At 40.7% G+C, this 113,152-nt stretch overlaps 5 protein-coding genes across 9 annotated transcripts in view; 3 read left to right on the top strand and 2 right to left on the bottom strand.

The window, feature by feature from the left end:
- Positions 1–8,900, bottom strand: part of pou1f1 (POU class 1 homeobox 1) — an 11,933-nt gene extending 3,033 nt beyond the window's left edge. For both annotated transcript variants that reach the window (XR_004213120.1, XM_031858419.1), the window contains exons 1-3: positions 7,321–8,900; positions 5,340–5,501; positions 4,942–5,040 (exon numbers count right to left, since the gene is read on the bottom strand). Coding sequence is in view for 1 of the 2 variants with exons in the window: in XM_031858419.1 (XP_031714279.1) it covers positions 4,942–5,040; positions 5,340–5,501; positions 7,321–7,456 (397 nt within the window). In the remaining variant the exon portion in view is untranslated. The remainder of the gene's footprint in view (positions 1–4,941; positions 5,041–5,339; positions 5,502–7,320) is intronic.
- Positions 8,901–38,256: 29,356 nt separating this feature from the next.
- On the top strand, positions 38,257–58,219 carry htr1fa (5-hydroxytryptamine (serotonin) receptor 1Fa). 2 transcript variants are annotated; one of them, XM_031858556.1, is made up of 3 exons: positions 38,257–38,369; positions 54,079–54,193; positions 54,588–58,219. In XM_031858556.1, the coding sequence occupies exon 3, from the start codon at positions 54,589–54,591 to the stop codon at positions 55,807–55,809; it is 1,221 nt and encodes a 406-aa protein (XP_031714416.1). In that variant the 5' UTR covers positions 38,257–38,369; positions 54,079–54,193; position 54,588; the 3' UTR covers positions 55,810–58,219. The 2 variants fall into 2 exon arrangements, with proteins under 2 accessions (XP_031714416.1, XP_031714417.1); XM_031858557.1 differs by having other exon boundaries at positions 54,079–54,208.
- A 322-nt stretch (positions 58,220–58,541) lies between these two features.
- On the top strand, positions 58,542–69,151 carry LOC116389623 (uncharacterized). The gene is made up of 12 exons (XM_031858469.1): positions 58,542–58,691; positions 59,738–59,883; positions 60,330–60,411; positions 60,710–60,845; positions 61,533–61,735; positions 61,995–62,131; positions 62,393–62,534; positions 62,743–63,027; positions 63,146–64,270; positions 64,486–65,237; positions 65,344–66,425; positions 66,525–69,151. Exons 1-12 carry the CDS (start codon positions 58,566–58,568, stop codon positions 66,527–66,529), a joined length of 4,221 nt encoding a protein of 1,406 aa, XP_031714329.1. The 5' UTR covers positions 58,542–58,565; the 3' UTR covers positions 66,530–69,151.
- LOC116389624 (uncharacterized) lies at positions 68,242–76,574 on the bottom strand. Of its 3 annotated transcripts, XM_031858471.1 has the most exons (12): positions 76,485–76,574; positions 76,326–76,403; positions 74,544–74,783; positions 74,292–74,409; positions 73,195–73,347; positions 72,909–73,094; positions 71,926–71,999; positions 71,612–71,809; positions 71,290–71,427; positions 71,083–71,172; positions 70,824–70,967; positions 68,242–70,655 (listed from the first exon to the last, which is right to left on the bottom strand). In XM_031858471.1, the coding sequence occupies exons 3-12, from the start codon at positions 74,781–74,783 to the stop codon at positions 70,527–70,529; spliced, it is 1,470 nt and encodes a 489-aa protein (XP_031714331.1). In that variant the 5' UTR covers positions 76,326–76,403; positions 76,485–76,574; the 3' UTR covers positions 68,242–70,526. The 3 variants fall into 3 exon arrangements, with proteins under 3 accessions (XP_031714331.1, XP_031714330.1, XP_031714332.1); XM_031858470.1 differs by having other exon boundaries at positions 76,326–76,530; XM_031858472.1 differs by lacking the exons at positions 72,909–73,094; positions 73,195–73,347 and having other exon boundaries at positions 76,326–76,528.
- A 467-nt stretch (positions 76,575–77,041) lies between these two features.
- Positions 77,042–80,691, top strand: cunh3orf38 (chromosome unknown C3orf38 homolog). Its single transcript, XM_031858611.1, has 4 exons — positions 77,042–77,218; positions 77,332–77,507; positions 77,694–77,926; positions 78,151–80,691. The coding sequence occupies exons 1-4, from the start codon at positions 77,092–77,094 to the stop codon at positions 78,512–78,514; spliced, it is 900 nt and encodes a 299-aa protein (XP_031714471.1). The 5' UTR covers positions 77,042–77,091; the 3' UTR covers positions 78,515–80,691.
- Positions 80,692–113,152: the final 32,461 nt, after the last annotated feature.

The raw sequence follows: 113,152 nt of genomic DNA, 5'->3' as shown, positions 1-113,152 counted from the left end.
GAGAGAGAGAGAGAGAGAGAGAGAGAGAGAGAGAGAGAGAGAGAGAGAGAGAGAGAGAGAGAACATTTGTTGGAAGGTGTCTCAAGGGAGACCCTCAAGCTGTCAGAAGGGTGTTGAAAGCCCCTATTCCCACATGTATCCTGATAGCCTTTATTTCTGCAGCACAAAAAAGTTTGACAAGCCCCTGCAAGACACCCTGAACTACTAAGAACAAAAACCGCTGGAACCTGCAGGCTAATATTTTTTATATTATTGTTATAATTTTGCTAATATAGACCATATATAGTATTCTTTAATTAATGCGACGACTCACATCTCATCCTGAAAACAAAAGGTATGCCTAGTGAGATCTTCCGCCACATATTTTTGTATTTTGTAAGTGAGAAAATACACTTATTGAACCCGATTATGTGGCACCAACCTGAGGCAGCTCCATTCCTGTGCAATGAATTTAATAATCAGTTGATTAATAGGTATTTCTTTCCCTGGCCCTTAACATAATATATTCCAGATATTCATCTTCGCAGTTTACCTGTAATTTAAGACGCCCATTCACATTTCTTGCTGAAATACTCTTATCCTTGGCTTCAGTGTTACAACACAAAGCTGACTTCACTTCTTTGATTTCAATGCTCTCTATTATCATGTGGTAAAAAACAAACAAACATTGAACACAACTTTTAAACAACTTTTGGTGACTATAACCTTAAAGGTGTAAAATAACGAGATTGGGAGCACTTGAGCCCCTCAACAGCTCTCAACATGGAGACGCCTGTGCCGGTTGCTTGGAGCCAATAATGGTAACAGTGCAAACAACTTCAAATGTGCTGACAGGGCTAACAGTGTTTACCTGTCGGGGAACCAGAGGATCAGTGCTACGCTTCCGCAATGATGCTGTCGGTCGAGACGGCGTTATTAGTTGTCACCGGCAAAGTGTAGCATTGCCCAAAAAAGAACCCATTACATTTGGAGGGGATCCAAATCATGGATTGAATCAACACATTATTTTTCACTTATGGAAACGGCCTTGGCAGAGCACACTCTCTAAGTGGCCTTCTAGTTTCTACAAGTGGCTGTTAATGTTAAGTGGTTAGCTGCAGTGGAGCTTGTAGCTGTTGCTGCCAATCACTTTTTCCTTTTGTTAGTATTAATGACAGATTACTGCCAGCGTACCAGATGGGTGGATGACTAACTGTTATTTGGAATATGATGCTTCTCATCGCATCAATACTCTGCACACAATAGCCAATACCTGATTTGTGATTTAAGTCTGACAGAAACCAAATGTTGTTTTCAATCCACTCTGACCTATCGCACGAATATCCTTTGCTTTTGATAGTATCAACATAGCTGGAACAGAATCTTAAATGAGCTATGCAACACTCCCCTCTTGTGTTATGGGGATTGTAGTGCAGGGAAAACTATATCACAATCGACTGAACAAACTTTCACTTAACTGAATTTACAGATCCAGTGATGAGGGAGATACAAGACAGGAGGTTGCAATGTTTTGGCTAAAACTAAAAGTATCTAACACGGCAACAAATCCTACCTAAAGGTTATAATGAGTTTTTACCAGCCGCGACACCGACGCTGGTATTGTTTTCACTTTGTGAATCTGTGTCATCATGACAAAATATGGTCCTGGAGACACCTGAGGCGGGAACTACCACAGAGACACGTTTGAGTACCTTGACAGGTGTTTATATGCCTGTGGACAGATATGCTAACCACGAAAGCGGCATAAACGTGGAGGACGCAGTCACAACACTTTATAGACATGTAGTTGAGATCAAAAATAAAGGTGGACTTCAATGATTTTGTGTGGTCTGAGCAAGGGGGGCGAAGAGACCACTGCCCCCCTCCCACACACACACACACACACGCAACACCCCTGGCTCGATTGCTGTTTTGGCTGATGTGATCCCATTGCAAGATGGCCTCTAGTTGACTTTGCTCAGCGTAATGATGTTTATATCTATCTACTCGGACAATGAGGATGCGCCTGCCCAATCCTACAACTCCTTCAAATTGAGCATATGTTGCACCAATGCTTCTTTCTACACTAAGAAAACATTGCCATAAAAGCTTCAACTCTGAAAGAGCTAACTAGAGATGGGATTATATCAGCCCGATGGCCCCTTCCCCACTTCCTACCATCGTACTACTGGCCCCCTTGCTCGGACCAAACCCCTCTCCGAACTTTGGCTTCATTTTTTTATCTCAAGTACACATCTGTAAAGTTTTGTGACCACATCTTGCATGGTTGCGACGCTAAAACGGTGACAAAAACACAAACATCTGGCAAAGTAGTTCCTGTTACAGTAGGCGTCTCATGATGACACACACACACAGACTTACAATGTAGAAAGAGAAAACAATACCAGCGGCAGAGGAATACTGGGGCATTCTGTTCGCCTCACCATGTTGGAGAAAGAGAGAAGACTTTGCCTCGTTTGTGCTGATGCCTGCACTGAAGTTCCCCGGAGGGTGTACAGCTATCCTTGAGTGCACACAGCAGTTTGTTTGCGCTCTGTGGAGACACACTGGACAACAAGCACCTTTGAAAACACATGTGGGCTCAGTGGATGTGTGAAAGCTCCCCACAAGCCTTCGTGTATATGGATGGCCATGGACCCTCCAGCTGTTATGTGCTACAACATGTGCACCATCCAAAAGAGTGTGTTAACATCAGGAGCTTTATGCTGCGCCAAAATAGAAACCAAACTCTTTACATTCGAACTTCAGAATGCCATTATTAATGAATGAGCTGAACCACAGCATTGACTTTTTTTATCACCCTTTAAAGTTGTCCAACTTCTTAGCAACCAGTTGGCTTTTTACACATCCAGCAGAAAGGGAGTGCCATTAGCTATTGTTAAGGAGTTGTGTTTCAAGCCTCCCGATTAATCTATTAGTCTATTGAGCTCTGTCTGTCTGGTCTCCAACAAAGACTAGCCTACTAGTACATCTGGCTCTTTAGCTGACAAATGCTAACCTGACCCACCAGATGGTTGTTACACAGAACCATCCGAGAAGCCATCAAGGGAACTGTTTTGAAAATGTTAAAAAAAGAAATACATGTGGCAGGAGATTGTATGTACCATCTGTCGATCAAACTCTTACCAAAGCAAGTCTTGAGAATTGAAAAAACATCCTTTGCATGGAGAAAAGCTGTCAGTGCCATTCTTTGATCTTCTTTCAATAAAGAAATACTCTCCAGTTGTGATACAGCTGATGCCATTGCAGCACGCTTGTTGTTTTCTGAACTAACAGTTGTCCTTTTCTGTGTCGCACACACCTGGTTGGTCCAACCAGCATTAATTGTAGCCTGACAAGATGGATTTTCATGTGATTTGTGATTGCGCAACTCTCACGCGATCATGACAACTGCTGTGCAAGGTAAGAGAAATGCTTACTCTGTGCAATTTTTTGGGCAGGTAGCATACGGTGGGTTGAACAGTTGCCTGCTGTGGCTGAAAACAATGTTGATGAGGCTAAACAGCTCCACATAGCTAAGGAGAGCTCCAGAGCTGATAACTCTCTGTGGGTTCATAAAGCGACACCTTTCATATTACACCTAGTCATTTGATCCATTGTTAATATAAAAAATAGATGAGCACAGTTTTAAAAATGAAAGCGCCAATTTCTTTTGTGACCTTGTCACATCCACTTTACATAAGTACGGAGTTTTGTTTAATGCTATTAACTCTGTTAATGCCCTCTCCTCTTAAATATCCCTCTACTGGTGTTGACCACTTTCAGCACGTTTCATTTAAAGTTGACCTCCTGATGGTAATACTAAATGTGGCCAGCTGTCTAATTGTAATCCTAATGTATTTTAGCACTGCCTGGGACACTGCAGACCGTACACTTTTATTAGACCACATACATGAGTGGGTAGATCTCGCCAAGTCTACACTCCAGTGGTTAAAATCCTATCAACCTTGTCTGTTAAAAGACAAGCAGCAATATTATGTCCTCTGCAAATGTTAATTGTTCTGTGCCAGCAGGGTTACTTTTAATGTCACATTCTTTTTTTGGTCAGCATTTGCTCTCATTTGGTTATATCAAATTAAATTGTGCTATGGACATCAAACATTTTATCATTTTTTTTAAGAATTAGACTTCAGATGGTTACGTCTTGTGTGTGCAGTAAGAATAACTTCTTAAAGTGATTTCAGACAAGAAAGGACAATAGTGTTAATTCTACATGCGTAGTACGCTAGAACAAATTTACCAGAAAATTCTGTGAAACGCTGGAACACATTGTTCATAGTTAGAAGTTAATCCAGGGTCTTTAAAATCCTTGACAACCTGGTTAAGTTGTCAAGCCTCATTTTTTTTAATCCCAGCAATTGCTCTGATATGTAAGCTTTTATATTAAATCATGCATACTTAATACGGCTAATCAATATAAGTAGAGGGAGACTTTTTTTGTTTGAATTAAGAAACTGTTTGAGCAACTACATACAAAAATTGGCATTGTTCGATCAATCTTTATAGAGCTACATGTTGACTGTGAAGAATATTTTCTGGTAGGTATAAACAGACTTTTGACTGACTTGAAATTGGCACCAAAATATCTTGGCATGAAAAAAATAGAATATCTCTTAACAGCAATACCATTCCCCCTGACAGTCTTCACACAACTTCTATATTCACGTTTCTGCTCTCTGCGCAGCATCGGGAGGAAGTGGCAAGTCGTCTTTGACGGTTATGTTTAACAAGTGCGCTAAAGAGCTCAAGCGTTCGGTGAAGTAATCAAGTCTGAAATTGATTTTAACTGGTAGCAAATTTTAAATTAAATTGGAATAAACAAATTGCCCAATTTAATGGATTGAACTGCAGGCCAGGGAATGATTACGTGTGTGTATGCGTGTGTGTGTGTGTGTGTCTGTGTGAAAAGACTGATAGTGAGAGTGTGTATCTGATCGTTACCTTGCAATGGATTTGCACTGCCTACCATGTTGGGGTGAGGTACACCACATGTCTGCAGGATACGAGTCTGAGAGATGCTGGCAGAGAGCATCTCCTGAGCTGGAGAGAGAGAGAGAGAGAGAGAGAGAGAGAGAGAGAGAGAGAGAGAGAGAGAGAGAGACCTTTATTATTGTCTGCACAATAATCATCCTTCTCATCCGAATCACAATCATAATCATCATCGCATGAGGCCACCTTCACCATTAGGCCATTACTTCATTTCCATTGCAGCATCATTCGTTTAACACATTAATTATAGGCTTGATTGACCAGATTCAATTTCTTGATGATTAATTGTTTGTCGATTGACTTACATATTAATTACAGCCTTGCAATAGAAGTCACAAATACCATCATACCTGCCATCATGCCATAGGTAGCCTGCTGGTTGCTGTAGTGACAGGGGGCGACTGGGTAATGTAGGCCCGGGGGGCCGTTGCCAAGAGCGTTCCCGAGGGTGGAGGTGGACAGGTGCATGTGGGAGCGCTTGGAGTGCTGACCCAGGGACAGCCCAGATGATACTGATGGAGACAAATGTGGTTACAATCTGACCGGAGTACAAAAGATCAGCTAATTAAGAACTGGAGAGCGTTGGCTAGGATCTGATCTGAGGACAGGTCAGCTTTGAATACAGTTCAGACTATAGAGTTTGACTGATATGAGGTTTTGAAAACTACTATATTTTATTTTCAAATTGGAACAGGTGCTATGTGTTGTCTTTAAATTTAAAGCGGGTTGTTAAAATGCGGAGTGCCCACGCAGTTGCTCACGCTCACTAAACTTTCCACTGAAAACCCATTAAATACTTTTTTAATAAATTTATCAAAAATATCATGTAAATAATTTTGACTAACTTAGTTTGCTCATGAAGTAAGTTTCACTGCTAATATTTGACTCTTTGCAAATGTCATCACGACAGTCTGGTGCTAGTGCTGACAGCGCAGAGAGAGATGCGAGTACAGTTTTAGTCGAGCACATTTATTCTTTAAACTAGAAACCGGAGAGTCAGCTACCATATCATTTGATGCTGGTACAGCTTTAAGCTGCTCAGTAAATACATTAAAATATGTAACCGAGATCACCTGACACATCCTTTGAACAAAAGTGATTTGGAATGAACGCATAAAGAGTAATGGCAAGCCAGAACATATGCTTCTAAAACCAGGGAAATTCACTTTTAGATGGCAACCAGTATCATTTATTGTGAATCCTCTTTAAAACCGTTCCTTTTGTTGATGCTCTCGTGTGATTAGTGTATTTTAATATAGCTGAGCACTGCTCTGGTCATGTCCTTTGCTAATTACATAAGTATTCATGTATTCATCTTTTTATCCAGCTTGATGTTCAATTCAGGCACCAATGCGTTGAGATGCACTCCAATGTAGAGACTGTGCACTGTGTGCCATGTATGATGACTTGACCAAAGCTTATGAGGCTGTCTTAAACATCAATATAAATACAGTGCCACTGAGGAAAATCCTGCCATAATTGAAAATTTGACTTCTTTCCTCATTGCATACTGTACTTATTTTTTAATTTAAATCAGATGACAGCTTTTCACCTTTAGTTGATACTCATTGAAAGACAGAAATCAAATATAGGCCAGCACAATTCCACAAGTACAGTACTGTCTGAGCAGAAAATCTATTTGCAAGATACGTTTGAATGGCTGCTACAGTATATACATTTTATGGCTAATGTTCTGCATGATGTGATCCGGTCTATTCTGAGCTACAACAATCAGCATAGACTAAAACCTGCAGGAAGTTTTATCCACAATGCTCCATAGGAGAAAAAAAGACCTTGAGGAGTTTGCTATACTGATAACATATCCTCAAAGCAATTATTCACTGAGTAGAGACAGCTGGGCCAAACCAGATGATTAGACACATTTACATAATTTCAGTTGGCTTTGAATAAATGCATTTTTTCAATCAAATTCATCTGCATTCTTGCTCAGCTTGGGTAAATTAGAGGCCTCTAGGAGCAACTTGTAGCCCCACATGACACATCACTCACCTGCAGCACCCATGCGTCTTTCTGTGTAATCGCTCACTGTCGACACGAGCAAATCTCACTTCATCACAGCACGGGATGGCACAGCGCCAAACTCCATTTTTTATAGCCTCACAAGGCTGAAGCGGAAGGCTGAAGTAGTACAGGGCTGCCTTTTTGCAGCTGGGATTTAATATCACAACAACGATACATGAACCATAGTCCATATCATTCAAGCACTATAAACTTCCACTCTCCCCTTATACTTCGCGACCGATGAAGCCTAATTTTTGCAGAACAATACGACATTTAAGAGAAAATACTCAACATTACAGGACAGTTTACCTGCAGAAACCATGCTGTGAGCGTGGGAGCTGGCTGCCAGGCAGTCACCGGTAGAGGTGTGGTGCATGAGGATTGGCAAGGGTGAATCTCCCGCAAGTGGGGTGAAAGAGTCGGCGCCGAATACCTGGCAGGCCATTCTTCTCTGGCCTCACTCAAATGGTGCGCTGACGTTTGAACTCTTAAGTGGTTTCTTTGCTTTGCTTTGCCTTCTCTTGCTTTAATTAGTCTTGTCTGCCATTGCTGCTTTCCTTGTCCTGTGTCTTTTATTGTCCTCTTGGAATCCCTTCCTTTCCTCTTCCTCTTCCTCCTGTGCGTCTTATCGGTGGCTTTTGTCTTCCTCTTGTCTTCTTTGGCCTTCTATTGCTCTGCCTTCTCGCTGCGTCTTGTCTTCTTTTCGTGTCCCGTTCTCCCTAATTCAGCCAAGCACAGCTCTCACTTCAGTCACTTGGGAATATGCAGTGAGAAAACTGCAAACGGGTACCTTTTTTTCCCTCAAAGGGAAATAGATGTCAGCCAGAACTCTGCACGGTTTGCGGCACATCTGTAGCCTCAGTCAAGACTCTCGAAAATGATTAGTTATGAGCTTCAGGTTGAAGTTACTATCACAGAAATATCTGCTCAAAACTGTTACTCAACGATTGTGTTATCTCTCATTAACGATGCATGTCCCTGTCTCTTTTTCTCTACTACAGATGCAGGTAGGCCGGTGTCTCTCATACCCTCAGCATTTCGCCGCCCTTGTCTACTGCAGGTATTTATATGCCACCCACCAACAACTAACCACCCCTCTCTCTACCTGTGAGGCCCCCTATTTCCTATCGAGCTGCTCACCCCCACCTACCAATCCCATGTCAGTGTTGTTATTACTTGTGTTTGTCCTTACCTGCATTCTCCTCATCTCGTTACCAAATCCAGGATTAGGGTGCAGAGCGGCTGAGAAACCCGATCCCCTCGTCTCCTCTCCCCTTCTCACTATCTGTCTCTCCCTCTCCCTGATTGCAGGGTTGTGTTGTTGTAGTTGCAATGGGAAAGTAAAGTGAACACTTAAAGTGCTCATTAAAATAACAAAGACTGGTTTCATGTGATAATGAAGTTGATGATATGGTGTGGCATGAAGCGTTGCCACAAATTGTCTCAAACCAATTGCAACCAATGCGGTGCACCACTTGGAAAAACACACTTATTTCACCACAGACATTTAATTGCCTTGCAAGAGCTTTTAGGTGTGATCGTGGAGCCTTGTCTCGGTGTGAGCGGAAATAAATTGTTTCCGTGTGGTGTCCATATTGTGGTGAATGCAGAGCTCTCGGGGCAAAGACAACAGGTCTCATCGGGGAGGATAAAGGTTAATCTGAAGAGCGTGGCCACCATGTGCACTCTGTTGTGTCTGTTTGTGTTTGTCCTGGGCTCTGCTTCACTATTGTTAATGTAGGTGGGCAGCAGGTGGAAAATAGCTTGTGGGTGGCAGGCACGATTCATCTTGTTAAAGCATGCAGTGTACATTTTGTCTGGATGCACTTAGTCCTTTGGAGAATGTCTGTCCTCAAAACATTTTATTTGTATTCATTCAAGTGTAGGGTTAAGAAATGCTCATGTTATATATATATATATATATATACATATATATTATATATGTATATATATATGTGTTAAAAAGCCCAAGTTGAAAAGGTCTGTCAGTTTGTCACATATCCATATTGAAGACATCTTCTTTCTAACTGTGTCTGGCATGTGCTGTCGTGGATATTTACCTAAAGTGTCACATTTGTAGGCATCAAAATCAAACGATGAATCCAAATGCTGATGCCATGGAGTCACTTCCTCCATCTCCCCTTCAATCTGCAACCTTAATACACGTGAGTCTTTAATCTGTTGTGTGATTAAACAAAACACAACGAGAATGAGCACTGATAAATAAAAGCCTTTGTGACAAATTGCAAAGCAAATCGAAACGGACTTTGACAAATCTCATTTCACCAGAGCAGGTTTGAAATAAACACACACCGAATCCTCAATATTGAGAAGACAACTGAATGTAATGGTGTGTGACAATAAAAGAAATCGCCAGCGCCATATCCTCCTTAAAATATTTCTCTCTCTTCTTTCATTTCAGCCAACACCTCCCACTCAGGGTAAAGACCATCTTCCCAGCTGGCGAATGCAGGTTTATTTTTGCACATAGAGACTGAACCACCTCTGTTTTATATCAATATGTGCACTGGTGCGAATCTCCTCCTAAAATCTAGCGGCAGATATTTAAAACGATTCTTCAGTCATTTCGATTCTAAATGAAAAGATCAGATTAATAATTCTTCATAATTCATAATAATCACAGATTAGCCTTACATGTAATCAGTTGATGGTGTAACAGCCTGCTGAGATGAAACAAGGTTGACACAACAGTACATGTAACCACAATGTATAAATACTAAACAGTTGACTAAGATTGAGAAAATCTACCTTTGAAATATCACATTTGGTTTAAATATTTGACTTATTACACATGATCAGGTCAGTGCTGTTTTCCTCTGATATGTTGAATATATATATATTTATATTGTGATACAAAGGTTGGGTAAAGGGTATCTTACTCTGAATTGCCTCCACTGTAATACTTTATTTTGCTGCATGAAGCACATAACATATTTTATTGTTATCATAACAAATATCTTTATTTTTACCAGATTGCTATTGTAATGACGTTCTAAACAGTTTCAGGGATGAGTACGCTTAAACACACAGAAAATGGCCAAATGTCACGATATGTTGAATTTTTTAATTTTTAAATACCAGCAAATGAAAGTTTCAAAGAGCTTGGATCAGACGTGTGTGGACTGAATATGCTTTTAGATGAGTAAAAAGTAGATAATCAAAGGATGAGAGAGTGGAAAAGGCAAAGCTTTCCCATGGATAGATAAGTAGACGCACACACACACATACATATGCACATAAAGAGCCTAAACTTAATTAGTGAAGAGACCATGAGTCAAAGGGTTCTCTTAAAGCACCTGTCCTAGATCCCCTTCCTCATCCTCCCTCCCCTTCACACACACACACACACACACACACACACACACACACACACACACACTTAAGTATAATAAAAACACTTGTAACAAGCACATATACACTTGTTGAAACAATCACATACAGGTATATTCCTATATTCTCTTCCCCACCTATATATATATATATATATATATATATATATATACACACACACACACACACACACACAGACACACTCCAAAGACCACTGATCCATCCACCAACGCAGTGGGAACAGAGTGCGGTGATACATTCTCACAGGTATCACATGCGTACATACAGTGTACCAGGTGTTTGTGTGCATGTGTGAAAAAGGAGATGGCCCATCTCAGGGGGTTTATCCCGATGTGTAAAGTAACTTGCTAATATCACCCAGTCAACAATGTTGAGTGAAAGGAACAACATGTTTACAGTCAGCTTATGCACATTGTCAAACACATTTTAAGCACATTTAAGCGAAATCACGCAAAAAAACAGACGTAAATTAGGAGCATTCCCATCAACTAGTTTGAAGCAAATAAACTCGGCTGCAGCGTAGTTTCATCAAAAGTTGGCACAGTAGGCTACACATGGCTGTAATCCGCCAGAGTACAAGAAGTAGAGTTTGCGAACCAGAAACAAAACACATCGGCGTGGCCATAACCCATCTACAAGAGAAAAGAGAGGTCTTCAGGAATTAGTTTCAGCTAGTAGTGGTCATGTTTCATCGTGTCTGGTGACAAAGACAATCATTCGCACTTTATGGGAATATCCGGGAAGACATCGAAACAGCAGAAACAGCTGATCAGTCATGTGAGTAAAATGTTCGCTATATCAGCAATGGCGTTTCTATAATCCGTTAAACACGTCAACTCTTTTTTGAAAAAAGGGAAAAGCAGCTTTTACTATACAGCTTTTCTAATGCAATACTTAAAGATGTGCAGACAAATATGTCAATGAACATTGTACATGGTTACCATGTATGTGAAAGTAAAAAAATGATCCAACCCTGTGCATAGAGTACATCTCTAATAATGCAGGTATCGTTCATATCATTTCTGTGAAGATTGCATTTGCTGTGGACAAAGCTGAAAAAACTATTAGTTGCGTAAAACTAATATAATTGGTTATTTGATAATTAATTTAGTCTCCAAACTGTTACCACATCATTTTTTATAAATCTCACAACCTTACAATGCTCATTAATGATTATAACGACTAAGTAAATAGTATGGACACTGCATTATTGAGTGGATTGCGCCAGAACTATTCGCTTTTAGCAGATAATGCAGTGTGAAGCAAAAAGTGTGTTCCTGCTGTCAAAGATCTCCCCCAGCCAGCAAAACCAAACTTACTGCAGCTTTTTTTTTTTTTTTTTTTCTTTTCAGAGTTTTACTTGGGAAAGAATTGCATGGCTGAGTGTGGGTGTGTGCATTTTCTTTTAGTAATACACACTGAACTTTGTTGAATGACCCTGCGGCACATCAGCAAATTCTTCATATAACCAACCTTGAATAAAGCAATCAGCTCCAGAGTTTGTTGATTCTAAATAAACATTCAAACTGAATTTTGTCAGAATATTCCTGTTTTTACCCGACCAAACCGCGAGAGAGGGGAAGTGGGTGTGAAACCGAGAGCTGAAAATGGCTTTTGTCTTGTTTTTGAATTTCTGCACCCATTCATTATGCAGGGATGAACTCTGAGTGAGGTTTGTTGGATGCTTGAATACATCATGGCAGAGGTCAGCACTCCTAATGAATATCAAGCCTCATGCACCACTCTGACCACCATCTGCCCAGAGCTGCGCCTGACTCACCAGCCACAACACAAACACCGCCCGGAACGCATCCGAGAAGGCTAATTTCATCAACATATTCAACAAACCCTGTTCGAACAGCAAAGGTTAACCGTCCAGAGAAGGAAACAAGAACAGGTTCTGAATCTGCTCTGCTCTTCTCTCGCAGATTACTATCTCTCTTCATTACCTAAATGTCACGTCAAATATTTGTTGGTTTAAACGACACTATCCACACATTCATTTACAGCTCTCGCTTTAGTATAAATGAAACACTTCACCTTGCATGTGGTATTCTTTTGAGATCCCGTTTCTGAGGAAATGTTTTTGATTTATTTTTCAGTTTTTTTGTTGTATAAGAACAGATGTACTGATACAAAAATCAAGTGGTATTCATCTGTTGTGTAGAAAAGATGATGCGGAGCAAATTCATTTTGTTATGCTCTCTATAGCTCCTTTCAACAAGTTTCAATAAATAAAATGTGATGGGCTTTCACTCACACAAAGTCATGATTAACTTACAATAGCTCTATTTGAACAAGGCTAATGGCAGGCATTTTAAATTGGCAACTAATCTTTGATTCACAATAAGTACGCCGAGTCGTACTCCTCGCCACTCATCTCACACTGCGGAAAAGTTTCCATATAAGGTAATGCAAGTAAATAAACCATCCAATTTACCATCAAAGGTTTTCAAATATCCTTGGCAAACACCCCCATACAAGTGCAACTACAAAAACATCCATCTCCAATAATTATGATATTATCGTAAAGAGTGAGTAATGACTGCAGTAAAAGAAAATAAATAAATAAAAGAATTGCATAAACCTACTGCGAAATTCCAGCTGGGATCTCAGTTTCCTCCATTTCTCTTGAATCCAACCGCCACATTTCAGCCACTGAGCCTCAGCCTTGAGCACACACTGTCCCTTTCTTCCTTCGGAAAAAAACACACCAACATTATTGGACTCGCTCAATATATTTATTGCACAGCATGCTGAATGTTTAAAGACTTTTATTTTTACAATCCATATACAATTGTGGCACCAGACGAGTTTGGCCCTCTGTCTTTACATAGTCAAACACTGCTGCTGGCATACTGCTCTTTGTGACTGTTCTCCTCTGCTGTTTGCAGTGCTGACAGTCTGACGGACAAATACACTGAATAACAAGATGTTGCAGAAGGATGAGTAAATCTAACAGATAGATGCCTTAGTTGAAACGCACTGCCAGGAAAAATGGAAAGTGACATAAGGGTCTACAATGGACCAGATATGATACAATAATGATAAATAAATATAAAAATGGCACTGGACGTGCTGGGTGTATGGGGGGTGACACTGCTTTAGATTCAAGACATATTTCAAAGCACTTGTTTATCTGTTAGACTCTGAAGTGGCAGTTGAATCCTTAAGAAACCGGTCTTCCCAGACTGCTGCGTACTTGTGTAATTGTTTTCCACCGTGAGAAACAACTGTCTCAATACATTGAGTTCAAAATCATTTGCCTCATGTGCATTGCACCATGCAGTAGTCCATTCAAAAAAAACTAGCTCATTCCTGATGCATAATGCCATCTTGATCCAAGGGTGGTGATGCACAACGTTCAAATGAAGTGAAGAGAGGGGAACAAAGAATTGTAAAAGTAGGGAAAGAATAAAAGAGCGGGACACAACGATGTGTACGGTACATGACGTACACACGCTTATACAGTATGCATGTTATGTAACTAGCTTCATTCAAGTCTTCTCTCTGCACTGGCAAAAAATAAGAAAAAAAGATTTAAATAGAATAACAATCATACAGGATGGATGTAGGCGGTAGCTAGGCAACAGGCATCAAGGCAGGGCAGTTTACTCATGTGCCTTCTAAGTCTACAAGCTTTATTTCCATCTATCTCCTCATTTGCTAAACGAGGGCCGTGCCCTATGGGCGTCCACAAATGAAAGCTTATGGGGGTTGGATAACCCTGTTTATCTGCATTGCAGGCTCGGTTACTGTGTGTGTGTGTGTGTGTGGGGGGGGGGGGGGGTCTGCATGGAAGGAAACAATGCGTTTCCATTAAAATGTTTCAAGCATTTTTGGTGACGGGGATAACTACTGACACACTCACAAAAATGCCCCATCAAATGTAATTCCTAACATTCTAGCTATGAGCTTTCTTTTGCTTGGAACAAGCAAATGTGCCCGACAGTGCCAGAAGGGATTTTTACTTGATAAGATTTCTGAAGATAAGACAGAGTGTCCAGCTACCAGTCTTAAAAAGTATTACTCTTGGAATCAATGAAATGTGACAGGTGGAACAGAAGGTCATGCAAACACCGTCCAAACCTTGAAATTTGATATTTTAATATAAAGTTGAAAATAAAAAGTTGAAATATAAACCATACAAGACAAAAGACTAAAACTTGAAATGAAATTGAAACTTCAGAGCTTAAAATAATTGTCAAAGTATATTGCATGTGCTGTAATATGTCCCTTGTGTCTTGTTAATCACAACCCCATATATGATCAAATTGCTAATTAAGACAAGTGATAATACAATTATAATCTATGCAATTTGAAGACTGAAGCCTGAAATCCATAAAAATCCAGACTAAAGGAATTTAAGTTTCTGTTGCCATTAGTTTTGCCACTTGAACTTCTAAACATGCTCCACCTGTACTTTTCCTAATATTCATGGACTGCTCTCTGTGGGCCAAATTGTTCTCAGGGACATTTACTTGACCTTACACTACTCCACTCTACTCTACTCATTAGAGTAGATAGCTTAACTGTTAACTTGCTCTTGAAAATATACATTTTTTTGGACATGGCTTACAATATAATGACTTAATGACTTAACTTTACAACAGCACGCAGCCTGTGCATTCAGCTATAAAATGTCATTTCAAAGTCTGCCTCCTTCTTGTGTCGCCTACATTGTGCTTTTGCCTCACCAGACCACAAGGAGGCTACAGATCAACAAGCACCGAGAGAACCACAAAAACCCCTTGAGTCCTCTAACCCGCAGCTTCATGTTTTGCCTTGTTCTTTTCCACCGCCACAAGTTCAGCGGGGACACCATTCTGACTGCTGTCGCTTCTGTCGACAGGCTCTCTGTGTACAGAGCAATTAATGAACTTGGTTGGTGTTTGAGGGAAAAGTCATTGCACAGGATCAGGGCGTAGTTGTTGACTGACTCAAGGTAAATGTATTTCAGATGATGACTGGCTCCTCACCGTCTGCCTCACACGATGGTTAACTTCACTTTGGGTTATTTATTCATCTAGATCCACTCAAGCTTGTAACTTACTGACAGCTGTACACATACAATAAAAGACAATGTAACATGTGCAGGTACAACCTCATCAAGCTCTCAGGCGTGCTTTTCCCTCCCTGGCAGACACTATTTCATACTAGATTGTCTTTATAAAATAGATTACTGATGTAAAAAACATTAACTGTTCCATTCTTTGCGCTACAAAGCAATGTGTGAATGTGTGAAAGACAGCATTGTAGTGCTGGGTGTGTTGCTACGCTTTCATTGCATTTTTTTAAAATGTAAGATGTCAACCTTTAAGGATTACTTTGAACATTTTAACTTTTTGAGTCGTCAACACTGCAGGCAGAGAGTGGGCAACACAAACTGATCGATTCATCCCTTTTCACAGTCTCTAATATTATATGTGATACCATTGTTTGTGATGTAATACCTGCAATCAATACCTGCAATGTGCCCTGCGATGTACTGGCGACCTGTCCAGGGTGGACCCTGCCTTCGCCCAATGTCAGCTGGGATCAGCTCCAGCGCCCCGCGACCCTGAACAGGATAAGCGGTTTGGATAATGAATGAATGAATGAATACCTGCAATCATTTTTTTTTGTGCAACGGACCAATTGCATACGCATCATTGACGTATCATCACCTTTTAAGTTAATATAGTGAACTTGTTAGCAACTTCCAGCAGATATGGAGCAACATTTCTCTTTTTCTGGCCACCTGGTGAAAGTCCAATATTCACTCTTCTTTTGGCTCTGTTTTGGTCTCCTCCAAGTCCCGAGCGAAATATCTTGCTCTTGAGCTGCTAAACACACCATTATATGTTTACCAGCTACGCACTAACTGTATCTGTTTAGTTTGGTGCTGAGCAGGTGGGTTTCTTGAGGTTTTAACTGAAAACAGCTGCCAGCTAGAAACAATGCTGTGAGAGTGGTGAGAATGAACCAAACCAGTAGAATTGTGGGCGGCGCAGTTAAAAAATGAGCTAAAACTCGCTATAAAGCCGAATGGAGCTAAAGGTTCGGATGATAATTTATTTAGCTTCATTACACAGAGCAACCCTTAAGCAATCTGCTTAAATGGGGTAACATAACGTAAAAAAAGCTTTTTTAATTTCTGGGAACTTTTTACAAATACAAAACCGTGATTGATTAAAAAATCATAATTCAAAGAGTTGTTTGCAGTTCCTGTTTTCATGTCAACAGTTTTACAGATGTCTTTTTAATAATGGTGGACGATGTAGGTGTAATGTGCATAATCTGTTTCTCTAATTCAAAAGTTAATCCTCACCAAGCAATAGACCAAGCCAAATTCTTTGTTCCCTGAAAAGTTGAGGTTTTGGGACTCAAGCTTTTTAACTGACCGTGTCAATATAAGAACCAGCCAAGGATTCAAAGGAAACGGTCACTCAGCCAAGGCTGACTCTGGCCACATGGCATTAACTAAACCACTGGGCCTACGGGGCATCTACCAACCCATTCTCACTCCCAACATGTCAAATAAAGCAGCTCGGTCAGTGCTCCTTGCCGCCTGACACCAACGAACATTTAGTGTGTGTATGACAGGCAGAGCAAGTCACAAAGCATAAATAAAACGGTCCACTCAGGGCGGCTCAACAAACAAAGGACTGTCATCCAGGAGACCGCTGTTCGTGCAAAACTAAATATAAACATTGACATTTTGTCATGTCAGTCATGATTACATTACAGTCATTTAGCAGACGCTTTTATCCAAAGCGACTTACAATTCAGATTCTATCACATTCATACACCGTAGGCACAGCTACGGGAGCAATTTAGTCACGTCAGTCGTTAGTATGTTAGTGGATGACACTGACAGGGACTGGTTCTGCCACTGGTATACTGATAAGCACCGGGCAAGGCAGAGTGGTAGGACAGCTCTGCAGACGTGACAGGAAGACAGGAAGTATGATAAAGCATTACATTTCAGTGCGCCTGTGGCCTTTCTCTCCATAATTCAAAGAGCTTGTATGATAAAAGCAACATGACAAAGAAATTAAGAGGAGTGACAATTACACAAATATCAGAAGAAAACGGGCAGTACAATACAATTTGAAAACAATATGTCTTCTCTCCCTTTTTGTCAGTGTCCTTCTGTGTTGTAAAGACCAGAGCTCAGAGGTTCAGATCAAACGGCCGTGGTGATGAAAAGAGCAGGTCTCAGATGGGTGATAGAGAATGGAAGTGACGAGACACACAGATCACAGGCGAGGGCCAAATGAAGGCTAATTTGTCCTGACGATACAGACTGTAACTAAAAAGCTTCAAAGAGTAGCAGCACAAACTCAAGATCATTGGCCAGATTATGCGATTGTACACATCATCTCAACGCACCAGAGAAGGGCCTGGTCAGTGGAATGTATCTTATTCCTAATCATGTTACCTTTGAAGATGTTTTCATAAAAGTCACAAGCTTACAGATTCGACTTCTGCTACTTCATCTATTGCTGTTGCCGCCTTGAAGGCCACCTCCGCAAAACTGTATTTGAAAGCTGATGGTCTGTATGCACTCAAGCTGCTTCAACAGAGATTTGTTTGTGAACACATTTTACATGCTACAAAATAATTGCTGAAAACATTTGAAAGGACTGAACTATATTGTACTGAATTGTGGATTTAGACACTTTTACATCATTTTTGTGTTCAGGATTTTTGGGCAGGCCTGAAATCATAGCTTGATGACGCACTGGGGCCATCCTTAGCATACCCCTCCCTTAACACACAGAGATAGAGTCAAGGTGGGACATTCTAAGATATGTTTTTATTCACTTGATCCCAATATGTGCATGTTTTAATTGATTACTACGTTTGGGTTTTATCTGTAGTTATATATTTTACATTTTGGGTTTATTGGATTTGATGTGTGTCTTGCATGGTTTTAGTAGTTTTATGTTTGGATTTATGATTGCATGTATTTGTTTTTTTGACATTTCATACTCCTTTGGATTGTTGATCAAGGTGATGCAAAACAGCTGATTAATTAGACCACACCCCACAGGATGGGCACGATTGATAGTGTTTTTTTTGTAAGTGTTGATTAGGGACAGGTGTGGGAGAGAAGAAAAAAAAGACAAGGAGCAGACAGGGAGGGGAGACACAAGGGAGGCCGGAGAGACTGGAGAGACCCGCACACCACAGAGTTTGGACCGCAGAGTTAAAGCTGTTCCGCTGGGAAAATTTGCTGACGGTAGATGGGGCGACAGAGCGGAAATAAGGCCCGAGACTAGGTATCCGGACGGACAGCCGTGGACGAGTCGGACGTGACACGGAGGAAGCAAGACTTGGTTCAACGCCTGCTATAAACTAAAGGCAGCAGGACCGTGGTGAGGACGAGACGCAGCGGATCCGAAACCAGAGAAGCCAAACAGCAAAACGGTCACACGGAACCCCCCGCTGTTGCTAACTCTGGAACATGTGACTTGTCTCTTGTCATTATCTACCTGGGTACATTTTAGTCGTTTCTGACATTTTATTACACTTTTTTTGTTAATTACAATTCTTTTTTTTTTTACTTTTGTTTTATCTATTGAGTTGTTGTTGTTTTTTGTTTTTTTACAAGTGGCTGTCTTTTTATTTATTTTCGCTTTAGACCGTTTTTTTTTATTCCTTGATATTTTATTTCCTTTAAATATTAAAGTCCTCCCGTGGTGCCAACAGTGGAATTACTTTTTTATTGCCGGTATAAAACAAGAACCTCACACTGTGTGACACTATAGTAGTGGTTCTGCTGCTCAAAGGTGAGTTACAACACTATACTAACCACAGCCTACAGTTAAATAGCTATAGGCCTTCTTTGACTTCCCGCAAATGCAATTTGCCTGAAAGCCAGCATGTACACAAAAACATCTTGTAATATCCTACTAAATTAAACTCATATTACCACTGAATAAGTACACGTACCTCAAAATTGTACTGAACTACATACTTGAATGAATGTACTTATGTTCTACCACAGGGTTTATGTTGTTAAAAATATGTGAATAATAACTATTGAAAACTGAGAGGCAACACAATTACTGGATATATTCCGGCAACTAAGTCTGGGAAACATACCGAAACCAACAAAACAAAGACGCATGGTTTTTCAGTGTGCTTCACTTGGTTTATGTGTATTGTATAGACGTCTGAGAAAATGATCCTAATACAGCATGATGTCCGTTTTCTAAAATGTTGGTCCCATTTGTAGTGCGACGCACAATAAAACAAGGCATGCTTTATAGCGTGGCTACGTTGTGATTTACAGGAGTGGTACCACGGTGTTGTTTGGAAGTTGTCCGTGTTTTAATCTTCGAACTTAAAGCTAATGTTGGCCGGTATAGTTTTATGCTATATCACACTCCCAACACCCATACATCTACCTTGACCTCCTCCTTAAGAGGTTTGGCAGTTCTAGGTCACTGTTCAGGAAGATATTATCATAGGACAGCTCAAGCCTTTGAAGAAAGACCACTGTTGTAGATTTTCTTGCATGGACAGTGTAGTTGTTTAGGCCTGTCTATGTGTTGCAGTCACATACGTGTATTGCATGGCGGTGTCTCACTGTCATGTTTTGTATAGCATGAATGCAAAAAAAATGCTTTGTCAAAGCTTTGAATTGCAGCCCCTGTTGTGCTATCACTCCTCTGTGCAGGCACGTCCCTGATGTCTTATAGCATTTGCCAAATTGACCAATAAAATGCTTCACTGGGGTGAAATAAGACTACGGCAAAATAAAAAAAAGTGTGAGTCACCATGGCAACAACAGATAGCACAGCAGCAGATCACTTGTCAATCAAAACATCTCATGGAGGGAGGCTTGTGGATCTACAGGAGAGCTCTACGAGCCTCTATATGCTCAAATAAGAGGATTTAATTATTTAAAATACTTTAATTTCTCTGCAGGAGTCAGTGCCAAGACCTCAGCGTGCGTGCAAGATCATAATTTCCTTCATAATATAGAGAAAACATGCTTCTATGCTAGATTGCTCCTCGATTATCATCTGTGGCTTTAGCTACTTAACGTCGAGGTTCCAGACCAGTGGGAAACCTGTTTGTATTCCTTCTGGCAACGCTAAACCAAACAAGATTTTTTTCTTTTACTGATATTCCAAGTTGAATTCACTTCATTATTTGGTCTGACATCATGTTTATGTTAGCTGTTTAGGGCTAACGCACTACAATATTCAGTCAACAAAGACGCTGCACCTGCGGTTGCTGTCCACAGCTAATCCTACATTCTACAAACTGAGTAATATTTGTGGTGTTGTACCTCTTGCTGCTGCTCTGCAGCTCACTTTTATTGGTTTGGATGATGTGTTTGGCTAACACAACTAGTAGCTACACTGCTGTATCTTAGCAGTACATACATACTGTACATGTTGCTCATCAAGCAAGTGCAACAAGCCTGAAAGCACGGTTTGCTTGTTGAGATAAGAAGTAGATGTTGCTCCTGTATCTTAAAGTATTGACATTTGAGGGAAAGCTGTGCAAGTGATGGGATGTAATGATGGCATTTTAAGCGTTCCACTGGATTTACCAAGGTTCATATCATTTGAGGTTATGATGGGGCTGCAATGAATCAACACAATATCTGACTCTCTAACGGCACACAAAGGCAGGAGTTGCAGTTTTCTTCTCACCAAATGCTTTATGTACAATGGAATGTTGTATTCCTATAAGCTAGCACCTCCTCTTGATAAAACACAAAACATACCAAGCATTTAGTTGGTTGGTTAGTCAATTTGAAAAAGGTTGAAGGTTCCAATCCTGTTTGGTTTACATTTAGATCACAGAATGTGCATTTTAACGCTGTGTACCTTTTATTCCTGCAACAAATCGTAAGACTTCAAAATTACATTAGATCACATAAGATGCGAATACACTAAGAGTGTGGTCCTGCTGCAAATTGAATGGAAATAATTCAACATTTTAAGCATGTAAATATGGTTAAGTAGCTGATAGACTCAAGCAAACTGACTGTGACCAGGCATCATTGTGTGTAGCTTATCTGTGGCTCCGACAAGGGTCAGAAACCCTCGAGAGCACTTCATTTACGAAAGGAGAACAAGCTCATGGCGGATAGAGCAGGAGACTTTGAAGTGTAAATGACGAGTGGGAGAGGAAGGGGAAAGATAATTTGAAGTTGGACAAAATTTTAAGAGACAAAGAATGAGGAGAGGTGAGCTGATGTAACGTTGAGAGGAAGCAAGTCAGTCAAAGGAAGGAATCTAAGAGCAGATAATTGGAGCAATGGACTGATGAAAAGTGAAGAAGGAATGTCACAAGCAGTTCGTAAAAATACCCTATAATATCTTGTAACATTTTCATGTGAATGCAACCAGAACTTTTCTTAAGTTTCCACAGAAACCACAGATGAAAAATATTTATTAGGACAAGTGTGCTTTGACATGTCGGTTCATCATCTAGCTTCTACTCTGGTGCCAACTTTGGTTGTCGTATCCAAGTTTCCAGCCAGCCTAAAACCCCGAGTGCAGTTTGGTCGTTTCTACCTCAAGTGAACTTATAGCCAGTGGTGTACACTGTGGATCGCTGCAGAGTATGCTTGACTGTTGCAATGTCATTCCGTCCTCTACTGTAACTGTCAAAGCAACATCCTTCAACGCTCATGAAACTGGAAAAAGCGACGGTCGTTTGTTCTGCCTGCTGTTTTGCTGTAGTGTTCAATGTTGGAAGCCTAGTAAGCAGCTGGTGCGACCCCAACTAGTCGATACGGCCCTCAGCGTCTGATGGCAACGCACCGGGACACCTGTTCAGCGTCTGAAAGGGTCGATCATTATTAAACGGTCGGAGCAATCAATATAGTGTGAAAAGCAAGAAAAGCTGAGTAGGTCAGGTGGGAGGGCAGTAGTAGAATTAATGTTTTAGTAGAGAGTAAAAGTTTAAAATACTTCTGTAATTGTACCTATCACCTGCGCTGTAGCAGCCACTACAGTACGTGGTTGTCAACTGCTGCATTTCCTGAGGTGTTGCTGGTAAAATGCTGAAATGTGTCAGCAATGAAAGGAAATGACAAAACCAGCTGTCCGTCGCGGTAACACTTGGACATTCTCCATCAGATCTGATCTTGAGATGTGGTTTCGCCGGCTGCCGTGCTGTGACAGAATGTCACTCATTCACTTGGTTATCATCTTTTGAGTAAAATGAGGATGCTCGGGGGAGGACAGGGCTCAAGATTGATTAAGACTTTCTTTATTTGGTGCTGCTGTGAAATACCTCGAGTTATCTTGCACAAAATACCACAAATTGCATTCTGACAGTTTTAATACACATAATTTAGTTCAACTGGGTTTTGCATGTGTTACTCTTATGAAAAATATAAAAAGGCATCAGCTGCGCGTGATGGGGCACCAGCAGGAAGTATCCTAGATGGAACTGGTTTTCTTCACTGGACGGGCATCCTAAAGGGATGTTCATCATATTTTATCCACCATAGTTATTAATAGCTGCAATAATCAATTTTTCATTTTCTCTCACGATCAACAACGCTTTGTTTTCATTCAATGTTTCTCATCAAAACAAACGTGTATGTTTTGAGGCCTAGCAAATGTGTTAAATGTATTAAATTTCTCATAAAACATCTTTATTGAGATGATTCCTTTTTAAATGGCCTATTTTGAAACCTGTATTGTGTAAATCAATATTCCCTAGCTTGCAGTCTTCATCTCCACTGCTTGCTGCAGCACATTGCAGCCCATTGCTATACCACCGGCAACAGTCAATCAGCAGAACAGTGTGACATGGCAGCAGGAATGTCCATGTGTGTCCTCGTGCATGCACACGATACAAACCGGGTACCTTAAACCTCACAATTTTACAAGTAAAGCTGGTAAAAAAACAAAACAAAAAAAAAAACCTCTGCCTGGTGGTTTGACCTCTTGGTGGTGTCACACAACATAAAATGATCACAGTTGGTGTTAGAAATAGAGTCAGTTGCTGTTGCGCTCCAGCAGTGCAGATACAGTACACAGTGACACACCTCTATTCCTGGCCCAGCTTGATGATGAACACACACTTACAAACACACACTGACTGTGGTGTTTGTTGCTTCTGCAGCAACAGAACGTGAGAATGAGGAAAAGAAACACTCCAGTAAGTCGGTCCTCTTCTTCTCTATGGCGGACACTTTTCAAATGCATCAGTGTCTCCTCCTTTTGGCCTCTCTCTACAGTATGCATCATTTTCTCACTGTATCGCGTGACTAAACGCTTCCATCTTTAGTGCATCTTTAAGAAGCCTGAATCACTAGAACATGCATCTCATTCACATCTGGTCGTAACAATCCACACACAATGCCGATTATCCCACAGAGATACTTCCAAACTGTATGGTGATAGACATTAACTGTATCTGCTTGTTGTAGCACTTAATTTAAGCTGTATATTTTCACTTAGCCACATTGTTTCTGTTCTGTTTCTACATCACTACAGTCTTATAGATATTTCATATCTTTTCATCGACATTACCACTACAATTATTCAAATACTTTTGGAATCTGTGAAATCTTGGGGATGTTTACCACTGTGCTTTGGATTGAAAGTTAAATTTATCTTGTGTTACCATCTGTCTGGGGATTACTTTACCAGGTGGGTGCTTCCCTTCACTGCTGTTACAGCAAAACAGGCCAAGAGTATAAGTTGTGGTGTCCCACAAAGCACAACTCTTTGCATCTGCTACATTACATAATATTAGATCGATCTGCACAGTTCATTGTGACTTTATAGATTATTGATTGATTTTTGTCCAAGTTGTCATATTGTAGAGTGTGAAATAGAGTTATTTTTGTCATCTTGGTGTCATTATGCAGATATTACACAAGCAGTGTTTATTTAGGATTTGAATTATTTAAATAAAAAATGGCAGCTGGTGCATTTATTACACATGGTCTTGTAACATATGGTGTAGAGACCACATATTGCAGGAGGTTTAAAGTCGAGATGAAATGAAAAATGTCTTTTTAACCATTTTAGATCACATTCCCGGTTAATTGTGGACCTATTTAACAATATATATATAAAAACGACACATACTGAAAATCTATTTCTTTGACTTTAAATCAAAATCCAATAATCTTTTCTTCCTTTAAAACAAAAAAAAATATGTGTGCCTATAAGCTAGTACCAACCAATTTCAACCAATAATATTATGACATGCATCCATCAATCAATCTCCAACGTTAGCGACAAGAACAGTCGTCTGTAGCTCCGTGTTGCGCTACATTCTGAACCTTTTTAGGCTGCAATCAAATGCGGAGGACTTGATTTAAATCCCCGTCATAACTCCACTGCTCAAATAGTCCGTTTCACTGGGGAATACGTCATAGTACAGAAGCTAAAGATGCTCTAATTTCTGTTTAAGTGGGACTTAGTGAGATTGTCTCTCTCTCGTGTGCCACCCATATATTCACGCTTCTCAAAACCCTACATTGGGTCTATTTCTACTTGGTTAAAAAACAATTCTACAGCTGATATTTTTTATGCTTGACTGATTTATGTTCATTGCAAAATTAGTTGACCCGGTTTGAAATGTATCTTTGCGATCCGCCATACTTTGAATTCACGCGACAACTCTCTGATTGCTGGGGAAATGAGTATTTTGAGGGCAAAAAATTAGGTCATGAACCAGAAAAGACTGGGAAACTTTTCAAGTGTTAATATGGAGCCTTGAAACCAGTGTCTTCTGGGAACTTTCGATGCTTCTGTGACACTTAAGTGCACTGTAAACATCACAGTTCTCTACACAGTAAATAGGACATAGTGTGTACTGTACCCCTCTGTGTTTCATAATGGATAACTTCAGTTTTTGGTCATGAACTAAATTTGCATGTTTTGGATTCCACATGTCCTTTCCTTAAAGCCGGAGCCACCGACTGTTTTTCTTGGCTGCTTCAGAAGTTGTAATCCCGACCATGAATCCTAAAACTCCCTGAGTAAACTGGTGGTGCATGAGGCTACAAATCCATGGCAACAAGCTTCCACAAGCAGCACAGCCTCAGCCCCAACTGTTCGCTTTGTGCATCTTTTCGTCCACATGTCTCATCTGCATCTTCCAGAGTCACAGTTAGTAATCAGTCTGTAGAGTATCGGATCAAAATACCACATCAGGTCAGAGCTTGCTGTCAGAGACTTGCTCTGACAGCAAGCTGCTATTCTCTGCCTGATATATTTTCTTTCAAGCAGCAGATTCACCAACTCTTCCAATGTGAGAAAACAAGATAAAGGGTTTTCTGAGGTCTGTGGTGTTGAAAAGCAGTGCAACAATGACTAGACTGTATAGACCAACTAAGACCTGCACCAAATACACTGTCATATTATTGAAACTGATGTCTTAGATGGTACTCCGTACAGGCAGTTTGGTAATATAAAATCCTTTACAGCTTGACCTCATGCCCAACAGAGCCGTCACAAAAGCAACATGAGTAAGAAAAGTCAATCCATGTTCTATAACAACTATATGAATGTGGTTTCCAAGGTTGCTTTTGGGGGAGCGGAGAGACATAACACAGCAAAATAATAGAGTGGTTTTAAAGTTGCAAAGTAAAGATATGGCCATGGTGATCACAGTGCTGACCTTATGTGAGACGTATACGTATTGATACCGACTAAAATGAGTATCCTAACCAACTAGCACCAGGCGGTCCGGTCTCATAAAAGCACTTTACCGTTTACCTCATGAGGCGATGTGAGTCACTGTTGCCTGGTTCCTTTGTTTTGCGCCACAGTTGATCTATATGAAATCCTCAAACTCTGGTTGTAACAAACCCTGTTACACACACACAAACACACACACACACACACACATGTATATATATGTGTGTGTGTGTGTAACAGGGTTTATTACAACCGGAGTCTTAGGATTTTAAACTATATTTTATTAACTAACTTGATTGTCATTTTGGGGCTGTGGAAACAAAATTGTGAACACAACAGTAACATACAATAACCTTTTAAGTCGACTATCAGAAATTATCATTCATTCAGAGTCATGTTTGTGTCCACCTGATAAATGTAAACCCAATTTTTTGTTTGTTGAGACAAATATTTGAAACTATTTGCTAAGTTCTGCACTATTTTCACCATCTGGTCGCAAACTGTGCCTGTCTGCTGTTTGCTGCTGGGCAGGTATAGTGCACAGTGGAGTTTTCAGAGCTTTTTTCTTGAAATTTGCTCTCTAGTAGTGCCACTTTACGAGAAAGGTGGTGATACTGAAACAGAATAGTAAAGTTGGGGGCTGTGGGGCCAAACAATGAGCAGGCACTCACTGTGAAGCTCCACAAAGCCAAGCGGAGCTGCAGATTGAGTTCAGGAAATTATTGATTGTTTAATCTATCAAAATATTTTGATCAAAGACAACATTTTAGGAGACTGAGCCCGACACTTGAAAATGTTCAGCTGTGAGGCAACTGTTGGTATTTGATTTGGTTTGCCTGTAATATTCTGCACTAGCTTTCTAATGAGCTCAGCAGAGTGTTGGAGCTAACAACGTGTCACCACGGCTATTGCTCATGCTCGCTGTTGCAAACACTCAGCGTGTTTGGCCAATTAGAGTGTTTTCTGTGTAGAAATGAAATGCATTCTGGGTTTTTTTTGTCTTCTACTGCCTCACTGAGAAAAACAGACAAATAATACACACACACGTACACTTTTATCTTCCCTATTATGGTGTAATGAGGATTTCAAAAAGTAATGCTAATATCAAAATGCATCTGTTTAGTATGTTCTATGCGTGTGATGCCAGGTGTGAACAGCTGAATTAATGTTCCAATGATGAAAGTTTGTTGCTGCACCTTCTTTCCTGTCAGTATAACCCTGACATCATGAAATACCACCCGACATCTGCACCTCTCACTTGACATTTAGACCTACCGCAGACTGGAGAATGCATACGTGTGTTTCTGCTTTTGTTGTTGAAGGACTGATCTGATAAAAAAAATAAGAGCTCACTCTACAGCAGGGCATTGGAAACTCCCAGAGTGCAGCTCTTTACAAGAAATACTGTCAGTCTTTTAACACTAGTGGCAAAACAACTTGGCTGCCTTTACTGGTGCAGGGGTCCAACAATACTTGGAGGGGAGTGCCCAACCTGACTATGAATGCACTGGGACGGTATGCAGCCATTTTCTGATGAAAAGGAGTGCTGGAAATGGTGCTCTGTTGAATTTCCCTGGATAAATTAAAAGTAAAATAAATAATTAATTTGTCAGAGAAAGTAACTCCTGTGGGCTTTGAAGCTTTTTTTCTGTAATTGCTAGTTGTTTCATTCCCTTTCTGGGTAATAGGCAGTGTGGAAATGAATACCGGTCCTATTGAGGTGAGACTGGAGCAGGAAGTCACTCAGGCAGAGATAATCCTGTAGTGGTGTAAATGAAGAAATACACTCTCACTCTCAGTTTGGGAACACGCAGATAATCAGAGCTGAGTATATCCCCAGACCATCTTACAGTGGAGGAGTGATCACCGTTTTCATCTCCTGTCCCTTTGTGGATTCTTAAACCTCCAACAATGAAGAGGTTTTCATGGCAATACCCAATGGAGCAAGTTAATCAAACAGAGGAAGAGGAAGAGTCGTGTCTGTTTCTTTTGAGGTTAATCTGAAAACATGTAGTTCTCACACAAAGGAAACAGTGTGACAGTTATTGAGTCACAGTCAAAGAATCATCTCTCACTGCGACGAGATCCTACCTGACCATAAACTGTGACAGACTCAACCACCCCTGCATTCAGTGTAGTTTGAAAGCTGGGCACTTCTGGTATAGCTTAAGCAGTGACAATCACCATACATGAGGAAACAGAGAAAAGAGTGTGTCAAAGACAAGGGAAAAGATGTCATGATACATGACAGATCTCAAGTGTGTAAACACCCCAACAAAAGTGTCCTTGGTTAAGAAAAAATAGAGACATTAAAATAATAATATTAATAATAATTGACAAGAGGGCAGACAGATGCTTAAGCCAACCATTTTAACTGGACCTCAATCTGAAACATTATGTGTTTTTTCTTCTTAAGATCCTGCCCACAACCTGAAAGGACAACTTTATCCACAATGGACTAATTTCATTTGTTAATGCAGTCACATGGTGGCATTTTCAGTGGGCCAACGTGGGACATTTTAGTCACATCTTCAGGTAATCTTTCACACTCTCGGCTGTCTTAACAGGAGGTTCTGACTCACTTGGCAAGACACTTCCTTCTTCTCCAGCTGCTCACTCAAAACTCCAGTGGATGCCTTCCCTTAGAAGAACAACCTATCAGCAGGATCCTTTGAATTGGCAAACAAGATTAACAGCAGATATCTGCAATAATATCTGAATCATGCAATCACAATGTTAAAATAAACCAAGGAAATTCACAATATAGGTGGTTTTCTAACATCATTGACATATAATCGACTTCAAGAACTTCATAAGCCACAAACCAACAACCAGCTTGTCCCAGCCATGTGCATCATTATGTTGTGTCCCCAGGAAACTACACACAGAAAGACTGTGAGGTGACAGTGCTAACCAGAGTGCCACCTTGTATATATATATTAGATGAAGATGACACCCAGACCTTACACCCTCAATGAGGACGAAATAAAACTGGCCAAAAGCCACCATTTGAAGGCAAGCGTGAAGAAACCTTGGTGGGGTATACTCCAAGTGAGATTCCCCTCCAGGACCATCAGTTGACGGGTGTCAAGAGTGGCCTGGATTTAATTGGCTGCCTACAGAGTAAAAAGTGACACGGTCTACAGGGAAAGTGTGATTTGTCAGAGTTGCTGTCGACATCTCATGGGTGCATCACCTCATGGATGTGATTCCCCGATGAGATGAATTCAGCATCACTTGTTATACCAGTTCTGATTGGTCATTTATAGCATTCTACGGTCTGTTATGTCTTTAAAGCAGATCGTTTCTATAGGAGCAGTTCTGATCTCTGTACATGAGATGAAATCGGAAGACGCGATTCTCTCAGCGACGCAAAAGCAGCAAGGAAACACTTCTATTTCATTGAACACAATTAATAAAAAGCCAACTCAGGCTTCTAAAAGTGTTCTGTCTGATCGGCATCAAAATTAAACTACAATAAATCGAATAAATAAATCTTATATGGGGTCAATGACACATAAATGTGTCATTATCATGCGCTAGGGCATTATAAACAAATCTGCTGAAGTGCACAGCACTGTTTTAGTTCAGAGTGTGCATCAGAGGGGAAGCTTTAAATGAACAAAGCAAACAAATTACCTGCCAGCCCCTGGGTCTGCGTCCCACCAGGCATTATCTGTGCCTTCATTATTTGATAGCATATGATCTAAATGAAGGTGGACAGCGAAAAATTATTTTTTTGGTGCAATTTTGCCATTACCCAGCCTCTGTTTACAGATCATTGCAGACAGGCCAGGGTACATGATTAGCAGAGACGTCTTTAGAGAATGAAAACCATGCTGCGATGATTCCATTTGATCCCATCTGTAAACAGAGCACTGTAACGAGTGACACAAGACTGTCAGATATGTGGAGAACAAACCTAATTTAGATTTTCGTCAAGCATTAATTTGATCAATCATGATTGAACTTTAAAGGAATAGTTTGTGAAATGCACGTCTTTGCTGTCCACAGCAAAAGTTAGATGGAGTTGCCTGGTAACCTCACAGCGACAAAGGAAGACACCTGGAAGACGCCTGGCCAAGAGATGATCCGCCCCATAACCCCACGTAAAACTACAAGTTGTTGTTTTTAACTTGACATTTTGTACTGACGAAACACATAATTGTTCATTTGTGAGCTTTTTAGAGGTGCTGGTAAGAAGATTTATACTTTTGGACAGAACTCAGGTCAGGAGGCTGTCGGTTAACAAAGCATCTCTTTCTCTCTTTCTCTCTCTCACTCACTCTCTCTCTTTCTCTATTTCTCTCTCTCTCTCCCTCACTCTCTTTCTTTATTTTTCTATTTCTCTCTCTCTCTCCCTCACTCCCTCTTTATCTCTCTCTCTCCCTCTCTTTCTCTCTACCTCTCTCCCTCACTCTCTCTCTCTCTCTCTATTTATTTTTCTATTTCTCTCTCTCTCCCTCACTCCCTCTTTATCTCTCTCTCTCCCTCTTTCTCTCTCTCTCTCTCTCTCTCTCTCTCTCTTTCTCTCTCTCTCCCCTCTCCTCCATGGCAGATGTATCAAAACACCTGACCATGAAATAGACATTTCCTCTTTAATTGAATACTTTGTATCGTGTTATTTTTGTGTAAAAATAGTTTCTTGAGGAAGATAAAATAAACTGGACTTGCTGGTAAGTTTGGAAATCAGTGTGTTTGAGATTTCACACAAAGCGGACGCCTGCTGTCACAGCAAACGGCTGTCAGGTAAATCTATTGACTGCTTTTGGCCAGAAGACACAGACTGTGAAAACACACTCCAGCAGGTGCTTCATTCATTTTTCAGCCTCGGGATGCTATCATGTGTCTTTGAATTACAAAATAGTGCAGCCTAACTACTTCAAATATTACACCCCTTTCTTGTGTCAATTCAAATTTGACCTGAGGTAACATTTCACTGAAAAGAGTGAGTGGAGGAGCTGAAAGGAACGTTAAGATAAGATACATTTGAAAAGCCAGTCAGTCACTGCCTCCAAATTGTCAGTGCATTGAGTTAGAATAAAAAAAGAAGATTAGCTCTTCCTAATTCAATGACACGCTCCAATGAACAACTTGATCTATCTGCTACAGAGAGAGACTGCCCAACAGCCAATTGAAGTTTGGCTAAGACCTCAAGAACATGGAGCTGGTGGGAATACAAACCACTCGAGCCAATGGCCAGATTTAGAAACAAAGAATGCAGGTGGTGCTAAATGCCTTTAAGGCTTGACAAATAATTATTTCTCCTGCAGAAAAAAAACCCCTCCCACCTCTCTAAAGAACTATCGTCTCTAATCAATGCAATGCCTTGTGTTATGTGCCCATTATAAAACATCAATGATGGAAGATGGCCTCGTTTCTCGACTCGTGAGTGTATCATTGCCGTTCATCAGATCAGACTGGTATCTGTATTTGCCTGTATGTGAGAGTGACTGCTATTCAAAGAGTGACTCATCTCCTCTCAACTGAACTAGACGCGTATTTTTGGTTGTGTACAGGCGGCCTGTTGTGCGTATATGTTTTGCATGTGTTGTGTGTGGTCTTTTCGTGTGTGTGGCAGCAGCCTCTATTATCCTATTTGTGAACCCACCAGTCAGATGTGGCACTTTCCGTCGCTGCCTTCGCTTCTTTTCTGACTGGACTGAGGGAGCACTGAGCGGAAGCCAGAGCCACTGCAATCTGTGCTAATGTGTCGACTGGCGTGTACATTTAGGGTCTGACTGATAAGTGCTTTTAGAGGCCTAATACCCATGTCAATTTTTAGGCTGATGCTGCCAGTTTTTTTTTGTGCTGACACACATGTACTGACTAATTATATTCAAAAACTCCTTGAAACACAAGGAGGCATGAAACAGCTTTTGGACCGTCAAAGGACACTTAAACATGGCATTGAAAGCCAGACTAATGAAGGCGGACACTTGCATGGGTTCTGCAGCTCCATAAGGCAGAGTGACACAGGTTTCATTAAAACCTCCCACACAGTTAGTAGTTAGTGATAACAAAATAAACACTGTTATTTAGAATATATTTGAAGTAGTTAGGCTGCACTTAAAGGAACTGCCTGCACAGTATCTGTTAAGACAAAGACTGGACAGTCCGCCAACACGTGTGATAAATGTAAAGCGATTCTTGGCATTGTCACTGAACAAAATGCTCAAAACAGCTTTTTTTTTTTACCTTCCCCTGATGGTGTGATGTTGGAGCATTTCCCAGAACAGTATTATATAAAAAGAGTCTCAAGCCATGCTAGCAACATCTATTAGATAGATTGCCATGAAATTTGGACCAGACAGTCATGGTCCTTTCAAGGTTAATTGTGATAACTCACTAGTTTTCATTTAATGGCACCATCAGGTCAGAATTAGAATTTGCCCAATTCGGATTATAAAGAAATAAACTCCTTAACTAATTGCATTACTTAGAGCCTCAGCTGTACTTTGTGTTTAGTGCATTTGCATGACTAAACTAAGATGGTGAACATGGCAAAAATTATACCAGCTTAACATTATTATGAGGGGTGTCGCCATATATCGGTATTGATCATTTGATATACACAGTTATGGTTTTACTTTCACCTCCTTACTCCTGTAAGACAAAATGCCTGTACAAAAAGTTAAAGATGAATTTGACTGATTTAAATATTGCAATTATATTGTTATTGTGAATTATTTTTGTCCCGATACGCGCGCAGTGAAAATGTAATATTGTGACAGCCCTTGTTGGCATGCTCAAAGCACCACTGTGCCAAAGTACAGACTCACAGTGGCTGTAGACTCTTGGTCTTGTTACAATGTTTGAATAAAGGCACAAGGCAATTAACTGTGGGCATTTAAGGATTACTTTACTGTTCATTTTATATGTCTCAGCAATAAGAACATCCATGCTTTCCACGTCTATGACTGACAACTAAGCAAACTATAATTACAAGTCTGAACAAAAGAGGCTGTTTCATCAAAATAAAAAGAAAATATTATCTCTTCATCCAAATACAATACTGTACAAAATGTGCCATGTGTGAATGCCTGCACAGTAGGCTACACTATGATTGAACTGCAATTACCCATTCTATAAAGCGTTTCATGTTTTTGTTGAGAATGAGTCTGAGTGGTGGTGATTCAGCTTGATGGTAATTTGTTGAAGCCGTAGTTGGTGGTGTTGGTGTTGTGTAAGGTGTTCCTGAAAATGCTGAAAAAGGCTGTTGATGCAAAAAAAATTCTTGTTTCAAAAATTTCACATTACAATACAAGATGACGTGAGAAATTTGATTTTAGAATGTTCATGTTTGTGAGCTTTTTTTTGTCAAAATATGGATTCATTAGTGTGTGTATCTGCTGCTACTTTTTCCCTGCCAGTTCTATCAAAACCTGAGGCAGAAATATGGTTGCTTCATTAAAAATGTAAAAAATCCTTTTAGAAATTGTCTGTGCTTCTTTGTGTACAGTCATGTGTGTATATGCAAGCGTATTTTAACATTCCCACAGTTTCTCTGATCAAAAAGGCAAGTTTTGAGACCAATACCTAAAACATCAATGATTCCCAAGGAAACAACAATCCAGGTTGCTCTGCTTTGAAAGCTTCAACAAAAGACAGGTAGTGCAGAGCATTGCATCTCTTGTTGCTCAGTCTTCAGACTGTGTTGCGTGTTGTTGTTGCCTTGGACAGCTCTAACAAGGCCTGCGTTAGCACAACAGAGGGCTGGAAATTATTACGTATAATGATCATGTCATGATGTCATGATGGCCATGCCACCCATCTGTCTCTCTTGCACATTCTCACTCCCAACTTGTCAAATATTGACGCGTGTTCAGTGGTCCTAAGCTTCAAACTATGAAGCTTTAGGTACCCCTCTTGCATCAGTATGTCAGGGACAGCGTGTCAATAACTCCCTGCGTCAGTATCAGGCGTTGAGCGACACTGACCGGCCATCGGTATTTGACGAGTGGTGAGTGAGAACGGGTTGGTCTGTTTTTATGATTAATAGCTGACGATGGAGAACGCAGTACTCTCATGTATATACAAGTGTGACCCGAGGATGTCCTTCACTGCTGTTCCCACTCTCTGGATAGAACATTTGGTTGAAATGATTTGTGTTGCTCTTGATTTGCAATTGTGTAGGTGGTGAAATAGCTGATTTTCTTGTGGAAATAATGGACAGCAGTTAACAGAAAAATGATATCTAAATGCTTTCTTACCAAGTGATCTTTCATCCTCAAACCTCCAATTTATTGCTCTTGTGGAGGAATGGCAGTGGAAGTCATTGAAGCCACGCAGTGGGAGTTTAAGAGTGCGTCTACAAACAGAAAGGAGGAATTGAAACAAAGTTCAGAGAATGGGTGTCCATCAGGCTTTTTTTTCTTCTTTTTAAATCAGCAAGTGGATCAGATTTGACACGAGGCACACTCTCGCAGACACACTGCGATGATTCAAATAAGGCCTAATCACCACCACAGCTGTGTTGTGACACACCAGAGGCCGGTATCTCTGCAGGGGTGTCATCACAACTAAGGCATCTTCTACTGATCTGATACTATGCATCCGCCCGACTCCAACTCTGCATCAAATACCTAGAAACCCAGAGGAATGAAAGATAAATCAACACTTTGATGAAAGTGATATCAAACAAGTACAGAGCATCTTCACTTAGTGCGCTCCGCCTTTCAGAGAGGTCGTGTGAAATCTACATCTACGAGAACACTGACATTGTGAATTAGTGGTTACAACTCACTGGAACAAGTTCCTGAGTCCAACATGTTAATGCTCTCTTTGCAAGCTTGTTCTTCTGTTGTCCATGTGCTATGTGAGACCATTACATGCTTATATTTCAAGTTTGATAGGCATCCTCAGTACATTCATCACACTATCCGTTTAAACGGTGAACAGATAAGAATGTGTTTTACTTACGTACAGGAAGGCTTGCCATTGGCGATTTTGTGATTCCAGCTTAATTACCAAAAATGTAATCAATAATCTCTATTACGCTAAATAGCGTTGCATTTTGAGACAGTTCCTCCAGTTTTTTGTGTCTCCGTCTGTTTCAAATCTGTGCAACAAGACAAACACATTGTGTGGCCACAAAAACAGCACTGAATAAAACATCAGATTCTCAGTGAGAAGGCCACACAGATGTAACCCCCTGTTATTCTGAGCCATCTAAGTTCTATCTTAGCAAAATGAACAGCAGACACCACACCATAGTCTTTCAGAATACCTGCAGAGTTTGTGTGGCAATTCTGCTGACCTTGTTACATAACTTGCGTGATGGCATAGAGGAGTAAGTAAAATAGGATTTACAGTAGTAGGAGTAGACAAGCAATCAACCCTGTATTTTGATTTTGTTGTTGAAAGCTTGAAATAATTGGAAAAATAATAATAATAGAAAAGAATAATTGGAGGAAAACACATGAATACTGAAATGGTCTTATGATTTACATTGAATGTGTAATTGTTAATAAGTAAGACAGCATTAAACTGGCTCATTGTGGAGTTTATGCAGTGACAGGAACACATGCGTGACTAAACTGATCATAGTTCATTAATTAATTTGGCTGTTTCATCTTCAAAAGTGACAAGATGAAAAATAAACAGTCATTGCTAATTAGCAACAAAGAGGGTGACAGTCATTCTCTATTAACGCATCCTAATTATGTTTCTTTGTATTACAGAATGAAACCTTGGTGTTAGTATGACGCTTCAGCATGTCATAGCAATGAGTCGCAGTAAAGATGGGAAGATGATTTGAGGCAGTGACCGATGGAACTGCAGGAAAATCAGTAAGACTTGTCATGAATACGATGAGGGATGAAGATCCCTCTCCAAAGGAACATAGTACCACGAGAAGACTGAGTTACTATTTCATTTGAATGTGTTTACAGATGATGTGTTCATTGTATACTAACGTTATATTTAACACACAATGGAAAATGTAAGTCATTATTACAGTTTATATCCATGAACTACTGTGTATATTTTAAGGGACAGAAGAATGTATTTGCAGACAGATAGTGCTGTACATAAAAGACAAAAAAAACATCTCACACATGGCTTTTCCCACAGGATCATTTGGGTTCCATTGTCTGTGATCTTATTAAGCAATGGTTGAATTAATTTACTTTATGTGGGGGTGTCATTATTTTACAGCGAAAAAAGAAAATTTCACTCATGATTGTGTTGTGACTTCCCAGAGTTACTCAAGCACAATCCTCCAAGGGAACATAAGTGCTCTTACCGCCCACTGTAGCTGCTAGATGAGGAGCCCGAGAACAACTGTAGATTTATTTTGGGAAGGAAGACTCCACGATTTTTTTGTTTGTTAGAAGCTGGTGTACTGCTGTAATGATTTGGTGTGGCTGCAGGCATTTGTTTTGAGAGACAGACCTTGTCATTCTATAAAGTTGAATTCAGGACTTTGTCTTGAACGTTGTACAACCGCAGTCCTCAAAGAGCCATTCACACTTTACAGTTTCATATTAGGACGTATCTCTAGGAGTTTAACATTTGTCCAAGAGTCACGCCATATTATGGTACTTGATTCAATTTAGTTTTTTTTTTTTTATCATTTGGCAGCAGTTATTTTGTTCTTAGTGACTAATATGCACTTCACTGAAGTGTTATTGTAAGCAGCAGCCTCATCACTGTAGCCAAGATAAGTGACTGCAGTGCAGAAAGTGTGGGGCTTAATAACCAATTTATTTTATTTTTCCGCCTTAAGATGTTACTTTTTTAACACAAAAAGGGCAAATTCTCGCAAGATGAAAAAATCCAACATTTCCCATCAAGGGTCACATTTTATGTTTCAAAGAATGTCAAGAAAAATACGCGTTCCACCAAGAATAAAAAAAGGTTTGCCATCCCTTTATTAACACACCATGGCTCAGTTATTGTCTGCTGGATTAGTTTTGGCCTCTCTCTTGTCAATTCTCAATGCACATCAGCCCACACATCACACCCAACTGTCCACATATTTATCTCCACAGCACGCTAAAAACAATCTACATCCTAGCAGTCAGTTAAGGGAATTTAGACATCAGTCCGTGATTTCTTACATGAAACAAAGTGAATGTACATTTACATAATACCCAGCTAAATAAACAGCAGAGAGGTGAGTTGAGAGATTGATGGAAAATGCAACACAACACCTCCAACTCTAAAACTAGAGCCAGCACATTTTATAACCAGTCCCTAATTAAAACCATCATCCAAACCCCTAATAAAGCCTGAATCAAATCAACCGGCTCCTTTTACATTAAAGCATTTTTTAGTGCCTTCAGACTTGTTTCAACTCTTTTATGGACCTGTTATTTGCCTCTGCATGGAACCTGCACAGATTTCACACTCTCCCTGTGAAATAAGGGAATGTGTTACTGTGATACTGTGAACTAACTTGTTAATGTGAGCAAGGTGCACATTTAAGACATTGTGTACTTTTGCTATAAATTCACACAGCCTCTTCTATAGGGCATTTCATACCCCTCTTATGTTCAACACAAATATGAAACAAACCTGCATTCCACCTGACCTACAACACATTTGCATCAAACGAGGAGATTCGGGGGGGTTGTCAATAGATCTTGTCGGACTGAGTGGAACACTTGGTGAAGGTTTGGAGTATGTAATTCCTCTCTCCATGGTAACACATTAAGGAAAAAGTGGCTTCAATTATACTCAGAAATGTTTCAGGATGATCCTGAGGTAGTCATAACCCTCATGAAAAGACACTGTATTGCTTACAACCTAACCTACTATAACAAATTGTACTCTCATGACTTACAATTGTCATATGTGAATACTTAATAATTTTATAACAAAGAGGCATTATCTTACAGGAATGAAATTATCCACTTTTGGTAAAGGATTAAGTGGTTTTAAAACGATTAGTGATCAAAAATGATACTAGCATTTGTGTGTGACTACATATATTATGTGCACTATTATCCACCATATGAGATCCCACATTTGGCTTCATGAACAATAGTGAGATTAGAAAAGGGTCACAGTTAGCCACTGACACTATGCAACTTTGGTGTATTTTATGAGGTATGACTCAAAATGTCATATTGACTTGCTTGATAACGTTTGTCTCCTTATTAGCCTTTAATGCTGGAGGGCTGTTATTACTCTTATCTTGTCTTCCCACCTCCTCCTCCTCACTGACGCACCTCCCTGAGCTCTGTCTATGGCCAAGCAGCGCGCTCCCGTCTGCGCGCGCTCCTCTCAGTCGATACGGTAAACGGGTGTCGGCGTGAACGTCGCTGAGCTGTGAATGGACATTAACAGGGAATGTAATGTCGCTCGCCCACTGCCTGGTTTCTTCAGCCATTTAATCTCTGCAACGGAAGCCGGGTAAGTTAATATGTTTGCAGGTTGCACATATATTGACTGACAGGCTGTCATGCAGTTTCTGAATTCATGGACCGAAATTGGGAAGTAGTTTCTAGACATGCGCTTCATGTGATATTTGCTATATGTGATCAGGTTTAATTGACATGACATGACATATGCAGTTGTCATCTTTGTCTTTTTAATATTGCATTCATCAGCGTTATCTCTGTACATTTAGGAACCTAAACAGAGCACCCACTTTGCCTCCACCTTTGTGCAGAGCATAACTATTTTAATGCATGTAATGAGATAAAGTCAGGGCTACATGATCTCATAGACTTTCGTAAAATGCATCGATGCATCTGTATCTTTATAGACAATTTGTCATTGTGTCCAATCCGATCACTGTTTTTCTTATTAATTATGCGACTGATAATCAGAGGGGAGAAAATCAGAAACAATAGAATCAGAAACAACAGAATCAGATTTAGCAGACTGATTTGTATAGACTGGCTATTGCCAGGATTTTTACCAGACCTGGCTCCCCAAGAGGGAGTAACGATTAGAAGATTCCTCTTCTGGGGGGTTGAACTGAAAGCAAAGGCTCTCCAGTGCAGTGGCTAAATGTGTGTTTGTGTATGTCCAGTATACTGTATATGATCAAAATCAACTTCAACTTTGACTTCATAAGAAAAAAAAAGCAAACATAGGACACGCTGGAATCCACCTGGGAATTCTTTGACCAGCAGCAGGTCCACTTGGGGAGCTCTCGTGGACCGAACATCAAAGATCAAACCCACAACATTATATGGAGTTTGATTAAGAAGGACGGCGTGTTCCATAGAGATACAATGAGAAAGGAAGAGCAGGGGGGCCTTGCAAGGGTGTGTGTGTGTGTGTTGCAGCGTTTGTGCAAGATACAGTCGGACTGGGTTGGTGGGATGAAGAGACAGTGAGGGAATCACAGGAGTGAGTGACTTGCAGTCTTTTTCACGTACATTGCCAGAACAGAAGGAATTGCAGGTCTGTGACGGGATGAGAACAGTTTTTTAATATGATAGTTGAACACGCCACACACCCCTGCACCACCGTAAGCCTTACCTCACTACAGAAACACCATCCTGCATTGCACAGTGATATTGGATGTAATGATTGACACAATACTTGGCTGGCCCTTGCATGTCCAAAATACAAATGTATCTCCAATAAAGACAGTAAGTTCATTGCAGTCGAGGACATAATATGAGGAAGCTTTCATTTAATGACTTGAAATATTGAAAATGGTCTCCACACTGTGCTCTTTTTGGCCGAGGAGACACATTTACTTATGGTACTTAATTATAGTGGGGGAGTTATCTTGGAATTAAAATAATGGACACCAGTGGTGGGTAGCAGAGGCAAACCAAGGACATATTGTGGCTCCTGATGATATAAGGCCACGGAGGAGCAAGGATTCAGCTCACCCTGTAGCACGCTATCAAGTGGACTTTTATACAGGGTTGCACCAGACCCACTTTTCCTCTGTGATACTGATGATCATATTAATTACTGATACCGAGTACCGATCTGAAAGCAGTGATCATTTTATTGGAACTTGATCATTCTTTTATGTTTTATTGGAGACGGTAGCTTTACACCACTACTTAACTATTGAGATGACAGTATTGGTGCGGATACCAATCCATCCATTATACCATTATATTCAAGACCCGTGTGGAGACAAGAGTATATATGTACCCCTAACTATTATGATAAATGCACCTTGTTTGCCTTATTCTTATTTGTATTCAAGTTTTCTTGTATTCTTTCCTCGTTTGTGCTCTTATATGCTTCTGCAAGCACCGGATTTTCCCTCAGAAGATTACAAAACCTTGATATCTTTTAAACTTAGACACTTGATGTCAACCAATTGTAGTGAAACAATATCAGTGGTCATTTTATAGAGCGAAATTTGCAAGCTTACATCTTACGTTACTTGACTGCACTACTTTTACAGCTCTAAAGGTGGGAAGTTTGCAATTGAGAGCATATCTTTGTTTGAGGAAGTGCATCCACACAGCTCTCAACATGGCAATGGCTGAGCCAGCGGCAAGCAGCTAACAGTGCAAACAGCATAAACAGTGCAAAAAAACAACAACAGCACAGACAGTGTTTACCTGGTGGGGAACCGGAGGGTTGGTGTTATGCTTCCGTGGCGATGCCGTGGGTCACACACAGAACGTCACATGAACTTGAACACGCACCCACTTTCAAACTTGCTACATAATCAAAGCACAGAGAAGCTCAGATTACATCACACAGAGTGAGAGTGGCTTTGCTTTGCTCAGGACGGCATGATTCCACTATGTCTTTATGTAGCAAATGAATGCTCTGAATTCTGAATTTAGCACCGGGAATAATAATTCAAATAATAATAATCTCTATTTACATATTCATTAAAAAAAAAAAGCAAGCAAGAAAAATAGAGGCAAAATTAAAGAGAAATGAAACACAAGGAGAATGATACACAGTTTAGCAACAGCAAATGAAAAAGTAATGGTGCAACAGTAAAAACAGAAACAGATGTCAGGCTCTCCAATCCTCTAAGTCTATCAGAGTGCATTACAGTCGTCCAGGTGAGAAAAGACACAAGTTTCTCAGAACTTCATTTAAATCTGCATACGACATAAATATTTGCACATCATTGAACCCAAAAGTGGGAGATGAAAAATGTGGATTTGAGAAATTCTGAGAGGTGATTTTTTGTGAACTTTGTACAGCACACTTTTTAATAAATGCTCAAGGGACAAGAGAGAGATGGCAAAACAATGCCTATACTGAATCTCCTGTTAACTGGGTGTTGTGGCATTGTACTAGAAATATTTCACAAACTTTGACCAGTGAATTATAACCTCTTACAGCCAACTGGCAAACAAAATACTGTAGCGAGCAAATTTGAAAGTGTAGAAGAGAAGGATGCTTTAATGATATTCAACAAGTGGTTCCCCTCTATTTATTTTGTGCAGGAGTGGTGCGCTTAGGTACATTTGTTTATAGCCTGGTGGGTCTAAGTGGCGAGCTGAAAGTTAATTGATCTGAAATAACAGTAAACGGTTTATAATATCTGTAGTTTACGTGCATGGTTGGTAGGCTACTTGGACAACCTATCCAGCTCAATATTTTGAATTAGGCCCACAGTTTCTTTTTGCACTACCAAAAACTACCGATAATATCAAAAGAATGCAACCAACCTCAAACTATAGGGTCTTATGTTCTTTGACTGGATGAGTGTTTGTTGGCTGGCGTTCATGCTTAAATTTCAGTTTGTCCTTTCCTGTCACAGAGTTGTCTTTACCTCATAATATAATTTAATTAGGACAAAAGCAGTTTGTGTGGCTGTATGCACTGATGGTCCTGTCACGTAAATTAGATTGATGAGACAAGTACATTTTCTTCTTGCCTTGTGGAGCATTTAGGTAAGCTGTTGGTGTCTGTCTGTGTTTCCCTGGCTAACAAAGCCCCGACAGATATCTGATGTACAGCTTTTCACTGTCATGTCACAGAGGAGAGAGCCTCAATCAAACTCCGTCTGGACACATCTTACCTATTCGTGTCAGACAATGAAAATAGAGCTCTCTTTTTTTCCCTAATGTGTCTGCTAGCTCTGCCGATTGTGAAAGTAACTGCATAAATGCTTCTCAGCTACCTTTTAAAAGGCCCAAGCATTCAGGAATCAATGTTTAATTATTTGTCACCAATCCATGACAAATGAGAATTCAAATTAAAGGTTCTCATGCAAACGTTAGTTGGCAACAGTATGCAACTGCTAAACGGCTCTCTTTGTGAGTGTTTGAAGACATTTGAAATCTGTCTTGGTCTTCAAAACCAAGACAGCATAAAGCGAACGTACCGACACCATAATGGGGATTCTTGTTTGTGTAACTGTGTTCGTGAGGCAGCACGCACAGCAACAGAATGAGAGACAGATAGAGACAGCACCTATTTGCCTGCTGTTGCCCTGTTTGCAGAAATTAATCCTGGGATTATACAGTAAATTACTTTGTAAAGGTGAACAACCACCTAACTTTGACAAACCTGTAGGGGCTACATCTACTAGAGTGGCTCTTGTCTGAGAGATGGTCTCTCCGTGGTCTGTAAAAGGAAATTGACTCCTAATGGAACAAGAGCAAAAGCCTTAAAGCCCCTCTAGTGGCGCCTACAGGCTGCAATGTCCATTCAATTTCACAAAACAATAGTGTTGGATGGAATGGCCAACATACTGTACTTGCACTTTTGTTCGTCTTACAGCCTTACCAGTGGTGGGGCTAGAGTTACACAATTTTTCTTGAGCATGAAAAATATGGAAGACCATTTGGTAATTTATATCCACCCATCCATCCGTTCGTTAAATGATTACTTTTGTAATGTTAGGGGACCTCATGTCATTTTGCAAAAAAAACAACATTGACTGTCCTTTGGAAACGCCAATCATACTGCCGTGTCCCATGTTGAAGTACGATATTTTGTCCACTCATCCATTCATCCTGACATCCTCCACTCGTAAACTTTGTCACCTTCTTTGCTCCCGTCATAATTAATAAGGACACTAGGAGAATTTGTGACTTAAGTTAAAATAATTTGGGGTACTTGCTGAAATGACTGATGCTGTCTTTCTCGTTGGGAGCTCATTCCAATGTATCATTGGGATTTTTCTTTTTAAAGATAAGGCTAACCCTCCTTGTAATATTATTGACAAATCCTGTCACATTAAAGGGAGAATGAGTAGGATTTGTCTGTTGCAGTTTGTAAACCAAACATTCAAAGTTGGTTCCTCTCCGGCTCAACGAGGGTTACGGTGTTTGTTGAAAGTCACCCCAGATTCACTTTTGTTGTGAAGTTTATGTCCGCTTTTCGGTTAGCCTTGGTACATTTTCTTTTTTTTGCTTAGTATCTGGTTGGGCCTCTGCATGTACAGACACATATGTATCACTGATGATTGAGAGGGATTCTTTTTGTATGAGTCTATACATAGGATTTTAGGAAAATCATTCTCATTCTGCCTTTAATTAAACCCACTAATCAGGATTGTCTTTGTATCGTATCCACAGACTAGGCTCATGTCTTAATCCATTGGTTTCCAATGTAACACCCCGTGATTACCAACATGTCCAAGATGCTACCAAGGACAAACAGTGAAGATTATGTCTTCCATATTTTCATCCTGCAATTGCTTTCCCATCTGTCAAGTTCTGGTATATTTATTAAAAATAGATCACCACCGCATGCAAACACAAAGCAGAAAGTGGCTTGTGGATGCACTTTTCTGTGGCATTTGAAGGACAGACAGAGTGACCGACCAACATCACCATCCTTAAAGCTGCTAGGATGGCAAAAACTGAATTTGTCAGACCTAGCTGCAGGGCAGTGTGCATCATTTATTCTGCCTAGATGTGCTTTTACGTAAAATTGTTAAAAAATAGGATCCACACAAAGGACTCATCTTAGAGTGTTTGCCATCATCACAAACTTGACATCTGTGGAAGATGGTGGTTAAAATCCCACCCCTTTGCATTAATTCTTAAACACAAAACTGTACGTGCTCATTTCCCCCTCTCAGATAATATCCTGATGTGTGATGTTTGATGAAAAGGTAGATTTTTCCTTCTTTGTGTGACTTTGATTACTTTTATGTTTGTGCTGATTTTCGAGCAAGCAGAGCCATTTCCAAGACCACAACACATTGAATGCTTATAGTCTGAATGTGTGGGATAAGTCAAAGATAAGCTAATATGGTTGGATATTGCTTGGTGAATTTGGGATCCAGACAGCACATATGGGCCGACAGGCTTGAATGCAAATTTCCCATTGGCTCTCTTTGGGTTAGGATTGACATCCAATTATTGACTTGCTCTGCTGGTGGTCCCATTTCAGCTTAGTTTCAGCTGGGGACTGGCACACAAGTTATGGATTCACCAGTTCGTCATCGATCACAGAGGGTAAAAGCATAGAATTTACTCTGAATACTTGATAAATGAGCAGTGCTTGATCTCATGTGGCAAAATCGATGCGCCCAGTTTTAGTGCCTAAACTGATTTGAACGTGTACGAGTATTTAAAAAAAACTGGATTTGATTGTGCAGCACTTGTCCATTACTCATCCCATGAGGACTTGCAGTGACCTCAGCGACTGATTCCAGTTACTTTCAAAACTTTGTGTGTGGGAAGGTTGTAAATGCAGGCAGGATAATGCCTGTATGAGTATTTCTGTGTGTCTTGTGTTTATGTGATTGTGTTAACTGGGAATTTTCTTACAATATTCACCACATCACTCTCTTTTTCTATTTAAACGTAAATTATTTTCTGCATAAGTATGAACAAAAAGCACAATAAGCTTGTATGGTGTGCGTTTTGGGGCATTTGGGGGTTTGTTTGTTTGATTGAAATTGAGTCTAGTGATGCTGTTAAGTTTTCTGCCAAAGTGTATTCCATTTAAATTGTTTCCCTGAACTTTATAGGCCCAATTTTATTGCTCTCTTAATCTACATTTGAAATGACTCACACTCGTGCAGTACATCCTCAGAAGTGATCTGGAAACCCATTGGCTCAAAAGCAAATCCATTGGGGTTGTTCTGGAAGGTATGAATGTATAAATCTACTCAAACCCAAACGTCACCAATAGAAATTCCAAAGTACTACTGCCACTTCTTCACTTCACTTCAAGAATTTGGTAAACTATTAATAGTTTGGTTTTGGTTAGTGGATAAACTAGACTAGATAGCATTAGATTCGGAAGCATTTCCATATCTATAAAGTTTAAAGTTAGTGTATAAAGTTTTGCGAGCTTGCTGCCTGGCATCATTTAACGATTAGGAAATTTAATTTCTAACCACAAAGGGTTCGGTCGGTCAAGGTTTGGTTTACACGAATCTTCAATTAACTGACTTCCTGTTTGTCTTTTAATAAAACAAATCTAATATCATTGCCACAATCATTTTAGATTAATCTGTAATTGGTTTAAATTATGACTGCTGAGTGTAGTATAAAACTTCCCAAGTTCTCACATTTCAGCAAGGTTTCAAGTAAGGAAGCCCACAAGCAACTGCCACTAACATTTATACATTTATATGTATAAATTGTATACATATAAACAACAGAGTGAGGTAAATCAATGACAGGCAAATACAATATAACAAGCTTTGCATGATTCCTACATCTCCTTCCTATCTTTACTACAACATTGGCTGATACAATCCAGTAAAACATCTTGCATGCTTCTGCTATCATGTTGTTTACTTATGTATTGTTAAAAGCATACGAAATCCATTACTTATGCAGTCATCTGACAAAATATTTTAACTTTTAGCAATAAAAAAAATCAAGGTTTAAGTGCACTTTTAAACATTCTGTTGCTTGCCTTTGTTTTTGTGAAAACTGCAGTCAGTTGTCAATATTCACTGCTAGTTTTTAACAATTATGGAACAAGGGAAAAAAACAGCAGCATATGTACACCATGAATCTGTATGCGTGTAATGTAGCGTAATGAATGTGCCATGTCAGACCATAGCTTTTCATCTATGTTCGCAGCAATTTTAATGTATATTATCAGCTGCAAGTGGCGAGCTGAGTAAAGGCTAATAGACCTGCTGAAAAAAATTAGTTTTGAAAGCCCTTAATCTCAACACTTGATAACATAATTCAATTGGTAATTTCTAATGTATTCAACCCCTGCAACTATGTTACTCTCAAGCAAATTGAAATCATAAAGCTGCATGCTGCTGCTGCTGCACTCACAGCCTTTTCTCTCACCTTGCAGGTTTTAATCACACATCGGTTTCCAACAGCGGACAGCACACAGCTCAAGTCAGCAGCATATCAGAAGAAAATTCAGTAATGTTGTATGATTTATTTCGATGAACATGTTACTAATGCATGCTATATAGCGAAAATACCTGCACACCAAGTTCTACTTATGACTTCTCTCATAGATCCACCTTGAACAATCGCATACAGCGTGTGTGCCAAGCAACTGCTTATTTTATCTTTTATCTCCCAGTTTCTATCCTGCATTAGTACATTTCCCAACATCACTCTAATTGAAACATTTATTACCAGAACGAGAGTGTGCCAGAACTGTATAACCTTGATCTGCTCCAAAGAACTGTAAGGAGACTTACTAAATAGACGGGTCTGTCATCAAGCAAACTCTGATGTAGTATAGTAAACACCAGCCATATTAATACAACTAAGGTATGTTATTGATGGCAATGCTGTTTATGCATTCGAGGACAACCTTGTTTCTAAGACATCAGCAACTTTTCAATTATTGAAACAAAGTCCCACTATCCTCCTTGTATCCTTGTCTTGATGTTTGTTTGATGTTGCTATAAAGCAGAAGAAGGTGGCGGAAGTGAGACAAAAAGAGGACATGCCATTAAAAGATATTTAAATTGCATTTCCGCATGAATTATGTTTCTTTTTTACGTGGACCTCCCAGCAGTTTAGCCATTTGCTTCATTGCCTCCACCCAGTCCATTTACACTAAGGTGCCCTCATTGCAAGGAAACTCTTGTGGAAATAAGTGAACATTGGCAGAGGATATTAGCCCCTGCTGGTTTGAGCAACTATGCATGAGATGCACTGATTATTTCTGTTTTTAGGTTCATTATTTTCACATAATGTATATGTATGTATACCATAATGTATTCATTTTTAAATGAAGCAAAATGCTTAGCATGTGCATATTAATATGTGACAAATCTTCTAGAATCCTAACACATGATTATGTTAACATACATATTCATGACAGAACCATTGCTGTACAGACTCACTGTCATTTAAATGCTTGTAGTAATATATTGTTGAGCAGAATACACATTTCCCTTCTCTATAGGCCATGACCTGTATAACACAGATGTGAATACAGGTAGTTTTGTGACATAAATCAATAGCGCTACAGACAGTAGCCTTTTTGAGGAAACACAATTGCTTCCTTTTTTACATTCCAGAAATGTGACACAAAAGTAATGGGGAAGAAGTTGGGGAGGCTGAATGGTAAAGCACAGCACTTTCAAATGGGAGATGATATGTTTCCTGCTTCCTACCTGTTTTTAGGTTTCAGTCTGTCATGTTTGGGAAAGACATTGGTTTTGTTGGAATACCAAAAAAGTTTCGAGCGTCCAGTTGGCATTTACTATCCAATATTTAACCAAGACCACAAGTACTTGGAGTACTCTAAACCATACAATTCCAAACCATGCCTTCGTTGCCAAAAGCAAACACTGTAGGAAAACAAAGCTCTTGCTTGCAGCTGTTTTGAGCAGCAAGATCAGACAAACCGTCCTCCACGCTGCCAGCCCAGTGCTGAACAGCAGACAGATAAAGTTAGCAGCTAGCTGGTGGACGTGTTTGATCAGATATTTTTATTGAGAGCTGGTGGCATATTTTGCCAACATATTAGCCCAAACAACTTCATTAGCTGTTATGTGGCTGCTGTTTATCTGGCAGCTGGCGTTGATGGTTCTCAGTGTGAAGGGGCCATGCAATTAAGAGAGGCAAACAATTCGCTCATTTCATATTTTTGGCTGCAGATATTTTCTTCAGGAGTTTTCTAATCTTGCTTCTTCTCCAGGGGGGTTTGAATTCATGAAGACATGAACATGATTAGTGACCCTAACAGCTGTAATGTTTTGGGATCAAGTCATTCATTACATAACTGTAACTATAATAAATACTCAAAATATCATGTAGCTCTTTAACCCTTACTTGGTGAGAGATAACAACCGCTGCTTTTTCTTGGCAGCTATACTGTAGACAAACAGATGTCTTTGAAGTGAATAGATGTGTAACTCCAGTTTCAGCATTCTGAAAACGTTTGTCTTTTGACAACCCACACTTTATCTCCAAATACTATACTATCTAAAGGCTGTGGATAATGACATGACACATTTTATTATTATTTCCAGAAAAAAAGATATCATGGACACCTGATTTAAAATATTTAATTCAGATTTGTGTCCTTTAGTGAAAAAGCTGTGCTGTAAACTGTGTAAAGACTCACATCGTAGGCTAGGAAAGGATGTACGTTTTAGGAGAAATCATCTTAATTTACACTGTGTGATAAATGCAAACCGATCCATATCACACTGACCTCTTCTAGGTTCGCACCAAGCTGCACACTTTATATTTCTGCTTCAACACACAATGCTCACAGTAATTGCTGACAAAAAAAATCCTTGTTGACTGCAATTAAATAAATAGCACATCATACTGTTCCATGCTGTATGCATAAGCAGAGTAAAGTAATTATAAATAAGCCAATATATCAAAGATTTCATAATTAAGTGATATTACAACTATTAATTATGATATATTAATTGTTGGAATTATAGTAAATATGTGTTTATTTATATATGTCATAGTTGCATTGGAGTTTATTTTCATTTCATTATAGAAACCTTTATTTTGAAGTATCTTTTCCTTTCATCGCAACAGCTTTTCCCATTGACAGTCACAATCACAACAACTACCAGCTAGAGCAGGTGCTAAGTCCTTATGAGATTGAAATGAAAAATACTGCTTTGAAATAGGCCCTATAGTTCTCCATTATACGTGGATGGCAGCAGAAGTCTATCTACGAGGAGGCACTGATGACACACAGCTGATTCACACAGTAACCTCGCGACTTGGATGAGGTCCCAGAGAGTGGATTGGTGGTGGGACGGACCAGTTGTGTTTACAAGTGATGTAGAGAGGAAAGTAACTTCCATGCAACTGTGTGTGTCCAGTGCACATGCTGACTTCAAAGAGACTCAATCGGCTGAAAGGGAGTGCCTTTATGGAGTCTAAAAGACACAGTTAATGACAGACACCAGTAACAATTAGCCGTTGATTTTAAACTCAGTAGTACAGACAGATTTTTGCACATTTTGCTAGTCGAACTATTACAACAACTAGTTTTGTTATTGTGGATCAAAATATGTGTAGTGGTTTTAGAATGTTTCTAATTCACTGCTCACTAGATAAAGGCTTTAGCGGATTATTTTTCTTATAATTAGAGAGAATATCTAATCAGAGTGATTTTTTTCACATTATCTAATTGCTGTAGGCCTACTACATGCTAAAGTCTATGTGCCTGGCAGTGAATTCACTAACATGTTAAGCTGTGTTGGGGAAGTTACTTTGTAAAGGTATTACTATACATATTTAAAGTTAATCCTGTCCTCATTACTGAATGAAAGAAAAAATCAATCTCAGTTGTCTTTGCAGTGCGATACAGGCCTTTTCAGTGCTCATTGTGTTACTGGTACTAAAGTATATATTATTGATTATAGTGATACAAGAAAGGGGTCAATTCTGCCATCATATTTTGCATCTACATGGAAGTGCTTTGACAGAGTGTCGGCTTTAAAGGAGAAATTTGACTTTAAAGGAGAAATTCATGTGACATAAGCTCAAAATAATAATTAATAATACATCTCTTGACTTTCCAGCATTCAAGCTCCTCCATAAATGTGCTTTTTTATCTTCTTTCCCTCCATATATAAACACACATGATCTGACAGCAGCAAAGCACTGAGACATGATTATAGTTTCTGTACATAAGCTGTATTTTACGGCCGATCAGTCATTCATGGTATAGATATTTGTAATGGCTGCCTTGTACAGTATGTGGCTTTAAATGAGACAGTTCAAGCTAATGTATCACTGTATATCAGCCTCAGCCCAAAAGTGCACAATAGTGAAGTTCAAGTCTATACTGCAGTAAATTCCAAGGAGCTTCCATCTTAAAAGCTCTTTCATGTCTAATATTGAGTGTTGGTGCAGACCAGATGTGCAGACCAACAGATGTTAGACAAGAAGAACCAATGGATCCTTTCCAGCACTATATACTGATAGATAATTCAAAGTTTCAGCTAAGTCCCTCTCTACTCAAAAATATGTTTTCCTAATTGTTTCCTCACTTGGATGTTTCACTGTGCAGAATGATGTATGTGCAGACTTTGACATTAGAAGAAATGATTCTCACTTTAATATGAGTGTAAGACGTGTATGCACAAGCATGGTCACGGTCCAATATCTAACTAAAGGCCTCCAGTGCACATGCACTGATGATGCTTATGATTTAAGGATTCTTTACAGTTAAATACCACACACAGCACAGCACACAATGCAAAGGATTAGTTAAAACTAGCCTTTGATTTGATGCACTGATGAGTCTTAAAACGATATCATTCACTGAAAGCGATGGTAAATAGGTAAATATGAAAACCTGTGTGCAGCGTACATATCAATCATCTATAGCAATTAAAGCTGGTTAGCACAACTCAGACGCTGACACCGGCAAAATAATTTACTTTATGTGAGCTATTATCACCTCCATCCGTATATACTGTACACAACATTAAAATGCATGTAGTTGAGCATCATGAAAACGAAAATAAAAGATCCAGCGTCTCTGTCCCATTTGGTTATGGTGAGCGCTTGAACCAGTTCCATTCAATTCAGCTACTTCTATCAGCATGGAGCTATCTGCTTGTGCAGTGAAACACCAGCTGTGACATGCATGAGGTGATCCACTCAGGCTTGAAACGAGAACACAGTTCAATGAGTGAGAACAGTGGCTGCTGCAGAGTGGACATGGCAGCAGTTTAGCCCATTCAGGGTAATTGGAATGAATGATATCGGCCCTTTTGTGAAACACAGGAACGAGTATACAATTAGCATATTTATTGTCTTTTAGTCACTTGTCATAATCCCAAACAGTGGTCACTATTTTTTGTGTTTTTTAATAATTCATCTTTACTTTCACTGATGTATGACATTTCTTTCCACTTTCAGTTTAAGAGAAAATAAAAACTATTTAATCTCATTAGAGGGATCTCTTAACAGTAACACTTCTTGCCAACTTTGCCATTAACCTCCACCACCAAATTAAATAGATAAAGCAGATGAAACGAGATGAAGAGACGGACCAGCAAATTAATCAGAGTTGCAGTCAGTCATCTACTGTATTTGCATCTTTCCAGAGCTGTCAGTCAGCTTTTCACAACTCTCCTCCTTCACAACAACACTTGGCAGCTTCATGTCCTGCCTGGGCCAAACTGTTTGTGTTTCAGAGATTGTACGCCACGTGACGGATGCAGCTTCCCTGTTCAATGTCAGAGGATTGACATTCGTTTTGGTGACTGCAAAACCTTTTGAAATTAGAGTGAAGATGGTGTTTGTACAGTGTATCTGTGTTTGTTTACAGTATTACTTAAGGGTGCTTGCATACTGTATGTGTTTGAGCTGGGAGTGAGAGAAACTGGATGAGAGTGGATTAAACTAATCTCTATATCTTCGTCACTGAATGTGGAGGGAATATTTTCAACATGCTTCTGCTTTGTCAGCATCCTTGTTATCTGCACAACCTGATTATGTTACTTGCAGACTGCAGAAGCATTCTCATATTATATGTGTGTAGCTACATAATAAACAACTCTTTTTTTTTTGTAAAAATGCAGACAGTTATTTGATAAATCTGCTGATATCGCAGATCACGGAGCCTAAAAGTTACTGAACAGTATCAGGGTGTGCTGTTTCTTATCTTTTATCAACCTCTCCATAATGGGTAGATAATTAATGGAGAAAATAATATACTGTACTACCTCCAGGGAAAAACTAATTTGAAAGCTACTCTATAATTTCAATACAATGTGGCCATCAGTCAGTGAATTAAGCTGTGTTCCCTGTTTGCTGAATTCATGCAAGGGCACTGGGTTTTGTTCTGAATAAAGCAGAGAGCAGACTCACTCTGGCTCACTGGAGCTTATCTTCAGATGGCCTTGAACAGAAAGCCTGTGTTTTTGAACATTTTGAGACAAAAGCAGATGATTGTCTTTGTGCACATAATGACAGGCTGACACTGTTAACGCATGCTATCAATCATCGCACATGCGTGCATGCTCAGGCGCACTCTTAAATACACGTCCACTTTGCCCATACTGTATAAAATATATGCTTGTGCACAAATTAAAAGCTATTTTCAGATACACAGTGACAGAGTGCAACAAAAGTGCAGCAGTAATTATCATCATACCTATCTGAGCAAAGTACTCTGTCGGTTTTCTTCTAAATTCATTCAAGGGTGAACGGGAAGGAGAGTATAATTGCAACATAACACAGACCAAGACAATTTTATTGTCTTAAAAGACTCAAATCACAGGTGTAAAGAAACAAACATGCCACAGCAAAGAAATTCGCCTTAGAATATCTGTGAAAGCATTTGTATTTTTTATTTTGCAGCCAAAGTAGCATAATGAACTGTGCCTGACTCTTCTCAGCAAAGAGCTTTATGAAAGAGTTTGCTGAAACTGCACTTAAGAAAGTCATTTTCTTGCGCCGACCCTGAAAATCTATTAGAAAACATTTGCTAACAGGTCAGAGCTGCTGTTTTCAAAACTAGCTCCGACACTGTTAATGGTGAGCTGGAAAAGCAGACAAATTGTGTGTGCAGAGAAAAATACTAAGTAAACATAATTTGTAGTAAACGTATAAAGACGGTACCATAATGCTCTTTAACAATCTAAAGGTTCTTTGTGTCTTTATGCTTTATAATCTGTAGTTTATTATACAATAAAACCACCACACTAAGCAAAGAGCACCAAGGTGACTCAGGCTGGCTGAGGGATGGCAGTGCCCACACCTTGAATGAAGTAGTGAAACAATACTCATCATATGCCTCTGCACCACTTCACATTTACACTGTTTAATGTGCTCAATATTTTAATTATGCCACAATTTCACCTGCATCTGATGCTACTTGGTAGTAAGGGTAGTATATTGTACAAGTTTATCTATAATGGTCCAACAGTAAAAAAGATATCTTTGGCTCTATGGAACCCTTTTTGACAAGAAGTTTTCACGGTGAATTGTTTTACCTGGCACTTTGCCATGTGTTAAGGTTAAGTGAACTGAAATCTCTTATCTCATTCAGTTGTCATGTACCTTTGCCACACCACTCATCCACCCACCCCCCAGTGGACCCACTCTGAGAATCGAACAGTCTCCGCAGAGACCTGGGAGTCAAGAGTTTGGCTGCCTTTGCTCCATCGCCAAATGAAGTAAAAGTACTGTACTACTTGTTGTTTCTATAGCAACAGTTCCCACTCATGTCTTCGGGGTACCGTGCAATGCGGAGAGTGAAGGAGAGCTGCAATGACAATCATACCTGAGTATATTGATTTAATCATAGAGGCTGTTGGTAAATTAATGGTAGACAAATATACAAATATGCCCAATATACAGAGAGGGGTATTTGTGGATTGCAACAGGCAACACAGAATATTTCTGTCTGATGTTGTATGTCTTTAAGTGTCAGTATGTTCACATGCCAACAATTCCAAGAAAAGTTATCCACCAATTTTGAATCTTTTGGAGTTTGAAAGGCCTGTGAAACAACATTAATTGTTATTGTTAAACTCAGGATAATCATATCAATGAGCAAGCCAATGAGCTATGTTAGACTGACCCGAATTGGAAGAGCAGGTGTCACATCATGTGAATACTTACTTCAGCTCATAATAAGATCCAATGTTCCAGAAAGCTGTCCTCAAGAATCAAGTTCATTTGAATTGAAACAGACATGCAAACATTAGTTTCTAAGAAACCATTCACTGTATCTGCTGTGTAGGTGTACGCGTCCTTGGCTGTTTCTTTACTTTGCCGTTGTACCGTCTTCAATAGCTCTCTTTTGTTCCCTCTCTCTCTCCCAGGTGTTGATGAGTGACAGAGGTGATGTGATGGCAGAGCTAGCAGGCAGGACAGAACCGAGCCGACGGTCTGCTGCACACTGAACCAGCTGGATGCAACACGTTAGAGCCTAGACAGGTAGGAGTGGACAAGGTAAAATATAAAAATGTCAAAGCATTTACAACCATTTAAGGTTTCGAGACCTTGGACGCAGTCCTTAAAGTCCATTATCTTTCAAGCACCTTTTGAATGAAAACTTTCATTTTATCAGCCTTGGCATGTTTTGTATTTGAAGTGCAGAAAGCAAAATCATTGTCTGTGACTGTTTGAAAGAAGAAGATGTAGGAATAATAGCACAATTTTATCATTTTATTGTGCTAAAATGCTGACTGGCTGATTAAATTCCACGCCAGCAAGATGACCAACAAAATAATATACACAGCAATCAAAAAAAAGATTATTTTTTGAAAATGAAGTGTCCCTAATCTCCAGTTATGTCTAATGTACAACTCCCTGTCCATTCTGCTTGCAGAATGGATTTCCCCAATTGCACTGAAGGGGTGTTTGCCACAAGCTGCAGTGGTAATGACTCACTGGAGACCACTAAACTCCCTCCCAGTAAGATCCCGCTCACAATGACCCTGTCTGTACTGGCTATCCTGACTACATTCTTCAACTGCCTGGTGATCACAGCTATCGCAGTCACGCGCAAGTTGCACCACCCGGCCAACTACCTCATCTGCTCATTAGCAGTGACTGACCTGCTGGTGGCTGTGCTGGTCATGCCCTTCAGTATTATGTACATCCAGAAAGAAACCTGGCTCATGGGCCAGGTGGTGTGTACCATCTGGTTGAGTGTGGATATCACCTGTTGCACATGCTCCATCCTGCACCTTGCTGCAATCGCCATCGACCGTTACAGAGCCATTACTGATGCAGTGGAGTACTCTCGCAAACGCACAGGGGCCAGGGCTGGGGCGATGGTGGCAGTGGTGTGGCTCTTGTCCATCCTCATCTCACTTCCTCCTCTAATCTGGCGGCACTACAGTGGGGATTCAGAGCAGGAAGACCAGTGCATCATGATGCACCATCACATAACCTTCACCTTGTACTCCACACTTGGAGCGTTCTACATCCCCCTGATGCTCATCCTCATCCTCTACTACAAAATCTACCGTGCTGCTCAGACCCTGTATATGCGCAGGGAAGCCAGCCGGGCAAGCCGTCACTCATGTATGACCAATGGGAGCATGATCCCGTCATCCTACCCTGCTGGAGAAGGCGCCGACGATGGTGGACCTCGAAGTCCGGAGCCAATAAGTCCACCAGAAAAGTCTTTCTCTGAACCCTCAACTGAGGAACCGCCACGTGAACGGGTGCGTGCATCGGTAAAGGTTTTCCAGTGCAAGTCGCGCCGGAACGAGTCACGTAGTGAGTCACGGAGTGAGTCACGGAGTGAATCACGTAGGAGTCAGTTTTACCAAGGACCACGGATCTCGGGCTCACGGGAGCGCAAAGCGGCATCAATGTTGGGGTTAATAATAGGGGCCTTTGTCATCTGTTGGTTGCCATTTTTTGTCAAGGAAGTGATTGTCAACACCTGCGGTTCTTGCAGTACTTCGATGGAGATGGCTGACTTTCTGACATGGTTGGGCTACCTAAACTCGCTGATCAACCCCCTCATCTACACCATCTTTAATGAAGACTTCAAAAAAGCTTTCCAAAGACTCGTTAGGTGCAGTAATTACCTCTGATGGATCAATTACGCACAATCATAACCCATACTTTACAACACGTGTAACCAGGAGGGGACAAACTAAAGACTGGGGGTAACTGACTGAATGCTGACTGAATGTGCCTGAGAGACAATAATGATTGACAACCATTTCCAGATGCTCCACCAGGAACTCCAACAGCCTAAATAGCAGGAGCAGAGCAACGAGCTTTGCAGCAAAGTTCCACTTTGAAATCCAAGTCCTGCTATTAATAGAACAGCCTGAGATTCCCTTGATGTTAATTGGTGCGTTTGAAAGGACACTGACATATTGGTTTTTAGAAAATGGGCCATTGCTGACCTTTTTGAGGCCTGGGTTCTGAACATTACTGATCAACCCCATTAAAGGGCCTTGAAATAGCTGACCATTAAGGATTTTCCATCTAATGACCTCCCTTTTATCTAGTCCAAGCTGCTGGCTAACATGTGTACAATTCCACAGCATACCAAGTTGTGATTTCCTGTGGCCATGGCGTTATAGAGGGTGACTTTTATCTGACTGACTGTCGCAGTGATTGTGAACAGAAATTGTTGTTGAATGTGATATGTATTGAGCGAAACCCTCCAACAAATATGAGTTATATATTTGTAGATTGTTAAAGCTTTCTGTCAGGTAATGGCAACGATACTGTCTTAATCCATTTGACAATCTGAAAGCGCAAAGTTATTGACTGCCTTTCAACATAATTTATCATGTTTTAAATGTTTAGGATTAACAGCTAAGAATGCCTTCAATGTGAATAAAATGCTTTATGATCTTGGACCAAATCATACCATTAATAACGCATTCTGAATTATAAAAGAAAGAATACTTGGGGCCAATATAACAATGGAACCTGTCTCAACTTTCAGTACAACAGATTCATTTTTGGAGAGGGCTTATTGGGGTTACATGTTCCATAAGACACTGCCACTGTAATTGATGTTTTACACAACCTTTATGTTAGTTTAAGTTATTTCTTGGGATATTTGTTCATATGTCCTGGAGCCATTAAACACCCCACCCCATCTGACTCCCACGCCATAGCCACCATTAGGTCAATGAATTAAAGAACCACCAGTGCAGAAATCCTCATTGCATGAATCCCACTCAAGTACTTGGAATAGAACTACTATTTCTTTACTGCCTCCAAGAGGGTGCACGATATGTTGATGGAAATATTGTGGATGAGTCATGTGTGAGGGTGTACTGTATGCCAGAGCGATAAAGTGTGTCATACATGCACATACTGTACATCTGACAATATTAACAGTATTTGTATACTGTTTCTGTCTTTGTCTCTCACTGTTTCAATAATCAATAATAAACAGCCCACATATGAATGATGTTCTTCTCTGAGTTACTGATCATTTCCCTGAGTGAAGGTTTGGTACGTGAGTGCTATGAGTAGTGTGTGTATGGAGAGATTGATAGCAGTTATAACATGCATGATAACTCACTGATAAGCTGTATGTGTAAATGAACATTAATAGGATATACTGCAACCCCACATTTCAGTCTGCCGACTGTTAAATATTTAAAGATATTTTCCATATTCTGATATGATGACGCCCCCTTGTGGCTGTCAGAAAGACTGCGGACTTCCCAGTTGGCTGTGATGAACTGCATCACTGTCTTTCACAGCTTCAACCTATGGCTTCAACACAGACATTCATGGATCTGGAAATATGGAATCGTTTATTTGGCCTCATTAATTAAATAAATAAAAGTAATGAAAAAAATCTGCATTCATGTGTCACAGAAAAAAATATTCTAAAAGAGGACATACAATCAGAAACTAAATGCCTGAATTCACTTTAGCCCATATGGGTTTACCCAGCAATTCCCATCAAAGCCTCTTCTTTTACCTCTATCTTATCAACCTTGTAACCATCATGTCCGAATGCTGTTGTCTATTTTGAAAATGAGGGAAGAAAATGATCCCTCCTTCATCAAGGCACCACGTTCTGGAAAAGCTTACAACCAGTGTGCGTCACGAGCAACAACGACGAAAACAGGCTTCCCGTTCTTGTGTATTGCACTGTGTTCACTGGAACATGTGAATTACTACTTTCAGCACAAGTCAGCGCATTCTCTCTTTCTCCTGTAAGGCAAATTACACTACAATACATTACATGTACTGTAGTGTAATGTTATAGGTATTTGAGGCAATGCTCTTTTCTGATGTTTTGTTACCAGTAATATTTTAATTGACATACATTTTAGAGACATTTAAAAAAATGACTCATTAGAGAGAGCTTTGAAAACCCTCTTTCACAGAAGATCAATATGCAAAAGTCAAACTTTCCTCTCTATATAGTTTGTTCAAGTTTTGCCAAATTTGCTGTACACCTTTCACTTGAACGTGTAATTGACTAACTATTTATTTTTAAAAGTTAGCAAAATGTTAGTATCTTTGTAAAACTCCAAAATGCCTGCTTGTAAATTCTACTGGAAAGACTTTCCTTAATAATCAATATGACAATAGCCTACTAATCTGATCTGTGTAAGAGTACTCTCACAGACCAAACGTATGCGTATTAGTCAATTAATATCAACCATTTGTTCTAAAAAATGTAACTGCCATCTTGTGAATAAAAATGAACTCAAGTTTGCACAATGGTGTAGTCTCATCAATCTTGATGATTGCTGTAATTGCGGGGTTGCCAGGTTGGTTTTATTTTATCGCGGGGGATACGAGGACGCTAGCTTTCACACCTGGCAACATTGACTATGCGCTGGATACAGCAGACAGTATGGCGGACAGCGAAAGTGATTTGGAAACAGACGGGCTAGAATTAGCCCTGGACACGTTGTGCGATAGACATTGCAGCAACGAGTCGTCTCTGAAGAGCAAAGGCTATTGCTCTGAGTTCTGTGAGGTATGCTAGTCTCTATTTTGTAAAACGGTCTCCATAGTCGCCGTCTGTTTATTGCTAACGCTACTAGCTTTGCTAGCTAACGTTAGTCCCCAGACCATGTAGCGTTATGTTTGGCGTCATTGTGAAGCTACGACTGTGGCATAGCCCGTCTTAAACACAACATGAATGATTAATAAAATTAAGAGAGGTATAAACTGTACTCCTGGCTAGGTAACTTGATGTAGTAGGCTACCCGAGTTCCTCAAAATAGGCCTATCCGATGTATGATATAGCTTAGCTAGTTAGCTTTGTAGCTAACGTTAACTTAAGGCAGTAAAGTTAAGCTTGTTAACGGTATGAAGTTAACATAGGTCTACTAACAAGCTGTATTTAGCTTAACTGTTGGTTATTATTAAAACTTTCTGTAAACCACAAGACTGTGAAATCATTGTATGCTGAAGTCTTGCATCAGTGTGATATCAGCCTTGTTTATAAGATATAACTTAAGCTAGTTATCTATTCCCGTATTCCATCTAAATTACTACACTCTCCACAATCATAGTTCGTCCCACCTTCCCTCGATGTGGGAGTTAAAGCATGATAAGTGAACTCTAAAACATTAGACACTGCAGTTTAACCAACAAAGCTCTGCAATTGTCAAACACTGATTACACTCTCTGTTTGAGGCAGTGTTGTGTAAGTGCTAGTTTGTGTCATGTTGTGCACAGGAATTATTGTAACAATGTTACAACATACAATGATTTTGAATAACTGTACTACCTCAGTACAAACACAGTGTTGCATTTCCATCCTTGAACACCATGATTGGTCCTGTCGATTTAACATTTCTACCTTTTTATTGTTATTAGGTAGGTACGCTTGATGTACCACCCACATGATTATCTACAGTTTATGCACACTGCATACAAATGTCCCGAAATTACTTTTAACTTTTAATATTTTGAAGGCAGCTATTTATTCGGTGTGCTTTAGTGCTAAAAAAAACAAACTGGTTGTCAATGGAAATGTATTTCATGTTTCTCCGTGTCTGTGTTCTTCCTGCACAGTTGGTGGAGGAGTACACGGGGCATTGGCAAGTTCCTCTCCCTCAGCTGAAGGTGCTGCGGACCGCACTCTGCAGTTTCACCAAAGCCACCGTGGCCTTCCCTGATGACTGTCAGCACATCCACTATGTCCTCAGCAGTATGGCCTTGTAAGTACTCTGTTACATGTAATGGGAGACATTGTTTGTTGACGTTTAGAGGGCCAAGTAAAGCCCATGATATGAGTTTTACAGAGGAATTCTTAGCCTACACGTTGGATATGCATACTGGTAATCTAAAACTCAACCATATGCCAGACCGCAGTGAACATGGCAGCCTTGTTTTCTTGTTGTTTCGAGAAATACTGGAGCTAACCATTTTAGGTACACTGTCCCACAGCAATAGCACACGAATGTTATCTTTTCTGCCCATGTTTGCAAACCAGTAGAGCTACAGTTAAAACGCTTTTTGCTTGGTTTAGCTGCAACGTATTGGTCATTATTTACTCTTTGATAGCACCTGTATAGAAAAGGACTGCTAAGGGTTTGTACAGATTAAGATATACTTATTGTTGGATGTTTTTTGGCGAACTAATGTTCCTCTCTTTGTCTTGCAGGAGCTTTTTTGAACTGATGCTGTTTTTCAGCAAGGAAGAATTTGTGGAAGAGCCTTTAAAAGACATTCTCGATTCCTTTCAGGTGACGCACCGTTTCAATCCTCAGTTTTCTTATTCACACTTTCATTACACCCAGCTGCCGTACCAGTTGTGAGTGTTCACTAAAAGTTACCAGCACCCAGCCAACAGCCAGTGTTACCCCAATGTTTTATCAAAATAACAACTACCTGTGTGTTTGCTACTGCTGCTCTATCCATATCTAGTATGTAATTATCAACCAACATATCCTAAAAGTCATTTTTGTGATTGGTCATCTCACTTTTTTTTTTTTTTTTTTTTTTTTTTTTTTTTTTTTTTTTTTTTTTTACTGCTCTTTGCAGGAGTGCCACTCTCAGCTCCTGAGGCACAGGAACATCTACCTTCAGCATGTGAAGCTGATCATCAAAGCAGGAGGCCCGTGGGAGAATCTAGTGCTGCAAGGAATCCTGAAAGAGGCGGACTTACCATTGAAAGAAGGTAGGCTCATGGCCACATCTTTTCTGGGCTTACTTCATACTTCATTCTCAATTGGGTCACCCCACTCTTGTGACCAGACTTGCTATTGATTGGACCCTCTGAAGTTGTGTCAGCAGCCAACATAATCAGTTTAACAGAAAGGTAGAAGAGGAGAAGTGAGCTCACACAGCTTTGTGGAGCAGCAGTGCTGATTGATGGGGAGTGTGACACAGACTTGCCTTCCTGTCTATCATTCACTTCTCACTATCGTACCATCACACACAAATGGAGTGCAGCTGCTGCGTTTTTTTATGGACTTGTTCAACAGAATTTGTCCTGCAGGCTGCCTAGTCTGTCTGGCCAAAAGATGTGTCATTTACAGTATTTGGTAAAAATGTACAGTACATCTTAATGCTTTGTCCAGTTTCTCCTAAAAATGTATTTCAAATTACAAAATATTTCAGCAAAACTAGTAGCTGAATATACGCTGTTTCTGAAAATGTTGCTTAAGATTTTACAACCCATCAATCCCTTCACTATCATATCAGAGAACAACAAAACCGAAGGGCCAGTGAAGAATTGTCATGACCCCAACATCAGTGTTATTAATCGGCATTACCCTAGTCAACACCTGTATGTAAATACCCTTGTATCATGTATAGTAACTCATGTAACCCCCCCCCCCCCCCCCCCCCCCCCCCCATGCAGTTGAGGACTACTTAAGCTCAGAGTTGCCAGTGTTCTTCGAGCTGCGGATTCGCTATCTGCGAGCCTGTGACCGGATGCAAGAGGCAATGGCCCTGGCTAAAAGCTGCCTGGAAAATCGCGAGGCTGGAAAGCATCTGTACTTCCATCAGGCCTATCTGACGTGCCTCTACAAGGCCTCACTGCATGAGCACTTTCACAAGGAGGTAAGAGACAAGGATGTGAGGCATCGTGGGGCTTTATAGATGAATATATCATTACAACGTGAGTCATTATTAAGATGCTGTTCTGAAGATTGTCAGCTGTATGAATTACGTGAATGGAAGCTGTAATAACGAGCACCCAACTGATCAGATGGTTCTTGTATTCCTGGTATACCTTCTAGATTGTAATGCATTTTGATTTATTTCGTATTTGTAGTATATTTTTATGCATGTATGTGACTCTACATATCTTCTTCCACAGATGGCAGAGATAGATGGGCGTGATGCGGTGGAGATCATCTGCAACACGGAGAGCGTTGAAAAAGATGAGCTTCTGTTGTCGCTGTGTAAAGCTTTCCTCACCCAGCAGCTACACAATGGAGACATGTACTACATCTGGTAAGAATGACTGTCAGACATGTACGTCACACGAATACACCATCGGACTTTCCTCCTCAGTGTTCACAGCTGATGTTACTTATAGGTCATGTAATTTACCCAGTGTTTGCACAATATGTGTGTGGTCAATCTTGTAGTGAGGGGAGCTTTTGTCTGGATGCACAGTTTTGTATTTTTGATTTAGTTTAGTACCCCCTCTGTTAACTTGTAATCAAAACGTATGAGTGACGTCTTTGGCTTGTTCTCCGCTGCCTCTTGCAGGGACCTGGTGTTCATCTGGAGCAGGTTGCATCTCAGGGCCCATCCCTCCAGACATGGTTTCCTGGCCGAGTGCTTGCAGTTGGCTTCTTCTGCTACTAACGTCAGAGCCATCTTCCCCTTCATCAAACTGGTCACCACAGAGGTGCGACCGAAGTCACAGCATCTTCTTTTTCCATGACGTGTTTCTCAGGACGAATGATATATTTAGCTGCTGGAAATACACGGCTTCCGTTTTTGTGTCATCGAGTCAAACTAAACTTTTTTTTTTTTTTTTTTTCATCTTGACCCTAATAAGCTTCTCCTATCTACCATTTTCCCTTGTTTTAACCACTTTGTTTGTTTTTGGCCAGCTGGGGGTTGAAGGAGTCCAGGTCTGTGTGGAGCTTTGTGCCAGGGCCTTGCAGCTGGGTGACATGCAGGCCGACAGTGTCACCCGGTCCCTCGTCTGCAAGACCATCGCCTTCCTGCTGCCTCATGACCTGGAGATCTGTCGAGCGTGTGCCCTGCTGGTCTTCTGCCTGGAACGCACCCTGGACGCTTACCGAACCGTCTGCCTGCTTTACATGCACCCTGACCAGGAGCCGCACCTCCACAACAGCCCCGTCCGAACCAACGTTCGCTTCCATATTCTGCAGGTCAGAGGTGGTGGAGAGGGGGGGGGGGGGGGGGGGGGCATGTGATCTGATGTAATGACGTATTGGATGTATTGGCGTTCTCATTTATGCCTAAGATTTCTCTATCTTTGTTTTCTAGATGCTCAAGGAGCGCCTGTGTTTTGACCCGGAGTTCTGGAACCTCTTGACCCTCCGGACCCACTGCTTGGGGTTGATGAGTGACAAGGTCATGAAGGCTGCTGTTCTCAGTGAGATGGAGGAGGAAGAGGAGGAGAAGGAAAACAGCAAAGAGCTGTTGATAAATACGTGTGTAAATGACTCAAGCACTCAAAGTTTGAATTCCTGCCAGCGCGCTGTGGAGGGAGAGACTGAAAAGTGTGTCGCCCCATCAAAAAACCCTCTTCTGAAGAGGAGGAAATGGAGGAAAAGCCTACGAAGGAGAAAGCAATCCATGTCTGACGACGAGGCCGACCGCGGCGACGATCCAGAGTTCAAATACAATCTCAAATCCTCCTATGGCAACAAGCCTGTGTACTCACTAAGACGCATTCACGTTAACATTGAAAATGCAGCTATCGTAAAAGCCCCGCTAAACCGCAAGAGGGAATACTTGTCTAGATGTGTGAAGAGCCAAATTCTGAAACGGAAGGGTCGGAAGAAAAGATGGTTGCAGGGTCTCCCGAGGCTGGAGCAGGTGCAGACAGTCAAAAAGAAGAAGGTCACAGTTAAAGAGAAGAAGGTCAAGGGTAAAGGGAAGAAACGGGGACGGAAGCCTTCACAGAAACTGGAACTCTCCTACCCTGAAAACGAGATACCCCTCACCGAGGAAGAGTCTGGTTTTGAGGAGATAACCGACACAGAAGACAGAGAGCCGGACATGCCTCACCTGGAGAACGAACTTGAACAAAAGAGTGAACAGAAAGAGAACCAATTTGAGCAGATGGATAATCTCGAGAGGGAAAGTGAACTTGAGAAACATCCCGACTTGGTCTCCGGTAGCGGTCTCGATGAACAAACCCAAAAGGAATCTCAACCACAGTTCTGTGACCGCCGAGCTGCTGTTCCTTCCGTCGAAGCTGATCCTGAGCTCGATGGTCCACCCTTAGAGTTATTGGATTGTCCGATAGAAGTGCTGCACAGCTACTCTCTCAAATCCAAAAAGCCCGACGGTGAGACACCAGAATCCCTGGCACAAGATGAGGTGAATGGCGGCACGGGGCAGGAGCCCCAACCCACAGTGGAAGCAGAGGAGTCAAACACTGAGGTCAGTTGTTTTTTCTGTTATTAACCTCCCAGGAATTTCAAAATGTGCGTTCATAATTCCACATTAATGCATCTTTATCTTGTCTTACTTGTTGGATGCATTATGCTTTGAATACACTACACTGCAGTGGAATGATTGTGTACACACAGTCGTTCGAATTGTATTTGATATTCTGCTGACTTGTTCTGTTGAATGGTTCGTTGTCTTTTCTCCAGGTGAAAGCCAAGAGAACGTGGAAGGACCGAGTACTCCGCACTCAACAATACTCCCACTTGATGTACCACTGCAACTTCTGCCACAAAGACTATAAAGGCTTGAATGTTATGAGGCATGCTCTGTCGCACCTTAAGAGCAGGAAACTGAAATGTATACTCTGTGGAAAACACTTTAAACAGCTCCCCTTTGCCAAAAAGCATATTCTGGACCACATCGATGAGATGAGCAAGCAGAAACCCCCCGATAAGGAGCCGTGCACCGAGGACAGTCCAGCCGCTAATGGAATAGTACACAATGTGAAACCTCCGAACGAAAATCCGACTTCCATTTCCGTCGAGGAAACTTCTGAACCGAAACCCGGAGGCAAACCTAAAGTGTCGAGTCTCAAGAGGGAAGATCGAATCCTCAGGAACCTCCGCACACTCATCAAAAAGACATCCGTGCTTCACAAAAAGTGCAAGAACCCCGATGCGAAGATCTTCAAGCTGGCCGAATTCAAGGACGAGCAGGTAGTCATTAAAGATGGCGTGGTGGTCGTAAGAGATCTGTCTGTGATGGAGGAGAAGCCAGCAGCAGTAAATGGCTTCGGTGTGGACACGTATCACTTGTGCCCCTCAGAGTCCTGTGATAGAGTATTCTTGAGGATTAGCACCACGCTAACAAAGCACGCTATTAAATGCCACATCAGCGAAGAAAAGGTGCTGGAGAAGACCTTTGTGTGGGCCAAACACAAGTGCACCCTATGCCTCAGGTAAGAGTGTATCCGGCATCACAAACTCCTTTTTGCTAAAGATTCTTTATTGCAAGCTACATCTTTGAAAGTTTGTTATTGGGCTCATTGTGCTTTCCTCCAACAGGCAGATCCAGTTCCTCCAGCACTACAAGGACCACATGAAGCTCCACGACACCGCTCTCCAGCACTTCTGCTACCACCTGGAGTGTGACCAGCGCTTCTTGACGCTGCAGGATTTAAAGGACCACGTCAACACTCACCAGCCCTTCAGACCTCAGTGTTCAGTCACAGACTGTGAGAAGCTTTTCGCAAACTTTCAAGGTCTCTACGACCATGAGTGGAGACACTACATCCCGGCACCTCAGAGAGAGGAACTCGAGGTGGGACCCGGCAGACAGATGACGCAAAACCCAGAAGCTCCGTGGAAGCAGAGAGTGAAGGTTGAAGATATATGGCTTCAGAGTAAAAAGGGGCAGAGAGAAAGTCCGGCCCCCGATCCCACCGAGGCCTCTAATCGTGAGGGTTTCAGAGAAATGAACAAAACCCAAGACCAGCCTTGCAAAGTAAATGTCCCAGACAGTAATCAGGACCCGTCTAGACCGCCTAATTGTTCAGAGAACACAGTCGGTCATGAGCCCGCAGACGACCGCAAAGCCGCCATCAATGGGCATGAGGATGAGACGAGACACAAATTGTTAGAGGGGAAGACGTCCCATACCGGTGCTGCTACAGCAACTCCAAGTAAGAGCTGTCGAAAACGAGTGCCGATCGTGTGGGACCCCTTGAATGTCCGGGACCTTGAGGATTTGTCCACTTTGGCCGAGGGAGTGCAGAAGACGCTGGGAGAGCCGCACATAACCGAGCACAAATCCTTCAAACCTGAAGATCCCGCGTATGCAACTTTTGTCAAAGCGCCCTTCATCCGGCCGCCGCCGTCCACCTACCTGGACGAGTCCCGGCTCTCGATGCGCAAGAGGCGGTCCAACGACGAGGTCGCTCCGAGGAAAAATATTTACTGGAACAACAAGAAAAACAAGGAGCTCGTCCCAGAAGAGCAGCAGCCGGCGGATGACGTGGCCTCTGTGCAGAAGAGCCGGCATCGCTGTGACAAATGTCTTTCCTCTTTCAGCACTTTGGAAGAGTTCCAGAAACACCAAGCCCTCAACACCTGCTCATCACTCTTTGGCTTCGATTCAGACGACGACAGTAAGCAATACTTGATGCACTGATTGTAAAGTGTTTCGAGCCATTATTGTGTGGATATTTCTAACACTGGATAATCAACTTGTTTCTTTTCTTTCTTAGGTTAGTGTTGAGAGGAGCTGTGACATTCTAGATGACAGAACACTGGAACCCTTTCTTTGTACTCCCACACAGTACCACATACCAGTTTGTAAACAAAGGGGAAATATGTGCCAAAATTATGTATTTTATGATTTTTTTTGTCTCTTACTTAAATTGAGAGAAACATCATCGGTGAGTCAAGAAGGTAAAACAAATCTGTGAGGAATATATATTTATATATATTATGTATGATGAATTAATATTTATTTGCCTTTTCAATCAACACTAGTTATAAAAACACAATTTTTTGTTTTCTCACCAAATTTAAAATGTCTGGGAACTGACAAACGAATTATGGCCGAAGACAACCTCCGTAGACACACGTTCTCTGTTACGTACCGCCTTAAGATACGTCGTAATCACAGTATTCCTATGTTAGGCCACAGGACAGGTTTTTTTAATGACAAACGTTTGCTGGACTCACTATACTGTGGTTAAGTTATAACACATGGTATATGTAACTGAAATAAGTATTTTCATTCGACCTATTGACACCGAGTTTTCTTTGTGGAGTTAAATATGTCTTACATCTATTGTAAGCCTCTGATTTGTAAGAATATAGACAAAACAATCACCAAAATGTCTTTAATGGACAATTTATTTTACCGTCTTAAATCATGTATTTTGGGAAAAGATGGGTTGGCATTTTTTGGCTTTGAATGGTTTTTTTCTCCTCATGCTTTGCTGGTGGCAGAGGGTGTCCTCTCACATTCCCAAAGGGACTTCTTGAACATCTGGTTCTTCCAGCTGTGGCGTTCAACATTATGCCAAATGGCTCCAGCGTATGATTTCTAAGTCCCGTCCAAATTTTGTCGTTCACATGCAGCTTATTAAAAACAGTCCTTGCAACTGTATGAAATATTGTGGAAAGTCATTTTGATTGGAGGAAAGATGAGCTCAATGTGTGTTAAAATAATGTAGTCTTCCTCATGAATCATGCACATCCCTGAGCTTTGGTCTTTGCAGAGAGGATGTATACAACAGGAGAGATGTGCTGGTGTAGTCTCTCGTACCGTTATCTCATACAGCAGGTCTTCAAACCGTTAGAGGTGTTTACAGCTAAACTGGTGTGGGCTGCTGTTTGGGGTTGAAAGCAGGATTGAGTTTAACTCTGGAATCACGTATTTATAAGCTGTGACCAAAATGTCTTGAAACATATAAATCTGCCTTCATGCTGTCACACGATCATTCTCTACAATATGGAAATGATTCACCGTTGCATTTGTGCCAAGACTTAATCAGTGTTTGGTCTGGTAAAGATAAACAATACATCTGTCATACAGTGCCAGATTGCTTTAAATTTCAAGTTTTCTTTTTACTCGGATTAACTCCACGACCACGTCTGTCGACATGTAGAATATCTGTGTATATACTTTTGAGATGGTTGATCTGTTTAATAACTTTTTGATGTAGCGTTTTTATGGGACTGCACACTTAAACCTGCTTATTTATATGTACAAATGTTAATATTGGATTTGTAAAGGTATTGATGATTCCCTCTATTTTTGTTAAAGAAAGTGTTTGAATAAACAAATTAAACTAAAAGTCTGTCATTGCCGATGATAATTATGGTATTGGTTAATATTTGTTGCACATTATTCCTGTAGATCAACCCTTTTGTATCTGTGTGTGTATATATATATATATATATATATTACATGCAATGAGAGAATACAGTAAAAGAGGCAGCAGACATATTTATTTAAGTTCAGCATTGCATATTTAGCATTCATAAACATATTGCTTTATTGACCCCAAGGAAAGAGGAAAATAGAATATTAGAATTGCTTGTTTAAAAAACTTTTTGCATCACATGTTCCTGATACACGAGGTAATGTAAGTACAGGGATCATCAATGTCGGGGAAACAAAAGCCTTTTTCTTCTCTCCATTTTATCCCACGACGTGTCATAAAGCCGACGGTGCACTTTCACCGTCTGCAGCTAAGCCGGAGGTGATGTTCGGGTCAAACTGACACTTTGAATTGTCTTAACTGGGAGGATGAGTGTTGAGGGCCGACTACTTCTTATGGCTGAGCTCAGAGGGTAGAAACAAAGCAGCGACTCCTGCTACAGGCCGCCATTCAAATGCATTCCAGTTTTAACACATGCTTATTCAACCTCATGATGTGGTGCTGCTTATAGCGTAAAGGACAAACTGACAGTTACAGTAATGTGCATGTGTTTTCAAAAGAGTATGGACTGTGCAGATCAACAACATGCATCATACAGTGCATTGATGACATCAAGCCACTCAATGTTGTTTCTACTCACATTTTCTTTTGACCTGAGATAAGCCACACACTAATAAACACTATAATCATATACAGTCATTAAATGAAGTAGATGTGTGGTCATCACACTGGAAGAGTTGTGTCAATAAGGGAAGTCTTACAAACGTTTAAGGTAAAACGGAAAACTGATTCAGTTGAAATTCAGTGACGAAAGAAGAAATGAAGGAGGTCCTGTACAGTGTGGTGTGTGTGTGTAGGCACACACACTTAACACACCAAAGAAACTACAACCTCTAATCAACACATGAACTGCTACATTTAACTCAAGACTACTGAAGTCCCCGCAGACACTGACCAACAGCGAACATTGTTTGTGTGGGAAAGAAGAACAAATATGTCTCAACAGCATTCAAATTTGGTGATAAACATGCAAAGTATCAGGGATATAGATTTGATGAAGATGTTTATAATAAATATTCCTATATCTTTTACAAAACACCAGTAGCTCTTTTCCAATGGAAAATGGAAGACTTGGATCAAAACATGGGGAGAACAACCGTGTAGCTTCACAGGAAGGAGTTCAAAGTTAAAACTCATCCAGACGAGTGAAAGTCTGAACTCTAAACACAAAGATGGGGGCCTAGAGGATACAGCCCCCCCCCCCCCCCCCAATAGCCATTGCACCACCATACAGTTCCAGTCCAACCTGTGGCTATTGATTTGGAGGCTAAGTGACAGCAGCGGCACGTAACAGGATGTTGTTTGAAATGAAAAATACCTTGATACCTGGGTCACAGATGCTTCATAGATGAAATCAATCATACTTCCAAAAATCATACACTTCTTTCACAATCTTTAAATCTGGCTTTTTTACAGACGTAAGCAAAGTTGTGTTTTGATTTTAGTAGTTACTGTCCAGGGCTTCGGATGAACCACTAATGCTCCCTTTAAATTCAGTGTTAAAACTGCAACAGCTGTTACTTTCTTCCCCTGTAGGAAACATCAGCTTGCTTACATCTGCAGCTCAAAATGATGGACTAGCTTTGTGGAGCCCGCTAAACAGGGATGAGCAGGTTTGCAAGTGCAAAGGGTTTCGGTATGGCTCGTCAAGGCGGTGTGTTTGTACCTTCTCCAACTGCTCTGACTAAATGCTAAACAGCCCAACGGATGTTGTATGACGACCGCGACAATCCAGGACCCCTGAGTTGTTGTCATAGTGGTGAAAGATTAGGACTGGAGATCGTGGATTTTATAATCACTATAAAAGAACGCCATTAGTTAGCTCTGCGTTAATTGAAATAAGTTGGGAAATGTTAAGGCTTTGACATTTTACAAGTCAATAACACACTTAATGTGCATCTCATCCTAGTAGTTTGGCTGCTGCAGCAAAACGCTTCAGTGTGCAATTTCATTTATGATGGCTCTCCAATAAAAGTTGAATGTAAAACTCGTATACAACTTCCAAACATAGGGATTAGGTGCGCTCAGCAAGACCTTAAAGCTACGATAAGCCTCCAAGAGAAGTATGATTCGATGGTACAGTGCAAATGTGCCCCTCTCCCCACTTGGATTTACAGTTTGAATTGCATAAAAACCATTTGCATGGTTGAGGACCAGTGGATCATCATCATCATCATCACCGACCTGGTTTTTAAGTAGAAGCAGCTCAGTAGAAAGCGGTCAGATGCAGAGAGACATAGCATATAGCTGGACGTGAATGCGTGTGCACGCTCAGTGGGAACTGTTGGAGCTCCAGTCATAAGGGAGGAAGCTGACTTTGGTCTTCCCGGCGGAAAGGACACCCTGCAGGCTGGTCTTCTTCGGAGAGTCCCCCATGTGCTCCACCACCCACGTCAGCAGCTACGAGAGAGCGAAGGTGGAAGAGAAAACACACGGTGAGGTTCATGGTCATTAGAAGGTGATACTTTATTTTTAAACCGTAGCATTGATACTTTTACTTGAGTGAAAGATCTGAATACTTCTATCACCAACAAGACCACAAGGTTAATAATTGGGAGTCAAAACTACCTTTTCATCAGTTCCTCCAAAGTCAGCTTTGTACCACTTGAATATCTGACTGAGTCGCACTTCTCTTTTCCCAGAATCCACCAAACAGGCGTCGTCGTTCTCCAAGAAGGCCTCCGCTGCTGTGCGGAGCTGGCTGTCAATGTCCTGATGGGGTTGAGTAGATCAGAAGTGATTTCGGACCATTCCACCTCCTAACATTCACCAGATATGTTGTAGACACCCAATATACCCCCGTAAGTCATTTATGAAATCTGCTTACCTGTGGGGTGTACGTTTTAATTGGCGGGCAGCCCTTTGCACCACAGTTCAAGGCAAAATGAATGAGGGGCTCAGCATCTGGAAGGGCCACCTAGAGGACAACAAGGGAATTGGAATTCAACATCACATTACTTATTATTTCGCATTAAAAGTGCCATTGGTGAATCAGTGAAATGCTCAGCGGTGATTTAACAGAATGTCTGAATACTTGTAGTCGTGGGTCTGTTTTGGAGAAGGGCCTTAGAAGCTGTGCGACGCCTTTCCTGTTCCCTCTCAGAACTCCATTCTCAATGTCCTGCAATGTGAACACCTCTCCTCCAATCAGGTAGCTCACGTAGTTGAAGAACTATAAATGGGACAGGAAAAGAAATATTTTAAGACAACACAACTATTCATGCCACTCAGTACAGATGTTATATCTTTATATTTCAATCCGTATGTAAAATAATGTTCGTTAATGTAAATCAGCACCAAAAAAACCCTCTATTGGGACTCTGTGGCATGTAGGACTGTGGATTAGTGCAGCCTACTCTGTATCTCTGCCACATGTTGGTGGGGGCCCCCAGGCGCAGGTACCCATGGATGACCAAAGCATTGTAGATGTTGATGAAGAAGGCCAGCTTCTCCTCCCGACTCAGTGAAAGCAGCTCCACCCTCTGCAGCTGAACGGCGAGCTCGCAGTAACGCTCAAAGGCAGGGTTCGCCGACATGCCCTTGTAGTCCACAGACTGTGGGAACGAGTACAACACAGACCCATTTTGTTCATTTAGTTTAGTCAACAACCAAACGTCCATACAGACGAACACACCCTGCGTCAGAAGCCGTGAGGTGATGAGGACATTACCTTGCCATCAGCAGAGAGATGCTCAGAGAACAATTTCAGAATCAACTCCCGTACGATCAGAGAGAGTTCAGCAGCTGAGAAAGAGATAGAGAGATGGTTAATGTTTGATAAGTCCGATAGCATTTACTGGTGAGATTAACCAACATCTGAACGCTAACAGCATGTGTGTTAGCAGAGCCCCAGAACCTTGACAAATATCGGATCGATTTAAAAGACAAACTCAATGTTTTAGTGTAAAGTAAAATCAACACATTTCATAGCCGGATTATAAAACATTAACAATGAGCTGGGACAGAATTTGGGGGTTGAAATTGGGCGCTATAACATAAGTGCATATTTAAAGTAGCTGTGAAATAAACCCATGAAATGCTAACCTGTACAAATTAGAATATTATTAGAAAATATTACCCGTGAGGAAAGCGAGAAAACAGCCAAGCGTAATAACACCAACACTTAGAAAAGCAGAGATTATAATCCCCTCTGTGTTGTACAGCATGGATTAGCTTGTTAGTTAGCCTCTAGAGGGCTGCAACATTCAGGTGGAAACACAATACAGAGCCAGGCAATGTGTCTTACCACCACCACAGAACAAGAAACGTTTAAGAAATAAATGAATCGGTCAAAAGATGACACCAAACCTGCAGAAAAGAAAACATGGTTTTGAAACAGGGCTTCAGTGATATATATTTTCAGGCCGTTTTTCTTTATTTCTTCAGTTGCTAAAAGTTTGATTGATTTACTCTTATTTATTTATTTGATCAGAGGCCATATAACAGATATATCACTAAGTCCTACTTCAGTTCTTCCCACCACTAAGCTCACTGACGTAATACACAAACCCAAGCAAGCCCAGAAGGGTCCTCATACACCAAGGCAGCAGCAGAGAGAGGACAGGGGTTAGAGAGCATTGGGGGACACCAGTCAGCATGAACCTGGAAGGAAATGTGTGCATGTCCCAAAAGCCTGATCCAGACCTGACCTACCCTGGATGGGGCTGCAGGCTGCCGTCTGTCCTGCGTTGAGGGCTGAATGAGGGTCATCCTCCAGCAGCCTGTACAGCGTGTCTTTCCCTTCTCCAAAACTGCCATCCTGCTGCCCAACGCCATGGACACTGACCATGTACTTCTTCTGCAACAGTGCTTGGCCAGTATTACAGGCCACGGCCCTGGCTAGCACACACATGGCCACAGTCAAGAGTTGACAGATCTGGATGTGACTGTACACTGAAAACACTGAAAGCTTCACTGCAGGTCTTGCAGCCTTACTTACCCATGCCCTTCTCTCTCTGCAGCCAGTCAACCAGTTGATCACATGAGAAGCTCTTTTTGTACACTGTCAGTCCCCTCCTATGAGCGGCAATCACATTGCCATGTTTGAGGTCCTCTACCAGGTCTGCAAACTCATCTCTCTCACACACAAACTCTGTGAGGGCAGGAATGTGCCAAGCCACACAAACACACGTGTTCATACCCGCATGTATGAAAGAATATGTGCAGGGCAGCATGTGTGCAAAAAACATGTGGTTGGTAGAAAAGGAAGCACCTGAATTAAGAATTATAGCTACTCAGGAAGAAGGACCAAGCAACAGATTGTTTAATTCATGAGCACAGATTACCAGAAAATAACATTCATTTAGTTTCCATTTGAACACACGTGTTTAAGGGATGTCAAAGATAATTCAAATGCTGTTCAACTGTCTTTAAGACAACTCTTACTTGACAACTTTTAGTGTGCGTTTACCACATTAGCATTGGGCTATATAGTGGCTTAAATGCACCTGTGCTGCTGAAACAACGTCCAATGTAGCATCAGAAAAGTTATAATCAAGACTGTGGAGGGGGCAAGGACTAATAAAATTAAATTATATGAAATATGAGGTAATAGATTTTGTATTTGTCACTGAATTAATATCTTCCTCCACAACAGCCTGTGTCTGTCATTTGGACAGACCTTGCTTACAGAGAAGGGAGCTTGATAATCACAGATGGTGAGGTACTATCTGCTGTTACCCGAACATACCACCATGCCCGTATCAGCACTAGTTGTAAACTATCGTTATAGTTCATCAAAGCCGATGCCTCATGAGTTTTCCCTTCAGTTGACAACCCATTGTTGAGCAGGCTAAACCAATCTGAAACAAATCGCTAAACATTAAGCAGAAAATCCACCCGGAAAACAGTGTAAATAATAAAACCACACCATGCATTAGGAAAGGGTTAAGGCATTAAAGACTGCAGAATTAAGTCTTTTTCGGCACCAAACTTGCACAGATTATAGAATTCTCCGTTTCTCCATTTTGAAGGCAATTAAGTGATCTGGAAAAAGCAAAAACTCTCTAGTTTGTGTCGGATGAATAAATCCCTCACCTCCATCAGTCTCCCCGGCCATGTCCTCTGCTTGAGTCTCCTCTGGTAGTGGTGGAGCATCTGCTGGAAGAGGCTCTTTCTTCACCACATTCGTCAACCTTTGAAGCTCCTCAGGAGCCTGAGGGAGTGAAGCAGACCAATCACATATTTATATTTATTTTTACCCCGTTAAAAGAATAAATACATGACACTAAGTTTGAATCAGTTCAAGTGAGGAAGTAGTATCTTTAGGTGTTTTCCACTCCTTCTCACCAATTTCTGCAGGTCATCGTTGCCCCCGACATGAATGTTGTTAAAGAAGATCTGAGGGACCGAGCTGCGTCCCGTCAGCTCCTTCACTCTTGCTCTGAGCTGTGGGTGCCTTCCCAAATCCACGTCACATACCGGGACTCCCAAACGTCCAAGGGTGGCTTTAGCCTGCACACAGTGTGGGCAGCCCTGGATAGAGTAGACCGTTACCCGGCCCAGAGTAGTGCTCTTAAACTCCTCCATCTGCAGCAATGACGGGAAGACAAGAGGGCAAAGAGTTTGAGGCTGTAGCTGTCCGGAGAAAATTGGCAGAGCTTTTTCTAATTCTGATTTTTGCAAGTTATGTCGATCTCAGAGAGAGAAATATTAAGCTTTGGTCTTCATGTGTAAGTGTTGTATATTCATGCATGCATACACGCAAGTTTATGTGCATAAGATTACTTTTGTGTATATACACACACGTGAAAACATTTCTCTTTTTCTACATTTAGAGGATAAATGCGATGAGTAAAATCAGAGGTTACAAAATGTTTTATTTATTCTCAGCTTATTATGTGCCCTGAGGAAGGATACAATTCCCCAAATGCTTCAGCACAATGCTGAAGGAAGTTCTTGTCCTTCATGTTCTGTACTTTGAACGCTATCTTATAGTAGCTTAGAGTGGTGTTCTCCAGTTGAGGGATTTAAACCAGCAACATCAAAGTCCTTTATAACTTCTAGAGAGCTGATTATTACGAGTAGAGGAACTATACATTTACCTGACTTGGGAAATAACTGGTGCAATTTCCCCTCAGCTCATTTCACATTTCCTTGTGTTGAAAGCCGACTAAGTTATGTGAAATGTTAGTAAGTGATTTTGTATGAAGTCAGACAATAGCAGTTCCTCATTCGTTGTGACACAGCAAAAGGCCAGCCAGTCAGTCAACATTAGTCAAGGGCTGAATCAAACCACACCTCATGTTGATACAAGTAGGTCAAGGTACAAAGTTGTTCTGATTTCTCAATAATGTAGCCGTCCATAATGGAGTAACACCAACGTTAGTTCGTGCAGTTACAGAGAGTATATTACAATTCAGGAGCACCGACTTCACAACACAGTTTTAAAATAGTTTAGCTTTACTACGTTACTGTTTTCCTCTTGCAATTACATTCAAGTCATATGATAGTAATAATAACGTCTTTCAAAATGTTATGGTGGATAAAACAAGCAGTAAAAAATAATAATCTTTATGCCACTTTAAGGTTGTGGGAGAATACCAAATTGTAGACTGGCACTTATTATTTTAGAAAAAGTTGTTAGTTTAATTTTCTCAAAGATTCCCAAAGTTATTTATATAGTTATTTATGGAGTTCGGCAACAGAATAACATTGTATGATTGTTGCAATAACTAAACAGCAATATACAAGACAAAAAAACACCAACAATTACAAAATCAGTTACTTTATCAACTCGTTCAGTGACATACGAGTAGCACTATTTAACGTTAACCGTATACAAGCTAAACTGTGGGATGACGTTAAGAAGCTACTGTGGCTACATTAGCAAGTGATAACTTGCCTAGGGAGAGAATGCAACACCATCAAAGCCAACACCAACACATATTTTCCTACTAATTCACCGTCCAGTCCCACGTTCTGCATTAACATATCTAACAAACCTTGTGACTCAACTATTTACGGATGAGGATCAAGCCGTCACCTTGGTTTAGGGTCTCAATGCTCTTATAGGGTACCTAATGACCTTTACTAAAGATAAATTACTAAAGATAAATAACAGTACGTTACCTTTCAGCGATGGATTCCCTTGCTTTAATTCGGCAGTAACGTTACAATTCCAAATCGCACAGCAGCTCCCCCTCAGTCCTGTTGATCAAAACATATTTGTTGATGAATAAGTTATGTGTAACGCCAGCTGAGAGGTCGCTTATCTTGCAGGTAAATTACCCAGCAGCACTGGCAGTACATCCTCATTGCGCATGCTAGCCATGGATTTCTGCTTTAGTTAAGCTAGCTAGCTAGCTGTCTTGTCTCATGATGCCTTCAAGTGCTCCTCGTAAAAACGCACTTAACAGCCATTAATCTCTATTATCATTTCAAAGCACAATCATGATTATTTCCTCTGTAATCTGTCTATCAATTTTTATATTTTCATTATTGTTTTTACTATATTATTATTTGAATTCACCAGCGATTTGTTGCTGTTGTTTACATTCCTCACGCTGCAAATTCAAAAAATGCACTACATGATCCTTGAATCCCTAAAAAGGTGATACTAAACGTTTGTAGCTTGTTCCCTTACAAATAGTGTATTGGTAACACATACATGTATTGCAATTTATAGGTAAAAGGTGGTCATTCGTGTGTATTTCATCTAGCGACCCTATTAATTCCTATAGCATAAATGCAGCTTCAAGTCTTGCCGGATATAGCGAAGGTTTCGTGCGGAATGTTTTGCTACTAATGCATGTTCCTACACGGAAACATTTCTAGTAGGACGCGAATGGACGATCTTTGGAACGAAGAGGGAATTTTTAGTTTTGCGGTGTCAAAAATGTCAGGCCTGTCAGAAACAGAGCGCGCTGGATGTACAAAGATACTGAAGTTAATGTCAACAAGCCACTTACTCTCACTCAGCGACACAGTCACGAATAAGATGATAGTTGTGGAAAATGTTACAGGTATCGTATGCTTTCAATCTTTACAAGTTAGCGAGGAGCAAGTTAAATAGCATACTATTTTTCATAATATCACATCTGCCTAAAGGATATAGTATGTCCATCTGTTTATATAGAGGCCATGGAAACAATCCTCTCCTTCACTAAAAATGCCGAGGAGCTCCTGAAAAGGAAGAAGGTTCATCGCGACCTCGTATTCAAGTACCTGGCCAAAGAGGGTGTGCTGATGCCCCCGAACAGCGAGAAACACCAGCTGGTGAAAAGGACGTTGGAGCTGTGGTCGCCTGGGAAGGTAGGGACAGGAGGCCGGCGGGTCAGCCATCAGTTATATGTTGACATGGTTGAATAATTGGAGGTATTGTTTAGGTAAGATGGTGGTACTTCATTGGGATGTCAATAATGAGGTGTTGACAGCATGTAACCAAGGCATGATTTGACAATGTATTTGAGTATATCAACAACTTCTCATTTCTTTAAGGCTGACGAAAGCCTTCCTGGACAGACGGATGAGACCAGACGGGGACCGACCACAGGGACGGTGTCCACAGAGGTGAAGGCTGAGGTGAGCTTTGACCCACTTGTACTTGGCCAGCAGTTCTGCCAGTGGTTCTTCCAACTCTTAAACAGTCACAACCCCTCGCTGGGCCAGCCGCCGCAGGACTGGGGACCGCAACACTTCTGGCCAGATGTGAAGCTACGCCTCCTCTCCAGGTAAGAATGCCATTAACAGTAAAGGGATTGAAATGATGCTGCTGGTGATGTGTGGTTGTTGGCTTTTCTGTTTTTTGCATCAGTTATGTAACTGGGGCAGGACTTGGCTGCACCAATTGTCAAATTGTTCTGCAAACAAAAATGCATTCAGAATAATTTGAAAGATGGGATAAGAACATGTGTACACATGTGGGCTTGAACTTGTTTACGTCTCTCTTTCTCAGAGTTGGCAGCGAACAGATGGAGGTTTTCCTGGGGGCTGAACTGGTTAGCCTTCGTCTGCTGGCCTTGACCAGGGATGAGCGCCTCCTCCTCAGTCCCAATCTGCAGCCTCATGGCCTCAGGACGTTGGCCTCCCCACACGGCCTGGTACTGGTGGCTGTAGCTGGGACCATCCACAGAGACAAAGCCTGTCTGGGCATTTTTGAGCAAATCTTTGGCCTGGTCAGCTCCCCACTGGAGAAAAACAGCTGGAAGATCAAGTTTGTCAACCTGAAGATCAGAGGGCAGGATGCTCTGGGCGGGACAGAGATGGTAGCGCCTGCCTTGAGTTACAACTCAACAGAATTGCAGCTTCTATGCAGTTGATAACACTATTTACCCAGAGAATGTTTGACTGAGTATGCTCTCTCCTTACTCATCTAACTTGCCCAAACACGTTTATCCAGGGAGTTGTTTTCAGAGATCAGGACCTGGCAACTTGTACTGGACAAACTACTCTCCTACCTTGTTTTTTAGTGTATCAAGATGTACAGGTGGGTGGAGGTCTAAAATATATTTGCACTTAACTGATGTAGCATAAAGAAATGACAAAGCTTGAGAAAAGGTTCCCTTATTGTTTTCTACTTTCCAGAAAAGTCTCAGCTGCTTCCTGTTGTGGGAATATTTTGCTTAAAATATTCTGTACCTTGATGCAAAGTTTTTCTTTTGCATCCTGTGTCTTACATAAGAATGTAAATGTGGATGTGGTTTTGTAAATATGTATCATATACATATTATATTAACGTATGTGTGTACTTGTGCTCTGTTATGACAAGTTCACTACTCGCAAACAGAATAAATATTGTGTGTTTTCTTGTGACACCACAAAGTCAATTACAATTTTGAACATAATCTGAGATCGCTCTGCTTTCATGGGATGGGTAAAAGTCAACCCACAATGTTTACAGATGTGACTGATTAGTATTGTGTCAAACAAGCTCACAAACTGAACGTAATCATGCAAAGGTCTGTTGTGGGAATATCTCAATGTGAAATATCTGAGCAGTGAACAGATGGAGGAGCTCCTGGTTGGCCCCATGGCGTCAGAGCTCCGGTCTACCCTCATGGCTGTAGTTGCAGCAAATAATATCACAATATCTCTAATGTGATATACTTTCAATACATCAGCTTTTAGAATTTGAGTTGTTCTTTCTCTCATTTTATTCAAGGGTATAGCTTTCATACATTTAAATACTGGGGCTTAAAGAGCCAGTGTGTAGCATTTCAACCCATTAACAGATATGTAATTTGCTATATCTATCTAATGGATCTAATGTTTTCATTAGTGAATAATCACCTGAAACTAAGAATCTTTAGTTAAAGTTTTTGTTTTGTTTAACTAAAATGGGCCCTTTGTATCGTCCTCTTCACAGAGTCCACCGTGTTGCACCACAGTAGCCCAGAATGGACTAACTAAGCACTGGCTGTTTTTAACCTGAAGGCCACCGTAGTTCTCCAACACGCTTGTCAACACGCTGCCGTCTGACCGCCATCGGTCCTAAAGTAGTCCCAAAGTGAGGGCTGAGTGAAGGGTTAGTTAGTTGGTTGCAATCTTCAACCACACCTTTGGTGTAAATTTGCCATTTCAAAAAAATCTTTTCAGTTGAATAGACAATTTTGTGATGTTTCCTTGATGGTGACCGTTTCTGAATCCCTTTTGTTGCAGCACTGCCATTATTGTTGGCAAAATGTTGTGACATAAATGTGAGTTATCAGTGATTCCCAGCAGTAGTGTAGAATAGCTGCCTCAATATAGAGTATCATTCTCATAACATTTCACATGTTGATAGCACAGCTGTGGGGGAGGATAACAGCCTAGTGGTTAAGTGCTTATTTGTTTCCTGTGTGCTCTATTTTGCGCCACATTTGCATGATGGATGTAAGTCTCATTTGGCCTCAACCAAAACAGAACAAGGATCACACTGAATTCATTCAATGATCATGAGGACCAGATGCTGTGCAGTCCCATGGCTCAGAGCTGTTTTGAATGCCCAAGAAAATTGGTATAATCACGTCATTCACCAAAATATTCTCGAGATGAACAGATCCCTTTTTATTTCTGACAAATTCCCTGCTTTTCATCATTCATCGTGGTGTTTTACTATAAATATTTTTTTTTCTGATGTTCATAGTGAGTGAGAATGTATGAGTAGAATGCATTTTTGTCCCACTTACGTTTCATTTCTGTGACTTTCACCACTCATACACCAGCAGAGGGCAAGCATGTGTACATTGTGTACACATATCATCGCCTTTTGTGCAAGTATTCAATATCTCTAACTTTGACCATCTCCATGCTTTATAGGTTTCATTGCAGGTGTCGTTACCGACTGAAAGCCTCCCACACCACACGTGAACTCTGGGTGGTCAAACATCTAATACAAAAATTAACAATTTCACTAACTGTGCTCAGGAAATAAACCTCCATTTTATTCTTTACAAACCAAAATGACACATGACATGCAGATGTACAGTATTTGTCCAGCCCTTCTCAAAACGGCTAAATCTTAGCCGTTTTGAGAAGTGGAAACAACAGCAGGTCCGTCCTCCTCACTGCGTGGATTCAACCTGTTCATCATTAACACGGTACCTCAGTGTACTATAAAACAGCCAAGCAACAACTGATGTGAGGCCTTCACAGACTCCACCAGCTTTAATAATAAAAAAAGCACTTTATCCCCATAGCAGCTTTTTCTCTCTCAGTCACTGGTATTTTTAGCCACATTTCACTTGCTATATGGTTTATGCCCCATTAATTGTACAAAACTAAATAATGTACAATACATTTCACAAGCTTCAAATGGACTCCTTACTCATAAATTGGATCAGATTTTCCGTTGATACTCTGTCATAGTAGTCAGGGCACATTTTGCCCCACCAGGGTCTGGTGGGGCACAGATTATGCCAGTATGACTCTGTGGCTTTGGTGGGAAATGTTACATGTGGGAAATTATTCTTGGCAGCTGTTTTCAAAGGCCCCTGGAATAGTTAATATCTGTGACTGTATGGGTTGGAGCCACGTGGCTCTTTGTGCTTTACTGTGCCATAGTTGTGGTGAAGGGAAACCACTGCAGCCATTGATCTCAGCCTGTTCACCTCTCAGAAAGAATAATAACAAGCTGCTCGCCTTCTGTCTTTATGGCACTTGGCTTCTCTGCGTTTTAATAAGTGGTTTAGCCACGGGCGCAGCCCCTACGCACGGGTTCTAAAATACCGCTGCAGTGGCGTCTGAGTGGAGAGCTTTTTTATTTTTCTTCTTTTTCTTTCCTGTCCTCTAATAGGGAAGTGTGTTTGTCATAAAGATCATGCTAAAACTTAGATCCGTGGCTCTTTGAAATAGCTTATGGGTGGTGAACCATGGAGTCTGCTGCCTTAATTGTCAATCCGTTTTTTCCCCCCACTTTATACTTTTATTGTGACTGATTGGATGTTTGGTCTGCTCTTAGAAACAGTGTCATTAGTTATCAAAGATTACTTTATTAAACACTTCATGGTACGGCCATTTTTCTCTCTCTCTGACAATCTGATGGCTTTACAGATCCATTAATGCCAGAGTGTTTTATTTTTTATGTCTACAGCAGTAATTCTTTAAGTGGGGCACCCAGGCTCTCAGGAAGTTCAAGGAGTCCTTGAAGTGGTTTTATGCAGAATGAGAATCAGTTCATCTGTTTATTAATTTTTAGAAATGATCCCAAATTGCCTGCAAGAATGGGTAGATTTATATATATTACTAGCTTGATACTATATAAATTTGCCCATATGGGTTTGTTTGAGGTATGTAACGTCCTTATGTACTCTTTTACCATGTCATTTGAAATGTGACATATTCATATACAATGTTAATATTTATTTTCTTTTGCTCAGTGATGTGTCAATGTGACTTGACCTCATGACAACTTGAGGCCAGAAGAGGGCAGACAAGCCACGCCAGAGAGAAGAAAGACTTTGATCCCTGGCCAAAAGAAGAGTGGGGGGTAAAAATCCATTTAACACCATTACGTGAGGAAACTCATCAATTCCTCAGAGCAATCTGAGTGAGCTGATGTTACCAGGCAATTTCTTTGCTGGCCACTGCCATGAGGGAAACTGTAAATTGTTCAAGTTTGAATTGTCCTCCATTAAAGTAATGGGGTTCTAAAAGAGGGACATGTTAAACTGTTGCCTTTCATGAGCACAAGAAGCACGTATTTCATAAGTTATTGAAGTGTCAGTAATTTATCGATACCTGTGAAGGTTTTAGAGACAATTTTACCACAATGCTCTTTGCAGTCTGCTCTCTCTCTGGACAATAAAGAACAGGATTTATGAATAGGAACCGACTCAATCAATAGGCGATGATATTTCTCCTGCTGACAAAACATGTTGGAGGAAAATTCAACCAAAGTTTGACAGAGTTGTTTTGTCACTTTCTTGGACTTGCCCTCCAACCCAGCAGTGTTTCATAAACCAGTACACACTAAAACTGCACAGAAACAATCACATAACTCTAGGAGGAGGGAATGAGGTCACAATCCACAATCCTCCAACCTAACGCATCTCATTTGCTGAGGAGGAGTTACGATTTCACTTTTTGTTTGAGTTCTGGAGGCCTATTGGACGTTCTATTGAGATTTGAATTGCTCTACTGCTGTACTTATACACAAGTTAATTACCCTTACATTTTCAATTGGTCTTTTAACAACTGTATTGATGTTTTGAGTGTGCCCATATCTAATATATGAATACCCAAAGCGAAAGACATTACATCACAAAAATGTGTCCCTTCCTGCCACAAAGTAGTGGTCATTTCCTGGAAAGGTCTACTTCAACTCCAGATGCAAGCAAAGTAGTGCAATTTACATTTTAAGGACATTACACACAGCGGTAATGAGTTCAACAACATTATGGCATCTGTAGAATCAGGTTTGGCCTCATGTTGGAGGAGCGCCCGAGCCTTTACTTTCTATGTGCATCACAGAGCATCACTCTTCATTACATCCCCCAATGTCTGAGCTGACATCATTGTTCCGTTTCAACACAAATTGGTTTGGACCGCCGAGGCAGCCGTCACAGTTCGTATCGGCCCCTCTCTTGGCCTGGCGGTGTATCCTTACACATGCATCATTATCTCACGTAAACATTGGAAATGCGAGACCGCTGAGGGAACAAACGCCATTCAAGGCAACAAAGTAAGGGGCTGAGTGAAAAGATCCTGGGCTGGTGACACTCTCGTTTAGCGTCAATTAAAGAAAACAACAAGCAGAGCCGTTTCTGAAGGCAGCTGGGTCCAATGTGTTTATTTATACTCAAGCAAATATGCATGTTTGAGGGAATGCATGCAGCCAAGGATGTTTCAATCAGAAAAACATGGAGGGAACACAGGGGTAACAAACATGTCCCTCACATTGAGATGTACTTGAGTTGAGCTTGCACACAATGCCCTCCCCCCATCTCTCTTTTTTATCTCTTTATGTTCCTCTCTCTCTCTCTCACACATAGTGGCTCCACTGTGCAGCTTTGCACTGAGTCCCTTTCGTATGCAGTGCAGGGCCCCCCGACGAGGGCCTTCCCTTGGCTCTCGAGCTAAACAGAGAAGATGGTGTTATCAGAATGTTGCCAGGAGGTTGTCAGCTTGCATTGGGCCGGGCTGACCGAGTGGCCGGTTGTTGGATGCCAGGCTCCCAGCGCCTTCCCTCCGTGGACATCTGCTGTGTGTGGAAAAGCTGTGCAGTTTGTCTGTGGTTGCATCTTAATCCTCCATCTCTTCGGCTGCAACCATGCCTGGCCGAGCAAACCGGCAGCTCTGCTCGCCTTGCTTGTATTAATTGCTCTGCCTGGCTTGCTGTTTGCTTCTGATTACACTCATTAATTTAAATTCCCCAGGAAGCCACCACCACCGTAGCTGCCTTTACACACACACACACACACACACACACGCTCACACTTACTGCCACATATATGCATGGATAGGCATAAACGCACATTTGTATGGACACCACCCTGCATTTCATGAACGGTGTGAACTATTTCACATTCTTTAAATAGGATTTCTTTGTCTTGGCATGTTCTCCTCAATTGGCAAACCCACGTGATACTGCAATTATGGTTCAAAATAAAATAATTACATTTGGGAAGCTGGGAAAGTTTGATTGAGCAGTGCTCTAAATATGACACTCCATATCTGTCATCTTAAATCTTTTTTTAATGTAGTATTTTTTAAATGAAATGAATGCTAGATTATTAATCATTAATTGCACAAACAGATGCAGGCACACCCGCTGTGTCACATGTTTGTATGTCATTAGTAGCAGTGTCTGATATCCGTCGGCTGATCTCTCTGTGTGAGACAAGGGACAAGAAGAAAGTTGTTCTGACCTGCTGGTCATAAGTCATAGTCCTCATCCCAGCAGGTGGACCACATCTGGTAAACTCCCAACATCTGGGCCGGCAGGGTGGCCTAGTAATTATAGCAGTGTTACAGACTTTGCTCAAAATTGCCAGGAAAAATCAACGTCACACCATATTACTACTTTTTGACTCATTAAATTTTCAAGCTCAAACGCAAACACTTTCCTCACAGCAAATGTAGCATGGTCAGCTAAAGTGCAGCAGCTTAGTGGCAATACTGGTGAGAGAAAACCTGTCCCTAATGAACAAACAGGAAGCTAACTAGACAAAAATATCAAGCAATTTCCGTCTTCATCACAGGAAGCACTTGTTCCAGGATAACACATTACAGTCACATACAGTTTCAAAATGTGTGGCTGCATGCAGGTGTGTGTTTCTGTACGCACTGATGCCCACAGAGTGCATCATCCACAGCACTGTCATCGGCTTGCTTTCTTTTTTTTGTCCTTTAAAGTTGAGTGTAACGTACTGAGTGAAGCTGCTACTCCTCCTCAGCAGCCGCTAAGCCGACCTAAGGGGCAGTGAAAGCCTCCCATAATACAAAGCTGTGTGGCCTCTTGCCTTCTGTCACCCTATCACCTCAGAACCTGGGATTTTCTGGGAAAGTGGGGCTTCTGGACTGACTCATCAGACAGCTGTACCTTAAAGGGCCTCATGGGGGCATCGCCTCGAGGGTCACTACCCTGGGCTGTGATTTGACGGCCAGGCACAAATAAAAACCCCTGAAGCTTGACAACTTCCTCGCTAAGCCCACATAACCCAATTAGTGAAGCAGTCCTCAGTCGGAGAAAATGAAAACATTCCGGACTCAAATTCCCAAGATGGCTGTGGTCGTTTATTTAATCCATTTCTTATTTCACCCTCTTCCTGAGATTTTGTCGGACTGATTTTAATGGTCCACCAAGGAGCGACTCAACAATTCAAATACCAGTGGGCTGCAAATATACTATACTCCTGGCTGCGCTGAATCCTGTGACAAGTACCTCACATCATTACGTTAACCCACTGCTATCTTTTTAAAGGATTTCCAGATAATGAGATTGCCTCAGCTCTGTGGGTGCTGAAAGCCTATACGTTACCCAGAGTGCAGTGTAGGCTGTGGGGCTACAGATGCTGGAGGGTGAAGGCAAAGACTAAGGGAAGAATCACTGCTCTATAGCAGAAGGTCGTATTGATTGATAAAGCACCCTGTGGATTGGACTGTGGATCGCTCACCCCCCATAGTGTGTTTGTTGTGGGATACCAGACTGCTGCCCCGAAGGCCCCGAACAACACAGACAGGCAGAGAAAGACAGCAAAATCAATGACTGTCTCACACAGGGCTCTAGTACGTTCTTTCAAATCATCTAAAGTGGCTCCCTTGGCACCTACCTCCACCTACCTCCACTGAAAATAATAACATGATTTGTTAAAGACAGTAGAGGAACAGCAAGCACCTTCTGCGCTGAACCAATCAATGGCTGACAAGAGATTAATTTCTCTCAAAAATAAAGACATTCTGGTATTAAAAAGCAACTCGGAGACACAAAATACCGCACATTGCAGCCAATGAAAGATGAGGATGATGAGAAATGCACACGAGGAAGGCTACATTTGTTTATTGAGACCAGGCCCCAAGTGTCTTCTTTCTCCCTTGTGGGCTACTGACAGAGCCAGATAGGCCTCTTCACTACTGACAGCCAATGTCCTCATCCATCCTCATCCAAGAGGCCCGCAGGCGTCATCAACCCCGTCTAGATTTCCCCCGACGAAACCCCAATGCAGAAATCTCTTGCCCCAAGCCCGGCGAAGCCATGGAGGTGGGAGTGTCCCCGTTGCGCCTCTGTCAATATGTCATCATCGTCACAGCTGCCAATTGGCAGCGTGGTAACCCGCTGCAGATGTGTCAGCAAAACAGTCTCCATTTTATTATTATTTCTTTCCACTGAATATCCATTGCAGGACACACACTTCTCTGTATTCACAGGCAGGGTCATAACTCAAGCAGCCCGTGATGTGCTTCCCATTCCTGTGACGGAGACCTATTTGTGATGATGAACGGACACATGGGGGAGCGTTTGTTTTGTGCAAGAGGTGGACTCATAGTCGGGTGGAGGCGTATACAGTAAGCAGACGTAAGCACTTACGGTCCAATGTGGCTGTGCTGACAACACAATCTTAGCCGGTTTGGAGAACAAACCGACCTTTTCATGGGATGATACACCTTCAGTACAAATGTAGCATATGAATTATTTAGTTTAATCCTTGTGTGCGGAGCTACAAGGGAAAATGTGAAGCTGCAGCTATAGAGACATACTTTATAAGTCTCCTCTTTGTAATAAAAGCTGTAAGAAAAGCCTGTATGGAGGTATAAAGCATAGCACATACACTTAAAACCAGAAGCAAGTGTGCCGAACAGTATTCTGACTGTGTTTACAATACAATCATCTTTTTAATGTCACCATCCATCCTCCACAGCAAGCTAAGTGCGATTTGCAATTACAGTTCAAAGCAGTATCATCACACAAGAAATTAACAATATTTATTCATTCAGACCAGAAAGTGCACTGTAAATGTGAAGCACTTTGCCTGAATCCAGGAAATCATGGCAATTTGGAGAACAGAACCTTCCTCAGTGGAACATCTCTGGGCTTTATATCATCAGGCTTGAGACAGTAATTGTTTGTACTGCCTTTAATGAGGGTCACAGAGAAAGTAACCGGGGAAAATATAGACAAATAAAGAAAGAGGCAGAACAGGTGAAGTCTGACTTCTCCCTACAGAGTCCCAAGCAGAACGTCTCTTCCTGGTAAATTACAGGATACTTTGCAGCTATTGCCCTGAATTAATTCTGCGTGTCGAGGAGGAGAGCATAACAAGTCTACACATGTTGCCTCGACATTCCCTAAACTGTAATTTAATGCACAGCTAATAGGGGATGAGATTACTCTGAGATTTCATTTCAGGGGCAGCAGCGGTAATGGCAGAGATGATGATCATGACTGCATTACATGCAATTGGATTTAAAACATATGAGATATTTTGTTTACTCCCCCTGAGATGTCAATAAATAAAATCTTTCCTCTGGCTTTGGGGCACAAAAAGCTTTGAATGTGTACAAAAAGCTTTGAATGTGCATTGAATATGTGAATGTTGGAACACCCTTTCGAAGCTAAACTCTAACATTGACTTGAATGGGATTGTGCTTGTATTGAGTTTAAGCTAGCACGCTGGATTATTGTTTGAGAGAGTCAGAGGCTGCATGTGAGGTGATGTGTGAACTTTGATCAAGGGATGTTTTTCATAGCCGGGTCATCCATTTAAATTTTCTCCTGGTGGTTACTGTGCTGCACAGCATTAAGTCAAACAGCTCGAGGTGTTTGGATAGCTTGCTGCTATGGCCTAAACTCACCCAACCTGTCTGAAATGACATCCATCAGTCAAACCTGGTTTCAGTAAAGGATCGGGCTAACTTCATGTTATCACATACCGTGACCGAACTCTCAGGAATAACATTCTTTCAGCTACATACAATATGAAAACAGGCTTTTGGTTTCTCCAGATATCCGGAGAAACCATTAAAGCATCGAAGAAATACACTTAGCAACACTAGCAAATAAGGGAATTTAGCTGCTATACATTGTTTTGCTAATGCTATCTTACACAAATTTACTTATAAACTATACTATTTTATTTATTATTATTGTCATTATTATTAATATATATAAATAAACAGCAGAGTATACATAAACGGTAAAGAAATTATCTTTTTTACGTTTTATATCTATAATGTTTTGAGTGATTTTGCAGTCTGCATTAGCAAGGTCAGGTACAAATAACACATTGAGCTGACAGGTATTAAGCGAACCACCACCACCATCCATCTGCACTGGATGTTCTGAAAAACAGAACTTGTATAAATGAAAGACTCTTTGCTGGAAAAAGAGATGAACTGTTATTTCGACGTCTTTTTTTCTTTCAACTTGTCTCATATAAAGTCAACTGTCCTTCCTGCCCTCCATAAATCCTGAGACACTAACAAAGTGAAGGAGCATTCAAATCAGCTCGTTCCAGCAGCAGTCGATGGCCGGCCTCTCAAGGACGCTGATTGACATTTTATACAGCTTCTGCAGTTTAGTGATATTGATGGCTTTCAATTTAACTGTATATTCTTTTTAATAAGGGTGCTGCCAGATGCCTGGAGCTTGCAAAGTGCTCTTTAAGAGACAGTGAGTTGCGGAGAAAGGGAGGGAGACACAAAGAAGGTCAGAATTAAGTGATGTGCTTTCTCTAAGGCAATTCTTTTAAGATAGTGGCTTTTTTTTCACTTGGCTTGGTTAACGCTGTGATCGGACAGAGACACATTTTTATCATTTGGCTCTGAACTCCATGGCATTAGATTTGTAATACAACAATGGCTTTGAGGTTAAAGTGCTCATTGTCAGCTTTAATTTGACAGTGTTGTATCCATATCAGAAACAAATTGAGATAGTTGACTTTACTGGAAGAGAATGTAATTATGTTCTACATCCTTTGCAGTTAATAATGTCCTCTAAACACACGGTATGTTCCATGCACGGTCGCAAGTCTACTTGTTGCTTGTTCAGGGACTTTTTGCCTTTAGTTTGGTCATCAGCAGGTAAAAATAGTCATTTTTTCATGTGAATAATAGTGTGCTTGGCAAACCTACAATAGTTATTAGATATTTGAAGAGGTACTTTGAATGATGATCATTACTGTGCCTCTAGAGCCAGGGTGCTCTAAAATTGTATGTGTTTACACTGGATGGTGTGGGGTCTTGAGCTAAAACATGAAAAGCGTTGAAAGGCGACTTTGTCCTCGTCTGACTCTCCAATCGGGTCTGGGGCACAACATCTATTCCCTGCCATGTTTTATTAATCCATCTGCATCCTCAAAAACTAGGCCAGTCACACAGAGCCCAGACTATCCACTTGTCCTTTGTACAGATGGCATTATTGCTTTTTTTTTTTCATACTCGGGTCAAATGCAAAGAGCTGTGCTTATGTCATTTTTGTAATGAGAGCTGCTAATCAGGGAGACACAGAGCAGCAAAGAATGGGCTGCACAAAACGTGGTTGAATGTCTCTGCTGTTCAAATACACATTCTCTCAATAGAACTATGCACTTGCAGTTTTGAACAGTAATGGGCAAAATAGTTTGTAATGAGTTTGACAGGCTCTTGTGTCCAAAGAACAGTGAAAGGCCACTTTAATTCATAAGACTCGTCACTGCCCTCTCGCCAGCCATTCCCTCTATAAATGCCATCGGGCATCCACTTAGTCTAGACGCTCGACCACACAAGGCGACACTGGCTGCCCCCGAGTCGAAGACACTGCCATGTGCGTGCTGTGTATACCAAGCCACTTACACGAAAGGAAAAAGAGATTCATGTGGCACACATGTGCGCCACGTGGCTCTGACAGAAAGGGAATGAGTGTGAGATGCCCCATGCCCCCCCCCCCCCACTCCCCACCACCGCCCCATGGGTACAAGGAATCTGTGGCAGTATCACTCGCCCTGGCTACTGCTTTAATTAAAGCCCTAATGACAGGCTTTCAACTGAGAAGCAACATATCATCACACATAATCGCTCGGTGCTAGTTAGCGCTGGCGGAATTGCAACCATCTGCTCTGCTAAGCACACATTCTGATCATTCTTTATATAGCACTGGTAGTTCACTTACAGTATTTATATCAGGATACCCCCATTATGTGAAAGTCTGTTTAAACGTTGTACATTAATGGGGCACATCTGTGTTAGAGGCGCTTGGATCAGCAACGCAGATGAGTCGCCAAAAATCCTCCTTTTAGATTATTATCAAGACAACTTTAGGTGTTTGCTGATTTGGTGATAGGGACCGATTTTCTTTTTTTTATGAGTCATTACTTGAGTCATTACTTTTTTATTTGCTTATTTTCTTCATCCCTCATGCTGCCATTAAACAGCTGTCATAATGAGGATTTAAAAGTTCTGGAAATTAAAAGTGTCACTTTCACACACAAAATGTAATTCGGAAAAGATATTTTTAATCTGTCACCCTTTCCAGCCTCTCTAGCAGACTCCTGTTTATTTGAATTAGCCATCTTAAAAAGCCCCCTTCAACTGAAGCTAATTGTTATTTGGATGACGAGATGGATGGAACTTCAGAGGACATTCTTTTTCAATTAAGCCGTACAAAATTGGATAAAAGGTTAAACAATTACAATACAAGAGAAGCATTTTCCAAAGAACATGAACAAGCATGGCGTGTGAAGAACGACTGTAAACTGTATATTTAATGAATTTTCAAAGCGAATAAGATCCTATATGGTGAGGAAATTAAATAGGCTTTAAATTACAGCGACATGATCGCTGTTGATCTACAGCATGAGAAGAAATGCTAAAGTTATATGAAAATCTCCATATCACATTCATTTCCATGAACACCATTTACAAAGCAGGTTTGAGTGATTTATTGTTTTCTTAATGTTTGATTGGTTGACTCAAACTGAATTACTAAGCTACAACAGGCTGTTTTCACACTTTCATTAGAGCGCTTTCCCTTTTCGTGAGCACAGCCACGAGATTTACTTCCAACGAATCAATCTGAGGTCAAATAAGGAGCACTTAGGGATTATTTTCTAGATCTGAGACACAGTCTCCATGACAGAAAAGCTGCACCCTAAGAGCTGATGTAATTCTCCTTCATGTTGGGTGCCTGAAATGCTCTGCTGAAAAAAAAAAAAAAAAAGCTTTGGCACAGCAAAGTGATGAGAGCAGCTTGCCTCCACTGATGTAAATCCTTCCTCTGTTTACTGAGGGCTCCTGATCAAAGGAAGGAGGGAGAGATGGAGGGTCGCAGGGAGAGACATGAAAAAAAAGAGGAAGTTTTAGAGTTGCAAAGCTGAGTCACTGTAGGTGTGTGTCTGAGGTGTGCGGTGGGGTTGCGTGAGTGTGTCTAATGGCGGTCTGATTTCATATTAGAGCAGGTCACCTGTCAGGCAATTTTAAATATGCCTGTGCAATTAGTAATTCTGCTCCAAAACCTCCTACTTTAGAGCCCTCTCTTTTATCCTGTTTCTATTTTCTTTACTTTATTTCTTGCTAATTTGTCTGGTCTACTTTAAGTTCGCCCTGTGGAGCAACATCTCCCTCCCTTTTTTTTTCTCTTCTCTTTGTGTATCTCCTGCCCCAAGCTGAGAGTGAACAGAGGATGACACAAATAAAAAAAAGGTTTACTGTCTGCAGCGTTAGACAACCTCTCCCTGCGGAGCTCTTTAATCATTCATGCTTCATTAACTGGCTATATGTTATCATTTTTGCATCCCTCTTTTGCAGAGGATGAGAAAGGTGGATGGCCATGTGGCAATAATCAATTTTCCTGAAACACAACGGTGGCATTTTTATTATCAAGCTGAGGCAGAATAACATTCAATAGCGCAAACTTTTGGACCTCAAAGCAGGTCAGCGAGTCCCAGTGTTTTGAAAGGCTGTTTGTCCCGCACAGATGTACACTCTTCATCAAAGCATCACGACAGAAAACTGTTCACAATTCTTCATGATGCTGTAAAGAACAGCGTTAGAGGTTTGCTGTAGTTCTATAATTCTATAGAATGTTTGCGGTGCTGGAAGGAAACAATAAAAATGCTTACTGCCACCAAGTTTCACATTGACAGAACTTGTATTTAAGGCTGTATTTTCTGAAGAGTAACTCAAGTTTAAGAAAATAAAAAAAACATTGTTTCAGAACTAAAAACCAAACAAAAGAGGTGTAAAGGTGAGGATCATTCTGAATATCGCTAAATGTGATTTTAAAATGTTTATAAATGTGAATACTTCCAGTGTTTTTATACACTATCTGTGGTTATTTTCATTCATTCAAGTACTAATCTTACATGAATGATCTTCAAAGACTTGAAAAGAATGTTTATGCCTTTCTTGCTCACTGCTTAGATCTCCTCTGACCATTTAGCCCTGTGATGCTCCGATTCATATGTGTGCTGCTTATGAGCCATGACATACAGTACAACCATCGGTCTTCAAGGCCAACTCTTAACCAATGTATCATGACAGGCAATTGACTCTGTGTGATCTCCCCTGTTCCTCCTGCTGAACTGCAGAGATATGATCAGAGCTGGGGTGCAGATGCGAGGCTGGGAAACGGTGGCAGTTCACTGGAGTTGAATTGTGCCCTGGAGAGGAGGAAGTGCAGTTTTTCTATCAGATGGAAAGATCAGAGGAGACGGATAATTCAGTAATCACATCTGCAGTGATTAGGGGGACAGGACGCGGTTTGCCGATAAGGATCTGCGGGCTTCATGGAGGCTCTGTTCGGTTAATAGGAAACCGAAAAGACTCGGTCTCAACACGGCGGCGTGTTCTTTTTGCTGTGTTATCTGTCTCTTTTTATCACACCTTGGTTAATCTTGTTTCATTTTGTGTCATTTCTCATTTTGTCTCATTGGTTTGTCTGATCTCATCTCATTTACTAAGGGGTCGGTGAACTTGTAGGAGTCGGCAAATCATCGCGTCCATTTGCTGCTTCGTCTGGTTTTGGGTTGTATCATCTCATCTTGTCTCGTTTTCTGTTGACTTGAATTTGTTTTTTGACCCCTCTTGTCCTCAAATCCTATTTCGTTCATAAGGTGTCAACAAATACCGGGCCTGCATCCCAATAGAAAAAGTAATCTTGTTTCTGTTTCATCATGTTTCATACAAAAAAATCTAACCACCGTGTCATTTGTTCTTGTTTCACCTCCTCTCTCACCTCACAACTTTAAATTCCTCTAATATATTACCTAAATCTTCTATTCTACTTTGTCTCATTTTCTCAAATCATTTCACAACATTTGCTAAATATCTCATCCTGTGTCATCATCTTCTCTTGCCTTCACTTCCCTTTTACTTTTGATGTAACTTTCAGAAAATGCTTTGAATGGATGTTTTCACAAATTATTTGTCCACTGTTCATCTACATGTTTTTCGTCACATGGAGACTTTAAATCAGACTTTAAAAACGTCCCCTAAATCACGTTGAAACACTCATCTCATTAAAATTCTTCAGAACTTGGACCAGCTCTCTCTGTATATTTTACTTGTGTTTCATGGTTTTGCCTGGTAATATTTAAAAATAAATGCAGGCAATTTGAGTCAAAGTCTTTCATAATGAAGTGTTACAAAGACAGGTTAACATCAAGGGACAATAGAGAATGTGTAAATATAAATGCCCAGGTGCCTCCCTCTCTCTTTACAAGGAATAATGATCTCTTTCTACCTGATGAGCACTCCATATCCTTCCATCATATCCATCATGTAAATCACTTTCTATTGTCAATACCACCTGGGGGCTAACATGACAAGCCTTCTCACTCTCTCTATCACAGTAATTAACAGCCTCCTATGTCCACATGTGCACACACACACACACACACACACACACACACACACACACACACACACTAAAATCATCTTCTTTTTTTAAAAAACATTTCTGTTTCGTGTACTGCTCATACCTAGTCATTATCCTGCCATGTTGGCCTGCCAGATCTCATCACGGACGTCTAAATTACTGCTGATGACTCAGTGTGAGTGTGTGCTTCCTGTGTGTGTGTGTGTGTGTGTGTGTGTGTGTGTGTGTTTGTGTCTGTGTCTGTGTCTGTGTTTGGGAAGCATGGGTCTTGCATTATCATGTTAGTGTAGAGCGTCTGCTGTCTGCAGAATCACCTTAGTTTAAATTTGAAACTTTTGGTTTCAAGGCTTGCAGAGTCTAATTTATGTATTATGTAAATTCTGATGAATTGTAATGTATGTCAAGTTGTGCAGATAATATATAACTTTCTTGTTTACTTTGTATATAGTATTAGTATATATATATATATTTTTTTTTTTCAAGAGAAATATAATTTACATCAATAGCAGATTTTTGTTCTTATTTTTCATTTGAAATTAAAACATGCTATGAAATAAATCAGGAATTCAAATAGTTGTTTTCTTCTACATGAATGCTCTGAATCCCGTAGATAGCACCAGTTTCTGGGGTACTGACATGTAGATCTTGACCTTTGCAAGGACCCAGAAAGGGGAGGTGTCCCCAAAGGGATGAATACATTCTAAATTCATTAGTATCACAAACATCGCAAACCGAATGATACCATTGCTCTTCTCATCCTCCCGATGATGAACTTCTCAAAACACACCACAGCTGTGTGGATGTCCCAAGTGAATCCTATACAAACTCTGGGCTTGGACAGGGGCATATGATAATAACTGGCTTGCATTATGTTCTTCACAGCAATGTGACCATGGACAAAAGGTTTTTAAGTGGTGGTCATGTCAATGAGAAAAACATGTGGTACTCAGCAGTTGTTGGCTTGGTAACAAACTCTGATATTACAGGAATGCTGCATATATATATATATATATATATATATATATATTGTAACCTAACACCAGGGAGAAGCAGTGTTTATTTACATTCTCTGATTGGAAGTTACAAGTCTGTCTCGCCCCTGACAAGCATCAGTGATGGTCAGAAGGGTCCTTTGTTGCTCTTGTAGCCACACCTAAAACGATGTTGTACGTCACTCACAATATGTAGCAAATATATGTATGTTTAATGTGCTATAACTAGTGAGCAGAAAAAAAGATTAGAATATTGGCTAGTGGACGGGAAAGGTGGATTGCTTCAACACTAGCAACCCAAGTTTGAGTCCCAAATACTAGTAGTTGGCACTGACTTCTTTTTTTATACTTAGTCATTGAACCAAATTGAACTTAACTTTAAAAGATCGTAACCTAAGTTGGCACAAACAATTCTTTGGCAGTAACAATTTGGCAGATATATTCAGTATTAACATTTTGCCTGATATACAGAAGAAAAACTTAATCCAGGCAGCATTTTATTTCCCCCCCAAATGCATTTTGCTAATGCAAATCAGCTGCATATGAGCGCAATTTGTAAGAGATAAAGGTTGGCATGCAGCTCACTCTGAGATGCCAGCCTCTCATTGGCTGTCCCTGTCTGTCTGTCTCTCTCCTATATGTTTGGGTGTGTTAGTGTTTTCTTGATTGCTACCACTCCTTGGCAGCCAAAACATGAATTTGTCATTGCGCTCACCGATCCCATGAAAACTAATAGAAAGAAATGAACTGTGCCCACTCAAGGGGGTGATTATGACAGTTGGTGAGTTGGCGGGGCGTGGGAGTGGTGGTGGGGGGGGAGGGAGTGAGTGTGGGGCGGGGGTAGTTGTGGTGAAATTAGCTGGAGCTGCAGTGCCGTTCACCTGCGTGTCGGCTGCGCAGATTTGGGGCCGCTCTGGCTCGCTAAGTAAGTATTTGCACGCAAACTGGTGTTATTTGATCCACCTCAGTGTCAAGCGCTTCCATAACTTTGAAAATTGAAGAGGAGGGGGTTCTCTCGTGGCTCTCAGCTGGCAGTTTGATTCAGATTTTATTATCCGTGCTTGGTTCTATAATAAGCAGGAACTGTCCTGTTCGATTAGGCACGCTCTGTGGCACTCTCCGTCCCCTCGACTTGCTCCACCTCCACCGCCCCCATCCGACTCCTTACTTCGGGAGAGGAGGAGGAGGAAGCTCCCAACAAACACCAGCCTCGCTCGCTCTTTATCTGCTGGGGTAGGGAGCAGGAGGGGAGTTGCTCCTTAGACTTAACTCATTAACTGCCAAAGTCTCCCTCACTAACCCGTCTGTCTCGGGCCTTTGCCTGGGCCTGTCCAGTCTTTACCTCACTGTGGCAAATCACAGTATAAGGAGGGTAAGACTGATATTCAGCATTTTTCAGCATATAAGTCTCTTGAAGGAATTTGTCTTGACAACATTTTTTTTGAATGTCTTATTTTTTTTTAACAAAATATCTGAAATCAGTTAAGTGTGTTATGAGATGATTTTATATTTAAACCAGTCTGATTTCATTTGTTGGGGACTACTTTTAACTGTGGATTAACACACACTTAGTGCAGTATTTTGAGAAGAAGAGTTTTTACATTCTAATATTTGGGATGGACTGCAAATAAGCTACAGCGTCCATGTTGATCATAATGAAGGAACATGATGTATTTTACTCTTCTTTTATGGCACAGAGGAATAAGACATATAGGAACAGTAGGGTCAGTTAATTTTTTTTTGTTTTGGTTCTTTCATGGGATTTTTTGAAAGAACAAAATATATAAAATCATATATCCTTAGTAGTTGTGGACATATAAATTAAGCAATGTCCCTTATATTATCAAAATGCTCTGCATGGAAATGGTCACAATCAAAAATGACAGTTACAACAGTTATTTGATCATTTGATTGAAAATCCATTGGTCAAGAACTGTAAAGTCATTAAGCTCAAATGCGAAATATCCCGCTACTATGCAGTACAATTGTAAGATATAATGTAAAATATAATTTTTCTGCTTCATCATTCTGTCATTGGTATAAGGCAACAATAAAATGATTGGTTGAATGTTTTATATTTAAGTCAGACTAGATTCTCTATGTTCTATAAACACGATGACTCTGAGGGATGAGGCAGAGATGAATATTCAGAGTGGTGATATACTGTAGGCATGTTTGTTGTTGTCCAGCACAACTGGACGGCCGATGTGTTCTCTGCTCCAGTCCAGTTAGCAGCCGAGCCATTGGCTGCTAGGCTGTGATCAAACCCCTGGGGACAGAATGTCTCCACCGACACTGTGTGTATTCGTTTATGTGCGAAGCAATAAGAATGCTATACTTACAGCGGTTCACCTCATGAAAGAAAACCCTTTCCTCTCATGAACTAAGAGATGTATAATCATAAAGCTAAGACAAAGGAAAACTCTATAAAGATGCAGACAAACTTGTAAACTGTAAACAGACATTCTTCACGGCTTACAATATCTTGTTTCATCTTACTTTCAAAAATATTTTTGATAATCATCAGTTGCACATGTCTTATTTGAAAATATATGAGGTGAATGTTTTTGATGCATGACTTTGGTCAAATTTATGGTTGTAATCAGTTTTGATTTGAACTCTTTAACCAAGACCACCTTATTTGCCCACGAGCCTGAACAGCATCATTTCAATATGCTCTTTCAATAATTCAACATTTATAAATGGGATTTCTACAAAGTGTTACTAAATGAAGATGCCGGTCTATTGAGTTGCATGCCAGTGTTTGGCAGTAGGCAAATTCAGAAATATGGTGTACAGTATCCTGATGCAATAACTGTAAGCTTCTCCTTTCTGCAGTGTGAGGCTGTGTAGCCTGAGGCGGGCAGGCTGCTGCTGATGTGGAGGATATATACCAGCATACATATATATGCATATCTGTAGGCTACGCACCAACCTCTGGACAATTCCTCACCGGGCCACATTTAATGCGACATTAAGCAAAAATCTGTGGTACAAAAATGTAAAACAAGAAAGAACAAGTTACCTTCTGTTTGTTTATGTTTTGATTTATTTTGTCACGGCACCATAAAATTGACCCAGGACTCATTTCCAGTAAATAGGACAAGCGTTGCATATGCTGTCTGCACATTTTGTCGTTTTCTGGGAGGGTTAGGGTTATGCAAGCCCCCTTTCACTGCTAATTCCATCAAAGCTTTGGGAGCAGTTCTAATTGGGCGTCTCTATTTTTGGTTGTCTTCCAGCCCTGTTTTGCTGCCTTTGAGTAAAGGCAGCGCAGCGAATGTAAAGCTGTGTGATAACAGGGCCATTCGCCACAGCACTGAGTTTGACCCTGCAACCAGCCTCCATGACGGATGTGAGATGATTCTTAGCCCTCCGGCTCAGCACAACTCAAATACACTCTCCCAATCTCTCTCTCTCGTGTTCCTGTGTTTCCTGTCTTACTCTCCATCTCGCTCTCTCTCTGTCAGTCTCAGTTACTCTACAGATTGACTCTGTTCTGTATGCTGTCTATTTAAAGCTGGTGCCATAACCACCCACTGCTTCTTTAAGAAGTGGTGACTCATCTAAACAGATCAGCCCAGTAGACTGTGTGTGTGTGTGTGTGTGTGTGTGTGTGTGTGTGTGTGTGTGTGTGTGTGTGTGCGTGTTTTTGGGGATGTTATATCATCTGGGCTTTAGTTCTGTACTTTGCCTTCTCTGTTTGGTGACAAGTGCAGCTGTTTTCTAACGATAGCACTTGTGTCTGCGTCAAACTGGTATCTGTAGGATTCCCAGATTAACGCAAACACACACTCAACAATCTGTGCACTAAGTGTCACTGAGTTATGTGCTATTCTGGGTGCATCCTGCGGACTTCCAGCTTATGGGAAAAGCACTTGAGCAAATTTGCATTTTCACTACTTTGTTCAGTAATGGGATATATGTAAGGGACTATACAAGTGAAAAATGAAGGCTGTGCGTCTGAGAAGTCTAGGCTGCCAATTAGAAGCAAAACAGGTCAATGCGTATTCCGAATCTGTGGCAGGAGCTTCCAGGCAGCCAGGCTGAGCAGTTTTCACTGCCATGGTTTTGAGTCTCCCCCTCACTTCCCTGCATTATTAAATAATCCTTGAATAATTCACCCCCTTTCGTATCAAACAAATATTTTTGCAACTTGCACCTACAAATATAAGGGGAGGGCTGCCGAACCATACGGTATTTAGTCCAAAGGAATGCAACATTGTGGTGACGTGTTTATGTTAGTTTATGATCCGTATACTCTGTCCAGCACAGTGTGAGCATCACTGCACTCACCATACCCTGACGGAGAACTTCCTTTCTCTCCTTAATATAGACTGCAACATACAGTGAAATATCCGTTTGCCTCGGCTGGTGATATGCTATACTTCTCTAATGTTGACTCCAAAGAGTTCCATACAGTTACATGGCGGTCCATGTAACTGTATGTAGACATAATGCATTGTTTTTCAATGTGATTTTGATGTTTACTGTCTCAAATTCATATTCTTTTTTGTCATGTCTGTGCAAATAAAACCCTCTACACAGCATATACACATTTGTTTGTCTGAAGTGTTCTTATTGGTTGTTTGAATTGCATTTCTTTTATTTTAAGCATTCTTATCATCTGGGAGTGAGACACATAAATAGAGTTTGACCTCAGTTGACCAGCTTATATGACGCAGCCTCTCACTCCCACCTGGAATAATGGCATGCCTCGAACACATGAAGTGCATTGCAACAGTATGTTACTATGCAAACTCTGTGTGGTGAAGATTTTCAGACCCTGCCTGAGCGATGATAGGTGGCGTCTAAATCCCAGCGATGACGCTGCGATGTCATAGCGGGCAAGGACTGACTTGTGTGCTGACTTGTTAGTCATGCATTGATGCACAGTTTAAAGAGGACTCCAGGAAGCCGGACAAACGCGCATGCGCACTTCATACGCACAAACACACACACACACACGGAAAACACACACTTTTGCACATTTGCACAAAAGAACACACTGCCGCTGAGTGCCTAAAAGGAAAGCGGCTGCATCATTTGGTAGTCTGACATGAAACCTTGGTGATGTGTTTCTATGAGGTGACTTCAGAACAGTTGCAGAATTCATAAAGTAAATTGCAGCATTAAATAATAGCGCCACAGAATCAGGACAGCCTTTGGAAAAATATAGAATTACCGGCTCCAAAGCAAAGAGAAAAGCATATGTTTTATTCTATCATATTATAGTCCACTGTTTTATTCATGACTTTGCTTTTAAAATGTGTGTAAGCTAAAACACGATGGTTGACACAATTACTGGTAGGCTCCTAAAAGTTGATTGAAATTCTTCACTTTTGAAGTAAAAGCCCATTGAAATTTGACATAAATTAGGCCTGTAGTCTCTTTGGACATTCAGTGAAGCTGGATTTTTTTTTTTCTGTACTGGTGTTTAGAGTTAAACACTGGTCCCGGTACATGTGTGATTATATTCATACAGTCAGTTAGATTTAAGGAAGTCCAGAACAGTTGCACAGTACCAGAGATGATTTCAGGATATAATATTATATTTACTGATAAACATAGTTATACTGTATATGTAATACAGTTTAGTTATATATAGTAAAAGTAAACTACAAGGTATTAACCTGGCATAGCTATATAATTGAATAGTCAATCAACTCTGTAAATGTTGTATTAAAAGAAAAGCACATTGTAATTATCTGCTGGTGGAAAATAAATCATAAAAGTGATGTATATTAAATATTTTTTTGTAATGCTGACATTAGTCTTAAACTAATTCAATTATCTAAAGGGAACTGTCTTACTCTTCTGTTTAAATATGACTTTGTTTTGTGGTGTTGATATATCTTAGTGAAAAGACATAATTAAAAGTAAGACAATACATGACCAACAAGATAATCAGAAGGCCTGGCACTACTAATTCAAGCTCTAAAAGTATTTTCACTTATTTCAATATGATTACAATGAAAGTAATCAGATACAAAAAACAAAAAATACATTCTTGTTTAAAACAATTTATTTTGTCATAGCCTGAGATATGTGGATATGCATATTTCTCTTTTTCTTTTTTCTTCGATGTTAATTTATGTGTTTACTGTTAATAATTTCCTGTATTTGAAATCATTCATTTTTTGAATTTATAACAGTCATTGGTGTGGCGTTTGAATCTACAGTGGGATTTCAGGATGTCAATAATACAAAACAATGCATGAGAGATCATTACACACACACACACACACACATATATATATATATCATAGTTTTTTCATGAAGGAAAAAAATAACTTATTGTCATTACAGTTTTGTCTTTTTTGCAGGCCAACCTGAAAGCGAACCATTCTGGCTTGATGCCAAATATTTGGCAGCGGAGCTCGACACGGTCCATTTATTAGAAAGGCGCTGGCTCATTATTTAGCAAGACAGAATGAAGGAACTCCAGCAAACACTCAGCAGCTGCAGCCGCTCTCTCCTCGCATGCAATAAAGTTTGCTGCCTCATGTGGGGGATCTCTCCCTCTTTTTGAAGCAGACTTTTTTAGTCCATAATTTATACATTTATGTACCTTACTTGCTTCTGCGTGCGTTGGCCTCCTGCATTTTTTAAAGGCCGGGTATTGAGGGATTTTCTGTCATGCTCTTTTGCTTTGTTCTGATCACGCAAGCTGCTGCCATCCCACATACGGGAACACTGGCAAACACAGAGGCCTAACTCATGCCACCAAGCTGGAACAGAAACACACACATGCACAGACACACAGGTCATACCAACAAATGGTCAACACACACACACACAGAGTGGAAGGCCCACTCCCTTCAGCTAAGGGACAAACTGTCTTGTGCCGTTGCGTGAGTGTTTTCACACAAATACACCAAAACGGAGCCATCCATGTGTGTCTCAGCAAGAAGGGGTGTGGAATCTTCCTCTCACACCCATGCATGCGGAAGCAGTCTACCTCGACTGCTCCCTGCGGAGGACACATGGCAGACAAAAATAGAGGAAGAGGGAGAGCCCGAGATGAAGAGAGAAATAGTTCCTGGATGAAGTTCTGCTGTTGACTTATTCTCTCTCTCTTCACACAAAAATACCTCACACTATAAAGAAAATAATAACAAAAAAAAATCAATTAAATGTGTTATCATTTCAACATATACAGTATGTCAACTGTATATGCTTGCATATTTAGCCTTCATCTCTTAGCTGGGATTTAATGTGCATATAGCAGGAAGGGCCTGGAAATATTGTATTAGGATATATTGTAGGATTAGTTTTCCCAATCAATTCATTTGTCACCAGATCAGAATATGAGAAATACATAATATTTACGTGGGTGTGATTTTGAAATTGTTCTTTGTTTCGCTGGTTGAAGATGGTGTAATCCAGGCTGATTCATTTCTGACAGCTCCGGGTCTTTCATAATTTCTGTTGTTCAAACCAATTTATGTGAAACAAAAAATCTATAGATATATGATGACTTGTGTCTGCAAAAGGGTCAGCACAAAATTAGAAAATAAAACTACTAAAATTACTGTAGGGCTTAATTATAAGTTATTATTGTTATTACCCACCAGCAATGCATCATTGTATGGTCTTAAAATGTAAAAAAAAAACCCACATACAATAATGTAATGTTACGTTATATTAAAATCCTATGTTATAATTGCGCTATTTGTAATACTTGTTCCGGTTCATAAAATAACCCAGTCGATGTATGATAACCAATATGTAAACATAGATCTTTGCTCTTGTCTGGCATGCAAAACGCATTGTGAGACAACACCACACTCTTAAAAAAAGACTTTATTTAAGTCACGTGTTTATTAAATGTGTAATTAAATAACAAGTTAGACAAAGAGGTCATCAAAGCAGCTGTGTTATTACAGAAACGGTTTGTGTTAATGTAATAGAGTAATATGGAGTTGTCCCGTTGCAAAACTCTCACTCTTAAGTATCCTCATCTTGATGTTGTAGAATATTTCTTGAAATAATCTTGTGCTTTTTAACTCTGTGCTGCACTATTAATATGTTCAAAAGACAAATTGTTTAAACAAAAATATTTAAAAGAAATGCACAAGACAAATCTCCAACATCTCAAAACAACTAAGTGATAGTATGTTTTTTGAAAATGAAATAGTGTGCATATTATAAAATACTTTTCTGTTTCTACTTTAAAAATGACATATCATAATTTCCCATTGTTTCTCACCATATTACTGTACAGTAACTCATTGTCATTGTATTTTAAAACTTATTTATATGATTAATATTTTTCATTTGAGTTTCTCTTCTTTACAATATGTATAGTTACATTACACAGTTTTTAAACTAATATTATTATGATTTAATAATTTATGAAGACACCAACCAATCTGAATAAATCATTTTCTTATCTTTTTCTTTCTTTTATAATATTTATTAGATCATGTCATCCATCTACATTTGATACCAAATGTAATACAGGAGGTAGATTAGTTATTTTCTCAAAAGAAAGACAATTAAATAACAGACATAACTGGGAATCATAATTTTCCCTTTTGAGGATATCCATTTGAACAAAAACATAGATGAATATATTTCTTACTCTCCAAAGGAACTCCCTGATGCCCCCTCCTCATCGCTTGTTCTTTCTCACTCTCCCTCCTCCGTGTGCTGTCATCTAGATTCCCTCCCTAACATGTAAATTTAGGTCAGGCCACAGTCTCCTCTCCGGGCATCACAGGAAAATGTGGAAATTGGATTGTTTCACACTACTTAATCTTATTGGGAGAGAGGGAGGGAAAAAGCGAAAACAACAGGGACTAATGTGGAGGACGGGGGGGGAGGAGAGGAGAGGCGAGGAGAGGAGGAAAAGGACTGTGGAGTGGGTGTAGTAACAAAAAAAAGGAAAGGCAAGAGAAGTTAAGAGGAAAGTGAGAGAAGATGGAAGTTAATTTAAAAAGAAAAGGAGTAAAGAAGAGGGGAACAGATGGGCAGGAAGTACATATGAGGATACGAGAAGAAAGGGGAGGAGAGGAGAGGCGAAGCGAGAGGGATGGGCAGAAGACAACAGGAGGAAGGAGGAGCAGAGAGGAAAATAAAATAAGGGACAGTGAAGAGGAAGAAAGCGGACGAGAGGAGAAAAGAGAAGAAGAAAGGGGTATGCCACTCACGTCTCATCTCAGCACTCTTTGCCAGCGTCACAGCTCCCAGTGCTGGCAGCTCGCATACTAACAGACAGACCATATGGCTTCATTATGAGACGCACACACACACAAATAACAAATCCACACACTCCATGCATGAGGGTGAGGACATACCAGCCTCTAAAAACTCACAACCATACACAAACTTGAACATGCATATTTGCACACACACACACACATACACCCACACACACACACACGTAAACACTTGCAGGGAGAAGAGGAGTTGTGTGACAAATTGAATGAAGGGAGCGAGGAGGAGGATGTAATGGCACGTTGAGTTTTTCTACCTCCTGGGGCTCAGAAGGAGAGCCGAGCTGGCCCAATTACTGAGGATAACATGGACACACACACACACACACACGCACACATACAGTACATATGCAAGTTACACACTTAGTCACGCACACCTATTCCCAACAATCTGGGAAAACTGGGAGAGCATAATCTTCATTATCAGACACAGGGAGAGCAAATATTTGGAATAGAGAAGTGCAAATCCCCGTCTTTACGCAGTTATAGTAACTCCTCAAGTGAGCGCACACACGCAAGCACACACCTCAAGTGGACACCAGGGACGACCGTCCTTACTTCCAGCCGTGGAGGTTTTTGGGATGAAGGGACAGGATGCAGTGTAAACCACTTGGCACACATTACAGTCATTAGTGTCATGATCCACAGGATGGATGATGCTGGTCATGACTCCGAGGGCCAGGCCCTGGTGCTCGATTGGGCCCCTCTCTAGGGGTCTCTGTAGGTGGTGGAAGTGCTCTCTGTGGACTGTCCGTTAAGCAAGGTGCTGCGGGGCAGGGACAACTGTAGTTCATGGGAAGGATTTATTAACTTTTACACCTGACAGGTACAAAGTACTTTACTCAAGTCATTGTTAGGTTAGGTTGTTGCTGTATTTGCTGGTATTTCATTTAAAAAAGAAAATAAATGGGGAAAGCATGAGGGAAAAATATCAATAGACATTAGTGTCATGTCTCACTTCTGTTTTTACTACTTCTGCTGTGGGCCCATTGATGGCTGTTACTGTGGTGCCCAGTCAACGTGAAAATGTTGGGCTACAATTGTAAGAGGCCGTGTCTCATCAGGAGCTGCAGGAAGCTGCGTAATTCCTCATCCAACCAACACACGACTTGTTCAGCAATGTCCACTCTATATAAAGTAAAATTAATTCATATTTCTGTCTTGTCATCTTTTATCATTCTGCTGACTTTTACTGCTCATCATAAATATCATTTATTATTTGGCTTTCATGGTGTCAAGGTTTTGTTCGGGCTGAAGAGCAACTGAAGCATTTAAAAATATTGCTTGTTAACTTTACTAAACTGTGTTCTTAACAAAATTAAGATAATTAATCTAAAAATATTCATATTCATAATGCATTTGTGTAGCAAAATACATGGATTCAAAATAAATGTTTTTATTCATTTATAATATACGAGTTCCATTTTTGTGACTTGTATTGGCCCAACAGACCATTCTCACCACATTTGTCTTGTAACCCTTTAAAAAGACACAATATCAACCAGCAACCCATTGTGATGATTGCAGTCTATGGGTTATGATCTGTTCATAACACTGTTTTTTTTTATCTGAAGATTTTTTCAGGCCTGAAGATATAAAATTGCCAAATAATCCATGATAAAATAACAAAGACAAAAAAATAAGAAAATATAAATATTGTTATATAATGGGCCATTTTGTGACCCCTCAGATATTTCTTGTGACACCTTCGGGTGTCCCAACCCCCAGGCTGGCAATCACAGCACTAGACTGTATAGAAAACATGCTGGCTTCATGTAAACCACTTGCATACTGCGCAGACAGCACTTTTCAGAGTTGTGTTGAGTGTTTCCAAAAATAACTCCTTGCTTCTGAAGAGTTGAGCAGACAATGCCTTTGATGATCAGCACTTATTTTTACCTTTCATAAAATTTCATCCATCAAGCGTATCATATAAAAAGTAAAAAAAAAGCATATATGTAATCAAAGAGAAAAAAAACAAATATACTGTGACATGAATGGGTGTATTATTAATATGAATGAGTTGAAGGCAATAGGTAGGCAACACTGCATTGCCAATCATTCTCCCTGAGTTCCTACAGCTTTTTATAGAGCCACAGAAAACGAGATATTTTTCTTTCAAATCTGTGTGATATTGTAAATGTGGAGTTCCCCTTGAAGCCCTCTATGCCTCTGACTTCAACAACAACCTTCTGCAGGGAAAGATCATCGGAAAAAATCTCTCATATTTTCGTCCCTGTAGATGCACAATGTTAATGATCCATAGTTCATGCTGTTTTTAATAACTATTTGATTGGTGCAAGATAATTTACCACCGTTGCCTGTTATTTATTTTTTGTAATCAGTATATTATTTTGAAATTAGCAGGAGAACAAAGTGTTTTCAATAGATTTAACAGAGTCCTGCAGAGCAGCAAGCAGACATTTTTATCAGATGATGCGGTAAGTATGGATTTCTCTGTGGTTTCCTATTACAGTATACACCGCCTTATTGAATTCAACTAAGCATGTAATCCTGGAATTGCTGACTCCTCTTCATTGAAAATCACTTTGTAATTCACTTGACATAATTAGATACCAAAGGCATGTGTTATTCTAATAAAATGACTTAATAGCTTGAAAACATATCAGATGGACATTTTGTGGGTGCTACATTGCATTTTCTTAGTGTTCCTGTCTGTGAGTGAACTGACCTGTGATGCAATAAGGTCTCATTAAGTTCAGTGACATTTTAGTCACAGAAATAAATTACATAAATTACAGAGTCGACCTGCACAAACAAACACACACACACATCGCATTCAAGGTGGAACTGTTTATTAGGCCGTGCAAATATTTCCTTGTGCAAAATATACTCTCCATTTGTGCGTGGTGTATAAATACAGACCGTGTACTTTATGTACACATAGTTTTACATTCCTATCAGATATTCAAGTTAAAAGAAAGGACCAAACTACACCGCTTTAACTGAACAATGCGGTCACAAACGATTTGGCATTTAAATTGTTTTCTGTACATTCTGCGTAATTGCTCTCCATGTTGACAATGGCGAATGCTTTACTGACCCCCTGTTTCTATTGTTCAGGTTAATTCATCTGGGCCTCGTGTAGGAACAGATGAATTGAAGCTGATGAAAAGAGAATGGAGCCCTGCAGTCTCAATCACCACCGGGCGGGTGCTCTCGGGGTACGGTGGTGGGGGGAGGTTCCTGTTGCCTGGATACTGGCCGGATCCATTTTGGAGGTCCCGCTGTTTTATTGGACAACACGCTTGACCCTCTGGCAACCCCAAATTGGCCCCTGACCTGGGTAGTCACACCTAATCAATGCAGCCATGCACAAACTTACTCAGGGAAAGGTTGGTGCTGCCTACCTGCTGGTTGAGACGCAGAGCACAGAGCGGCACCGCGGATCAATATCATACAAAGTGACATCTGCAACCATTTAGAATCACATTTAGTGGAATTAGTCTTTGTTATGTTGTCATCAACATGACATGCGGCATCTCAAAAATGTGTTTTAAGTGGTTCCCTACTCTGCTAAGGATTTTGGAGCGAGCCAAATAAACCGATGGGAAAGTGCATCAGTGCTCAGCCTATGGTCCAGTACATACTGCATGAGCATACAGTTCCAGCCCTACTTATTGTAATCTTATAGATCTCAATATTACTAGCATTGAGTGGAACAGGAAAAAAATTAAATTAAAATAACAATGGGAAAGGAAGGCCTTAGAAGGCCGATCAACTTCCCTGTGACCACAGTGTAGTTGTGTTTGTTTTTTTCCCTGTTAGGGGCCTCTTTCCGTCCTCGTGGTTAACATGCTAACCATAGGACCACAAGCAGGGGACCTTCACATTTGTCATACCCCTTTCTCCTTTCTGTATTTCTTTACCATAAAACTTTCCAAAGGAGAACCAAGTGCCAAAAAATGAACTAAAAATAACATAAAACTCAAACTATCCAATACAGGAAATAATGTCTCATTACCAATAAAAATGAAACTTGAATCATTTAGTGTCAGTGTGTGATATAGATTTGGTTACTCATAACTGAATTATATATCTTAGTGAAACTTAGTCCACAGCTCCTACAATGCTGTCATAGCTCTCTAGCCATCTGGTCATGAAGAACCCATAATAACTGAGAATTATGGGGTTTCTAATCATTTTGGGAAAGAAAAACCAGTAAGTCTTAAACTGTATTCCCTTCGAAAATACAGTCGTTAATGCTTTAAAAGCTCAAATATAGTGCACGTCTGCCGGGGCGTGGTACACTGAATATGAAACCCTTCCTCTCGATCTGGCCTGTCACCAGTCTGTCAGCGAATACAAACCAAGCACTAATCCCGTGGATTTCTTCATTCTGCGTCCTGACATGAAGAAAAATAGGACTACGCGGCCAGTGATCTCTCCGATTGCTTCAGAGAGGCCAGCTGTCTCAGACAGTTCAGACTCGTGGGACAACCAGGCTCTACAACCAGACACGTACTTTTAGAAAAACAGCAGAGGAACAAACTTACACCTACACACAGTTTAGAGAGGACTTAAAGAGTTGGTAAACTGTGGCTTACTTGGTGATAATCCCAGACAAAAATATTTACAGTAAATGAATCCAGAGTTTAAAGTATTTCTGAAATGCAGATGGTTCCCCGGCTCTATTGTATATCCGATTATGAGATTCACTTTTGACTGTAGAAAAGTGCTTCCAATGGCTGTATTACAACTCAATTAATGCCAAACTCTTGCACACACAGATGCTCATTTCCATTCCTCTTCTACTAATCATTCATCAGGGCTAAACACAGATTAGGGGAACAGAACTCTCCATTGCAAAAAAAAACCGATTGGTACAAATTGAAAGTCTGTGTGGTCATCTTCATATTGTGTGATGTTATTGTCGAGCGATAAGTCCGTAGTGCCGACATCTTTTCTCTTTATTTGGTCAGCTGTCGTGTTGTGCCCTGCTCAGTGTCCACTGTGGTCTGACTCAGCATGGCTGCTCTTCACACGCTGCACATCGCTCAAAAGGTTTGTGAGAAATTCCTCTTCTTTTTATATTCAGTTCTTGAGTCATTATAGTTGCATATTTAACCATTTTCACACTAACCACTATATGTGGAACATTTTGTCCATTTTTTTAAGATTAAGAAAAATCTAGTTCAGCAATGTTTAATCACTTATCACCAAAATAGTTCTAATGGTGCTGTAGAGAACTGTTTAATGGTTCACAAAGATGATTCACTTATGGTACAGACCTAAAGAAACATTTTCTGGGGCACTGGAGAACCTTTTCTGTTGTGGCTCGACACTAATTATGGGAGCTTTACTGAGTCGGATGGGATAATTTACTGCACAAAAAAGTTTCCAGTTATTGTGGCTGGGAGAAGCAAAGCGTGGAATAAGAGGAGAGGAGCTGGCACGGATTCTCTGGCAGAAATTGAATCTGTTTGAAGAAACATAACATGCACCAAGTATCAGGACAATGCCAAGAGCGCCTCCATATTGACTCCATACGATGCAACACATATTTTCGAGGGCATGGTCAACGTCCAGCTTGTTCGTGCCTCATCTTTAACATTCAGTAACAGCTACATGTTCGGAGACACATTCCTGTTGTACCACATTAAGTGAGTTGCAATAAAAGACTTGAAATGTCGGAATAAATGTTGCCACAAACAATGCAGAAAAAGGTCAGTTCTATTTAGGGGCTAGATTTAAAAGCTCTCCCTTTTCACGTTGTTGTGGTTTATTTTTTTCAAAGAGCATCCGAAAAAATATTTCACTTTTAATAATTATCTTTTAGATCTACTCCAAACCCCCCCCCCCCCCCAAAAAAAAAACTAAATCACAATTTTAGCAATATTTTCCTGCAATTAAATATTTGTTTACAAGAACAAATATAAGGTGACAAATAAATGAGGTAAAGTTATTCTCAGCTGCAAATGAGGGAGACTATGATTTCTCTTTGACATGAAAACGACTTCTTGCAGAAGATTTGAAACCTCAGTGCGGATATCTCCTGGTTGGGCAGAACTGCTATTGCGGATGGATTTTTCTTTCCAGATAGAATTTATCAGCATAAATCAGCTATACATATGATTAGAAGGTTTGTCTTGGCCACTAAGGCTACAGAACCCACCCACCTTGCCAGCTAACCAATCTATTCAACTGACCACAGCACCTCTGCTCACATAAATCTGTTGGACTGCTCTGCTGGCTCTTTTTACCGGGCGTGCGTCACGCTGTGTGGTTTTTATTCATGTATATTTGCATGCATGCATTTTTGTGTGTTGTTTTGTGTTATTTGTGCAGAGAGTAAGTGTTTGACCCAGCCCAGTGTGTCCGTATTGAAACGTTTCTTCTAAAGAGATGGATTGGAGGTTTCCTGATCCGGGGCGTGCCAAGCACATCCATCAGAGTGACGGTCTGGTTTCCTGGTGATTTAGGACTTACTGAAGCGGCCCTGCTAGCCGCTGTACTCTGACCACAGCCATTCCATCACCCTCCCACCTCCTAGTCCTAATATCACAACACAGACGGCCGGGAGCTCAGTCCATTTCTCTCTCTCTCTCTCTCTCTCTCTCTCTCTCTCTCTCTCTCTCTCTCTCTCTCTCTCAATGTGTGTATGTGTATGTGTGTGTTTTATCAGCAATACTGATAAATCTAAATCTCTGAAGTAAAAATAAACTAATATAAAGTGAGACTGATATTGGCCAAAACTCAATCTGGTCCAGTCTGATTTGATGAATATGATGCAGTTATTTTTCAATGCTTAAGTCTTTTTTATGTGATTTAATGTGTTGTATAACCACTAGTTACCATCCTGCTTCCTGACAAACATTTGAGAAGATATTTTGCAACAAGCAAACACGATATAAGTCTAAGTTTGCATTGTAAATAGTATAAAATAACAGCTATTTAAAACTAATCTGTGTGCAACAAATCTGTGTGTGAATGTCGTCATGATAATCATTTTTCATAATTTCTGTCAGAGTCTATTCATTTGAAGCTGGAGAGCATATACTCACTCGTCCTCCTTGGGAGTGTTTGAGTCGAGTCTGTTTCAAGTAATATCTGTATGGACAGGACAGTCGAGTCGTCCTCGACTCCGGGCTCGGGATTTCTTTTGGAGTGCCGGCTGTCCATTTACACAAAGCGGATTTTGCATCAGCCAGCTTAGAAGTGAGCGTTGCTTTGAAGTGCTCTAATCCTTCCTCTACCTTCAGACAACCTCTCCTGATCCACAGCAGAGTCAGAGTGCCAGCTAACTGCACAGGCAGGATGGTCCATACCGCTCACCTTCACACACATATACATACATAAGAGTAAGCATGTACTTGAGAGAACGTACATGTTTACACACCATTACAGTGACACATACACGTAACAGCACATTACCATGAAGAAACAACAAGAAAAGTTTAGCTGTGTACGATATGAATACATGGCTGTTTGTATGGGGACAAGCATTTTTAAATAATACCACCTAGCAACGAGCAGAAAGTATGGCTTGTGACACCTTTAAAAATTGTCCCCATCTATAAATCAAAAGGTTTTTCTTTTTATATTTTTGAGGCCTGAAGTTCAATTCAGCTGTTATTTCAAAATATATAAAATATATCGAAAAGACATAATTTAAATATGATTTTGTGTTGCAGAAAGTTAAGTTTCTTTTATTTTCTTCTTTCCCATGTTTTTTTTTATTAATTTGTTACACACTTCAGATTTATCTTGTGGTTTGGGAGCACTGTGCTTAAATGGATCTACATAGGGATTTATGATCTGTGGAAAACATTGAATAATATATGAAATATCCTATACGAGCAGTATTAACTTCTTCGGCATCACATTGGTTATTTGTGTTGATTTTGCATTTTATCCTAGAAGTCATACAATTATGTGAGTAATGCTTTCTCATAGCCACTATTCAAACCAAAGAACCCCTGAAGTGTTTCAATTGACATAAGCAGACATTTACATAAGTATATGAATATAAACAGGCACATACAGTACGTGTCGGGCTTCCTCGCAAGCACACATGGCGGCATGTGACTACGCAACAAAGCAGGCAGAAATCTTACATCAGATCCAGCGGGCGGCCTTCAATTCAGTCTCAGTGAAACTCCTGCGCTCCACTGAAGAGGCAGAGCTGTCAGAGTGGGTGGCATAACCAAGCTGACAGCCTGCTGTGGGCTGCTGCTCTTCATTCACCAGACAGAGATCAGCAATTTTCAATTTCCTCCTTGCCGCATGCTTAAGCCCACACATTTCCGAGACACTCTACAACAACAAAGGCTACCTTCTTTGACTGACAAAGATGACTAACAATTGGGCCGAGCATTGGATTAACCAATCGGATCTGCTGTTGTTGGTGGGTGGTCTGTCTCTTTTCATACTCCTCTCTCTTTGGCTCAGAGCTTTGACCAATCCCCTGACAGATGGGGTCAGTAAATTCTCACCACCAGCACCCCTGTTGGCCGGGGTTGTTCATAGGTAGTGGTGCTGAGAGGAACAATGAACGACATCAATAACATAACTTCCGGGCCTGTGCTGTGTGTGTTTGTGTTCTGGTCCATCTATTTCAATCCAACTGTAATATTGTAGACTCATGAATAATCCACATTCCTTTTTTGTTGCCTGTCTGGCCTGCTCATTGCCTACCCGGTGCTGGAACCAGACGGTGTATGTTGGCCGCCCATCTCTCCCTTCTTTGTGCGCCAGTTCTCCGTCCAAAAGGAATCTCGTGCTTTCAAGGCTCTTTTTGTGAACCGCACATCAAAGCCTCAGCAAATGCTATACTTCTGTTTTTGAAGTCAATATCCCACTTTTACTTTGGATGAGATTATCTGGTCATAGTTCTGTGGCTCTCTCTCCTCATTATTTAAATCATATGTATGCTCCAAAGGACTTATTGCCATTATTTTCCTGAAGAAAATTGATTGATTCCCATAAATGGTCCTTCTCTTTCATACCCCCCCC

Source organism: Anarrhichthys ocellatus, unplaced genomic scaffold (genome assembly GCF_004355925.1).
Source record: "Anarrhichthys ocellatus isolate YVR2014 unplaced genomic scaffold, GSC_Weel_1.0 scaffold20, whole genome shotgun sequence".
Classification (NCBI taxonomy): Eukaryota; Metazoa; Chordata; class Actinopteri; order Perciformes; family Anarhichadidae; genus Anarrhichthys; species Anarrhichthys ocellatus.
The sequence above is the reverse complement of the archived record's forward strand: the minus strand, read 5'-3'. Positions and strand labels throughout refer to the sequence as shown.

Coding starts and splice junctions, on each gene's coding strand:
- htr1fa (XM_031858556.1), top strand. CDS start 54,589: ATGGATTTCCCCAATTGCACTGAAGGGGTGTTTGCCACAAGCTGCAGT.
- LOC116389623 (XM_031858469.1), top strand. CDS start 58,566: ATGGCGGACAGCGAAAGTGATTTGGAAACAGACGGGCTAGAATTAGCC. Junction 63,028..63,145: donor TTCGCTTCCATATTCTGCAG/GTCAGAGGTGGT, acceptor TTTGTTTTCTAG/ATGCTCAAGGAGCGCCTGTG. Junction 65,238..65,343: donor AAGTGCACCCTATGCCTCAG/GTAAGAGTGTAT, acceptor TTCCTCCAACAG/GCAGATCCAGTTCCTCCAGC.
- LOC116389624 (XM_031858471.1), bottom strand. CDS start 74,783: ATGGAGGAGTTTAAGAGCACTACTCTGGGCCGGGTAACGGTCTACTCT. Junction 73,348..74,291: donor GGCCGGGGAGACTGATGGAG/GTGAGGGATTTA, acceptor CTGCCCTCACAG/AGTTTGTGTGTGAGAGAGAT. Junction 70,656..70,823: donor TTGGAGGAACTGATGAAAAG/GTAGTTTTGACT, acceptor GCTCTCTCGTAG/CTGCTGACGTGGGTGGTGGA.
- cunh3orf38 (XM_031858611.1), top strand. CDS start 77,092: ATGTCAGGCCTGTCAGAAACAGAGCGCGCTGGATGTACAAAGATACTG. Junction 77,508..77,693: donor AGCTGTGGTCGCCTGGGAAG/GTAGGGACAGGA, acceptor CATTTCTTTAAG/GCTGACGAAAGCCTTCCTGG. Junction 77,927..78,150: donor AAGCTACGCCTCCTCTCCAG/GTAAGAATGCCA, acceptor TCTCTTTCTCAG/AGTTGGCAGCGAACAGATGG.